Source organism: Callospermophilus lateralis, chromosome 3 (assembly GCF_048772815.1).
Source record: "Callospermophilus lateralis isolate mCalLat2 chromosome 3, mCalLat2.hap1, whole genome shotgun sequence".
Taxonomy (NCBI): domain Eukaryota; kingdom Metazoa; phylum Chordata; class Mammalia; order Rodentia; family Sciuridae; genus Callospermophilus; species Callospermophilus lateralis.
This window is the reverse complement of record NC_135307.1, coordinates 110250325-110392752: the sequence shown is the minus strand read 5'-3', so window position 1 is coordinate 110392752 and position 142428 is coordinate 110250325. Positions and strand designations below refer to the sequence as shown.

General features: G+C 51.5%; 1 protein-coding gene and 1 pseudogene across 2 annotated transcripts; both read right to left on the bottom strand.

The window, feature by feature from the left end:
* Positions 1-25160: 25160 nt before the first annotated feature.
* LOC143394778 (mitochondrial proton/calcium exchanger protein pseudogene) lies at positions 25161-27323 on the bottom strand (annotated as a pseudogene).
* Positions 27324-51424: 24101 nt separating this feature from the next.
* Positions 51425-125568, bottom strand: Smad6 (SMAD family member 6). 2 transcript variants are annotated; one of them, XM_076848653.2, is made up of 5 exons: positions 123763-125568; positions 117298-117435; positions 115759-115815; positions 111682-111759; positions 51425-52251 (listed from the first exon to the last, which is right to left on the bottom strand). In XM_076848653.2, the coding sequence occupies exons 1-5, from the start codon at positions 124574-124576 to the stop codon at positions 51710-51712; spliced, it is 1629 nt and encodes a 542-aa protein (XP_076704768.1). In that variant the 5' UTR covers positions 124577-125568; the 3' UTR covers positions 51425-51709. The 2 variants fall into 2 exon arrangements, with proteins under 2 accessions (XP_076704768.1, XP_076704769.1); XM_076848654.2 differs by lacking the exon at positions 117298-117435.
* Positions 125569-142428: the final 16860 nt, after the last annotated feature.

Genomic DNA, 142428 nt, shown 5'->3' with positions numbered 1-142428 from the left:
AGACTGGAGAGCTGAGGCCTGGGACACCATGATGGAGGAGGCCCAAGCCCTGCCCTGGGGAAGATTCCGTCTCATGGGGGCGTCGAGACACACTTTTGCAAAGACCCAAAGAACAGGCACTTCTGAAATCAGACCCCTTGGGACCCTGAAGGGTTCAGGTGAGCAGGGGCCACTGCCAGGACAGACGCCCATGCTCACCTGAACCGCAGGGATCCTGCTCCCTGGAATTGCACAGGGATGCTGAGCTCCGAGTGGACCACAGACAGAGTGTGGGGTCCAAGGCTGGGCGCCTGCCTGGTGGCCAGCCAGAATGAGGCCTTCACTAGGGCAAGGGGCGGAAACTGGAGGCTCTGCCTCTCCCTTGCTGTGCAGCCTGGAGCAGTCTGCCTGCCTTCACTGAGCGCGGGGCTGGGGGTTCTCAGGGACCTCTTAGGAACTGAAGCCTCTGAGAGCCACAGCCCAATGGCCAGGACACCTGGGTGCTCTCCTCCTGGCCATCTCCCCACCCCAGGAGGAGAAGAGCAGTTCTCCTGGCTCAGCAGGGAGTCCTAGGGAGAACGGAGAGCTGGTCCTTCTCATCTGGGGGAACCCTACACAGTCTCCTGGTGGGGCCTCTCACCCAGGCCTCCAGCTTAGAAAGGAAGGGCCTGAAGTTCCTAGGCATCCGGAGTCACCAGGGGAGCCCCAGCCTCTGGTGGCCCACCTGCCCTTCCTGCAGACCTCACCTACCAGCTCCCTGAAGCCTCCCCAAGCTCCCGGCTAGCCGGGGGCCCTCCCCTCGCACATGCGCACATGTGCGCCTCCAGGATCGCCAAGCCCCTGGCCACCCCTCCTCTCCTCTCTGTTCACGAGTTCACCCCAAACATCTGCTGGAGGCCAGGGCTCAGGCCCAGTGGCGAATGTCACTGACACAGCACAGAGCAACACAGATGAGCAGGCGGCCGGGGGGACAGCAGGCGGCCGGGGGACAGCAGGCGGCCGGGGGACAGCAGGCAGCCGGGGACAGCAGGCTGCGAAGATCCCAAGGTCCACTTGGCCAGGGGAGCCCAGTCAGTCTGGTTCTTCCAGAGGAGATGACATTGAAACTTACCTGAAGGCAGGTGAGACCGGCCGGAAAAGCGGTTCCAGGACTGGGTCGCTGTCATCTCTGGAGTCTCTTCCTCAGGCCACCGCCTCACACCCAGCACAGCACCAGACCATCCAAACCCAGATCCTCCAGGTGAAAATCAGGGGTGGCCTATGGCCTGTGACCGGTGGCCAAGACAGGAAGTGGACCCTAGGTTGTGACCCTGAGATAGGAGCTAAGGCCCTGTACAGACCTGGCAGAGAAGCCATACAGGTGCCAGAGTGAAAAGAGTCCCCATGTTAATCCTGTAGATATCCTCCCCTTCAGAGCAGGGGGGACACAGACCCCAGGAAGAACCTCCACCCAAGGTTGTGAGAAGGTTGGTTGGAGTCCCAGCAGCCCAGGCCCTCAGCCTCTGACCCCACCTGAGGCCCCTGGCCTGGCTCTGCTGTAGACTTCCTGTGTGACCTTGGGAAAGTCACTCCCCCTCTCTGAACTTGGGACAACGACTGAGGCAGGGTGGAAGGATAGAATCAATAGTGTTGTTTCCCCAAAAAAATGTTTCCGTGGACATTTGGGCCATGGACATCTGGATGTGGCCCAAAGGCAGTGGGGGCTCTGCCACTCTCAGTGAGTGAACCCCAGGACCCAGCTCCTCTCTGAGGATCCCTGTCCATCTGCAAAGGGAGGGGGTTGCCCCCGAGGCCAAGAGAGCTGAGCGCCCCCACTCCAAGATCTGTACTGTGAACCAGGCCGTGGGACCCAAATGATGATAAGCACTCGGATTTTTTTTTAATCACAAAGCAAAACGTAAAAAATAAACCAGAAGAAAAAAGAAAAAAGAAAGCAGAAAAAGAAGGAAAAATAATAAAAAGACTGGACAGCACAGAGTCGCCTGACCCCAGCGGCCCCTCAGTTGGTGGCGGTCATGGCGGTCCGTGGTGACCATGGCAGGATGCACAGGGCAGGGCGCCCCTCCCTCAGAAGTGGGCCAGGGAGTCAGAGTGGCCGCCCGCCAGGCTCTCGGCCGGCTCCTGGTTGACGGTTTTATTGAACCAGGTGGCAGGTGGAGCGCGCCACACTCAGGATGTGAAACACCTCCTCCCTGCAGGAGTCCCTCCAGCCTCCTCCAGGTTGGCACCCAGGCCTAGCCCGAGCCTGACCCGTCTCCACAGACCTCGCCTGCCCTGTTCTTGAGCTTGGTGTTCGTGGGACTCACAGCACCTTTTCTGTGGCATCTGGCTCCTTTCAACAAACTCAGGTTCGCCCAGGCAGCTGCACCTCTCAGGGGTTTCTTTCTGTCTAAATGCTGTTGCTCTTCTAGGACGTACTTGACTGAGGCTTTCTTCCTGCTCTGGGCCCCGGGTGATTCCATCTGGGGCGATGGTGAACAACCCCACGGGCACCTCCCTGGTGCCTCTTGCACTCGCAGGCTCTTGTCCCTCAGTTGGTACCCTCGAGCCTCCAGGCAGGGTCAGGGCTGGCAGACCTTTAGCTTTTCACAGCTATTTAGGCTCTAGGTCGATTTAGACCCACTTTACAGACACATAAATGGAGACTCAGAAAGCAGAGCTCCTGCAGGGACTCGGCAGGGGAGCCTGGGCTGGAATCCAGGGACCTCAGACTCCAAAGTCTTCTTGGGGAGTCCAGTTTCCTGGCCCATCTTTTAAATCCTGCTTTGAGGTGAGGAGTGAAAGGGCCGAAGGGGCCAGAATCAAGGGGACGCAGGGGCCACTCTGACAGCACTCTGTAATCGGCTCTTGGGGAGGGCCGGCCACCCTCAGAGGGCTGCGCAGAGACTGATGGGAATAAAGGGGCAGCCCCCCTGGTCCAGCCCCTGCAGTGTCCCCTCCTCCCCGCCTCGCTCACCTCCCACTCAGGTCAGCGGCTGCCTTCCCCGTGTCCCCACCAGTGCCAAGCATGGGCACCTGCAGGTCCCTCTGAATTTCATCTGCCCCAGGTACCCACCACCCACTGCTTGGTGGTGGCCTCTGCTCCATTATCCAGTCTAAAATGTCACCCCGTCATGTGCTGTCCCCTCACTTGTGTGTTTTGAGTGGTTTGTTTGCTGCCAGGTCCTGACCCAGAGCAGGACCTCCAAGGAGCAGGGCGGGGCCACCGTCCTCGGGGCTCTCCAGAAAATTCCCTGATTGAGAGAATGAACAAGTGGCCAAGTGAAAAGAGAGCCCTCAGGCCCTGGGAGCAGGTCAGGAGAGGTCTAGGGCCAGAAGTGGCTGTGGACATCCAGGTCTGAGACAAATCCCCTGCCGTGGCGTTGGTCCAGAACCTTGTGGTGGGGGAAGGCACTGCCCAGCCTGACCTTGGTGGCCACCAAGTGCTGCCACAGCTCGGCCGCGAGAGCCAACTCTCACAATACCCAGATAGGCAAGGTCACCTGGGGCACCTGGCCCCACCTGGGCGGGCCCTTCAGGATGGGGGGGACTTGGGTTTCCTGGGTGAGGAGGGGAAGCTGATGGCCAATGCTATTCCCCGTGTGAGCTCCTCTTCAATATGGTAGGACTAAAACTGATCTGAGGTGTCCTGAAGGGTTCCTGTCTTTCCCATCCCTGCAAGAAAATGGTCCTCTCTCTCCACTTATTGGTCTAGGAAGCCTTTGCTGAATGATGGTACTGTTCAGGGCCTCAATTTCTTCCACCCATAACATGGACACAACTAGGCCATGAAGTACAATGGAGAAGCAATCCTAGAGCAAGGGTCTGCTGACATGCTTTCATACCCCAGGACTGCTGTGTGGCCTCCAGTAGAATCCTTCCCTCTCTGGGCTTCAGATTCCCCATGTGTCAAATGAGGGAGTATTTCTTTCTTTTTTAAAAAAATTTTTAGTTGTAGATGCACACAATATATTGTTGATTGGTTGATTTTTATGTGGTGCTGAGGATCGAACCCAGTGCCTCACAAATGTGAGGCAAGGGCTCTACCACTCAGCCACAGCCACAGCCTAAATGAGGGAGTATTTCCAAGGACTAAAATCCTCCCTGAGATGTAAAGTGAAGGGCAAGAGTTCAAGAGACGAAGGGATAGGAGCCAAGATGGGGAGGCTGGGCGCTCAGCTGCTTCTCTCTCCTCCTGTAAACAGGGCCCTGAGTTCCAGAGAGTGGCCAAGAGCCAGCCCCAGCTGGGACCTGTCCCCCAGAGTTTTTTTCCACCATTGATCTCCCCATCACCACAAGGAAGGGGAACAGTAAGTTCAAATGTCACTCCAAGTCAAAGAGATACCCCATTTTCAGATGGAGAAACTGAGGTCTTCCTAGGGGATCCCACAGATCAATCATTTAACAGAAAAAAAAGATGCCCTCGGCTGGACTCGCAGCATTTCAGCCTTACATCATTGAATCCTTACAGAAGCTTTAAGGAATATACCAATGTTCTCTTCCCATTTGACAGATGCAGAGCCTACCACACAGAGAGGTCAAGGGATTTGGGCAAGTTCACACAGCTAGTGAGTAGCAGAGCCATAATTTAAAACCAGGTCTGTCTGACTGCAAATCTACTTTGCACACTTTCTGTTGCTAGAGGAAGAGGAGTGATCTTGCACTTTGGGAGTCTAGGGCCCAGCAAGGAGTGAGGAGGGGAGCCAGGGTCTTTTACTTGCTATTTACTTTGATCTCTGGGATGATGGCCTTGTGGCCTGCCATGGTTTACTCAAGTCTCAGCTCAGAGGGTGCTATCCCAGGAAGGTTTTCCTTCTAGGACCAGAGTGGAAAAGAGAGCTCCAACTCCCACATGCCTTTCCCCTCCCTGTTCATTGGTCACCATGGCCCCTCTCACTGTTTGAAGCTCTGTCTTCTCGCTGGTGATGTGTCTTCATTATTTACTCCCCCCCCCCCCACGCCCATGTTAAATGTTTGTCTCTTATTCACCAACCTAACCTCAGGCCTAACACAGGGCTTGGCACGCAGTAGGTGCTCATCTAACATTTGCACGTGAGTCGGGTCTTGCCTTAATGCATTCAAGGAAACGGAGCACCTGCTTCTGCGAGGCGCCGAGGGCTGGGTGGCGCTCGCTCCTCTTCCCGCAGCCATTGCACTGTGCCTTCCAGCGTCGGGCCCCGGGCCGGTGAGTGGCAGCTCGGGCAGCCCGCGCAGGGTCGCGCTTCCCGGCTCTGGCTCGCCGCCCAGCGCGCTTCCTAGGCGCGGGCCGGGCCTCGGAGCCCGCCCGGCCTCCCCGCCCGGCCTCCCCGCCCGCGCCTGGCGCCGCCGCCGCCCCCGACGTCCCCAGCGGCCTCGGCTGCCAGCGCCTGGCTCCCCAGCAGGGGCCGTCGCGGCGCTAATGACAGGCGGCCCGGGCCGGCCCGTGACCCCGGCTCCCCAGACCCCGGCCCGCCCGCCCGGGGCCCCCAGACTCGGGGCGCCCGCAGGCCCCGCGGGCAGGGGAACCGGCAATTTCCCGGCCCGCCCGCCGGCCCGCGCCCGCTCTGTACTTAGCCTGATGACGGGTTCCCGCGGCCCTAATGGCCGGGCGGGCGGCGGGGCCGGGGCGGGCGAAGCCGGCCCAGCCGGTCCCGTGCTCGGCTCTCGGGCGGCCGCCGGGCCTGTGTCATGCACCAGGAATTTCTGTTTTCCCCTCCGCGGGGCTGGAAGAAAAAACAATAATTAGGTCACTGGGCAGGCGGCAGAGAGGGTGTGGGACAGGCCAGTGGCGCCCTGTTGGGCAGGGAGAGGGTCTGGGAGGGCCCCGCAGCGGCCTCTCCCGCCTGCCCTCCCCAGGGCGCCCGCGCCGGGGAGCCAGGCAGCCCCGCCGCTTCCCCGTCGCCCTGTGTGTCCAGTCATTCCACCCGCACTCTCTCCGGGCACTGGGGACTCGCGGGGAACAAGAGAAGGGGCGCCCCGATTCAAAAACCAAATAAGAAGCAGCGGGGCAATGGGCTGAAGGAGCCTGCACAGGCAGAGGGTCTCAGGGGACAGGACAGGGTGCAGGGAGGCCTCCTGGGGGAAGTGCACCTGCGCAAGGCCTCAAGAAGATGGGAGCCGCAGGCCAAGTTGGAGGTGAAAGCAGGTAGGGTCAACAGGTAGGAGGAAGAGCATGTGCAAAGGCTTGGAGTTACAAAGCCAAGTGTGTTGCCAGGACTGAAAGTCCAGGGGAGACGCATCTCAGAACACTTCATCTGGAGAGTGGCTGTCCTGATTAAAGACTTACCTGTTTGGTCCCCTGAGATCCCTAAACACAAACCAGCTACTTTACCTGGTGATACAGCCTCATGTTCCCACACTAGAAGAAAAACATGTGGGACTAGAAGGGGTCCCAGGTCTGGGTACTATGCCCATGAGAGATTTTAGAAGGTCCAAGGGGTCATTTGGACTTAGCACAGGTCTCAGCTTTTGCTTTGACCTCAGGACAATCCCTTAAGGTGGAATGCCAGGGCCACTCCATCTGGCCCTGTTGATGAGAGGGTGACCCATGAGGCTGGGAGGTGGACAGGCCAGGGTCTTAAAGGTCAAGCAGGGAGTGTTGACCTTATCTGAAGGGAAGCGGGGAGCCATGGTTTAAAGTGGGGTGGAGGAACAGGATCAGATTTCTGAAAGCTTCATAGCTGATAACAGCCACCAGTTAGCTCCTGTTAGCTGGCACAGGCCTCGCTGTTTTACACAGAGCATTTTAGGAAACATGATAACAATCCTTTGAGAGTGTTGCCAAGTCTCATTTTCTAAAGAGGAAATGGGCCAGGGAGGTCATTTGCCCCAGGTCAACTGCTAATAAGGGGCAGGACCAGAGCTCCAATGTGCCAGGCTGCTCTGTGAGCTCTGATGAGCTTCTTATCTGCTGGAGAAGGTGTGAGATGTCTGTCCAGCCACGTCAGACCACAGTTTGCTTCTCTCTTATGGGACTTTCCAGGGGTAGGTTGTCCATGGCTGGGATGGTGCACCTACTCCATGAGGTCATCCCTGAACCCGGGCTCCTCTTGCCTTGTCACCCTGCCATCTTGGGATGCCCAATTGCCCACACACCATCTACATTCTGGACAGAGGAAAAGGGATGGAGGGGCCATGTCCTGCCTTCTTAGGAAATATCACTTCTCACAAAATACTGGCACAACTTAGTCACATGGTCACACTTAGGCGCAAGGGAAGTCGGGCAATGTCGTTTTAACTAGGCAGTTCATGTGCCCACAGGAGAGAGAGAGAGAGAGAGAGAGAGAGAGAGAGAGAACAGGGGCTGTAGCTCAGTGGTAGAGCATTTTCCTGGTATGCACGAGGCCCTTGGTTCAACCCTTAGTACTGAAGAAACAAAGCAAAACAAGCAAATATTAACACTATAGAACAAGGATTGGCAAGCTTTTTCTGTAAAGAGCCAGACAGTAAATATTTCAGGCTGTGTAGCTGGGTGCGGTGGGGCTCACCTGTCTGTAATCCCAGCAGCTCGGGTGGCTGAGGCAGGAAGACCAAGAGTTCAAAGCCAGCCTCAGCAACTTAGTGAGGGCTTCAGCAACTATTGAGATCCTGTGTCTGAATAAAAAAGACTGGGGATATGGCCCAATGGTTAAGCACTGGGTTCAATCCCTGTGAAGGAGAAGGAGAAGGAGGAGAGGGAGGAGAAGGAGGGGGAGGAGGAGAAGGGGGAGGAGGAGGGGGGAGGAGGAGGGGGGAAGAGGAGGGGGGAGGAGGGGGAGGAGAGGAGGAGGAGGAGGGGGAGGAGGGGGAGGAGGGGAGGAAGGGGGAGGGGGGAGGAAGGGAGGAGGAGGAGGGGGAGGGGGGAGGAGGGGAGAAGGGGGGGAGGAGGGGGGAGGAAGGGGGAGGGGGGAGGGAGGAGGGGAGGAGGGGGGAGGAGGGGGGAGGGAGGGGGAGGGGGAGGGGGGAGGGGAGGGGGAGGGAGGGGAGGGGGGAGGAGGGGAGGGGGAGGGGGAGGAGGGGGGAGGGAGGGGGAGGGGGGAGGAGGGAGGGGGAGGAGGGGAGGGGGAGAGGGGAGGGGAGGGAGGGGAGGGAGGGAGGGGGGAGGGGAGGGGAGGGAGGGGGAGGGGGAGGGAGGGGGAGGGGGAGGAGGGGGAGGAGGGGGAGGGGAGGGGGAGGGGGGAGGAGGGGAGTGAGGGAGGTGGGGGAGGGGAGGGGGAGGGGAGGGGGAGGGGGGAGGGAGGGAGGGGGAGGGGAGGAGGAGGGGGAGGAGGAGAAGGAGAATTCAGGCTTTGTGGGCCACACCTTTTCTGTAACATTGGCTATTCTGCCCCAAAAGCATGAAGGTAGTCATAGTGGATACATGATGAACAAGCATGTCTGCATTTTCATTTTATTTGTTGACTCTAAAATTTGTATATGATCTAATTTCTACAATTCCCCAAATATTATATACTTCTTTTGCTTTTTTTCAACCAATGAAAACTATTTGGGGCTGGGAATAGTGGTGCATGCCTGTAATCCCAACTACTCAAGAGACTGAGGTGATGGGTTGCAAGTTCAAGTCCAGCAAATTAGCAAGCCCCTGTCTCAAGATAAAGCTTGGTGGTAGAGCACTTGCCCAGCATGTGCAAGACCCTGAGTTGGGTTGAGGTTTCTTTAACACCACTAAATAAATAAAAATAAGAAATAGCTTTGTGCTTGCAGTCAGCACAAACAGAGACGGCAGCCCAGATCTGCCCTATGGGCATTGCTTGCTGACCCCTGCCATAGAAGAAAGGAAAAATGGACACTGGAAGGCAACTAGCAGCTTCTGTCCTAGAAATTAGGCATAAGACCAAGCCACACAGGATCTTAGTGCCCCATAAGAGCTTAGAACCCTGAGAGCTTGGAGAAAGAACCAGTCTCCCTGGAAGATAAGTAGGGTTCAGCCTGCAGAGAGTGTGCAGAAGGCATCCTGGGCTGAGGGCCTGCTGATGAGCAAAGCTGGGCCATCCTCCTGTGGAGGGCTGGAGAGAGGCAGGCCTATGATGCTGGGCCTCTCGTGAGCTGGCTGCTTGCAGTGGGGAGGTGGCAGTGGTGTGGACAAAGCTGTATTCCATGTACTTAATTTTGAGGCATTGTGTACGGCTCCATTCTTCAAGAAGCTGGCTCTGACTCCTAAAACCATCTCTTCCTTCCTATGCCGTCCAGTGGAAGATCTTCATGGGCCTAAGGGAACAGCCTCTCTTTACCTTTTACCCAGACCACAGATTCTTGGTGGGATGGGGGCCTGGGCTCCATCCCTCACTGTGAACAACATAAAGTCCTAGGGGAGGAGGTACCACACAATCTCACATGTTAGACATACTTGGGCCCCAAGCACACACGCTATATCTATTCTATATCTGTGTTCATATTCATATCCATATGTATATCAAAATTTATACCCATATATGAATGTATATTACTCAGCATCCAAAATACCATGTTAAGGATAGAAACTTTAAACTGGGTGAGATGGTGCATGCCTGTAATCTCAGCAGCTCGGGAGGCTGAGGCAGGAGGATTGCAAGTTCAAAGCCACCTCAGCAATTTAGCGAGGCTCTAAGCAACCTTTGTCCTAGTGGGAGACCTGACACTCCTAGACTTTATGACTTTGGGGCGGTTCCCTCCCCTGCTGAGTCTTTAGGTGTTAAGTGCTGGGGTTGGTCCTGGGAACTTGAGAGTGGGACAGACAGCCCTTAATGTCCCTCCAGGCTCAGACAGCCCTAATCTCCCAACCTGACTGCTGGGAGTGGGGCCTTGGCCTTGAAGCAAGGGACAGTGCCCTTCTGAAGGGAGATGCTCTCTCTCCTAAGCATTCTGGTGACAGGAATGTAGAAAGCAGGGTCATATCAGACTCCCTGAGTGCTCTGGCTGGGCCCAGGCTGCAGTCTCTGGGCCGTCCTGCCCCTACACCAGCTCTCTGCAGTTGGAGGAGGATGGGATGCGTCAGCACGCCTCTAAGTGGGTGACATCTGGACGCGTTGGTGCTTGTGTCTGGAGAGGGCTCTGTGAAATTGTTTGTGTTGATCTTTCTGCCTGGTCCAAGCCCCCCAAATCGAACAGTCCTTGGACTCAGCCTAGAAGTAGAGGTCCTTGGACTCAGCCTAGAAGTAGAGACCATGGGTGCCAAGTCTTCCCTGGCCCGTCACAGGGCATCTTGCACCCAGCTTGTTCTGGTCGTCTGGTGGCTCTTCCACTGTCTTGAAGAAGGGGCCTGGGGGTGGACCACGGTGAACAGCAGGAGCCTAGACTAGGGCTTCCATTCCAGCCTCACGTTCTATGTCTGTGAAATGGGCTGGCTTCCCACGGGGGGCAGGGGAGAAGGGTGCTAAGGGGAGAGGACCCTGGAAGCGCTTGATAGACACGTGCTGCTCATGACCGATTGCCCCAGAGGCAGCCAACTTAGAGCAGCCACTATTAATCATGTCCGTTTCTTGGGACAGGATCCAGGCAGAGCCCAGCCTATCCCCTCCTCATGGTCTCTCTCAGGCTGTAACCAAACTGTAGTCAGGTCTGTCGTGACAGCTCCAGCAGGGCAGGGTCCCTGTCCAGGCTCCCTCACATGGATGGCTGGACCGTGAGCCTCAGCCCTCCTTTGGTTTTGCTGGTCTCTTGGGCATCAGGTCAGAGACCCATACCTGGGCTTCTCCACAGGACAGCTCACATCACGGCAGCCAGCTTCCCTCAGAGAGAGCAAGACGGGGCCCAAGACGGAAGCCATGGTGCTCTTGTGACCTAATACCAGGAAAGACCTCCCACACTTTTGCTGGACTTTGTTAGATGCCAGCCACCACCAAGGGACAGGGGATTAGAGCAACGTGTTTAGGCCAGGAGGGGGTCACTGGGGGCCATCTTGGAAGCCCCCTCCTGTACCTGCCAAATCTTGCTGGGAGGAAGCTCTAAGATGGAGGGAGTTCTAAATGGGGCCCATGGGGACAGAACAGAGAGGCTGTTGCCTAGTGCCCTTCTTAAGATGAGGCCCCCAGGCCTGCCCACCTGATCTTTATCTCTGCTGCCTGCTATTTGATGGCCAGGGGATTTGCAGCCAGCAGGAGCTGCATTCCAGGGCTGGGTACTTAACATTCCAGAGGAGGCTCAGCTAATTAATGCCTTTCCTGTCCCAGGCCTGGACCACCCCGCTCTCCCCTGAGTTCCCAAGACTTGGCTAAGGGACTCCCTCATGGCTTCAGGCCACATTGAGAGGCCTACAGATGGGCTGGACTTAACCAGGCTCACACAGCCATGAGTTGGTACAAAGTCAAGGCTCTGGAGCCCAAGTCCCTTCCCTTGTGGGGAGATGTGGCCAGAACCCTGGGGGCTGGGCCTCTGGGTGTAGACTAAGGCAGACCTCAGGCAAATGACTGTTCTGTGAACCTGGACCTCTTCACCTGTAGGTAAAATGGGAATTTTTCAAAGATCCCAGAGCCGGAGACAAAGACTTTTCCTGACCAAACTCCTCTGAGACCTTTTTTTGGTACCAGGGATTGAACTCAGGGGGGCTTATCCACTGACCACACACATCTTCAGCCCTTTTTTATATTTTACTTAGAGACAAGGTCTCCCTGAGTTGCTTAGAGCCTCACTAAGTTGTTGAGGCCGGCTTTGAACTTGCCATCCTCCTGCCGCAAGCTTCCAAGAGGAGCTCTCTTTTTGACTAGGCCTCATCCTAGTCTGGGTACGCGATTTTAACAAGAATGGTTCTACCCTATCATCTTAGTGATTTTTCCATCTGCTGCTTGATATCCTCATTTTGTTCTTTGGCTACAAAGCCCCAGCCTGTCTGTGCTGTATTCAAGTTGAATGAAGCCCCCCCTTAGGATTTCTTCAGCACATACATGTATTCCAGCCTCTGCCCTCAGCAAGGGGGCCTGAAAGGCAGAAGCTCCCGCTGTTTCCTGGGTGGGGAGCTCTCAGAGGGGTGACAGGGGAGTGCAAGCTTCGGCCCAGCACTAGGAACAGGCAGCAGGACCATCCTGGGCCTGAGAAAGGCCCCAGGGGCCAGAATTCTCTGGATGCCCTTCCTTTCTACTCTCATGGCTGAGTCCACTCCGCCTCTGTGGCCTTTGCGGCAAAGCCTCCGTGGCCCTTGATTCTGCTGGCTCCCTGGGCGGGTTCTTTGGAGGCATTTCTTGAAATCTCTGCTGCTCTGCCCCAGAGCTGAGGCAGGAGGCTTGGCCTGGCCTCACAGCAACAGGAACCGGAACCCCCAGGGGAGAGACAATTGGCCCCAGGCCACACATCAAGACAGACCCAGGTCTATCTGTCCCACTGGGCCAAGCCCTGGGACCAGGCTCTGTGAGGAACGGGATCCACTCCTGTCCTTGAGACAGGGCCAGAGGTCACAGGGAGGCCAGCAGTTATTTAGGGTCACCTTCACAAAGGACCTTCAACTGAGACTTTTGTGGCAACCTGGAATTAAGTTATTCAGAACCTCAAAGAGCTGTATTTCAGATGGAAAAAGAAGACATGAGACAAAACCCACAGCCATCACAGGACCACAGGGGCCGTGGTGTGAACCAATGCTTCGGCAAACCCTGTGGTAACCTGTGAATGGCAGTTATTTTCCATTCTATTTTAAAGGATTAAAAGCATTAATTTGTCCAAGCAAGCATAGATCAGGAAAAAAATATATTACTATAAAAGAATATAATTGGGACAATTGCCCAAAGGTGAACACAACCAGCCAGGAGTTAGCAGGGTATGATCCTCGGGAAAATCTGGCCTGCAGTCTGTTTTTGTTAATAAAGTTTTACTGGAACACATCAAAGCCCACTCAGTTTTACCTGGTCTAAGGGCTGCTTGTGTGCTAAGGTATCACAGTTGAGTGGTTGCCATTGAGAACGTGTGACCTGCAAAGCTGGAAATAACAGCTCTTTCCAGAAAATGTTTGCTGAGTCCTGGACAGAATAGTAGTTTCAGGATAAATTCTCCTGTGGCCAGAGGAGCTCCAGAGAAAAGAGGGCTCTTCCTCAGAGGCTGCTGGGTGCCAGTCCTCCTGCCACCCCACTGTGCTCAGGACCGCACTCACCCTCATGCAAGGTAGGTCATAACCATGCTGGACCCGGAGACTTGTCTGCCTCCAGACTGCCCCAAAGGATGTCTCCCCTTGTCTCCCGCCTGTGCTGGCAGGACTGGTCAGCACTCTGACTATTCTTGGGATTCCTTCTTGGGGTTTTATCAGAAAGAGCTGCCAATCAGCCTGGAAATCTTTCCCCTTATCTATTGAGAGAATAACTCCGCTGCCCTTTCACTGTCCATTTAATGAGCACGTTGGTGGGCTCCGCAGCATCACCCTCCCATGCCTGAAATAAACTCCTACTGGGTCAGGAGGTATAATTCTTTTAATTTAGTGTGGGGCTACATTTCTTCTGCTAATATTTTGCTTAGAATTCTTGCATCTACATTCAAAACAAAACCTGTCCTGAGTTTTCTTTGGGTTGTTGATCTGTAGCCTAAGAGGCAACCATTAACAAAAATGACATAGATCTCTGTGTGTTCATTTGGAAGGATTCCCATAATCAATTTCATAGAGAAAACAAGTATGTGTATGCATCGCATGTATAATTTATATGGTATAATGTGTATGCCATATAATATGGTTAAATAAAAATGACAGAAGGCTATTGTTTTGGACCAAGCCCTAGGTGCCAACAGACCAGGCTAAAAATCAAAATGGAGTTACTTGTGTTAAAGTTCCGCATTGCCAGAGTGAACCGACCATATGACCAAACAGTCTGAATTGACATGAAAATGAAATTCATTTAGTCTTTACACAAAAAAAGGTAACCTGAAGGAACAATGTTAGCCAGGTTTTAAAATTGTTTTAAATTGCTCTTTCTCCATGTTCCCACCTTACAGGGAAAGTAAGTTTGAAATGACCAACCTGCTTTTTGTTCTTGGCTTCTGTTTTCTTCAGACCTTCTCTAGCTATAAAATTAACCTCCTCCAGATCTGGGGGCTTGATCAGGCTCTGGCTGGGCTCCTCAAAGAGAACCCTTCCAGTCCAGTACTAAAAAATTAAAGCCCAGCAAGCTTGACTCCTTCTCAAAATGTACAGATTTATATGGTAGAACAGAGTCAAGTAAGACTAGGGAACCACCAGCTCTACAGAGGCCCCAGCAGATTCCCCCAGGCCAGTGTCTTTCCAACCCCAACCCTACAGCAAGATGGGTACATGCACAGGAGCACCACTCACACCCTCTAGAACCAGTCCTCCCAGACTCCAAAGCCTTGTTAGCTGTGTGACACTTCTCAAGCTGCTTGACCTCTCTGGGCCTCAGTTTTCTTCTCTGTCAAATGGAGGTAGTGATAATACCCCCCTCACTGAATCATCATAAGGATTAAAAAATAATAATATGAGGAAGCAGCCACATAAAGCTAAATTTCATTGTGCCTTTCTTCATACCAGGCAAGATTATTTTATTCATATGCAGCAGAAACTCACCTAATTAGTCACAGCAAAAAAAAAAAAAAAAAAAAAAAAAAAAAAAAGAAGAAGAAAGAAAGAAAGAAGGAAAGGAATTAAAACGTGGAAGGCAGGCAGCCGTGGCGGAGGAACCTGAGCATCCCCTGGAATCCCAGGCAGAGACCCAGCGGGGCTCCCTCGCTTTTTCTCACCTGGCTTCTCTCTATTCTCTTCATTCCCCTCTCACAGACCCAGGCTCTGTCCTTCCCTGGGGTCACCAGTGGAAACTGCAGCTGTCCACAGCTCCTGGGCTGACCCAGCCTCCAGGTAGGTGGCCAAGGGTGCTGGTCAGGTCGGCCTGGGTCAGGGGGTCGGCCCCTCGGCAGGGGGTGGCTTTAAACAAATGTAGAAGATCCCACTGGGAACCTGTGGCTGCTGACCGTGAGGGGCAGCTCCCATAAAGGGATGAAGGGACAGGGGACACAGAGCAAACAAAGGGCACGTGGCAGGCGCGGGGTTCTCCCACTCACTTAGACCCTGCACCCGCCGCCCTCCATCCCAGGACCAAAGCAGACTGGCATCTCCCGCCCGTTCCAGGTTGGCTGATTTTATCCATCTGTAAAAACATTCTCCCCACTCACCCACCCACCCCGACACACGGAGCAGCGGGGCACAGTGGCAGGCACCTGAAGTCCCAGCTACTGGGGAGGCTGAGACTGGAGGATCACTTGAGCCCTGGAATCCAAAACCAGCCCAGAAACACAGCAAGTCTCTGTCTCAAAACTGGGGTGGGGGCGCTGGGGATGTGGCTCAAGTGGTAGCGTGCTCGCCTGGCATGCGTGCGGCCCGGGTTCGATCCTCAGCACCACATACCAACAAAGATGTTGTGTCCGCCGAAAACTAAAAAATAAAATATTTAAAAAAAAAACTAGGGTGGGGGGCAGGGGGTGCTTTTGCTGGGAGGAGCATCAGGTGCAGATGGGGAGCATGTTTGGCAACTGCCTGTGAAGAAAATTGACCACCTCACCCCCAGGAATTTTAGAAGGGGTCCAGAAGGATATGCCACCTGGACCTAAGTGGCATAGGACAGAAAAGACTGTCCTGGGCAGATAGAGCAGGTCCCCTCCTGCCCACCACATTCTAGCTCTATGACCTGGGAAGGCCACCCTTCTCTCTGAACCTCCAAGACTCAGAGATACCTGCACCCCAGGGCATAGTAGGAACTTGGGGTGATGGGGATAGGAGAGCTTGGAGAGGGGACATGGCTCTCCAAGTCACATCCAGGTGCCATTATGATGTGGCTTTGGAACCTGGGTGGTCCCTGGCTCCCATGGTCATGGCCTCCTCCGCTAGAAAGCCCTGCCTTGGGGGAAGTCAGGAACAGGTGCCTTGACTTGAACGCTAGGAAATGGTGATCCATGCACTGTGATTATCCTTATTCTAGGGAAGATCTTTTGGGGCCGTCTGGGGTGCCAGCTGGAGGGTGAGCAGGAGCCCGGCTGAGAATGTCAGACTCAGGGTAGGACAAAGAATGGACCAGATGTCGGGATTTGCTACCTGAATAGATGGGCAACCACCCCCTACAGCTGCCCAACCTCCAGAGGCTCCCCGTTGCCCCCCTGGAGACTCTACGCTCCGAGCTGGGCATAAGGAGCTCACCACACTCAGGCCCTTGGAAGAGCATTCCAGTCTCACTTCCCATCTGCATGGGACAGGTTCTCAGGTCCCTTTCAGCTGTTGACTGCCCCGTGGTGCCTCCTTGACCCTACAGCTCAGAGTTCCTGCCCACCCCCTGCTTTGTGCAGGCTGCCAGCAGAGCCTTCGTCACCTGCAATCAATAGTAAAACTGGCTACAAAGGTCCCTGTCATTGGTCACAATGCTGCATAATAACCCAACGTCACAGTGGCAAACCTCATTTTGCTTGTGAGTTTATGGGGTTCAACTGATCTGGGCTGGGGTCTGTCCATGGAGGCCAGTCAGTTGTTCTACAATGGCCTCAGCTGCAATGACAGAAGTGGCTTGACTGGGGACCATGTCTAGTCCTTCAGCAGGTCCAGCATGTTCTCATGACAGTGGCAGAAGACAAAGACCAAACCAGGAAGGTGCAAGTGCCTTCTCCCCCTTGCCCAAGTCCACTAACATCAGGTCAACTCACGTAGATAGACCATGGGCTGAGTCCAGAGCCAGGGACTGGCAGAAAGTGTGACCCAGTGCGGGGGGCCAGCAGGTCACTCCACAGAGGGTCCACAGGGAAGGGTGAAGGATTGCTGGGCCCTGAATGTAACTTACCACGACGCCCATCTTCTCCCCCAGATGGTGCCTTTGTTCCTCCAGGAGTGGCTGAGCCTCACTGCGCTAAACATTGTGTCAGGTTGGTTGCACTTTGGTGGGAGAAGGGGCAAAGAAACTTGCCCCCTTGCAACAGCAACTTCAGTCTCTGTGACCTTGTCTCAGTTTCCTCATTTGTGAGAAAAAAAAAAAAGTGGTTTTGAAGCCCATCCTTCTGTTACAGAATGAAAGAGAAAAATTGAGCCCTGCCCTGGCCCTGGGAAATGTGTCACTGTCATGTTAGAGACTCATCATGGTTCCAGGCTCCCAGCCCACGTCAGCCTCTTGCTCAGGATGCATGCAGATCCCCCGTGGCCCTCGAGGCCCTCCATGCCAACTCCCCTGTTCTGCCCTCTCTGCATTCAGGGATCTCACACTCTCACAGAACCCAGGCCCCAGCGAGTCCTTCGGTTCCTCCCTCCTCCTCCTCCTCCTCCTCCAGCCAGCTCACCTCATCTATCAGGTTTCAGCAGAGTGGACCTTGATCTTCTGTTCCCTGAGGGTTGCAGAGCTGGCCATCTGCATTTGCTCCTGGGCGCCACTCTTCTGGCTGTGGATCTTGTGCAAGTTCTTCGACTTCTTGAGCCCCGGTTTCCTCGTCTGTAAAATGGAGAGAGCAACAGTGCCCATTCTACAGGCCCACGGGGAAGTTTACATCAAGGGCTTAGGATACTGCCAAACACCTGGGAAGTGCTGGGCTTCAGGAAGAATCTGCCCTCATGATTCACTCTCCTAACACCCCTGTGTTCTGCTTACCAACACTCGCTATATTTTATAAGTTTGCATGGAGGTGTGTATGTGGCTATTTGTTGAAGGTCTTTCTTCCTCATGTGGAGTATAAGCTCCACAAGGGCAGAAGCTGCACTCAGCACTGTATCCCCAGAGCCAGGCACCAAAAAGGTGCTTGGGAAGTCTCGTGGCACAAGTCTTATGAATGACCCAGCAGATGAGAAGGGGGATGGCATTTGACTAGGGACCCGTGGAGTCCCAGCAGCACAGTCAGCAGGGGTAGGAAAGGCTCCATTCTCTTCGACCAGGATGGCCTGACTATTACAATCTCTTTCCATTCACAAATCTTAAAAGTGCTGAAAATCTGCTCCACCCACCCACAGTCCTGTGTCCGGGGAAGTGCTTTCTCCTGGGAGCACCCTCTCCTCCTCACTCTGCACTCCCAGGCCTTGGTGCCCTGCAACCTGGGGTCTCTCCCAGTCACAGTGGGAAGGATCACACAACCAAACCTGCTGACTCTCTCCCTACCCCTCACAACAACCTGCCAGAGAGCTCACACGGTTACTATTCCCATTTTATAGAGGAGGAAACTGAAGCTGTTAAGTGACTGGGCCAGTCAGTTCTGCACCCCATACAAATAGACAAACGCCAGCCCAAAGCACCCAGGGGAACAGAGGCTGGGCAGAATCAAGCCTGAGCCTCCGTCCCTGGAGAGTGTGGAGGAGAGGCCCCTCAGGCTGGAAAGGCCTGAAGAGATGGCTCATCCCATTCCTGCCCTTAAGAGTCATGAGGGGGCTGGGCGTGGTAGCACACATCTGTATTCCTGGCAACTCAGGAGGCTTAGGCAGGAGAATGGCAAGTTCAAGGCCAGCCTGGGCAACTCCCATTTCAAGATAAAAAATAAAAAGGGCTGGAAAGTAGCTCATTCCGGTGTACCAAGTTCAATCCTAGTGCCACACACAAAAAAAACGAGTCATCATGGGGCCCTGAGGTTTGTGACATTCAAAGTCCCCACTTCACCCATGGTCAAGCCCCAGTGTCTGTCCTCACAAAGCAGGCTGACTGACGACCTCCGACCGGATGGTGGCCACTTTGTGGAACAGTCGGTTATTCCTGCCAACCACAAGTACCCATGGGCAGTACCATGGCCTTGCATTATTTAGAAATGGGAAATGAGGGTTTGATTGATGTCGTTTGAGAGAAACACTGACTGACCTATCCTGAACCTCTGCTAGGCTCTTTCTGCCCATTTGATAGACCCACAAGACTGGGCTCTTTATTTCCATTTGGTAAATGGGAAATCTGAGGCTGGAGTTATTAAAATGTTGGTCCAAAGCTACCCAACTAGGCAGTGATGGAAGTTGGGGTGTCTTAATTGTCAATGACTTAGGAACAATTTTCTATTTGTCTGTGCAAATATAGTTGCTTGGGTTGCCCTGGATGGGAAGAGCGTCACTCTCTTTCAATGGTATTTCTTCTTCAAAGATTTGTCTGGCAAGCTGAGCACTGTGGCACATGCCTATAATCCCAGAGGCTCAGAAGACTGAGGCAGGAGGATCTCAAGTTCAAAGCTAGCCTCAACAACTTAGTGAGGCCTAAGCAACTCAGCAAGACTCTGTCTCTAAATAAAAATGTAAAAAGGACTGGGGATGTGGCTCAGTGGTTAAGAGGCTCTGGGTACCATCCCTTGTACCAAAAAAAAAAAAAAAAAAATTGTCTGGCAGGTATAAATCTTTCAGAATAAGATTGCCTTGAGGGAAGGTAAATGGTCCTCGGTGGATATCCAGGCCCAAGTCCCCTCTGTAAAGGTTCCTGGCCTTTTCTCCAGTAACAGGGAGCCCACCACCTTGGAGGCCTCTCCTGCTGTTCTGGCTGAGTATGGAAAACCTGCCTTCCCTGAGGCTCTATAGAACTGATCTATCTATCGGGGAGGTAAATGTATTCTCCACAGAGCCAGTGACCTCGAACTTGTCTCTCATTTTCTGAAGCCAGTTGCTCTCTCCTCCCAGGGAGAGCGAATGTGCTCGTGTGACAGAGCTGTGGTTTCCACTCCAGCCTCTGTAGCCAAACTCCACAGAGTTTCAGATATCCCCAAGGAATCTGAGGAGGAAGGCGCTGGGCCTGTCCCGGGCAAGGACTGCAACTCGCCTTCGTTAACCCTGTAGCTGCGCTGCCTTGGACCCTGTCAGGGAGGGCCCCAGTCCTGAAGGGACTCTGGAGAGGAGGCCTCGAGGGAGAAGTCTCCTCCAGCTGTCCCAGCCTTCCCTTAGTACCACAGGGTGAGGCGTCCTTTGTGGACATTTAGGCAGAGCCCCATTTTTCTGGTGGGAGCTGAAGTCTGTGGTGGCACAGGCGGTCCTGTGGCAGGACCATGAGACGCTCAGGGCTTCTGACACCAGTTAAGAGCTCCTTCCACTGCCCCCTGCCAAGCCTGGCAAGGCCAGGGCAGGGCCTTCTCTGCCGAGGGGGACACAGCCCTGCAGCCTCCTCCAGTCGCACACTGCCTCCAGACAGCGCAGGCGGGCAATTGCTAGAGGCCAGCTGCAGAGGCAGAAACTGGCACTAGGAGTTCACATGACCCAGGACGAGGCAGGGAGAAAGCACGTCAGTGCTGCAAGAAGTGGTTCACAGAAGCCTGAGCTTCCCAAACCAAGAACAAAACCAGAGTTTCCCAAACCATACGTTGTAGCCTACAAAGCCCCCTGCCCCAGGCCTGTCTTCAGGCCAGGTTCCACCCACACTTCCTGAGCTGCTGGAGCTCAGTCCTGCCCACACTGGTCCTGTCATCCGAGGGGGTTTCACAGCAGCCTCATTTTACAGATGAGAGAACTGAGGCCACCCTTCTCTGGGTAAACCCCTTGTAGTGTGGGTCTGGGGGCCAGCATCGCAGGCCCTGTGGAGGAGGGCTGGCTACACCTCAGTTGCAATTCTGAGCCTGAGTCACAAATACAAACTCCCCTCAAGGGGGTTACTGGCCTTACTGCCTGGTGCCCCCAGAACTTTGTCCTGGGCTCTACCCATAGTATAGCAGGGGTACAGACAGCAGAATAGTTACAACTTGTAATAATTTTGTGTGTGTACTTGTTCTTTGGCCCCCAAGATGCCTCAGGACAAAGTTTGTTTTAATTTTTATTAGTTATTGATGGACCTTTGTTTATATGTGGTGCTGAGAATCAAACCCAGTGCCTCACACATGCCAGGCAAGTGCTCTACCACTGAGCCACCACCCCAGCCCCGAGGCCAAAGTTTTATAGAAATAAGAAAGGGAGTGTATTTTGGAGATGAGTCTTTCCATCCCTACCCCAACAACCTAATCATTTTAAGTATTAAAAAAAAAAAATCAAGCAGCTCTGGAAAAAATTAAGCAATGTAATGAAAAAGATAGGAAGGAGAAAGAAGGAAACAAAACCAAACGGAAACTTCCCAAAAATCATGAGAGCACAGAGCAGGGAGGGGGACCAGGACATGCTGACATGGCCCTGTTCAGATGGTATCTTGGGAATACAGAATCATGTGGGCTCCTTGTCCTACTGCAAGATCCTTTAAGAAAGTGAAGTTCTCAAGGTACAGGGCACAGCCTACTATTAATTCTCTAAACCTCTGTCTATATATTTTTAAATTCTCCTCTTAATGTTTCTGAAAAAAAAATAGAAATTATAAGAACTCAAAGAGTAAATTGCTAATATTCCTACAATAGTACAACAAACACATACACAGTTCAGTTATTTTTTTTTTTCTACTTAACAGACCATAGAACTCTGTTTAACTCCCAGCTCTGGACAAGTTACTTCTTGCCTCTGTGCCTCAGTTTCCTCATTAGTCACAGAGGATAACAGACACACCACAAAGAATGTGTGAAATAATGTGAGAAGTGCCCGGGCGCATGAGTGGCTTGTGATGATCGCACTTATTAATGCTGTTGCCCTGGACACTGTCTCCCCAGTACCTGGTGAGCCCCAGGGGACTCAGAAGGCTCTCATACCCGTTTATCCCATAGTCAACTAGAGGGTGTATACTCTGGACGGCCCTATGCGGGGTTGCCAGGGGCCCAGAAATAAATCTGACCGGGTCTTGCCCTCAGCTCAGAGCTGCTCTCAGGATATAAGACAGATATATAACCAGTGAGTGACAACCTTCAGTGACAAGGTGTTGCTGACCACTCAGGTGGGTACTGTGGTACCCTTGACTCCACAGAGAAGGGGATGGAGCAATCGGGTCAGGAGACAAGGGGGAGGTCACTTCAGAGGAAAGACAAATGCAAATGTCCAGAGGCCCTAGAGAGCATGGCTCTTTTGGAAACAAGTCATCAACTCTGGCTTCGGACGTTGGCAGGAAAACAGGCCTGTAGGATTGTAGCCCCAAATGACGTGTGTGTCGGGGTTAGAGTGCATCCTCACACCAGCAGGAATGCTTCCAGCTGCAAGGAACAGAAGACCGTGATGCCACCAGCTTAGCCAATAAACCGTGTACGGCCTCATGCAAAAGGAGGTAAGAGGGGGGCATCAGGGTTGGTTAATTCAGCAACCTAATCACACGTCTCCAAGGACCCGGACCTGTCAGCATGTGCAAAGGCAGAACTTCAACCCAGTGGAGGTCAAGCCTGAGAGGATTGGTCACTACCCTAAACCCTCGCAGAAGTCCCTGCAGCATGGCTGCCCCAGCACCAGGCCTCTCACTCCGTCTCTTTTACCTCCCCAGTAGTCTCCCCTGGGGCTGGCCCCCTGCAGTGCTAGTTGTGGGACAGGATAAAAGAACAATGTCACTGTTGTGCCAGCGAGGGAGGTAGGGTGGATGTGGAAGAGGCCATGAGCAGGGCCTGCTAAAATCCGGGAGTCATTGCTTGACCATGCACTCCTCGAGTTGCTCAACTATAAAGTGGGACTAACCTCATAGCACCTAGTTCATAGGGTTACTTTGCGGATTAAAAAAAAAAAAAAACAAACCTTATGAAGCCACTAAAATGAGTGGTACACGCCTGTAATCCCAGCTACTCTGGAGGCTACCCTAGATTCAACCCCTGGTACGAGGGAGGGGGTTGAACAGTACCTGGCACATGTACATCAGCAACAGTTATCATCCCCATCTTTAACCACCCTTCTCTCCAACAAAACTCTCAGTCTCTAAACTTATTAGGTTCCTTCTTCTCTGGGCCTCAGTTTCCTCGTCTCTGAAGCAGGAAGGTTGGGCCAAGTGATTCCTGCCCCCTGCCCTTTCCAGCTCGGATTCCCCCTGGGGCAGTAACAGTCCTGGACTGCAACCCCCCAAGCCTTGCTCAGGCTGGGCCCTCAGCTTGGAATGAAGCCAGTCTCTTGGGATCTACCTCAAGTCTATCTCAGAATCTCTTCCCAGTCTCTCCTGGCTAAGCCTGGCTCACATGGCACTTCCACCTGCAGGGAGCGCTCTCTCTCTCTCTCTCTCCTACCAGGTTGAAAAGTGGTAAGAGGTAAGCTTAAGAATCTCATGCACTGTGAGCCCTGGAGTGTCTGAGCAGGGGCCTACACACAGCAGCTCACATTGTGCTCACCCCTGCAGCAGCGAGTATTTGAAATGTCTTTTTCAGCCTTGTTCATGCCCCACCCATAAGGCAGTTACTATTGTTTACATTCTGCAAATGAGGGACCTGAGGCTCAGAAAGGTTGAGGGACTGACCCAAGGTCACACAAGAGATGAGTGATGGGAGTCAGAACTGAATCACATGTCTTCCAGGCTCCAGAGAACCTGTTCCCTAAATAGGCACCAAATACCCATCCCTGTATGAGGCAGGAGCCAAGTATGGCGTGCTGGCCCTCAGACTGGAACTCTGAAAAGCAGCCATATATATATTTTTAACTTAATAGATTTTACTCTTTAAAAAATAGTTCTAGATTTGGAGGTAAATTGAGTTCCAACATGCCTCCTCCACTGCTCCCCGATGCTTTCCCTGTATTAATATCTTGCATCAGATACAATGAACCAACATTGACATAATATGTATTAATACATATTACTAATCAAAGTCCATAGTTTACACTAGGGTTCTCTGTATGGTTCACTTCTATAGGTTTGACAACTGTATGTCATGTATCCAATATTATAGTACATACAAAACAGTTTCACTGGCCTAAAAAATCCCCTGGGCTACCCCTATACTTCCTTACCTCCCTAGACCCTATTCCTAAGCTTCTGGAAACTTTTTACTGTCTCTATGGTTTTGCCTTTTCTAGATTATATAATAGGAATCATACAGTGTAGTCTTTCCCGCTGGTTTCTTTCAAGTAGTAATGAGCATCTGAGCTTTCTCCATGTCTGCTTGTGGTCTCATAGTTCATTTCTTACTGTTGAATAATATTCTATTGTAAGGCTGTACCACAATTCACGCCTTTACCTACTGAAGGACACCTTGATAATTCCACTTTTTGGTGATCATAGGCAAAGGTACTCGATAAACATTGTCAGTTTTTGTATGAACAGCAGTGTTCAATGCAACTGGGTAAACATCTAGGAGCATGATTGCTGGATTGTATGCTAAGAGTATGTTTAGCTTTGTAACAAACTGCCAAACTGTCTTCCCCAGTGGCTGGACCATTTTTGCATCACTATAAGCAACGAAGAGAGTTCCTATTGGTCTTGCATCCTTGATAGCATTTGGGATTTTGTGGTTTAGATTTTAGCCATTCTAACTAGATGTGTAGGGTATCTCATTGCTTTAATTAGCAGCTTCTTAGTGACAAATTATGTCCAACATCTTCTCATATGCATGTTATCTGCATTATCTTCATTGGTGAAATGTCTATTCAGATATCTTGCTTTTGTGTGTGCTTATGTGCAGGGGATCAAACCTAGGGCCTTTGGCATGGTAGGCAAGTGCTCTACCACTGGGTAGAGAAGTGCCCATTTTTAAAGTTGGGTTGTTTGCTTATTGTTGAGTTTTAAGAAGACTTAAGTACAAGTCCTTTAACAGATGTGTTTTAGCCGGTGTGGCTTGTCTTTTCATTTTCTTAGCAGTGTCTTCTGTGGGACAGATTTTTAATTTTAATGGAGCCCAATTTATCCACTTTCTCCTTTATGGATCATACTTATGTTGTATCTGAAAACTCACTGCCAAACTCAAAGTTACACAATTTTCTTCTAAGTTATTTTGTGGAACATTAATAGTCTTATGTTTAGGTCTATAATCTGAGCTTTTTTTTTTAAAGGTGTAAAAGTCTGTCTAGATTTTTTTTTTGTTGCATATATATTCCAGTTGTTCCAGAACTGTTTATTGAAAAGACTATTTTTTATCTGTTAAGACCACTGTCAAAGATATTTGTAAAGGTCTAGTGCTAGCCCCCCTTTTCTGTTCATTGATCTATTTGTCTTTTCTTTCACCAATACCACACTATGTGGATTACTGTTCCATTAAGATAGATTTGAAGTTGAGTAGCATCAGTCCTCTGACTGTTCTTTTTTGTAATTTTATTGGCTATTCTGTCAAAATCCACAAAGAAACTTGCCGAGTTTTAATTGGGGTTATGTTGAAACTGTAGAACAATCTGAAAAGAAATGACATCTTAACAATGTGGACTATTCCTTCCTGTGAACTGTGAACAAGGAATATCTCCCAATTTCTTTTTATGTGTCTTTTAATTGAAGTTTCTGATTCATTCAAGACAAAATATTACATATGCCACTATGGATCCCTCAAAGCAATCACCACTGGGGTCATTGGCACAGCAGCTGGTGCAGTGATGGAAGGAGATGTGAGCAGCACCACCAACATGCCAGGGAGCTGGGACAGACCTAAGCCTTCACTCCTGCAGCCTCCTTCTCAGCCGTTTCTTTGGCCTTCTTTATCATCTCCTCCTTTTCCAGCATTGCCAAAACTGTGGCCACCTGGCTGGTGGGGATGTCAATGTCTTCTTTGTCTATCAGCTCAACCATCTTCATGAATTTGTCAATGTTGATCTTGCCATCCTTATTCTTATCAAATGTTGAGGCCAAGTGGATCAGCTTAGTTTCTGGAATGTGCTTGATTTGCTTCAGGGCACTGGCGAGCTCAGTGATACTGACAATGTCTGTCCCTGTGAGTGAGCCCTTTGCTGGCTCTAGCTTGCCAGCCTTCTGGTCTGTCTCCAGCTGCAAGATCAAGCTGTGTATCTGTCCAATCATCTGCTGGACTCTCTTTTTTACCCTCTGGCTGGCTTTAGGTGCTTCCACATATTTTTTTCCACCAGTCTTCAAAAGTTCCTTCTTGATCTCTAGTAAGTCCTCACTGTGGTCCTGGACATCTTCCTTCAGCAGTTCAAGCTCTTCCTTCTCCTTGGATAGGGACTTCCTCTGCTCCTTCAGTTGAGAACAGGCACTGCTGAGTATGTGGATTTCTTCCTTAGTTATTTCCTCTTCCTTCAACACCTCAACCACAGGGGCAACGAGATGGGACTCTGATGGTAGGCTCCTATCTGACACTTCCAGCTGCTGGTCAGCCACTGGCCTCCCAGAGGTGTCTTCTACCACTGCTTGGGACAGCATCTGTAGTTCCTTCTCCCAGTACTCCTGTTGGATGGCTGCCTCCTCCTGCAGCGTGGCCTCTAGCTTCATCTTGTTGTCCACCTGACTGCCTTTAACATTGGCCACTTGAACCTGGGCTCCCTTCACCACAATCTCTGGAAGCTTCTGCAGTGTGGATGTGAGCTGGTCAGTGGGAGAGAAGGTGGTTGGGAAATACATAGCTTGAGACAATATAAGTAGTGAAGTGGGGATCTTTTGGTGCAGATGCAAGTCCAGCCACTGCTTCAGCTGGTCCCTCAGCCGATCTTCTGTGACACCCAGGACAGGCATGCCTCTCTCCCGACAGGCTGATTGCAACTCCGTGACATTCAGGCTGTCTACCCCTTCTTTAGCAATCAGCTTGTCATCAGCCTTTATGGACCTCAGCTGCATGGTGATCTGGAAGCGCAGGAAGCTGTTGGTGCCAATGGCCTGGAGTCCCAGCAGCTTACACAGTGCCATCAGCTGCTGCCGGGGCAGGTTACCAAGGGTCAGCTCATCCTTAAACAACCTGGAAAAACGCACGATTTCCTCATTGCTAGGTCTTTCCCTAGTTTCTCTGATCTTCTGGAAAAACTGGGAGAAGTCTTTGGCAGTGCTCCCGGTGGCTGCCTTGTTCCTAGAGGCCATCTCCTCAGCAGTGTCCTGTAGGAACTTGGCTAGTTCCAGCTTGACCCGCAGCTTCTTCTTCAGCTTCTCTTCCTTGATAGATTGTGTCTCAAACGTGGATGGCAACATGTTGGGGAAGAGTTTGAGGGCAACGGGGAGCAGAAACTCCATGAATGGCACTACCACAAAGGCAAGGAGTGGTACCAGGCGGAAGAGGTCAGCGCAGACCCGAACTAACTGCTTATGCTCCCTGCGGCTCAGGGTCTGGCCCTTGAGAATCTTCCAGAGCGTGCGCACAGCGATCTTGGTGTCGATCCAGAGCAGGCAGAAGCCGTGGTAAACGTGCTTCAGCCCGTCTAGGATCCTCTGCTTGAGGCCAGGCTTCACTGCCCCCTCCGCGGTGGTGTTGGACACAGGGCTACCTTCCTCTAGCTTCTTATTCTTGTCCCTGAGGGACTTGGGAGATGTCACCGTGGAGTTACTGCTGAGGAGGTACGACGAGTGCCAGCAGCGCACAGGAAGGTCCCCAGGTCCCATGACAACCAAACATGGGGCGGATGCCACGGTGTGCAAGCGCTCAGGCCTCAGAGGCCAGCCGCGGAAGCAATGGCCTCTGAAGCAGTGGTACAATGAGTGGACACAAGCGCAGCAGCCAAATGGTGCATCCATGCAGCTGACCAGCCCAACGGTGTTGGTACGAACAGCACCAGCACCGTCCCCCAGGCCACCCTTCCGCGCTGCGGCGACGGGCATGGGGAAGCGGGCGGGTGCCCAGCTGCCAGGGCTCCTCAGAAGAATGGACGCCATGACTCTCCTGCTACAGCCTCCTCCTCCAGACTCACGCTTCCTTCGCGTCCCCCCTGTGGTGCCTGACCCGGGGGACAAGACGGTTGACTGCGACAGTTGGCTTCCAGTGGTGAGCACTCTACTGAAAAATATGGCGCCGGTAGCAGCCACCTCCGGGCAGGGACTTCCGGGGGCGGGGCGGGGCTGGTGGGCGGGGCGGGGCCCTGTCCAGCTCTGGGCATGCGCGCATGGCTCTATAAATCTTTGATACCTGTCATCAGTTGTCCTTTCGTCACATAGATCCTGTACATATTTTGTAAGATTTAGACCTCTTTCTTTCCTTCCTTCTTTCTCCTTTTATTTCTAAAACTAGGACCACAGATGGTAAGCCAACCCAGAGTCCGCATTATAGGAAAGCATTTAAGGAAGTGAAAATCCTCAAACCTGGGAAGAGGACATTGGCTGTCTGAAAACATGCACTCACTAGGTTAGTTTTGCTGTGGGACTTAGGGACTGAAGTCTCCCTCCAGTGTCCTCAAATTTCAGGGTTTGCCCTGCAGGAGCAAGATGGAACTGCCGCAAAGATCCTGCATCCTGTAGTCCTGTGACAGGAAGTGGCTCAGAGATCTTCATTGTATCCCACTTCATATTTCTTGAACTTGAAGAGGCACACCGAATCCCCAGGAATCTTGTTAACGTGCAGATTCAGATTCAGCCTGGAGTGGGGCCCAAGATTCTTCATTTCTAAGAGTCTCCCAACTATGATTGGTGCTTCTGGCCCAGGAACTACATTTGGAGAAACCAGACTCTGCCAGACCCTGCATCTCTCTTAGGCCTGACACATCTCTCATCTCTTGCTTTTCCTTTCATCCACCTACCTGATACCCTCTTATCCCCCAGTTCTGAATGGGCACTCTCTCTACCTAGTCACCTCAGAGGTTGTAGGACAGTCACTAAAGGACATCGTAAGAAAAGCTACCCAGGGAAAAGCCAGCCAGCCGTACAAGCTAGCTAGCCAACACAGGTAACTCTACCAGTTGGTCCCAGCATCTCCCATCCCCTGAGGTCCCAGAGATGTGAGTAGCACTAGTGTCACCTGTGAAAAGGAGAAATGATCACAGAACCTGAACTAGCAGAACTGATTGAGGACCAAGTTCATGCACGTAAAGTAGGCAGCTGAGTACCTAACACAGTATAAACATGAGGTAAGTTTCCATCTTATTTTGTTGAATTCATAACTAGCAAATGTGGGTTTGAAGTTGACTTAGAGATCATTAAATGCAGTGATCCTCAAACTTGAGTGTTGATGAATCGCCCATAGGGCTTGTTAAAACACAAACTGTGAGGCCCTACCACAGGGCCCATTTAGTAGGTCTGGAGTGGGAAAAGGAGAATCTGCACTTCTGATAAGTTCCCAGGTGCTGCTCCTGGGGTTGGTACAGGGACCAACTCATTAGGAACCTGAAGACCAGAGCTGGCAGTATTAGGCCAGGTCATGCCAGGAATTAGGAGACTTATCAGCAGCCTGGGCTCCAAGGACACCGGAGGACCTTGTTCCAGCGCAAGACCCCTCTGCAGGCCTCTCCTTCAGGCCTGCTGCCTCCTGGCTGGCCTGGTGCCCTGGCCCTCGGAAGGCCCCTCCACCCAGCTTTGTTTGCATTCCTGGAGCCTGCGTCAGCCTGGACAGCAGGCTTGTCTACGCGGGCCAGCCTGGCGCAGCCCTCATGGCTGGCCCTGTGCTGCAGGCCTCCTGGGCTAGGCCAAGGTAGCCACGCAGGGCTCACTTAGCAGGCCAGTGACTCATGCTTCCTCCTAGATTCCGGGAAATGCTTTCCCGCTGCCACTGCTTTCTTCTTGTTTAGTAAGAAGTCCTCTGCAGACTGCCGTGGCAACTTCAGGCCATGGAGGCAAGGGGAGGCAGAGGCCAAATCCACTCCCAGGAGGGGCCGCAAGGATTCCCATCCACACTCACGAACACACAGTCCCATGCTGATGCCAGCCCGGGCCGGAGCCCCCAACCCTCCACGGAGCTTTGGTGCAGGAGAGCCAGGCCCAGAAATGCTTGCTTTTATTAAAAAGGAATGGCCTCACAAAGGCTCGGCTGTAGGAAAGGTTGTAATTTGCCCAAATAAAACTTAATTTGATCCATGAAATAGCTGTGGTTTATTGTGTAATAGATGTGCTATGTGTTTCAATTTAATAGAAGACAATATAATAGGGGGCCAGCAGGGGCCTCCAGGGGCCCGATTCTTTCCCCACACACAGTAGGGCCACACAGCCCACCCTGATGGCTGGACCCTCCACCAGGACACCATGGAAAAGAGCTGGCTAAAGACCTCTGGCCCAGACCACGGAGGCCTGTGGGAGAGACGGCCCAGGGACAGAACAAGCTCGAAGGGAAAAAAAAGAGGAAAGAAATGAAAACCACCCTTTTTCCAAAGCAAGACTGCGGTGTGTGAGGCTGAGGAGGGGGCCGTGGGGGCTGAGTCACTTTCCTGTCTGCTGCTGGGGTGGGAGGGCCTTCGCCAGGGGCTGTGGGAGAAAAAAGGCTGGGTCTGTCACCCAGAGCATGCTGAGGGGCGTCCCTGTGAGGACCTCTGGGATGGTCCCTGGGGCATCAGGCACTGCCTTGGCCCCAGAGCCTTTGCAAGTAGTGTGTGCCCAGCTCCAGTGCAGGCTGCGCAGGCCAGGGAGGGCGGGAGTCGAGGCCTGGAGATGGTCCAGGCCAGCATCCCCCTGCCCTAGCTGCCCTGGCCATCTAGATGAAGGTCCCTAGAGGATAAATACACGAGTTCAAATAGGCAGGGAGCAGCTCACTGGCACGCATTCCATATACTGTCGCCACACCCTGGTGCTGGGGCGGGGTGGTCCAGGATGCACTTACAGAGCCCCTCAGGAGTGTTGACCACTGCCAGAGACCAGGGGGAAAGGGAAGCGGGAATCACTCTAGGCACCTTCCGTGCGTTTCCTCTTAATCCTCGTCACAGCCCCATATGGGAGGTACCAGCGAGCCCATTTTCAGATGAGGAAATTGAGGTTGGGGCAATGCCTTATCCAGAATCACAGTCACCCACTGACCTCTGCTGCCTGCATGAGCAGAGACAGAATCCGCCTGGCAGCCCCACCCCATTTCCCCAGTCCTTTCTGGTTCTGGGGCTCTGATCCCGGCATCTGGATTGCTCCTGGTTCATTCCTCTCATTAGGTGCTTTCCTTTAGAAGGCCTTTGTTTAGTCTGCTGTGATGGTGGACAGGCCTCTGGGCCTGTTTTCTCATTTGTAAAATGGTGATAATTCCACATACCCCACAAAGGCTACCCAGAAGACTAAATGAGATACTATGGGAAAAAAAATCACACAAACCAACTGGGCGCTGTGGTGCATACCTGTAATCCCAGCAACTCAGAAAGCTGAGGCAGGAGGATGGCAAGTTCAAGGTCACTCTGGACAAGTTAGCCAGACCTTGTCTCAAAATTAAAACACAAAGGGTTGGGAATGTAGTTCTTGAGTAGAGCACCCCTGGTTCAATACTCAGTACCACCAAAACAAAAAACACCCACATAAACCAGGGCTTAGAATTCAGTAAATACTCATTAAATTCACCTTTTTAAAACAACCAGAGATCAGGTAAGTTCTGGACATTACTTTTGGAGGCAGAACAACCTGGATTTGAATTTTATGTCTGCCACTTACCAAGTAGCTGGACAAGTACCTATCCCACCTTTATGAGTCTCAGTTTCCTCATCTGTAAAACTGATGTGCATACAGCTACCTATCTCAGGTATGGAGAAATTAAATGAGATATTAGAAGGAACACAGCAGGTGCTCAATAAACAGTAGTTATTTCATTATGATTATCATCTCTAAGCTCCCTTCCATAGCCTAGCATTCACTCTGTATGCCAGTAAGCCCAGCATGAGGCTCCTCGCAGGCCGTTGCTCGTGCTATCCCCTCCCTGCCAAGGAGTTCTTTATTTGTGCACTGGGGTTTCTGCATTGAGGTTCAGAAAACCCTGTGTATCCTGATTGCCTCAGAAACAAACCACATATGAATCCAATGCTGAAAGAACAGAAAGCAGTTACCCCAGCAGTGTTCTCAGTACATGGTCTTCTCATTTGTTCTTCCAAGGAAATGCCACCTCATTGCCAAACCCTCTGGGGATTTAGCACAGTAGAAAGCCATGCTATAGCTGGGTGCAGGGTGCACGCCTATAATCCCGGCATCTGGGGAGGCTGAGACAGAAGGATCACGAATTCAAAGCCAGCCTCAGCAATTTAGCAAGGTCCTGTCTGTAAATAAAGTAAGTAAATAAATAAAAAGGGCTGGGATTTTGCTCAGTAGTAAAGTGCCCCTGGGTTCAATCCCTAGTACAAAAAAATAATAAATCAATGAGAAAGAAATGTTTAATTGAGTTTTAACACTGTAGCCTTTATGTTGTATTTATTGTGAAAAAAAATCTGTTTTTTAAATTAATTTGTTCTTTTTCGTCACACATGACAGTAGAGTCTGTTGACTGGTCGTGTAGTCATTCATATGTGAGCGTAGCAAAGATATGTCCGATTCACTCCACTGTCTTTCCTATTCCCATCCCCGCCCTTCCCTCCATTCCCCTTTGTCTAATTCAAGGAACTTCTGTTCTTCTCTCCCACCTCTTATTGGTCTTTTGTTTGTTTTTGTCTGAAACAAGTTTATTAAGAAATATCTCAGGAGAGTGGGAGAAAGGATGGAGGGGCAGGGCAGGGGGAGTGTCCCAGGGAGATCAGCCTCCGATGTCTTCTGCAGGTGGGGGGCAGAGGTGACTGCGGATGTCCAGGAAGACTCAGAATTGCTCTCAGCTCAAACCCCGGGCAGAAGGACCTGAGGTCGTTGGCCCATGTTGCTCCTGCAACTGTTCAGGGTTCACTTGACGATGCCCACACAAGGTGTCAGGATCCACAGAGCCCAGGTCCTCTGCCTGTGCACTGGTTTAGTCTGGTCACCTCTCCCCTTCATTGGAGCCACACTCTATGGATCTGGCAGGATTCTGTCCTCTTACATTGGAGCCACCTTACCGCTGACACGTGGCACGCAATAGCACAGTTGTAGGACACAGGTAGCGATCCTCCCAGTCACCCACTTCCAGAAGTTTCCATTGGCATGGGGTTGCCCAGGGTCAGTCTGGTGGCTAAATCAGGTGTGGGGAGCCTTGCAGGCAGGTAGTGGAAATGGATGGCAGGCTGGCTGGCCCTTCTGATGCACTTCTGCCCTGACTGTTGGGCTTTCTCAGGCAGTGGAGGCTCACAGGGCAAGGGGAAGGGGTGAAGGCAGGCTCACTGGGGCTCCTCTTTGGGAGGACAGGGGAATTGGAAAGATCCAACGGGCGTGGGCGAGGCTTAACCCTGGGAGGCACAGGCTTCCCCTGGAACGTGCAGCTGCCCCCTGGCTTTCCTGGTGCTCCAGTGTAAGGTAGGGAGCCATGGCCGCACTGAACTTCCTCTTGGCCAGAGACACCCAGGTCTTGAGTAGATCATGACCCATGTGGAATATTACTGTCAGTATTTTGGGGTCTGGGTATTTGGGAAGGCCTCACTGTAATTATGGAGTAAATACTGCTCACCCCGCATCAGCCATGGGTGCTGAAAGATCTGCTTGGCTGTGGGCCGCTTCCTGGGGTCCAGGGTCAATATTTGGTGAGTGAGTGTTTGTGCTGCCACAGAAACATGGGGAGGGACGCGGTAGGTTCTGAGCACTGTCTGCTTCAGCATCTCCTTAGCCGTGGGTCCCAAAACTGGGCGTCTCCCTGTCAACATGAATACAGAATGACATCCAGGCTCCAGATGTCCACTGGGGACCCCTCATATGCTGCCTCAGGATAGACAAAGTGGGAGAAAGTGCCCAGAACTCGTGCAGTTTCTGCCCAGGCATGACTGTGGTGCTGAAGCCAAAGTCGTTAAGTTTGAGGTGGCCTCTGTCATCCAGCATGAGGTTCTCTGGCTTCAGGTCTTGGTGCACAACGCGCTCGTCACGGCAGTAGCCCACGGCACACACTATCTGCTGGAACAGTCTGAGGGCCTCTTCCTCCTGCATGCCACCCTGCAGGACGTGGCCCAATAGCTGGCCCCCACCTGCACGCTCCAACACCATGTAGATCGTTCTGTGGGTCTCAAAAACCTGAAATAACTGAATTACATGGGGATGCTCCAGGTTCCTCATCAGATCCGGTTCGGAGAGGACAAGGAGATTCTGCACTGTCTTCAGCAGGGCTTTTACTGCCACCTCTACCCATGGGGTGATGGTGGGCTAGTTTTATCTGGCCAAACCCGCCATGCCCGGTGTTCCTCGGCACCTCCTACTGGTCCCTCAAGACTGCCTTCTTGCAGGAGCTGGGCCCCTGCCACCCTACACTAGTCTCACTACTCTGGCTGTACGTCCTCACAGGAACACCGCCTGGGATGCTAGCTAGGAAAAACATAACAGACCACCACAACAACCCCAAGTCAAAAACTCACACACGACAAAACAACAAATCAAATCAAAGAACCAATACCCAAAGACCACCACCAACAACTGCCGACCACAAACGCGCTAACTATCGGGGCGTCCAACAGGTCACCACCAAGAGCTTTCTGTACTTATGGACAAAAACCCACGTTGGGCTGGGGATGTGGCTCAAGCATTAGCGCACTCGCCTGGCATGTGCAGGGCGCTGGGTTCGATCCTCAGCACCACATAAAAATAAAAAAAAATAAAGATGTTGTGTCCATCGAAAACTAAAAAATAAATATTAAAAAATTCTCTCTCTCTCTCTCTCTCTCTCTGTGTGTCTCTCTGTTAAAAAAAAAAAAAAAAAACCCACGCGAGGCCACTCTCTTATATCCCTGCACTTTGAAACTTACTCCCATGGCTCCTTGTGACTTCATAGCAAGTCATCGCCCAGTCATGCAAGGCCATAACTCCCAGGGGTCATCTCCCTTTTGGGCCTCTTCCATTTGCAGATAAGGACTCCATACTTTTTTTTTTTTTAACTTTTGTGGATTATGGAGACTGATATTTACTTGTTTAGGAATTAATATTTGTATGGAACTTCATGTACTTTTCATTTTCAGCTTCAAAATCTGTAAAAATGTTTTGCTTTGAAAGACCACAACATGATCGACACTCAAGGGATTCAATTCCTTTTTCTTCTGACTTGGAATGACTGGTGTCAAAAGGATGGTAGCGCCTCATTCACATGGTGAAACTGCAACAAAATGCTCTGTTCCCTAAGACACCGTAAAGCACAGTGTTAACGCCTGCAGGGACCAGAAGGAGGCTTAAAGTTTCATCGTTATTTCTCCACATAGTCGTATTCATGATGCACGCACGTTACATTGGACACCAGTAACTGAGACATACTAGAGGGATGGCTAGAGATGAACAAGAACTGCCTTTTCTGGTACTGAAGCTATGCTGCTATAGGTTCACACCAGAGTTGTTTCTCTGGCTCATGTTAAAGGGAATGCTCAGGGAAACTGCACAGAAATAGCTGTAAGACATACCTAAAATGAAAGGGATGGGAATTTGAATATTTCACATTCCACCCCTTATTGTGAGTCAGCATCTGATATCAGAGAGAACATTTGGCCTTTGGTTTGGGGGGATTGGCTTATTTCACTTAGCATGAGAGTCTCCAGTTTCATCCATTTACCAGTAAATGCCATAATTTCATTCTTCTTTATGGCTGAGTAATATTCCATTATGTATACCACATTTTCTTTATCCAAGAATCTGGTTTTATAATTATAATTTAAAATGAAGTTTAATGAAATAAAGATAGTATATGATTTATGAGAAAATGTGGAAAAGTACAAAAGAAAATGATGCAGAAATTATCCCTAACTCCAATATCTAAATAAATTCTCAAGTTATATTTTACACATAGGATGTATGCATTAATATAATATCAATATGTGTGTGTATATTCCACACTTAGTATGTGCCAGGGACTGAACTCAGTACTTACTGCATCATCTATGTGCATATGTACAAATGAAGCAGCACATTACATATTTACATATCATCATCTACTTTTTGGGCATCCACCATAATATGATGATTTTTCCATATAATTAAAAACATTCTAAAATGTGATATTTTTCTTTATTATAAAAATAGCACATGCTGGGCTGGAGTTATGGCTCAGGGGTAGAGTGCTTGCCTAGCACATGCCAGGCCCGGGGTTCAATCCTCAGCACCACATAAAAATAAATAAATAAAGGTATTGTGCTCAGCTACAACTAAAAAAATAAATAAATATTAAAAAAATAGCAATGCTTATTGTAAGGTAAATCGTCCAGAAAAATAGAAAGTGGAAACGAAAAAAAAAAAAAAAGTTTTGCCTTATCCCCACCCCCAGGTAAAATTGCTACTGATAATTAAACAAGGTTTTTAATATCTACATAATATTTTGTCACATAGTCAGGTGTGGCAATGCATGCCTGTAATCCCAGCTACTCAGGAGGCTGAGGCAGGAGGATGGCAAGTTCAAGGCCAGCCTCAGCAACTTAGTGAGACCCTGTCTCAGAAGGAAAAATAAAAAGGGCTGGGGGTATAGCTCAGTGGTAGAGCATCTCTGGCTTTTATCCCCAGTATCACAAAAAAGAATATTTTTCAGGAATAGCTTTTCAGCCTCCAGAGGCCAAATTACTAGAAAAAAGAGCATATACACTTTTTCTTTTTCTTTTTTTTAAGATGAGATCTCACTATGTTGCTCAGGTGGGACCCAGACTCCTAAGCTCTGGGGGTCCTCCTAAGGGTAAAAATGTATTTAAGGCTTTTTAACCATGCTGAGAAACTGACTTCCAGAAAGCTACCCACTTTGGGAGCCCCATCAACATACAAGGAAAACATGCATCATGCTTATCTCACTTTAGCTCAGTTCTATTGAGCACAATTGTTTTGTTTTTTTAATAGTTTGGCCAAAGTAATAAGTAAAAAAATAGCACCTCCCTACTTTCATTGAATCTTTTGTTTTCTAATAAGAAGAAACATTTTCCCATATGTTTCATCACTTGAATTTTTCCTCTTGTTGATTTTCTTTTTATATCCACCGTCCACGAGCTCCTGCTAAAGTTGTCAGGATTTTTTTCTTTTTGATTTGCAGGTGCTCTTTACATATTTGTTTTCATTTTAAGTCTAAATAAATATGGTGTGTTTGGATGTACAGACATTTCCAATTTTCAGTATACAAATATATACATCTTTTCCTTTATAATTTCTTCCATTACTGCTATGCTTAGAGAGGCCCTTCCCATTCAGAGATCAAAATCATACATGTTTTATGCAAGTGATTTTACGGTTTCATTGTCTTCACGTGTTTCAGTCTCATCCATCCGGAACCGGTTCTGCTCTCCGGTGTGAGTTGAAGAAGTAGCTATTCCCCTTCCCCCACCTCCCAGGTTTCCCCAGCACCACTTATGAAGCAAATCTTCCTTTCCAGGAGGTTTTTTGAGAAGTGCCACAGCCCCAGGCACTGTGCTGTCACCGTCTGAGGACACGGCCATCCTCCAGCAATCCTTTCAACCTTGATTTACTGTGCACTCACCTTGTGCCAGGGCCCTGAGCCTCTGACTGGGAACACAGACTCACAGGGCAGTTACCAACCCCAAGCAGCGCCCAGGCCAGGGAGGAAACAGGCCTGTAAATAATCACCGGGCGACATGCTGAAGGCCGGAGCCAGAGAGGGTGTGGGAGGACCCGTCAGGCAGGGATTGCCTGTGTCTGGGGAGGTGACAGCATGAGGGCACAGGTCCCAGAGGAAGGGACAGATGAACAGAAGCACTGGGACACCGACATACTGAGGAAAACAAAGGCACACAACCAACAGGTCACCCAGGGGACCAGGCGGCTGGCCTGGGTGGGAGGAAGGGATTCTCACTTAGTGGATTTTTTTTTTCACTTTATCAATTGTATCCATGTGCGTGTATCTCCTCCTAAAACATTAAATATTCATAAAAGTATTATTTTAAATGAATAGGAAGGAGTTTGGCGATTAACCATGGGGTGGGTGAAGGACGTTCTAGAAGAGGGACAACATAAGCAAAGACTTGGAGTCACAAACGAGCCAGGCCCGGGTAGGGAGCACCACTGGTCCAGCCCAGGGAGAGTGAGGGGCTGTGGACTATGAGAGCCTTGGACCCCCCCCACAATGAACTTGGACTTGATGGGCAGTCAGGGGGTGGCTTCGCACAGGGGAGTGTCCGGGCCAGGGCTGTACTTCAGCACGTGCCACCTGCTGCAAGAAGAGAGAGAACAAAAGCTGCCACTGTGGCCAGGAGGAGGGACTCAGGAGACACCATGGCTTCGGCAATGCACTGGAGATGGCAATGTATCGGGGGAGCTCTGGCTGCCCTTGCTGCCCTGGAAGCTGCCCCTGGCCCTCAGTCCCTGTGGGATCCAACCACAGGGCAGGGCCTGGGTCCCCTCCGCCTAGGCCCAGCCTCAGTGTGCTTGGTTTTTCTGGGGGCGAGAGCCAAAGGTCCAGAAAGACGAAGGGCCTAAAACCAGCCAGTCTCTGCAGCAAGAGAGTGAGATCTCAGGCAAGGGTGAGTGTGAGGGTCCAAGTGCTCCACAGAGAGTCATGCCATGAGCCTGGCGCAGGGGCTCCGTGACATTGTACGTGCAGCACAGTACCCAGCACAACGCCATGGCTCTATAGAAGACGGGTGTTCATTTATTTTTATTTACTTATTTGTTTTTGTGTTACTGCGGATTGAACCCAGGGGTACTTTACCACCCCAACCCTCATTTTATTTTTTATTTTGAGACAGTGTCTTGCTAAGTTGTTGAGGCTGGTCTTGAACTTGCCATCCTCCTGCCTCAGACTCTGGAGTAGCTGGGATTGCAGGTGTGCGCCACTGTGCCCAGCCGAGGGATGAGAGTTTTAAAAGGAGGTCCTGGGAAAGGGGCTGCTTAACCCATAGCAAAGTCTGGGACTTAGGGCCCAGGAAAGCAGCTCTTGGGGGACCAGCCCAGGCCCTTTCCATGCTGCTCACTCCATCCCGGGCCTCTTGGGCCATGGCTCAGACCACATCAGTGTTCTCATCAGAACCTCCAGTTTTTCAAAGGACTCCGCTGCTCCTGAGCTCATTTGCTCCCCACAACCACTCTGTGAAGCAGGCCCTAGACCCATTTGCCAGATGAGGCAACTAAGATCCGACCTGGGGCAGGGGTGGTAGGAAACCCACTGGCTGCTCTGTGCTCCCCCAGCCTTCCAAGATTCCCAAGCACCTTGTTCAGATCTGAGGCACAGGTGGAGGGACATGAAATGCTAGAGTCCAGAGTCTGTGGAGCGCATGAAAGAATCCAGCCCCTTGGAGAAGTAATGGTGAGGCAGAACTCAACTCTGCAGCAAGTCGGCAGAACTGCTCATTCCGCAGAGCCACCACTTGGCTGTGAGACCTTCAGCAACTTAACTTCTTGGAGATTGGTGTCTCTCTGTAAAGTAGACATCATCCCACAGGAAAAAAAAAAAAAAAAAGCACTTTGTGAGCATGAAATGAGAGAACGGATGGTGTGTTAATCACCTCTGTGTAACAAATTTGGAGAAATTACGTAAGGTCAGTCAGTCCAACCTGTCCTGTGCATCTATAGTACCAGGCAGGTAGCTTTCATCAGCCCAATGAAATGGGTAATGGAGGGAGGGGTGGACATCCAGAGAGGTCAGCAGGTGTTTTGCATAGGCTCTGGGGCTATCTCACACAATTCCCTATAACTTCTCTGCTTTTCTGTAAAGTTAAGGGAAAGGGTTATCAAATCATGGCCAGAGCCAGGCATCTCAAAAATAAAAAACAATCCAGGTGCAGAGGCACACACCGGGAATCCCAGCAACTCGGGAAGCTGAAGCAGGAGGACTGTAGGTTCAAAGCCAGACTCAGCAACTTAGCGAGGCTTTAAGCAATTTGGCAAGACCCTGTCTCAAAATAGAATATAAAAAGGGCTCGGGATGTGACTCGGTGGTAAAGGGCCCCTGGGTTAAATCTCAGGTACCAAAAAATAAAAAGAACTGGGGGTGTAGCTCAGTAGGAAAGTGTCCCGGGATTCAAGGCTCGGTTCCAAAAACATAAATAAATAAAAACAACGGTCAGAGCCGTGTGGTGGGGGTGGCTAACCCAGCAGGCAGCTAAGTTTGAGGCTCTTACAACCAGGTGGCAGGGCTGTCCCGTTACCATGGTGAGGAAAGCTGCTGAGGTCTAAGGCGACTCCTCTCAGAGCCAGGCGCTGCTTCTCCTCTGTGGGCCCAAGAGCCCTGGGATCCATTCTAGTAGAGGCAACTTCACCTTTCCCCCATCATGCCTGACTCGTACCCAGACCTTCCTCCCAGAATGGTCGGTCCAAGAGCAACAGGATATTGTCATAAAATTTCACTAGAATTCAATCCAGACTACCAACCCTTGGTTGGATCAACGAGGCCGGAGGTTAGAGAAAGTAAGACGTTGTCATGCCCAGGAATTATAGGGGCAGAATCTCCAGTTTTCAAAGCAGGTCTGCAGGGTCCTCGACCCTTTCATCTTGGTCACTACCCTGGAAGTGGCTGAGAGTACATGACCCTTTCTGAGGTCAGTCACCGTCAGTGACCACCATCAGTGCTTTCCTCAGCTGTGTGGACGGGGGGAAGGTGAGGGGGATGGAGTGGACACTGAGTGTGAGGAGCCTGTGGACAATGGGGAGCATAGAAGGCCAGGAACACCCGATGGCCAGCCCGTTGTTGAGTGCCTTCTGCAACTAAGGCACAGCATCGTCACGCCGCACACTGACCGGCTAGTTTAAACCACGACACAAATTCGTTTCAAGGGCCACAACATGTGACTGAAATCGGCTGATCCGACTGAAACAGCAACACCATAACCTGCAAAGGTGAGGTCCCCACCAATGCCATGAGACTTAGTCCATCGGTCCTAACCAGGCGGGGGCCACGGCCACTCTCAGACATCCAGGGAAGCTTCAGCAGGAGTCACAAGTCTGACATGCAAAGGTAGAAGCACAGAGACCTTTACTTTGTGTATCTGTGTGAGTAGGGGTGTCCTGTGTTTGGGAAGATGACAGTTCCAGTTAGCAGGTGGCAGGCAGGTGGGCAAGTGGTCTCATCAGAGGATGGACTCTTACTATGGACATCTGCAGAAAGTGACCCAGGCAGTTCAGTCAGCAGCTTCACCTTGTTTCCCCTCTATGATCCCAGAGAGGGGTATTGCCACCTGCCAGTCTGTAGTTTTCCCAGAGGTAGATGAAGGAGCGGAGCCATTGGCTACCCCTAAGAGTCAGTAAAACTCTAGCAAGCCTCACCAAGGGGAGCATTGGCCAGCGCTGGAAGGACAGCACAGAGTGCTGCCCGTGGCCAAGGGAACGGGCCCACTTTGGGTTCTCCAGGGCTAACACCAAGGCTGAGTGGCCGTAGCAGGAGTGGGTGCTCGGTGGAACCCTCTGTGAACAGCAGTTCAAGGCATTCAGGGGAACCTCTGTGGATCCCAGTCCCCAGGAAGCCAGAAGCTTTGCTTCAGGGAGGGGCATGTAGGAGAACGTGTCCCTTGAAGTGTAGGGCTGAGGCTGAGGAGCTGCAGGCAGCTGTGTTCCGAGTGGGACCCTTGGTTCTGAGTTGACCCACTCCAGGTAGAAATATCAGGCCAGTTACAAGGCCTCTGTGGGTCAGGTATTCAATTTCAGCAGGAGCCCAGTAGCAAGCTTTAAAGAAGGGTGTGCTTGCTGGGAGTAGGGTTCCTACCTGTAATCCCAGCAGCTCGGGAGGCTGAGGCAGGAGGATCAAGAGTTCAAAGCCAGCCTCAGCAACTCATCGAGTCCCTGTCTCTAAATAAAATATAGAAAATGGCTGGGGATATGGCTCAGTGGTAAAGCACACCTGGGTTCAATCCCTGGTTCCAAAAAGAAAAACAGAAGGGTGTGCTTGGTGGCCACGTCCAGGAAGGTATGAGTCCAAAGCCCCAGGTGCGTCTCCATGTGAAGGCTGTCTCCTTTTGCCAGAGGCTGCAGGGAGTAGGAGCATCTGTCACTTGTAGCTTTTCTGTTTGTTTGTTTGTTTTTTTTCAGCACTGGGGATGGAACCCAGGACCTCAGGCATGCTAGGCACATGCTGTATCACTGAGTCATACCCCCAGCCACTTGTTTGTAGCTATCATAGCTCAAAGGGGTTCATTAGGCTGTGGGGCCCCAAAAGTACTAGCACTTCTCTCTGTGTGACTTTTCCCCAACCAGACTCTCCCAGGGGTCGGGGACATGCAGGGTATATGTAATCACCGATTCCTACCAGTCATTTTGATGTCGAAGCCACAACAGCAGTACTTGACGTGGCCCAAAGGATCATGCTAGTTTCTCTTCTTCACTTTGAACCATCCTCAGACCCCACAGGTGCATCCAGGCTCCCCTCCTGCCACGGGGAGGGTGGGGACTGGGCTGCCTGGCTCCAGCAGACTAAGAAAAGTTTGAATCCTCCCTCCCAAAGTTCCTCAGCGCACTTGGGTGAAAGCAAATGGACTTCAGCCTCTTTGGAGACGGGGAGACTTCAGCCTCTCCCCGACCATCTTTCTCCTTAAAGCAGCTGAGGCTGGAGCGGGAGGGGAGGGAGTTGCTACTGTGCCAGTAAGCCACCACCACGGCGGCTGCTTATGGCTCCACCAACTGGCCCACCTGAAGCCCTGTACCGGGAAGCCCTGAACCAGCTCTTTCCATTTTAGGACACCTCGACTCAGTAGCCCCAGCTACATTGCTTTCTGTCTGGGGCCACAGGACTGATACCCATAGGGTAAGCTGGGACTGCGTCAGGGACAGAGCAGAAGCATCTAAGGAAGATCACGTTAATTGAGGGCACCTGCTGCCCCGATACCAATATCAAATATTTTAACAGAAGGATTAGGGGTTTTCCAGGGTGATCGGGTTGATGGTAGGAGTCTATTTAGAATCCCTTGGGTTCATTTCTCATTCTTCAAAGGGTCACCATTGGATGCTAAACTCAACCAGAAGCAGTTAAGGGCCTGATATGAGCCAATTCTTCATCTGTGGTTTCCTCTGGAAATTTGTCCATCTCAGGAAAATTTCTCTAAGCAGACCAAAATTCCTTTATATTCTCTTATAGTATCCAGGACCCCTTGTCAAAACAAACAAGCAGGGGCTGGGACTGTAGCTCAGTGGTAGGGTGCTTGCCTAGCACGCATGAGGCACTGGGTTTGATCCTTAGAACCACATATAAATAAATAAATAAATAAAGGTATTGCCTCCATCTATAACTAAAAAAAAAAAAAAATTAAGTATTTTTTTAAAAAAAACAAATGCCCCCCAAAACCCAAGACCTATTAATGTCACCTCCAAATGGATCTGAAGGTAGCATGGGACACTTTAGGAAGGCTGAGGGTTGTTATTCTTGCTCAAAAGCATCATGCCCTCCCCTCCCCAGAATGCTAGCACCCTACTGGCTTCTGTCCACAGCAGCACTCAGGCAAGTGGCTGTCTCTGCGACAGCTCTCTGCAAGGCAGGCGTTCCTTCTACCCACCCATGACAAATCTTCAAGTTGTTGTGTTTCAGTGGGGAGGGACAGTGGCTGGCCAGGACCTCGGTGGAGAAGTTCACTGACTCAAAAAGAGTTAATAACAATCAGAGCATCATTTTAGCAGCTGTCTTTGCACTTACTTCCTGGTCCTCAGCCTGCAACCATCTCCACTCGATTCCTTCTCAACAGACAGAGAAGTAAAGGACCATCTCTTGTTCACTTACCCTAAAATTTGGTCCACATGTTTGATAACTGATTTCCATGACCTTTCATCATATTGCACTAGTTGGCTGGTGAGTCCCTCATCTGTCCTCTTCCAGAAAGCCATATCTCTGCTACCATCCCATCCTTGTCACCCAAACTGTCAAGGATAGTGAAGAATCCGGGATTTCACCTTATTTACAAAATCAGAAGTTCGCTCATCACTGATTCATGGATGTTAGTGTGAAAGACACAAGATTCCTGGGTCCGAGATAAAGGACTCCAATTCCTCATGGCAGAAACATCATGTTCACATTGGTTTCTTTGTGGTACAAAGAGAGAAGGAAATATCTGCACCCTGAGCAGAGTGCTTTACAAGTGAGGATCCAAGCTTAGGGAACCCGAATCTTTTAGAACAGCAATAAACCTGCCTGCCTTTTCTGTAGAGGGAGATGTTATATCTTTGTCTTCTGAGGCTCTTGGCTATCATCAAACATCCAAGATGAGAAAGGCAGCCCATGCCTCTGTGGGCGACATTTGCAGAGACCCATAGAGACCTATCTGCCAGCACTAACTGGATTCCTCACAGTGGAGAGCCTCATACCCATTTTATGAGAAGACCAAGGCCCAAAAGAAATATGAAATGCCCACATTCACACAGACTGGAAAATGGAGCCAGGATTCAAACCTATGTCCACAGGCTTTCAATTCTATCCAAAGCTGGTCTTGCAGCAGCAGCAGCAGCAGCAGCAGCAGCAGCTCAAACATAAGGTTTGATGGAGAAGGTAGGGAAATTTCTCGGCTTAAGGATGGTTTTCGTCACCTCCACGTGGACTCCGGTTCCTCTGTGTCTCCTTTCTCCCCAACCATGGAAAATTTAAGAACAAACTCACCTCAAAGGCCTTTGGTTTCTCTCAGTCCCTTGGTCCCACACCCAAGGCCTAGAAACTGTCACCAAAGACTTCTAATGACATCTCCTGCTTGGGCTAGGGCCAGGCCAGCAGAGCCCTCCCTCGAGTGGAACACACAGCCTCAGACTCAGACTCAGAATGAGACAAACCAAACACAGGACTGACAGTTCCTCAATTTTAAATTCTGTGTGGCCCAGAGCTCCTTCTTCTCTGCGGGCCCCAGCAGGGAACCCTCATCATGGATGTAGCCAGGATCCTGGCTGTGGGCCCAGATGGGGCCAAACAGCCCCAGAGGTCAGACTTCAGACCCCTGAGCCCAGAATAAAGAGAGCCCCAGAGCCACCACAGCAGACTCAGTGCCACCCAGCTTTCTGCGGGTCTGATGTGGATTTGACACTCATTGGCATTATATTTGGGGCAACACAAAGCAGAGGATTCATAAGGAGTCAAAACAGTTGTCATCGTGGCCAAGAATGGCTCTCTCTCTTTAAAGGAGGAATGGAAAGAAGAGGTGTCGGGGCCGGGGGTGGCATTAGAGGGTCTCCTTCTAATACCTAAAAACGTCACAATGCTGCTCATTTGAGGCAACTTAAGGAATTTGGCCAACACTGAATGCTCTATTTTGGAAGACTTTTTTTTTCTCTCTCTCCTCTACAAAAATTCATGAATAAATGTGTTTCTGTTAAAATGTCAATGAAAGCGCATCCTGGGCTGCGTGCATGTGCACGGCGGTGTTCATGTGTGTTTCCAAGGCTGTTCCAAAAGCTCCATTTTGTTCGTTGCTCACTGATGAGAAACAGAAAGCAAAACTATTAAAAATAAACATTTACAATGAATTTACTCTTTCAAACAGAACTGACAACACGACAAAACAAACCGACCAACAGACATATTTTAAAAATTGAACATACTGTCATTCACTGTGGGTCCGGCCCCGTCCCGGCTGCTTCACAGATATTAGCTCATTTAGTGGAATTTTCCTAACCACCTTATGAACTAGGTGCTACTCTCACGCCCATTTTAACAGATGAGAAAACTAAGGCTCAGAGACCTCAAGTAAGTGGCTTAAAGTCACTTGGCTAGAGGCAGAGCAGGACCTGGAGTCCAGGAGCTGGCTTCCAGGCCCATGTGTTTAACAACCAGGTGCTGTCAGCCGCTGAGGTGTGGGGGAGGAACACCAGCTCTGGAACCTGAGACACCTGGCTGGGAATCCTGGCTCTGATACTAGCTGTGAGCCCGTGAGCACCTTGTAGAACTTCTCTGAGACTCCTCTATAAAACAGAGATAAGGATTAAATGAGATAATACAACGTGCCTAGTACATAACAAGTCCCTCAGGAATGAACTGCTGTTAGCATGACTAAACAAAGGCAGAATTCTATTCCAGCTCCTCTCAGCAGGTTTAGGGGGTCCACTCTCCCTGCCTCTCTTGAAGCCCAGGATCTCGGGGGTGAGGAGAGAGGTTTTCTAGATTTCCCCAGAGGGCACCATTAAACCACCTGGCTTAGCCCTTTCCTTTTAAGGGGAAACCATGGCCCAGAGAGGGACAGGGCTTTCCCCGCCTCTCTCAGTTGGGTCTCCAGTGGTACTTCCAGTGGGGTCTGAGGAGGTCAAATTGAAAACCATCTCTCTCCTCTGCTCAGCTCGTGGGCCCCTGGTTTCAGGCTCAGAAATTCCGGCAACTTTATCTGCACTCCACCAGCCTCACTTTTACAAAACTGTTTTGAAAACGGCTGGAGGGCTGGGGCTGTAGCTCAGTGGTAGAACGACCGCCGTGCTCCGTGCATGTGTGAGGCACTGGGTTTGATCCTCAGCACCACATGAAAATAAATAAAGATATTGTGTCCAACTACAATTAAAAAAAAAAAAAAAAATTAAATAAAAAAAGAAAGAAAATGGTTGGAGATCCAGGTGTGGAGGCACACACCTGTGATCCCAGCAGCCCAAGGGGCTGAGGCAGGAGGATGGACAGTTCGAGGCCAGCCTCACCTACTTGGCTGATGGCTCCCAGCAAGAAAGACCCTGTCTCAAAATAAAAATGAAAAAGGGCTGCAGATGTGCCTCAGTAGTTGAGTGCCCCTGGGTTCAGATCCCAGTACTAACAAACAAATAAACATCAACCAAAGGTCAGAGGCTGCCAGGTTGTTTCCCACTATGTCCCTAGTACCAGTCAGTATAGACTGGACACTTCTTCCCCGATGTCCTCCTAGCCTCTCCAACAGCCTCCCCTACCTCCAGCTGGGTCAAGCTGGCACACAGCCTCCTCCGGGTTCTCAGGGCTGCAGGGAGACCACAAAGGCTCAGAATCCTGGGGTGATGTACACACTTCGTCTTTATTTGCCTTTCATTTAAAGGCAATTTTTGAATCCAAAAATGAGCATGAGCTGCAAGCCCCAGAACTGTGCACTTCAACGTGGCTAAAATGGCAACTTTCATGTTAGGCATTTTTTATAATAATATTTTAAAAGCGTAGGAAAGATGAAAAATGTTCTGGAGATGGGTGTTGTGATGCTTGCACAATGATGCAAATGTACTCCATACCACTGAATTCTTCCCTTAAAAGTGGTTCCATTGGCAAATTTTATATTACAATTAAACCAAAATTCCTAAGCTGCCCTCCTGCCCGTCTTACCTTTCACCCTCTCCCCCCAGGCTATGTCCTCTTCACTGAAGCCTTTGCAGCAGCACTAAGAGGCTGGCTCTGGAAGGCTTGTCTTCTCTCTGCCACTGCCCTGCTGCCTTGCTCTGTGACCCTGGTGAGTGTCCTGCCCTCTGTGGCCCTCAGTTCTGTGATACGTGTAGAACCAGATGTACTTTGAGGGTTCTCCCAGCTCTGACGTTCCCTGAGTCTGTGTTCTAAGTCATCCAATGGACCTCCCCACACCCCAGGAATTCTGAATAAGGCTGCAGGTTTGGAGCCCCCAGAACCTGGTGTAGGGGTGAGCATTCTTAGGGGCCTGTAGGGAGAATCCAGCTGGGGATTGTCATGGAGACACATGACACTAATAAACACACCCCCTCGGAGCGCCTGTTTGGTCCTTCAGAGTTTATGATACACTCCCACTGCCATTACCTCGGTGACCCCTTCGTTCCACAAACATCCAGAGAGTCCCTCCTCTGTATCCGGCACTGGCACATGAGGGGTCACTGGATGAGCCTAGATAGGGCAGGATGAGGGACTGAGAGGAGAGGAGCTGAGGCCTGGGAAAGAGGGAGGGAGCTGGAGTGTGGAGTTTGAAGGGGCCCCAGGTAGAGATGGTACAGCGCCAGATTTCCCCAGGGCCACCTAAGAGCTAGTACTACACCCCCAGGAACATGGAGTCACCCCAGCTGGGTGGAGAGGGGCATTGCCAGCTTCAGGAGAGACTGTCACACTGGGCGGAGAATGGATCCCAGGGAGGCAGGAGCTGCCAGGGAGGGGCCCTGGTGGGTCCCAGGGTCTACTTTCCTGCTGAGGAAATGGGTCCCTACAGGCCAGGGAAGGGCCCAAGTCATTATCAAGGTAAGGGGTCTGGATCTGAGTCCTCACACTTGCTAGGCCCCCAAACCAAAGCTCTTCTCACCTGCTTCAGGCCCCCAAATAATAGTGGTACACACTAGCTTAGTGCTCGGCGCCAGCCAGTTCTGAGCAGGTGGGGGCCTCAATTCCTAGAACCCTCCTAGCCCACCAGCCTGCAGGGGATCTTGCTGTCAGTATTCACTTTGACAGGTAAGGAGATGAGACACCCTAGAGTAACTTGCCCAAGGCCACACAGCGGGTAAGTGGCAGGGACGGGATTAGAACTAGGCAACAGAGGCTGGGGACAGCTGCAGTTTTAAAGCCCCTTGCCAGGTGTGGGATCGCAGTAGGGAGGGGGATGGTGTGTGAAACACCGGGAAGTCCCTAGAACAAGAGCTGGGGCTGGGGCTCAGTGGTAGAGCGCTCGCCTGGCATGTCAGAGGGTTTGATCCTGGGCACCACATATAAATAAATAAATAAAGGCATTGTGTCCATCTACAACTAAATTTTTTGGTTTGTTTTTGTTTTTGTTTGTTTGTTTTTGTGGTGCTAGGGATGGAGCCTTGTGCTTGTGAGGCGAGCACTCTTCTAACTGAGCTATATCCCCAGCCCTACAACTAAAAAATATTAAAAAAAAAAAAAAAGTCCCCAGAATGCTGTGTGACCTCCAGCCACTCTTACTCCCTTTCTGGACCTATGTTCACCTGACACATGAGCATAAAATCACCAGGAGCCCCTCTCTTTCCCATTGGCCTCTTATTTCTAGATCAACCAACCCACCCCTCCCGGCACAGATACACCCAGAGACTAAGGCAGGGGAGGAGCTGGAGATGGGGGTGGGGCATGGATTGGCAACAAAGAGGACAAGGGATGGTCAACCCTTCTTCAATAACCTAGTCAGTTGCAGGAATCCCCCTGGGGTACCACCCAGCCTGAGTTTGGATTTGGGGGCTGTAAGTCCCACCTACTTTGCTTCCTAGAGCCTGCAGGAACCCTGTCCCACCACACTCTCCAGGGACCTGGGGCCTTATTTAGAAAGTGTCTCCATTGGAGCCTGAGTCACCAGATCCCTGGGTGGTCTGGGGAAACCACAGTCACTGCCCGGCACCCTGCTGGGGGATGGGGGGAGAAGGCAGCAGCTCCTGTCCCTGCCTAGAACTCAGCCACAGCCAGCTCCTGGGACTCAGCGTCCCCATCTGGTTGGAAGTGAACTCTCAGAGCCCCAGGAAGAAAGGCAGGCCCCCGGAGGCCAGCCAGGGACTTCAGGGAAGTCCTCGGTCTCACTTTCCCTGTCTTCCAAATGGGGATGTCACTCCCTGTGCCTCTTGCTCCCGGAAGATGAAGGATTGTGATCATTGCTTCTATTCTCAGGCATTACGGGGGGTGGCTGGCTGCAGCCTCTACGGGCAAGGAGCCTGCCACTGGCGGGTGACATGCTCTGGGAGCCAGGATGGGTTCATGGCTAGAACCTGTTCCTACCTGCAAGTCCGCCTGTAAGTCCCTTGAAAATGACTTTTTTTTTTTGTTACTGGGGATTGAACTCAGGGGTGTTTACCACTGAGCCACATCCCCAGCCCTTTTTATATTTTATTCTGAGACAAGTTCTCACCCAGTTGCTTAAGGCCTTGCTAAATTGCTGAGGCTGGCTTTGAACTCTCGATCCTCCTGCCTCAGCCTCCTGGGCCGCTGGGATCACAGGTGTGTGCCCCCATGTCCAGTTTGAAAAGGATCTTTAAGAAAGTCCAGCTCTGATCACTTATTTGGTCCATTTAGAAACCAGCCCATTTTCCCCACAGCCTCCTAAATGTCAGCCCGGTTCCTCATGGTGTTGTGTGAGGGTTCCCAGCCTCCCTCCCCAGCCCTTGCAGTGTGAGTGACAGCTACTGCTGAGCAAGGTGCCTAATTCTCCCAATCTGCGCCAAGGTGGGAACAATTTTTTTCCCATCTTACAGGTGATGGCATGGAAGCACACTGAGAAGTTCAGAAGTCACTGACTCTAAGTGGCAGGGATAGGATCTGAATTCACGTACCCTCTCTCCAGAGTGTCTGAAAACTCCTCTTCTGCTTCCTGGTCTCTGACACCCCTGACTGTGAGTTTAGGAACCTCCCATCTTGACCCTACACCAGGAACAGAGCCTCTGAAAGATGCCAATGAGACAGGCATCTCTAGGACAGGGCCTTAGTGGGGGTAGGTACCCTGGAGTGACCACCTGTGGTCAGTTCAGAGGCATGGGGACAGGATTCATAAAGGCAGGGACAGTCTATTGGCAATAACTTTGGGAAGCAAAGTTAAATGATGTCTTTATGGGAGGATGTGGTGACCCAATCCCTGCCTCGTGCCACCCACAGCCTGTGTAGGAGGCTTCCCTGTGCTGAAATGGGGATGGTTTGTGTGATAGTGATTAGAGCAGAAGCCTTGGTGTGCTCCTCTGAGATGCGAATATGGAAGACAGAGGCTCCACTCTTGGTGTCTCCTTTGATCACTTGCTCTGGGGCAGCTTTGTCATGGGAGGTTTGACAGAGAGGCCAGCATGGAGAGGACCTGAGGCCTCTTGCCAACTGCCACGTGACTGGGCTTGGAACAGGACCCCAGACCCAGTCAAATCTTAGATGACCACATTCCTGGCATGACTGCAAGCTCACTGAGCCAGGACCCCTTGGCTAAACTGTTCCTAATTCCTAACCTGCAGAAACTGTGGGAGTTAATGTTAGTTGTGTTGATCTGCTGAATTGGGGGATGATTTATTATGTAGCAAAGAGATAATACACAGGACTTCTCAGAGCACTTCACGTTAATATAAACCTTCAAGAAAGAAGGCCTACAATGGAATGTTCCCTGTAGCTATTTGGCCAGCAAGGCCTTCTTTTAAGGGTATTCTGGAGCTGGGCCTGGTGGCTCATGCCTGCAATTCCAGGGGTTTGGGAAACTGAGGCCCGAGGATGACAAGTTCAAAACCAGCTTCAGCAATTTAGTGAGGTCCTAAACAGCTCAGTGAGGCTCTGTCTCAAAGGAAAAAAATTAAAAATGGGCTGGGGACGTGGCTCAGTGGTTAAGTACCCCCAGGGTTCAATCTCTGGTATCCAAAAAAGAGAAAAAAATATTCTAGAGAAAAAAATACTGATATAATGAGATGGCTCGGGTCCTACAATTAGATGGAAATTGCAGGCTTCATTTGACTCATAAGCTAGTCACTCATCCTACCAGAACCCCAATATTCCCCTTTTATGAAGTTGAATGAAATACACCATCCACCACATAAATCATTAACACAGCTGAGCTGGGGATGGACAGATTCTGAGCTTGTCTGTGGTGTTGGTGGTGGTGTGAGGATAGCCTGAGAGACCCCAAGAGGAGCCTTGCCCTGGGGCTCCAAAGCGGGTACACAAGGTGGTAAATGTGTCTTGGTCTTATTTCCTCTGGCCATTTCCCCAGAGTGGTGAAAAATAGTGTCTTCTGGTTCCTGCCCAGCTCTGAGATGGGAGGCATGGACCTGAGACTCCCCCATCGGACTCAGAGTTCCTCCAGGCCAAAGCAGGAGCCCCCTGGGTCACACTGGGAGAGCTTCTCCAGGGTAGCCAGCACTGCACTGTCTTTCCCTGCCTGGGTCCTTATCCAGGGGATCTACCACAGCCAAGGGCAGGAAGGAACAGACCCCTCTCTGGTTCACTTAAGAGTAAACTTATCCTTCCTCCCTTTTCAATTTATTCCCTCTACTTTTAATCCAGTAAATTCTGAAGTCGTTTCAGAGTGCCTGATGGGTCAGAAGCCCACTCAGAACCCCTGAGTGTCCCTCTTTGTAAAAACAAGACAGTTTAAAATTGAAAAAAAAAAAAACTAGAATGTGAATACTTTATTATCATCGAGTGACTGCTATGAGCTCTTTGTCTGGGCATTAATATTTCAAAAGCCATACACCAAACCCAGGCTTTTCCACCTAGTTCTGCTGTATCATTTTTTTCTTAAACAACACAAAAACAAAATAAAGGAGAGGAAGGAGGAAAAGAAAGAAAATATATCTGTATTGAAAGAATTATAAGCCAAAGTGCGTCTTTCTTGTTTTGTCCATATACACACATTGCACCATACATAAATAATTACATTGTAAAAATGACTCCATAATTACAAGTATAATATATATTTCCATATAATATATAAAACTTTATATTAAATCTAGGTAGATGATATTTGGGGGGGTTCGTCCGTGGGGGGCGCGTCTCTGGGCGCCGGCCCCTCCCGAGGTGAGTGAGGGCGGCGCCCGGCCTCCTGGCGCCCCTGGCGGGGCCGCCGCTATCTGTGGTTGTTGAGCAGGATCTCCAGCCAGCAGGGACAGGAGGTGATGAACTGCCGGGAGTAGCAGGGCCCCCAGCCCTTGGCGAAGCTGATGCGCACGCTGTTGGGGTCGTAGGGGCCGTCGGCGGCGTCGGGCTCGGCCGCGTGCTGCAGCAGCCCCGAGCGCTCGAAGTCGAACACCTTGATGGAGTAGCCGGGCGGCACCTTGCGCACCACCAGGGCGCGTGCGCCGGGCGCGTCCAGCGTCGGGGAGTTGACGAAGATGGGGTGCTCGCCGCGGTTGTAGGCCCACACGCCGTCGGGCTCCTTGCTGAGCAGGATGCCGAAGCCGATCTTGCTGCGCGTGCGCCGCACCGACTCGCTGCGCTGCTCCAGGTTGAGCTGGCCCAGGCAGAAGCCGCTGCCCTGAGGTAGGTCGTAGAAGATGCTGACGGCCTGGTCGTACACCGCGTAGAGGCGGCCCACACGCGTCCGGTGCTCCCAGTACGCCACGCTGCACCAGTGGCTCGGCTTGGTGGCGTCCGGAGACATGCTGGCGTCTGCTGGGCAAGCACAGGGTATGGGGGGTGACCAGGGGTGTGGTAACCAGGGGGTGACCAGGGGTGTGTCTGGACAGTAGGGGTTCAGCAGTTGTGTGAGCGCCTACTGTGTGCCATGGCGCGGGGCATTTGGCATACAGTGAGGGGACCTCTTCTCCCCCTCCCCCCTCCCCTCTGTCACACATACATAACCTCAGGCAAAGGAGAAAACAGACTGCGAACCTACAGGGTGCAGCACAACCCAAATCACATCCCTCTCCTGCTCTCAAGCATTTGACACACCACCAGGACAGACAGACAGACATCTGCACATACTCAAAGGAGCACCCTCCACCTGCCAGGTGTGGGCACCATGCCTCTTACTCTGGACTCTGTGAGGACACCTGGTCTGCAGAAAATGGTACCCACAGCCTGCCCAAGGGTTTCACAACTAGTGAGGCTTGGCCAGGATTTGAACCCCTTCATCCAGGCCGCCATGGGAATAGAGTAGGGGTACACTCTTGGGGGTGGAGATCACCTGAAGGGTCTTCAGCATAGAAGGCAGGGTGGAGAACCTTTTCAGCCTGCAGCGTGGAATGCTGTGCTGGCCTTGTTATAGTAAGGGTGCCTGGAAGTCCTAGCACATGGGGACTGAGGCAGGAGGGTCACCTGAACCCAGGAGTTCCAGACCAGCCTGGGCAACATAGTGAGATGCCATTTCCAAAAACTAGGAAGAGTGACGAGGTTGCAGTGACATTCCCAGCCCCGATCTCAGCCTCCCAGTTCCTCCACTGCCTACTCCACCTGAGCTGATTTTCTTGGCAAGAGACGGAGGTTTTCACCAGAACTACAGCAGACGTGGAGGGTCCCTAAGTGCTAAAGAAAACTACTTCTCAAGGGTCAGGAGCTTTTCAGCTCTGAGGTGTGTGCTGCTCCTCTCTGGGCCTCAATTTCCCCACTGCATGGCAAAGGGGTGGCCTGGACGCTCCTGAAACCCTGTGCCATTCCAACTTGGGGCATCTTTGTATGTGTGGAAACCAGACACAGGCCTGTCCTGTCCTGCAGGGACGCCCAGGCCTACTACTACCACCTGTGGCCAGCCCCTCAGATTCTGAAGCCTCTGTCATCTGGTCTTTCCCTTGGGCTCACGGCCCATGACTATCCAGCAAGGTGACAGGACCTGCCATGCCTGCTCCCTGGCTGGGGGCCCTTGTATGGAAGAAGACATTCAGCTGGAAACCTGGCAAGAACAAAGCAGGGCACTTTATGGCTCAGCTTCTCAAAGGGAAACTGATCAAAGTTCAACCAAACCCAAGGGAGACAACACTTCTGTTTTTGTTTTTGTAGTACTAGGGATCGAACTCAGGGCCTTGTGCATGCTAGACAAGCACTCTCCTCATCCCTTTTTATTTTATTGAGACAGGGCCTTGTTAAATTGCAGAGGCTGGCCTTAAACTTGTGATCCTCCTGCCTCAGCCTCCTAGTAGCTGGGATTATACTTCTGACAACTTCCCTTGGGAGCCTGGATGAGGCCAGCTCTGTTTTCTTCATCCCTGCACTGCCTCAAATCCCCAGAGGAGCAGGGTGACAGGGTCCCCTGATATCCTCACATACCAGGAGGCCCACATGGCCACCTAGCAGGAAACTGCCTGAGGGGTTTCCTGTAGGCTGGCTGCTCTGCTGCTCTGCTGGGGCCTTGGGCTTGGTGCAGACCCCATGAATGTCCATCCGCCACACACACCTGCTGCCCTCTGCTTGGCACCAAACAGGTCCCCAGGTGTGCTGGGGAATCCAAGTCCCCATGCTGGCCCAAAATTTGTATCATTTTGCCTCAGAGTCTCCATGGAGGCCCCTCATGGTTTCAGCTGATGGTGAGGAAGGGAAAGGAAAGGTCCTTCTCCGTGCCCTCAACTGACCCACCCCTTAGACAGCTCAAGCCTTGATAGATGACTAGGCTGTGGACACTAGGCCAGCTTCAGCAGGTGAGCAGCCAGGAACAGCCAGATCCTGAGCTCTAATGCTCAAGCCATTGCCCTCTCTGGCACAAGGGCCAAGAAAGCAGTAGCGGGTCAGCCTGGCCCTGAACCCCAGCGCTGCTCACCAGCCCGCAGGAGTCCTGTGAGTGCGCCAGACTCAGCAAGGCGGGGCGGCAAAGAAGAGGTGCCCGGAGCATGCTGGGAGACAGGACCAGCAACCCGCATCGCCGAGCACCTTCTATGAGCTGTGGCCTTCTCCACTTGCAAGGGAGGAGGTGGGCCGGGGAACACAGGAGGAAACGCTGGAGCCAGCCTCGTACCAGAGCGCGCTCTAGAGAGGAGGACAGCGCTTGTCCAGGCGCCAGGCGGGTTTTGTGCATGGAGCCTGTGCATGGAGCAAGTCCCTCCTCTTCTGTAAGCCTCAGTTTCCACCAGTGACCACGACTGCTCTCATGGTCTGGGTCCTAGAGGTGTGTACCACCCCTACCTCCCCAGGACTCTGCCACCGTCTCATGGAGTGAGGCCTTACTTCTTCCTTCTACCTTCCCTTCTCAGGAAGGCTCTGCAAGGGCCACCCACCATAACGCACCAGTTCTGTCCAGACAGTTCAGAGTCCGACAGCAGCCTGTGAAGGGGTGTCACAGGCCTGGGAGGGTGGGCACTTCGTCTTCTCAGTTCCCAAAAAGCTCTTCAATTCAAGGCCCCCTCCTCTCAGTTCCCCTCATCCCAGTCAGCCAAACACCCCTCTGGGTCTCCTACCCCTCACAGGAGTGACTAGGCCACCCGAGGCCCAGCCTGACCAGCTGTTTGGCTCCCGGGTACCTGGGGCCTGGGTTGAGCAGACTGGTGGCACCTTATTGGACTGGGCTCCTGGCCAAGGCTCCCAAATTCTTAGAGGCAGACTGTCACCTCTGGGAAGATTGCTGTGACCCCTCCCTCCTGGGCATCTAAACTTCAGCCCCTCCCCAGGCCTGAGAGGCGACCATGCTGCTGGTCAGCGACCCCCACACTCTCCAAGTAGGAAAGGCGGGGTCTCCGTCTTCTCTGTCTGCCACGGGGCTGCATCTGTCCAGAAGGGTGCTCTGGGAACCCGCTACACAGATGGAGGGGTGACACAAAGTACAGTCTGCACACTGTCCCCACCCCACAGGAAGCCCGGGGCAGTGGAAGGTGGTAGGCAAGGACTCGAGTCTCTGTCGGATACTGAGAAGGAGCCCTTCTCCAGGTGCCAGGCAAAGCCTTTGGGGTGGGCTCTACCCTACAGCCTGTGCACGGAGCTAGTCCCTCCTCTTCTCTAAGCCTCAGTTTCCCCACCGGTGACCACGACTGCTCTCATGGTCTGGGTCCTAGAAGGTGTGTACCATGCAGAGCTTGAGGGTCCCTGACATGGTCTCATGTAGGGGGTCCCAACACTTAGGGCCCCCACAAACGAATCCTACTTTATTTATTTTTTGATATTTATTTTTTAGTTGTAGTTGGACACAATACCTTCATTTTATTTGTTTTTTATGTGGTGCTGAGGATCGAACCCAGGGTCTCACATGAGCTAGGCAAGCGCTCTACCGCTCAGCCCCAGCCCCAGCCCTCGAATCCCTATTTTAACAGGGAGTTTGAAATGAGAGAGTTATGGCTGCTTCATTTTGTCCTGTGTGGACTTATTTTCTACCTCATTTTAATTTTCTTTGTCATGAACCAAGGAAAACTGAGTTTTGAGGCTGGTCTGTGGGAAACGCTAATGGAGTCCAGTGACCTCGTGCCCCGAGAGGGTATAGAGTGGCTTGCCTGATGACACATGGTAGGGGGGCAGGGACCAAAACTTCTCGAGTTCTCCTCTAACCCTGCTCACATGAGCCAAAAGATTTCAGAGTGAGACAGACCTTAGGCTGTCACCACCGGCCAGCTGTGCAGCCTGGACAAGTGAGCTGGCAACCGCCCGGCCATGTTGCACGTGAGAGGCAGGGACTCCGGTGCCCCCCCCGCACCCCGTCCCCAGCACCTCCCCCACCGATCCACCATGTCTTTTGCCCATAGTCTGTCTGGGCTGCTACTCAGGACACAAGGGGACAGCCTCTTGCAGAAGGATCCTTTTCTCTGTGGCTCTGAGGCGATGGCCCCGCCATCTCCCACAGCCATCAGCCTAATTAGGAACCAGCTCTCTAATTGCAAATAAATACCAGGGAGTCAGACCCGAGTGAACAACATCAAAGATGACCGAGCTCTGACCGAAACTCCGGCTCGCTACCCCCTGCTCACGGCCTGGCCTAGTTCCCAGCCAGACTCCAGGTCCCGCTGGGAGAGCTTGGTGGGGAAGAGGACAGGCGCTGGGTCTGGGGAGTCAGAAGTCCTGCCTGCTGGCCCTGATCCAGCAAGTCACCTCCCTTCTCTGGCCTCAGTCTTCCCCTCTGAGCAATGAGTTCATTACTTGAACTTGCAGCCCCAAATGCCTGTGATTTAGTAAATGTTCACAGCGGCTCCCGCCATAACCCCCAACCAGGAGCCAGTCCAGATACCCATCACTGGGGGGGGGGGGGCGGATAAGCAAAACGAGGCCCAGCCACCCCGCCCCCAGCACTACTGAGCGACAGAAAGGAACAAACCAGTGAAACACGCCGCACTGAGGATGGCCCCAAGTGCATCCTGCGAGCGAGAGGAGTGCTAGTATCTGCTCCCACTTACATCAAATTCTTGGGTGGGCAAAGCAAGCTATGGAGACAGAACAAGGACAGTGTGGCTCAGTGGTAGAGCGCTTGCCTAGCCCTGGGTTCCAGCCCCAGCACTGGCAAGAGAAGAAAGGAAGTCGGAACAGTGAACCCCCTGAGGAGAGGGATGATGGGAAGGGGCATGAGAGAACCTTCTGGGTGACGTTGGGACGGAATCATGACCTAAACACTCAGCTGTGAATTTCATTGTTCCTGGGTCTGTCCTAGAGTGGCCTCAGCAGGGCTCTGGGCGGCCAGGGGACCGTCAGTTCCCTCTCAGTGGCACCCACATTCCTGCCACCAGAGGGTGGTGGATGCCTGTGTAGGGCAGAAGGCCCTGTCCCCAACAATAGGCCTTGTCCCCGGCACCGAATCCAGCCCCTCCAAAGGCTGGCACGCCTTCCTCTTGGCCTCTCTGACCATCAAGGCTGCCCAGAGCCCACCATGTAATTTTGTGGGGGTGCCGGGGCACCAAGGGGATCGGCTGCAGTCTGAGGGAGGTCAGAGAGCTGAAATCCCAAGAAAAGCCTTCAGCTTCTTTGAATCAGCAGTTTTCTGTCAAAACAAAGGGCAGGAGCGTTCCTGCGTGCTCCCCCATGGGCTGGGCTGCGTGCTCGCTCCAGAAGCCTCGGCACACTGCAGCCGGCTTTCCTGTGCTTCCCCTGCCCCTCTGGCCAGACGTCCCTGGACTTGGCCATCCTCTGAATACTCCAGGAATGTGCTCGGTCAGTCTTGAAAAGCCCTAGGTGCAAAGGCATAGAGCACTCACAGGAGGCCAGGCTGTGCGCTCTTACTCTCCAGGGTCTGTCTGGCTGGCCCATGCCCACCATACTCCAAGTCTTTGCTGCTGCTTCATAACTACCTAGGCCACAGCAACCTCCCTCTCCCTCCTGGAGCCGGATGAATAGGCCTGGTCTGCCACAAATCAATGAGCTCAATACAAAGGCAGATCCCCCAGAGAGAGCTGAGAAGAGAAACTTGGGCTCTCAGACGACCAGAGAGGTTAAGTGACTTATCCAGGGTCAAACAGCAAGTTGGTAGCTGCGCCAGACAGGAACTTGGGTCTTGCTCTTCCCCTTTTTCACAGGGTTGAACTGAGGGGCCTCCTGTCTTCCTGGAAAACTCTGTCCCATGTCATGCCTGTGGCTTCAAGTTCCTGTCCAACCGGCAGCTTTTCATCTGGGGCTCCCAGGCCTGGGAATAATTATGTGGCCCTGCATCTGGTTAACCTAACACCCCTTTAAAGCCTTGTTTGCCCATTAGATAAGTCGTTTTTGTTATCAAACCTAGACGAGAAAAGGAGTTTCCACTTATCCCTCCTTTGTCGTTTTGAGTGGCAGAAATGGCTTCAGGTTTTCCAGCAAGTCGGAGAGGCGCAGCATTAATTAGAAGCTTTCTTTGCTGGTCAAGGGAGGGGACGCCAGTGGTTTACCCACCGGGCTGCAGCAGCGGGGAGAGAGGCATGTGCACAGGGCCATGCTAATGGTCAGCAGCTTAGAGTGAGCTGCTCTGCTGAACGCTGGCCAAACGCGGCCCAGCTGACAGGAGTTTCCTCTCATTTGCTCCCACCCACTCTCCCCGCCCCCACCAAGCCCTAGCACCTCTGGCTCCTAGAGGAAGCTGGGCTTCCAAGAGGAAGTTCCTAATCGGTCATCACATCACGGGCGGTCTGGCCACCGCCGCTGCCTGCACAGGGCCCACCTCAGGGTTCTTGTTTTTGCTTCCCAGGGCCAGGTATGGAACCCAGGGTGCTCTGCCCCAACCACCATCCCCAGCCCTTTTGATTTTGACACAGGGTCTCCCTAAATTGCCAGGGCTGGCCTTGAACTCGAGATCCTCCGGCCTCGGCCTATCTATTTGCTGGGATCAGAGGCGTGCGTCACCACGCCTGGCTCAGGGGACTACACTGGTGCCACAATCCAGACAGCCCCCAGCTGCTGTGCTGGGGGGTGCTACTCCCAAGACAGGGAGTGTGATGGGACTGGGAACAGAGAGTGACAGCCAGGGAGGGGGCGGAGGTACGTGCAGTTCACGTGGCGGAGGGGCAAAAACTAAAGCCCCCAGAGGTAAAGTGGCTGCCAAGGTCACAGTGGAAATGAGCAGTACATCTGTGACTAGTGGGCATCTCCTACACAGGGCTGGATTAGGAGCATGGGTTCTGCCTGCCTGTGAGTCTCAGCTCTGCGCTTGCCAGCTATGAAATCTTGGGCAGGTGGCTTCACCACTCTGGGCCTCAGTTTCCTAAACTGCAAAATGAGGATGCAATCAGTGGCTTCTTCACTGGGGCATTGGCATGAATTTCAAGTACATCAAACAATGCCTGACTTAAAATAAGCACCCTGTAAGTTAATAGCTAGTACCACCATGCAGACTTATCTCTCTATATATTTGCACAAATTGTGTAATAGACTGGCTCAGCCTGTACAGTTCATAAGAGGATTCCCATTAGGTAATAACACCCACAAAGATAAGATGTGCCAATGGAGCTGAATATCAAGGAGAAATAACAATAGAAATATGAATAATGGGGGCTGGGGATGTGGCTCATTTGGTAGCGCGCTCGCCTGGCATGCGTGCCGCCCGGGTTCCATCCTCAGCACCACATACAAACAAAGATGTTGTGTCCGCCAAAAACTAAAAAAATAAATAAATAATAAAATTCTCTCTCTCTCTCTCTCTTTAAAAAAAAAAGAAAAAGAAATATGAATAATGTAATAATCCCGTCAACAGTTAACAAACCTTTACCAAAGGCCAGGTAGAGTATGAAGCACACTATTTATTTATTTATTAGTACCAGGCATTGAACCCAAGGGGCATTTAACCACTAAGCCACATCTACAGCCCTCTTTCTAAAATAGATGTTTTATTTAGAGACAGGGTCTCACTAAGTTGCTGAGGCTGGCTTTGAACTTGCAATCCTCCTGCCTCAGCCTCCCATGCCTCTGAATTACAGGCGTGTGCCATCACACTTTAAATGCACTTTGTCAACATACTGCTCATCCTATAATCAATCTGTTTCAAGATGAGGGAGCTGAGGCCCAAAGGTCAGGTAACGTGCCCAGAGTCACTGGCTAGGAAGTTGCAACACTAGGACTTGAGCACCTGTCTGTTAGGCTTAGAGCCGGGACCTTTGCATTACTCCTGTGGCTGCTACCTGTGGGCTGCAAAATCCCAGAGGCCATGAGGGTTACTTTATGGTCACGAAGCTATAATCATCCAGCCATGTCCAACTCCAGACTGTCACGTGGGGGCTGCACAAAGATGGGATATTAAGAGGAGTCTTCTGGGCTGCAGGTGTAGTCAGTGGTAGAGCACTTGTCTGGTAGGCTCAAGGCTCTGGGTTTGATCCCCAGCACCCCCAAAATAGGGGGTCCTCAGCGTTGGCCGTCTTGACACCCTCCACCTTCCTGGAGGGTCCCAGGGCTTTCAAATACCCCCAATCCCTAAATGCCCTCTGTGGCCCCTCGTGCAGCCCTGTGAACATATACATTTTGGGGCTTTCAAGTTTCAAAAATTCCACCCCTTCAGAATACAAAAATGAGCATTTTCTAGATGTGCACCAATAAAGAACACTGGTCTTGGGAAAGGCCACGGGCCCTGGCTGTGTCCCTGGAGGATGGGAGGTGCCTGTTGCTGGGTGCTGTCCATTCACTCTCCCTTCAGAACCTCACGAGCCCCCCAGGAGATGGGAGCCACCCCGTTCTTAGGGCAGACCCCAGCACGGGAGGCCACACAGCAGTGCAGCCAGGGACCTGCCAGCCCCTTCATCGTGCTTTGTCCCTCCCTCTGCTCTTCTGTGTCCCTCAGAGGTGCTGCCCAGGGCGGTCTAGGAGCCATCAAGGGTACAGTGACGGTCGCTGGCTGGGCTGTCAGTGGCTTCCTTCAGAGGGAGAGACAGGAGAGGCCCTGCGGAAAGGCCTTCCTTTCAGTCTTGGCGCCTTGACCCTGGCGGGCTCGGCCGCGTCTCTGATTGAACAAAGTGTAGGCCTGGCTGCCGAGGGTAAGGTTTCCATTCTTTTATCTCGTGCAGCATTCACACAAATCCTGAAAAGATGAACTTGTACTGCAGCCCCAACACAAAGCAAGCTCTGCCCAGGCCCCAACGCACATTCCTGTTCAGCGGCCCCTCCACGGGAGCCCGCCAGCCCTGCCACTCCAGCCAGAGGACACCTAGGGCCTGCCTTCCACCTGCAGCGCCTCATCCTGCCCTCCTGAGATGGCTCCCCTCCCGCAGGGCTTCTCCAGCTTCCCCAGGCCCAGGCAGCGCGGCTTTTCTGGCCAGGTTCTGCAGGTCGCTGAGATCCAAAGAGCCACACAGAGGCCGGTGACTGAGGCTGGCATCTGAGTCACCTCCACCCCAGAGCCAACCGATCAAACCACTCCAGAAACTCCAAAGGAAGCCCCAGCAGCTTAGGAACCTAGGACACAGGGCAGGGAAGCCCCTTGGCCTCCCGGGGCGGGAAAGCACCCAGGTGGGAGGAGGCAGGGAGGGCAGAGGAGTGAAGAGCGAGAAGTGCCTGGGAAGGAGACAGAGGGAGGCCAACAGCTCGTGAAACCAGCCCCGGCTCCCAGAGAGAGGGAACCAGTTTCTGCAACAAAAGCCTCTGAACTTTGCTCTGGTTCCAAGGCCTCCTTGGTCTTATCGCAAGTCAGATGCTGGGCATGTTTGTTTGTTTTCTTACTCAGAGACCACCTGGGGTGGGAAAGCCTGGCTTTTACTGCTGCCCCTGGAAAGATTCTGAAATAATGTGATATTTGTGTGAGAAAATGAAGCGTGGGACCTCAGTCCCCAGGAAGAGGTGGTGGTTGTGAGAGGGGAGGGCCCTGCGCTGCTCTTGGGTGAACCGTGCAACTCTCCAGCACTCATGACTCACTGGTCTTGGGGGCTGCTCTAGGGTCAGGCTAAGCCTGGGTCCTCATCTCAGGCTTTCACGGCTGAACCTCACCAACTGGACCCAACCCTGGCTTCCCTGGTGAATCTAGGCCACGGAGAACAAAACTGGCCCTTTGGGGGTTCAGCTAGGGACAGCCTGGGTGTGGAAGGGGTTCAGGATGGCTAGTGTGTGATAGAGGGCAGTGGGCTTCAAGTTCCCACCCTGCAGGTCCCCAGAGCTGGAAGATTCAGGGCCAGCTTTGTTTTATGATTAAGACGGAGACAAGACCTCCATTTTCCTTTTATTTCTCAAATGCAAATTGAGTTTTATTGGCAAATCTCCTGCCTCAGACTTCTATTTAGACCAATATAAAGCCACAAAAAGCAAAGTACCTAAAAATTGCCTTCCCTCAGTCTGCCTTAGTTCTCAGGGGTCACCGCATCTTACATGGTACAGGAACACTGCAGAAAGTGACCAGGGTGGGCCCCATCTTTGCCTTTCCTCTGGGAGACTGGGGACTGGCACCTAATAAAGGTGCTCTGAGCAATGGAGTGTGAATGACATCTGACATCCAAGGGCTGGGGAAATTATCTGGTCCCCCTCCCCATCCACATCCTTGAAAAAGGCACAGCAACAATACTGTTCCCCCTTTACAGATGACACTACGGATGCCCACAGGCTGGGACAATAAGGCAGTGGGGAGAAGCACTGTCCCTATTGCTACCTCTCATGAGGCGACCCTGCTTGTGGAATGTCCCATGAACTCACTATACAGACACAGGCTTGTTTCAGTGGCCAAAATATATAAAAAAACCAAAAAACCCAAAATTGCCTAAAGCCTGGCTGCGCCTGTCATCTTGTCTGGGTGGAGGTGGGTTTCATTTCTCTGGCTTTCGATGTCTATGAGGGTGAAGGAAGACAAAGTACAGCTTTGAGTGAAAGAGCCAAGGAATGGGGCGGCAGAGCTGGTTTTCGTATTTGCAAAAGCTCTAAAAAATAAGTTTCATCTAAGCCCAGGCTGCTCTTTACCAACCAGACCTCCTTCCGTGTGAGCTTTGCAAGTCAAATGCACCTGCCTTGATTTACACTAAAGATGAAGTTGGGAATAAATACTTCAATATTAAAGTACCAGACGTGGGGCATTCAATTGTAAAATAATTCTTGCATGAAATTCTTTTCTATAAAATATCCCTTTATAGCACAAAGATACACAATCCACGCCTCTTGGGTGAACGCAGATGCCTACATGCTGGATTTTCTTAAAGCGAGGGTTGCTTGAATCGTTCTTATATGTTTCTGGAACAAACAGGAGTGCTTCATAATAAGCAAAAAGCTAATATTGACTGGGGAGATCATTAATCCACAATTAAATACTAGTATTTGCTGGAGAAACTACAGTAACGTGAGATTTAAATGTTCTCTGCAAAAATGTTGCAAAATGACTACCGGCTTGGCAGCTCCTGGCCCTGCCACAGTGACCTGTCTGCTGCTTGCGGCTGTGCTACTGTGCAGGTGAGTCGAAGCTACCTGGCACCAGGCATGCCCATGCCCAAGCTCCCAAGCTGCCTGGAAAAGAACGGGTTTGTTTGATAGGGGCGCCAGGTGCAGCAGAGGGAGGGTGCTGAGCGGCTCATCCATCCCGTGGGGCCAACCCCACAGAGACCCTGTGTTTGAGCCACACCTCAAACCCAAGGCCAGGCCTGGTTTCCAAAGCAAGAGGAGGACAAACATGGTTCTCTTGGCCCTCATAACCCAGGCAAGAGAGTGGCTCTACCTGCAGATAGATGGTAATGGAAGGATGCTCTCTCTGACTGGAGCGTCTCCCCACTCTCCAACTCCACTCAGAAATGGCCCCATTTTAGGTTATGGAATATCGGCTCCGAGAGGCTGGGGAGCTGCTCCAGGCTAATGAGGCGGTGGGTCGGATCTCCTTCCACTGCCGCCACCTTCCTTCCGCCAGGCATTCTGGAGGAAGGTAAGCCATCGCCTGGGAACTGGCTTCTATTTCTCAGAGTAATTCTTCAGTCTGTGTCTCGACACACAGGGGCACCCTGAGGGACTCAAGCCAATGTGGCAATGATGGGACAGCAATGGTCCTGTCAGTCCACTGTGCTTTCTTGGGTCTACTCCCAAGCTAACAGTTAGGGTTTGGCTGAGGTGTCCCCCCAAAGCTCACAGGTGAGACGATGCAAGAAGGTTCCAAGGAGAAATGATTGGATTGTGAGAGTCTTGACCCAATCAGTGAATTAACCCCCTCATGGTGTCGTCTAAGTGTAACTGAGGTGGTGGGGTGTGGCTGGAGGAGGTGGGAACTGGGGGTGTGGCTTTGGGGGATATGTATCTGGGGAGAGAATAAAGACTCTGCTGCTTCTTCTTCTTCTTCTTCTTTTTTTTAAAATAACTTTATTTATTTATTTATTTTTATGTGGTGCTGAGGATCGAACCCAGGGCCTTGCGAGGCGAGAGCTCTACCACTGAGCCACAACCCCAGCCCCGAATCTCTGCTTCTTGATCACCATGATGGGAGCTGCTTCCCTCAGCCACACTCTCCTGCCATGACGTTTGGCCTCACCTCGAGCCCCGAGGAATGGAGCAGCCCTTCTGTGGACTACGACCCCTGAAACCATGAGCCCTCAAATAAGCTTTTCCTCCTCTACAGTTGTTTTTGTAACAGCAGCAAAAAAAGCTAAAACACTCACTTTTCAGCAAAGAGGGGCATCTGCCTCATTTTCCATGATCCAGTTCATGATCCTTGATTTCTTCTTGAAAAAGATAAAAAAGCCCAAGGAGACACCTAGGCTGAACCCAGACAGCAATGCCGAGTGCCTCCGGGACTCTCTTGCCCTCCGCAGAGTCATTTGCAGCTACAGGGGCCTGTGTGCCGTTGGGAGGAAGGGGCATCTTTCCTGAATCGCAGGGAAGCCTTACAGGGCTCTTGGGGGTCCACCCTAAGCAGCAGCAGGCACCTGGCAGGTCTGGCAGTAGCAGAGACTTGATTGCAGGTGTCATTCCTCCAGCCCCATCTCCAGTCCCCACCAAGCACCTCCTGTCACCATATCCCATCTCATTTAACACCAAGAACCATCCTAGGAGGCAGGTATAAACTTAGAGAGGAAATGAAGGCTCCTGACCCGATAAACCAATAAACCAGAATTCAAGCTCAGGGTAGTGGACTCCAAAGCCACTCCTACTTCTCACCTGTTTAAAGTTCTGACCGGCAGTCAGCACAGTCCCACTCCCTGAAGTACTAGTGTGACTGGCACCTCCCTCCCCCCAACCCTTCCCCCTCCCTTCCCCATGGGCACCTGTGGCCCTCAGGTGGTCAGCATCTGCATTCTTAGAGCACTGGCCCAAGTGGGCCCACTAAGGAGGATCCTGAGCAATAGCAGCATAAATCAAGGCCCTTGTGAATTCCCCTTTTAGCCACAGGCAGAGTCAGACCTCGCCTTCCCCCACTGCAGTTAACCACCACTCTTTGTTCAGCGTATCTCCGGCTCCTCCGCTGCCTGGCAGGGGGCCAGCTCTCAATTATTAATTAATCTGGGAGGCGCAGGTTGCATTCCTGGCCACCTCACCACTTCCTCCTCAGGCGGGAACTTGGGAACTCGCAGGCCAGGCACTTTTAGTTACATCAAGCCTCTTACGACATCCCAGCCCTGTCTGTGGCCACTGCTGCAAGAAAGGACGTTGAAAACCAGAGTTAAAAATAACAGCAGAAAACCCCAACACTCGGAGGTCACCTTTCCTAAGTCGTCCACAGCGCCAACCCAAGCGGGTGCTACCAACCTGTATGAAGTCACTACACACCTCAGTTTCCTGATCTGTGAAATGGGGATATACCCCCCCCCCATCTCCCTGGCACACAAAAGCTGAGGGGACAGCTGCAGCTTGGGCTTGATAAAGTCATCCCAGGGTCTTCAGGGCCGAGATGGAAACATGGCACCTCTATGGGTCAAGACTTTGGGAGGCCTTTGCATGGGCAAAAAACTCAAGAAACAAGGTGACCAGCTTGGTGTGTACCCGGTAACAACCAACAGGGAGAGCAGAGCACAGCTCTCCAACACCCCCACCCTATACACCCCTGCAAGCCAAACGCAGAGCCCCGGGGCTGGGCAGTATCTTTAATTCCCAAAGGTAACAAAGGTCTTTTTCCCCCTTTAAGGTACAGGATAGAATGGGCACCTCATGTCAGCAGTAATGCTGAATGGTTGATGCTAGCTGGATCGATGTCAGAATCAAGCCAGGAGCCAGACATAGAAACACATGCCTGTAACCTCAGCAACCCGGGAGGCTAAGGCAGGAGGATCACAAGTTTGAGTCCAGCCTTAGCAACTGAACAAGATTCCACCTTTAGAATGAATGAATGAATGAATGAATGAATAAATAAATAAATAAATAAAACTAAGCCATGATATCAGAGAAGGATAACTGTTGTAACAGAAGCAACTATGACATCATAAGCAAGGATGAACATCAGTTGCTGCTAGAACTGCCATCGAGTGTCCTTTTGGTCATCTTTCTCCTCTGGCCCCATACACACCCTCAGTATCAATGTCTCCCCTGGAGTGTGCACCAGACCAGTCAATCTGTGGGCTCCAAGGATGAGGCACCCTAGAGTGCAGCTTAGGGAAGGTCTCTGTGTGGCAGGGTATTGGGGGTAAATCCAGGGCCTCACGCAGGCATACGACCTCAGGCTTCATCTATGCCATGTCTTACGTCCACTTTTGACCTGATAAGAGAAATGATTTAACCAGAACCTTTCTATAACATTAATACTCTGGGGGGCAGGGAAGAAGGAACACTTTTCACTTTGCTCCCCTTCCCCCAAACACTGAGGCTTCTGGATAAAGCACGCACACTGCCAAGATGAATTATTGTGCATATACAGTAAAGTACCATTAATTAGGACTCATAAATCTAGAGTTTATAATAATTTCGAAAGCAGCTGGGTTGCAGTTTAAAAAAAAAAAAGTTTTGACAAACAAATGCAAAATATAAATAAGGCTCAGGAGAACTGTTTATCCTACTAGCTCTGTATAAACAACGGGCATACCATTACAAATCGTTCCTATGTCCCCTTAAGCAGATCTCTCAATGACCTCTAACAGGAAACATCACCGGCTGGCACCCCAGCCTATGGTATTTGAAAAAAATCACAAAACCTGGTTTCCTAGGTACTGCCCACCCCGCAAGCGGCCTGAGCTGGTGAGGAGTCCTCAGTCACCTATGCTGTCTGTGTATCTGGACAAAAATGTCCCTGGGATGGTAGAGCCTCCTCGGCTCTCCTCTGGCAAGCAGTGGCTGCCTGGGAAGGAGTCGTGGCCTGTGACCGTGCATGCCAGCGTGCCACCCAGCTATCTCTGTCTGTCTTAAAGAAGCAGCGTTCCTAAGGCATTCAGCCAGGGGACCCTGCCAGCTCAGGCGTTTCCCAGTGAGAGCATGCAAGAAGGGAGGGGCCCACCCGTGTGGAAATCCTTCAGGCGTCACTGCAGTGGGCAACCAAGGTCACCTGCTTGTGGCCTCCTGGATGATTTACAAATTAGCTTGGCCCCCGGTTTTCTCCTTGCGGGTAGGCAGCATGCTCTAGTCGGTCACACCGCAGGTGAGGACAGGGGCCCTCAGAGAAGTGCAGGGCATGTGGGGCGAGCTCGTGGAGCCATCAGCTGAGAGGGTGCCCTGGTCCCGGCCCAAGAGGGACAGACTGCAAGGCCCCAGAGAGGCGGGCAGGGGGCCAAGCTGGAAATACCGAAGGCTGCTCCAGCTCCGGGAGACAGCCCTGCCAAGTCGGGGAGGCGGCACTGACGGGGAACTGGCAGGTTCCGGCTGGGCGGGTCCCTAGGGGCACCGAGTCAGGAGCAACCGCCTGTGTCTCTGGGCACGTGGGGGCTGGAGCCCAGCCAGGGAGACCCAGAGCCGCCAGTCTCCCCAGGGTGTCCCTGTCCTGGCGCTACCCCATGGCCCTCCAGCCTGTGCACCCCTGAGGAAGTGGAACCCCTCCGAGTGGTGCGCTGACATTGGGCAGGGAGTGGGGCCCAGCCTCCAGGCCACAACTGCTCTGCTTCCTCCACTGTCCATCACTAGCTCAGGAGGTGCTCAGCAGAGCCCCGAGACTGGTGCCCAGGGTGGCCCCTGAAGCTGCCTCCCTCAGGGGCATCTCAGACATCTAGCTCACCAAGACGGGGATCCTGAGGTGGCAGGGCCTCCCTGCTGTGTCCCTGGGGGTGGGGACCATCCTTCAGGGCAGGGAAGCCCAGGGTGTGGGTGGACACCTTTCTCTCCCTCCCTGTACCAACTCCTCTGCCCCCTCCCCTTGAGCTTCAGAAATGGCTATCAACAGAAACACTGAGGTCAGGGCTGGCCACAACATGTGCCACCCGACGGACTTCCTGGCAGGGATGCCTTCCTCGGCCACGCTGTTCCATGGGAAGGCTTCCTCGTCCGTCGTGTGCAAGCCAAGCTCCCGTCTGGGCCACCTGTCCCCTTCCCCGCGACACTCACACTAGAACAGGCCGACCCATGCGCTTCTTCATCAAGACCCACCAAGAGCCACTTCCTTGCAGGTGGCTCTTCCTGGAGCCTGGCCATCTCAACCTTCCCAAGACCCCTCCTGCTGGCTCGCAGAGCCACTCGGCCCAGGCCTCGAACGTGTGGAGCTCCACCCGGAAACCCTGGAAGCAAATTCCCTGAAGGGAAAGAGTGGGTAGGATGTTTTCAAGAACCGCTCATTGTGGGTTTGGTTTCCAGCCAACAGAAGTGCTCCCGGACGTGAGAAGAGCTTTGCTTAGGAGGCTGGGCTCTGCTCTTGCCCCATGAAGGCCTACTGTGTGCAGAGACACACCAGCACGTGCTCACGGGAGGAATGCATGGTTCTGTGGGAAGTGCTGGGGCTGAGGTGTGGAGAAAATCACGGGCATGTCTAAGGGCACCAGGGAGACTCTTGTTTTTGCAAACGCCATTCCTTCTGGTGAGTTCCAAGTTATTTAGTGGGCTATACACACACTATTGTTTCCCTCAAACCAAAATAACCCTCCCTCCGACTGGAAGAGCATCATCAGCATTCCTTGCCGCTGGCCCACAGCAGGAACACTAACCGGGCCTGGGCTAACTGCAAGCCTGCAGAAAGCCCTGCCCCTGTGGTTCTGAGAGGTGCCTCCCTGCTTCCGGCTCAGAATGGACTCTATCACCTGAAGAATCTGCCCACCACCCCAGTGGGTCATGCAAGAATGTCTCAGGGAAAGACTCTTAAAAGTACAGGGTGCTGTGGAATAGCAACAGCATGCCTTTTTCAAAGAGAAACCTGGGAAATCTAAAGGGTTTTGGGGGGAGTCACTGCATGTCAGGGCTGGAGGTCACTTAGCCCAACCTCTCCCCTTCACAGAAGAGGAAACTGAGGTTTGGAGAGCAGAAATCACCTGAGATCACCCCACAGGGTGGGGCCTCACCACTAGCTGTCCCTAAGGAGGGACCCCTGTCCCCGGTACCACCAGGCCAGAGGAACCGAGACAAACACTCCTGATGAGCTCAGCCAACATGAATTATTTTTGCAAAACCGTCTGTTTGTTTGTTCTTGTGGGTAGCAGGGAGCGCGGCCTTCCTCGCATCGCTGTCGGAACAACTCCCCGCCTGGGCCTGAGAAGTGACCCGCCCCGGCTGGCCGGCACCGCCACTGACTCTCAGGCGAAGGATGTGCGTTGCAAAAATGGGGCAAAGTTTCCTATTCTGAAGATAACATTGTAAGACACAGGAAGTCTGCAAGCAGAGCCTGCGTTTCCAGAAGGCCTCTGCACACCCGCTCACAGCCACTTCCATTGTACAGAGTTTCTAGAGATTCTGGGGCTGAGGCAGGGGCGGGGCTGGGGGGTGTCAGGGGGACAGTGCTGGGAAAAGCAGCAGCCACAACCCAGGTGAAGTCCAGGGAGGGGCTTTCAGGCCCCCAGGCTCAGGGCCCTCCAGCAGCAGGGCAGAGGACTCTTCTCTGAGTCCCGGGGTCTTTAGCTTCCTTAGCCCAAAAATAAAAGGGTTAATACAGCCATGGTCCTCCTATTTGGGTCCTTGTGTCCAGATTCCCAGGCCCCACCCCTGGAGATTCTGATTCATGGGTTCTGGGTGGAGTCCGAGAATCTTATGTTTTTCACAAGATTTAGGAGGCCCCTTTTCTGGCTCTGATAGGTCACGATGGCAGAGTGAAGGGTTCTGCAGCCTGGCACGGGGGTGGGAGACCTGGCTTCCTTGACAGAGGAATGACAGGGGCAGGAAGGAGACCAAACCAAGTTGACTTCCTTGCATTAGACAGCCGTGGTCATCCCAGCGCCAGGCCTGGGAGACAAGCTGGGAAGGCGACATTCTGGAGCCACCGCGGATGGCCCTGACTCAGTGTGTCCGGGTGTGTTTGAGGACAGGCGCTTGGGACAGTATATACACCTCCCTGTGGGATTTGGAATGAAGGACATCAGTTCAAATCCCGGCTCTGTCACTTTCTAGCTGCATGTCTAAGATGAATGGTCTTAGCTTCTCTGGGCCTCTGGTTCCCCTCTGTAGGCTTGACATGAACTGTTGGAAGGGAACTAAATACTGCTAGCTGATATGCCCTGTGAGCTCCTCTGTGCCAGCTACATCCGTTCTCACAACAACCTATGAGGTACATGGTACTGTCCATTTTACTAATGAAGAAAATTTACATGGGAGGAAACTAGGATCTCCTGACCCCTCCAAGGTCATGGCTGGGGTACTGGGATTCGTGCATCCAGGTGGACCATGCTCCTCACCAGGCTACCTAGTGCCTGGGCATGCACCACGCTGGTCTGTATGCACACCAGGAGACCAAGACACCTCGCTGCTGCAAGGACATGACCACAAAAGAGCATTATAAATGAGGGCATCAGAGCAAAACAAAGACCCAAACTCCCACTAGGGAGACAGGATGGCTTCCTGATCCGGGGCTTGAAGGTGGAGAACAATGGGTAAGGGGAGGCAAAGGGGTTTTACAGGTATCAGGAGTGGCATGGGCCAAACACACAGAAGAAGAGGCCCAGAGAGTCTCCTCTGCTTGTTCCCAGAACTGCAGAAGGGCTAGTGAAGGAGAGCCCGCAGAGGCTGCTGGGGGCAGATCTTGTGAGACCCCGGATGCTCCTCTAGGAGTAAGGACTCATGTTGTGTAATGGGCACAGCCAGCCACTGCCAGGGGCTGAACAAGGAGGTGGGGACTGGACCGGTTCCCCTATTTCATGTGCTCACGCTCAACCATCAATTCATCAAGGGTGAGGTCCCTGCCTGCAGCTTCCTCTGGATCCCACCTGGTGCCAACAACTGCGTCTGATTGACACCAAAACCCCCAGGAGTGTTCTCAGCACTCAATGCTAAGACAGAACTTCTCTTCCTGTTCTTTGTGAGGGCCCCTTCAGAGGTAGGATACCCTATCGAGTTTAAAAACCCCTAAGAGTGAATGAAGATCCAGCATAGCTCAGTAGGACAGGGGTCTAGCTCTACACGTGCAGGTCAACAAGTTTACCGTGGTGTTCAGAATCTTTTGTCTCTGCTGGATTTGTCAACTTGTCAAGGCACAATTATAAAGCCCCCCTCATCTGGGGTTTTGTCAGATTCTTTTTATTATTTATTTTTTTTTTTTAGGTGTAAATGGACCTTTATGTGGTGCTGAGACTCAAACCCAGGGCCTCACACATGCTAGGCAAGTGCTCTACCACTGAGCCACAACCCCAGCCCCAAGATTCTTTTATTTACTTATTTTTGCAATGCTGATGATCAAACCCAAGATTTTGCATATGCTAGGCAAGTGCTCTATCACTTAGCTGTATTTCCAGCCCCAAATTCTCCTTTGATTTTTATCCATCTTTGATTTTGATATTTCAAAGCTATGTTTGTTGATTGTGCAAAAAAAATTAGCTAATTAATTTATTTATTTTGGCATTGGTGATTGAACTCAGGGGCGATTAACCACTAAGAAACATCCCCAGACCATTTTGTATATTATTTAAGAGTCAGAGTCTTGCTAAGTTGCTGAGGCTGGCTTTGAACTTGTGATCCTCCTGCCTCAGCCTCCAGAGCTGCTGAGATTATGGGAATGCAGCCCCACACCTGGAGTGTTTCAGATTTTGGAATATCTGCATATGTATCATGAGAGATCTTGGGGATGGAACTCCAATCTAAACACAGAGTTCACTTGTAGTCACATCTAGCCTGAGGCGATTTTATACAATGTATTTAGAGTACTGTGTTTTGACTTCGACCCATTCATATGAGGTCAGGGGTGAAGTTTTTCATTTGTGACATCATGTAAGTGCTCAAAAAGTTTTTGATCTCAGAGTGTTTTGGGATTAGGGAAGCTCAGCCTGTACCTCCTTTTCCCCAGCTCTTTCCACTTTCCTGTGTCCTTTGGTTTAGGTGAGTCCCTCCTGGCTTAGCATGGAACTGGATTCATAAAACAACCCACGAGCCTGTGTCTTTTACTCGACTATCTGATGCATTCATATTTTGCATATGCTAGGCAAGTGCTCTATCACTTAGCTGCTGGTGTCTGGCCTGCCCCACTGCTGCATGTTTTGCTGATATTTCCATCACGTTTTAAGGTCATTAACTCTCAGGGAAAATGTGGGGTCAGGTGGGGGAAAAGACACTTCTCCTTTATCAGTATGATTTGAATTTTCTATAGAGGATGTACAATACTATGTGTGTCATTGCATATTATTTCATATTTAATGACAAATAAAGAGAGTTTTAAAGGACCAAGAGTTGTGAACATATTAGGATCCCTGTGAAGAATCCCTCAGTCAACCCAAGCTCTGGCCACACTTTCCTCCTACTGTATACCCCGACCCCCACGAGGACAGAAGCACCACTGCCTAAGCTTGTGCATTCTGCTTCAAAAGGGGCCCACGCCCCTCTCAGCCAGACTAAGAAGCCAGCCCCCGAGTGCGCAGAGCGAGCCTGAGTGGCCATCCCATCCTGGCCCCAGGCAGGCCACCACATTTGCAGAGAACCTAACACACACCCCACCTCTACCCCCTCCCACCCCACCCCCATCCCCGTGTCCACATTCACCGCTGCTCTGTAGTCCCGCCAGCATTTCCTTAGCTCTGTGGACATCCTGGCCTCCAGGGGGGTGTGTGCGGAATGTGGTGCTCAGGCAGGCCCCATGCCCACTGCTCTCCCACTGGCCCCACCTCCAGAATTTAGCCCTTTCTAGCCCTCTCCAAAATGTCAGAGCAGGCAGGACCTCAAAAGAGAGGGACAAGGCCCAGAGGGGCCAGAATTAGGGCAGACCAGTCCCCCAGGAAAGGAGCCAGCCTGGGGGATCCTGATAACCCTCAGGAGCAACCAGCAAGGAGGTCATGGCGGGGCACAAAGGGCCCTGGGTCAGCTCTGCCTCGGCATCTCTGGGTCACTGCCAGCTCCCTTAAGCTCTCCCCAGGATCACTCTCTCCTGATCCTGTCATTCTGGAGGCTCCTTGTTAAGGAAAGGTCCCCAAATCCGAAGGAATGGGACTTCTGTTGTGTGTGACACAGATCTCAGGCACTGGAGACCCTGGCTTCACTCCTGTGGAGATCCTCCTCCCAGGCCCTGTCTCATCCAGATAGCAGAGCTGGTGGCGCCTGAGGATTTTAAAAAGCATTCCCTGGGCATGCGCTGTGCCTCGGGCTCCTCACAACAGCCCCCTCCAATTCAGTCTTCCAACAGTCACAGACACAGGGCATCACCTACACTGTGTAGAGGGGAAACCCAGGACAGAGAAGCCAGTCAGCAGCGGAAGCCCCACCCCCAGCCCCCAGGGTTTCTCCAGCACTCAATTGCCTCAGGGCAGATCCGAGGCAGAACTTCCCTCCCAACACCTGAGGATCAAACCCCCAAGCTCCCTGCAGGGGAAAAGAAATGACCCCAACTGTCCAAGGCAAATGTCCTCTAGCCCCACCCTCACCTCATGCAGGGACACAGCTTGGGCCTCTCAGCGCTCTGTTCCCAAGTAGACTGGGACTGGGGGCAAGTTATTTCCGCACTCTGGCCTGAATTTCCTCAAACCAAGGGGACTGAACTATAAGACACTCTGGTTACCTTCCAGCCCCATCGGTCCAATCCCACTATCACCAAGCCCCGCGCGTCTCCAGTGGAAGCCCCTGCCAGGTGTGAAGGACCCTCCCCTCTGGGTACGTGGGGCGGGGCCAGCGGAGCAATGGAAAACAACTATTTTCAAGGCTTGGGAGAAGGCAGCCCTGTTGGCACGGCAGGGCCGGCAGAGCTGCCGAACCGGAGTCCTGAAACCGTTAAAAATAGGAAAAGAAACGGTACAGTTCACATATTTTGCAAAGCTAAGTTAAACCAACATCTGCAAAAAATATCCCTGTTAAACGGAATAGCAGGATTTCATTAAGTAAATTGCAAGTTGGCAAAAATTCTGAAAGAAAGGGGAAAAGCCACGGGCTGGCCTGTAATTTAAACCTTATTTTAACTGTGACAGCATGACTGCAAAGGGCTCCTTTTCCAAACGAAAGGAAAAAAATAAAATAAAACCTAAAAAAAAAAAAAAAAAAAAAAAAAAAATTTTTTTTTTTTTAAAGGCCTCCTGCCCTCCCGGACACTCCCTCCCTGGCTCCCAGGGACCCACGGTATTTTCAGTAATTATAGTGTTACCTAGTTTTCCCATGGATACAACAAATGGGGGGCAGAGAGAAGGGGGAGGTGAAGGGAAGAGAGAGGAAAAGTGAACACACATACAAAGTCACCATTGTCACCTCTAATTAGGCTCCCCACCGCCACCACCTAAATGGCTTGAAGCTCGGAACCCTGGGAAGCTTTTCCTTCCTGCAGGAGGCCTTTCTGTCCAAGCCCACTGTGGGTGCCCCTTGCAGAGGAGGGGAGAACACCCCCATCCCCCATTCCTGGGATGTTCCTGCGCTTCATCTCTACAATGGGGCAATGTCAGCAGCCCCTGCCTACACCTCGGGGCGCTGGCAGAGCGGGGCAGGTGATGGGGAGAGCACCATATAAGTCCCAGGAGAGTACTGCAGGGTACCTGCCCGGTGTCCTCTACCCAGCAACCAGTCCCCCCACTGAGAGCAGAAACCCTGGGCCCACAGCAGCCCCTGGCGCACCTCCCGAGGCCCGTCCACACTTGGTGTGTCTTTACCCGGAGAGCAACATGCACAGAAGAGATCATCCACATGCTCCTTTATTTTGAGTGCTGGGGAGGGAACCCAGGGCCTCGAACATGCTAAGCAAGTGCTCTAGCCCTGAGCCACCCCCTCAGTCCTGCTTAGTTCTTAAGGTTTGTTTGCATCGGTGGCAGGGAAACACACATCCCTCTCCCATTCTTCCTCGAAAAGACTCGTATTATAAACCTCAGCATCTAAACTAGAAAAGAGCAGCCAGTGTGAGGTGCACACCTGTATCCCAGCCACTTAGGAGGTTGAGGCAGGAGAATCATAAGTTCAAGGACAGCCTAGGCAACTTAGTGAGACCCTGTCTCAAAAAATAAAAAGGGATGGAGATGTGGTTCAGTGGTAAAGCATCCTTGAGTTCCATCTCCAAATAAATTAGATACAAGCGAAGCTAACCCATCCTTCATGGTCTGTAGCAGTGCCTGAAAGAGGCCCAGCCATGGGTGTGACTTGGTCCTGGCCCGGGAGTGGGAGTGTGGCCCGATGTTCACACTTCTGGGGTCTGTGAGTCCATGAGGGCCTGTCTGGCAACTTCCTGTGAGCAAGCAGGATTTCTACTGGATCAGAGTCCTGCAGTGATTCGTCAACATGGCAGTGACCCTCTGAGCCAGGCCATGATCCACCCTTGACACACATAAAAAGCCTTTGAAGGGTAAGGACAGCATTGGAACCAATAAACAGCTCCTTTCTGCATACGATGGATCTGCTTACAGGGGAAGGAGGAGAAAAGAAATGAAGATGGACAATGAGTGTGCAGTAATCTACAGGCCCAGCAAGGGAAAGGCACTTGTCCAAGGCCACACAGCAAATAAACAGCAGAAGAGGACTGCAGATAAGAACAAGGTAGCCTATGCCAGCCCCAATTGCAGTCTCATCTCCTTGGCAAGGTGAAACACACTGCACACTCAGCCCACAGAGCCTTCCCTCGCTCCAACTCCTTTGCTACTTCTGCCAGAAGCCAAAGCCTCATCCTGTCCTTTGCATGGTCATCTTCAATGCTACCTGGAGTTACGTGTGCTTTTCTCTGAGCCTCAGGGAACCCATCCATAAAGTGGGAATTATGACTGATCAAACCTCACCCTCAGATGGTTAAAAGTATTGTTGAGAGTCATTCTCGTAAAATGCCCAACAGTGATGAAGAGCTAGTGAGCACTCATTCTGCACAACCCTGCAACACCCTGCAGAGGCACTTAGAGAAATCACGACATGGTATGAAAATAAGCCAGCTAGGCGGGGTGGTGCATGCCTGTAATCCTAGCAGCTTGGAGAGGCTGAGGCAAGAGGATCATGATTCAAAGCCAGCCTCAGCAACTTAGTGAGGCCCTGAGCAACTTAGTGAGAGCCTGGGTCTAAATAAAATATAAAAAGGGCTGGAGATGTGGCTCAGTGGTTGAGTACCCTGGGGTTCAATCCCCGTTATGAAAGAAAGAAAGAGAGAGAGAGAGAGAGAGAAAGAAAAGAAAGAAAGAAAGAAAGAAAGCCAAATGACCCCTACACACCTGGTAGCATTAATACTAAGGAGTGGGAAATAAAATAAGCACGTGCATTTATTGAGCTCCTATCAAGGACCACTGTGGTTCTTCCTGCCAGGGGTGTGTACACTATGTCCATGTGCAGGTGGGATGTGGTCAGCAAGGCTGCCTGGAAGAAGCCAGTATAGGACCTGGACATGGCCACCTGCAGTCCAATCTTTCAGCAGCCTGGCACAAGCCTACCTGGTCCCCAGGTGATGTCACCTGGAGCCTGGCAAACCTCTGACCTTTTTGCAAGTGAGAGTTTGAGCTGGACCCTTGCCTTTGATTTAAGGAGAGCATAGGTCACCCCATTAGTAAAAGCCACAGAGGCTGAGGGAGTCTGGGAAATGCCACAGTCAGGCAGACTGAGGCGGGAAGGTGAGAGATGCCCCTTGTGTCTGGGGATGTAAAGACAGAGCCCATCCCCGGAACGCTGAGCATGTGTGTTCTTAACCCCTCCCCTGGACAGAACCTACCCAGGAGGATGACCACCATCCACGTGTCACTCATGACAACTGAGCCAGGACTTCTTGAGCTCCAAGAATCCCTCACACTGCCCTTGGCGGCCTCAGCCGTTGAGGGCAGGCAGCACAGGAAGCTGGGCGAGGATGTGAGCCTGCGTGGCCCAGCTGAGCCCCAGGGAGAGGTGTCCTGAATCCTTCCCCCAGCAAGACCCTGTTCCCACAGATCTCCAAAGACTAACGAAGATCTGTAGGGAGTGAAGAAAAAAAATCTTAAGGTTTCTTCTTCAAGTTCAATGAGGATCTGTGGGGTGGGGAGGTCTAGCCGTGCAGGGTGGATCCCACTAACCATTCTACCATGGTGAAGGGCTAGAGGAGCCTCAATCATCACTCCAAGGCAGGGTCGCCAGGCGTCCTGGCCCAGTCCCTAATATAGTTTTATTGGTCCAGCCACTCCTCTTCCCAGAGCCTTGGCTTCTCCTTTTGTGGTGCTGCAGATGGAACCCAGGGCCTCATGCAAGCCAGGCAGGTGCTCTACCACGGAGCCACACCCCCAACCCGGAATGGCCTCTGGAAGTCCATGTCATGGGACCCTGCTTGGCTCTCATATGTGTTCACGGCTGCCCAAGAGATCTGGGCAGGAGGGGAGTCGGGGGATGGCCTGGCTCAGAGGCCCACAGAAGCTCCTGGCTGCTGGGTGACACAGGGACAGGCTGTAGATCATCCCCACTCCTCCCTGGGCACACCCTCAGCCTCATCAGGTGTCAGGGCCATTGTGGGAGACGCACAGGAGGCTGTGGAAAAGGGAAAGGAAGATAGGCTTTAACACCTGACCCCTGCGGCCCTGAAGAAGCTGTCTGCCCTGGGTGGGTGGGGGGCCGCCGAGCTCACCTGCAACCTCCCGGGCTGTCTGTGCGAGCACGCGGTGAGAGGAGCAGGTGCTTAAGGCACGCAGCACATGCTACATCTTTGGCAAATGCTGCTGTGTCCCCTGTGCCTGCTCCCTGCATGCCCTTGCTGTCCTCTGCCCAGACTAAATGTCCTCTCCCCTGTGAAGGCTTTCTACCCGCACCTGGTCAACTCCCGCCAGATGCATCGGCAATCTGTTCAGGTCCTGATGACAGACGTCTGTGTGTGTTTCTAATTAGGGATCTGCTTCTGTGACCCTCCGAGCGGACTGAGAAAAGAACTAGGGCAGTGCGCGGGGCCATCTATCCCAGCAGAAGAACTCTCACCATGTCACACGGTGAGCCAGGGCCAGCCCTGGCTTTGGAAATGCATTCTACGCGGCAGATTCTTATGGAAGGAGCGGGAGGAGAGGCCAACCTCACCATCCAGGTCCACCCCTGCTCCGGGTGTCACAAAGTCACTGTGCAACCTGGGAAGTCACTAGAGTCTCTGGGGCCATTTCCTCTTCTCAGCAAAACAAAGATCTGGACTGGCCAATTGCCAGACGCCTTCTGGCTCCGCCATGCTGCTCAGTACCCGGCTCTGAGCAGGTGCTGGGGATGCAGAGCCCCGAGCAGGAGCCGAGTTCCAGTGAATCTGAGCACCTGCCACAGTGACCTGCTAGAGAGGGGTGAAGGCCACAGCCAGAGTGGCCTGGTGACCTCCTCCTGGAGGGCCTCCTCCCTGTCAAGCAGGCTTTGTGATTTGCTTTGACCTTGACACGTGGCTGTCCCATCAGGAAAGCGGTGTGAACAGCGGCTCAGGAGACCTAGCTAGGGGCCTTGGTGTCCTACTGTGGAAGCGGCAGCTACGCACACCTTGTCCCGCCATTGTCCCACCACCTTGGCTCCTGTCAGGAGGGTCCCAGGAGGGTATGTACTTCCAGCCTGTGGGTAGGGCGAGGGAACCCGTGTTTCATGAGCGTTTCTATGTACAGTTACCAGGCACCAGGTGTGGTACTGGGCTGTCACTCAAAGGCTCAAAATTAGCTGGCGTGTACATTGAGCAGCGTCTCCAGAGCCAAGGCTACGGACAGGCTGGGTGGGACTGGCACTGGCTCTTGTTTTCTGATTCTGGAGTAAGAAGAGAAGTGAACAAGATCTGACCTTCTAAGCTAGCCGCCACCACCACCCTCGATTACCCACCGGATGGGACATTTTGTAAAGTGCTTTCTCCAGAGCTCCTCCCATACAGACCTGGCTCCTCACTTGTTCTCCCAAGAGCATGGGCGTGCCAGGCTCCTCTCTGCTTGGAATATACTGCTGCCCTAGGACACCAATGGTGGGGTCTCTGAGCCACGTGGCCCTGGCACACAGAGGCTCAGTCAACACTGAGTTGATGAACTGAACCAAGACCTCATCAATGTCTGCTCAGCTCTTGTCAATCAGTGCAGAGGCTGACCCTGTTTCTTGTCTGAGGCCTTGTCCTGGCCCTTGGGGCTGGCTCTGCTAGAGTGCTGGACAGGGTCAAGAATGGATACCCATGCCAGGTACAATGGTGCACACCCGTAATCCCAGTGGCTTGGGAGGATGAGACAGGAGGATCGAGAGTTCAAAGCCAGCCTCAGCAAAAGAGAGGCGCAAAGCAACTCAGTGAGACCCTGTCTCTAAATAAAATACAAAGTAGGGCTGGGGATGTGGTTCGGTGGTCAAGTGCCCCTGAGTTCCACCCCCAGTACCCTCCCAAAAAAGAATGGCTACCCAGTAGCAGTGGACCAAGACTCCCCCCACCCCCCGTGACTTTGCCCTTAAGTAGGATAACAAGGTGAGTCCTGCAGGGTTCAGCTGCAACTGGCCACAGAGGGAACAGGCTTCAAGATGCATCTCCCTCTGGTCCCTTCCCCATTCTCCCCCTGCCTTTCCCTTTTTTGGGATCTGCTCCTGGGAACACCCGAGTTAAGAAAAACTCCCTTGGCACCAAACAAATCACATCATAGCCAAGGCCAAATTTTCCTCGAGAGATGGGGAGGGCGGTGAGAACAGGATTTTGACTTATCTGCTTTGTGCCCCTGCACAAGGCACAGGCTAGCCTCATAGGAGCTGCCCATAAGCAGAGCAAAATTAGTCAGAATGAGTTAATCTGAGTATCCACTGGCCACATGGACTATGCCAATCTTCTGAGCATACGGAAGACTGCTTGTCCTCAAGGTACCCCAGGTCTAACTGGAGATAAGACATGAAAGATTCCATGAAGCCAGGCATGGTGGGACAGGCCTATAGTGCCAGTGACTCAGGAGGCTGAGGCAGGAGGATCCCAAGTTCAAAGCCAGCCTCAGTAACTCAGTGAGGCCCCAAGCAACTTAGCAAGACCCCGTCTCTGGAGATGTAGCTCAGTGGTTAAGTCCACTCAATACCTGGTACCAAAAAAAGAAAAGATTTTTGTGAAGATACCCACAAGTACCAAGGGTTCTGTTTTTTTGTTTGTTTTTGTTTTTTTACTCTAGGCTTCTAGATATGACATCTCTTACTGAGAAGTGACTGTCCCAAAGTCACAATTTTGCTATCACTGAAAAGAGACTCAAGGGGCTGGAGTTCTGGCTCAGTGGCAGAGAGCTTGCCCAGCACATGTGAGGCACTGGGTTTGATCCTCAGCACCCCCCACAAAAAAAAAATAAATAAATAAAGGTTTTGTGTTCATCTATAACTTAAAAATATTAAAGAGGGAGAGACAGACAGACAGAGAGACTCAAGCCCCTCCAGGTTTGGGTCACAGAGTGGTCCTTCTGTGTTCCCCACAGCAGCTCACAGGGTGCCCTGGACTGGAAAGGTAATCAATAAAGGGCCACTGATTAACCTTTGAGGAAAGGACACACGTGTGTGGGTGCATGTGCTCCCCAGGTGTACACATTAACCTCGAAGGACAGAAGCTGGCCAAGGCTGGACACCATGCCGCCAGCACACACTTCCCCTTATCTCTCTGAGCCAAACCTGATCTGTCAGCGGGCCCTCACCAGCGCCACTGTCCCAGCAACTTTAGACAACTGTCTACACATGGAGACTAAATTTCAGCTCAAGAAAGAGGTAGCACGTGGGGCCAGTCTCCTTAGGCACCTCCTAAGGTCCCTGAACCCAAGAGGATTCAACCAGCCACCTCCCACCAAGCACTGAGCACCTGACGGCCCCCACAGGAGCCCAAGGAGCACTAGATACCTGCCTCCTCATTCCCTAGACCTGCAAGGGCCTTTCAGAACTTCTTCTCTAGTCATTTTTAACCAGGAGGCAGCTGGGGAGCCCAGAGAATCAGATGGGGCACCAATCATGTGTACGGTGACAGAGATCGAAAGTAAGTCTTGCCGGGCACGGTGATACACACCTGTGATTCCAGCAGCTCAGGAGGCAAGAGGATTGAAGTTCAAAGTCAGCCTCAGCAACTTAGCAAGGCCCTAGGCAACTCAGAGAGACCCTGACTCTAATCAAATACAAAAAAGGGCTGGGGCTGGGGCTCAGTGGTTAAGCGCCCCTGGGTTCAATTCCTGGTACCCAAAAAAAAGGAAAGAAACTGAGTCTCAGAGAGGGGCAGTTCCTGAGCCAGGATCCCACAGCTCACGCCAAGTCCTGGCAAAGAAAGCAATTTGGAAAGCACACATTGCCCAAGCCTGCCTCTGTAGCTTTACAAGGAAACTCCCGTGGAGTCTCCTTTTCCTGATAATCCCAGGCAAAAGCAAGTTAAGGGGCAGAGCAGCAGGGAAGGGGAAGAACCCAGAGAGCAGGAGAGTGACCCCCTCCTCCGAAAGCACCCTGCCATCTAATGAAGCGGAGAGGGAGAGTCAGGTGGCCGTTCAAATGCTAACGTTTGAAAAGATGAAAGTCTGCAATTCAATTAAATGTTGAAATAGTGTTTTCTCATACTAAATCACTGAAACGTTCGTGCATTCCTTGAATTTCTCAGGGCACTGTTCATTTTTATTTATTGTTGTAACCCAATGCCCTGGGCAGTGTGAATGGTGCTATTCGAGGGAAACTTGTTTTGCAAAGGGGAAAGTTGTCCCAGGTCTCTTAAAAGGTTCATTATGTGCGTGGTAACTCGGCCCTATTAATAATCCTGGGCCATATAGGCAGGGCTTACTTTCCATTTAGCATTATATTTTCCACCATTCTGTAAACAGCTCCTCCACACAAACTCTTTTGATATTCAATTCCTCCCTGTTTTTTTCCCCTAACCACTCTTCTCCCTGGGCCTACTCCTTAGAAAAGAAAAAAAAGAAAAAGAAAGAAATCACCAAGCACACATATTTTTTCAATTAAGCCACGCTTGGTGCCAAAATATATGGATCCCACTAATAGCCATAAGTAATCTTAAGGTCTTTTCCCCAAATATTTTGATTATTTTACAAATCCCCCAAGGAATGTGCTCTTAGGGTGATTTATGGAGCCCAGGGAGGCTCATGATGAGGGGGAAGGGTCTGGCTGCACCAGGGCAGGTCAGGATGTGGGGGTGGCTGTGCCTTGTGCCAGGGCAGGAGGAGGGGTGCCTGAGGGCTCTTGGGGAAGACTTGGGCCATCTCTGCAGGGTGAGGAGGGTGGGGGTTGCTGGCACCTACGCAGGACACAGGCTGCAACCAGTCTCCAAGGAAATGGTGCCCAGAGCCTAAGTGACACATCAGGACAGCTCCTGATGTCCGACGACCCGAAAGCCACCTGTGCTTGGGCATTCTAAGTTGGGACACTCTGCTTAACTTTGATCAATTTATACTTCTCATATTTTCAGTGTTTAATGACATGACCAAAGAGGAAACCACAGAGTCAGTGCCAGGAAAACTAATCTGGAATTAAAAACTACCTGGGAAACATCTTCAGGTGAGAAGCAGCAATCCCGGTAGAAAGACGGGCCAGGTGGGCTCTGCAAACAGCACCTCCTGGCTCCCTGACCACGAAGCCCCCAATCTCCAAACTCAGAAGAGAAGAGGGAAGAGGCCTGTGAAGGCCAGGCGGGACAGGCAGGCTGGGCTCCTTTGTGCCTATTAATGTGGGCAGGTAGGCATGCTCAGTGAAGAGCCGGTGCCCTGGGCAGCCAGAGGCCATGACCATCCCCTCCTCACTGGCCTGGCCCTGTGACCCTGACACACTGTGCAACCTCTGACCAAGCGAAGATAAGAATTTCCATCCTGGGCTGGGGTTGTGGCTCAGTGGTAGAGCACTTGCCTAGCATTCGATCCTCAGCACCACATATAAACAAATAAAATAAAGGTCCATCAACAACTGAAAAAATAGTAAAAAAAAAAAAAAAAAGACTTTCTGTCCTTTTAGTTAGATCCTCTCTAGGAAGATCAATTGGATCAGTTAGATTAATTGGATTATTCTTTATAAAATGAAAATCAGGCCAGAAGGAATTTTGTATTGTTAGACCAATAATTGACATGCTAAATGTCCCAAAGCACAATGTCCCGGAAAGTAGCTTCAACAGTCCCTTCCCTTATTTAGACTTCAAAATAACATTAACCCTTCCGAGCCAGTGTCTCTGCAACCCTGGACCTCACCCTCCTTCCCCGGGGAATCCAGTTCTTCACACTCTGAGTGGAACATCCTGCGGATCCTTGCTGCCTGCGGGATTTGCCAGTGGGTTCCTCTGACTGCTCCCGTCAACCCTGGAGTCCTCCATCAGCTCCTGTCAAGTCAGACCTCGCCCCTGGCTGGTCGCTGAGCAATTTAATTATCACAATGAACAAGAGCCATAGCTGGAGGTGGCTGAGCCTCAGTTTGACAAAAAAAAAAAAAAAAAAAAAAACTCAAGGAACAAAAATCTAGGCAGTCACTGTCTCAGCCTCCCACATGCAAGGGGTGTCCTGAAATGCATCTTCCCCGAGTGAGCAAATGACTGTGAACAAGCAGGTATGTGCAGAGCCCTACCCCAGCCCCCACTGTCAACACCAGGAACCCCCCACCCAGTGCAAATCCAGAGAGGAACTGGAGCTCTGTGTCAGCAGGGGGAACAATAGGCTGAAGTCAGGGTCTTGAGGATGTGGAACAAAGAGCTGGCTCGCCAGGGAGGGAGACCTTTAGCTTCCAGAAACCACTCACGTCCCATCCCACACGTAGTCCCACAAGCTTTTTGAAGGCCTCAGGTTTGCAGCTGGAAAAACCCCAGCTGCAAACACATCATAGGACAGGAGTCGCTGAAGTGGCATAGCTGCTGTGTCCCTCTCTCCTGGCAAGTGTAGCATTTGTCATGAGCCCCTCCCTCACCTGTGCAAGAGGGCTTGGGGAGGCCCTGGAAGGCTCAGGCAGGCTGGCCAAACAAGCACCAGCCTGCTCCGTGCCCCTGTCCCTGCTGCTTCGACCAGGGAGGCAGGATCCGCACACATCCCGCTGGGCAGCTGCACCTTCTGCCCAGAGCAGGCCTGGGTCTCTGGCTCCAAACTAGATGCAGGAAGTGGGGCGCAAGGAAGGGGTAGGGGTGCCACGGGGCTGTAGAGGGACTTCAAGGGGCCTCCCCACCCGAAGAGAGGGAAACAGCTCAGAGAGCAACAGCCACTCATTCACTCGCTCTCTGGATGAGCAAGGGGAGGCGCAGAGAGGGGATGGGACTTGTCCAAGGTCACACAGCAAGCTGGAGGCAGAGGCTGGGCAGGAACCAGCTTTCCCGGTGGTTCTGTGCTGGGCTGCTGCTGTGCCTCGGACCCTGAGCCAGTGGTACCCTGCCTCTCATGCTCAGCGTCCTGTGACATAGATTCAGCACTCAGGTCTTGAAGACACAAGTAAAGCCTAAGTCAGGAAAGTGGTCAGAGTCAAATGCCCTCCTTGATGGCAGCCCTTCTCCTCTGGGCTTAAAGAGGAGGCTGTCTGGGAACAGATGGGGAGGAGAGCAGGGCAGGGAGCCACTAAGAGCCCTTCTCCTGAGGGCCCAGGGAGGGAGGAGGGTGAGTGGAGAATCCCCAGTGTCGGGGGCATCTGGAACTGAGGCTAGAAGGCATGCCATCCTGGGGGGGATGCTGGAGGGCCTGGGGTGGGAGGAGGGGCTGCAGGTCCCGAGCTCCAGATTTTAAAAGCAGGATGTTTGGCTGGGGCCTCTCGTCTCTGGAATAAACAACCCACAACCTTATTCAAAACAGAGAAGCTGGATCACCTGATTTTCATAATCCCTGGGAGAGGGTCACCCACCTTGGAGGCCGCTGGAGCAGGCAAGGGGCAGTGGCAGGGACTGGGGCCAGGCAGCAGCATCCCTTGCCCCTGGCAGAGGTGTGTGGCTGGAGTCTTGTCATATGACTCCTTCCCACGCTCATCCTGAGCACAGGCACCCAGATTCTTGGCCCAAGAACCAAAAGAGTGCCCCCAAGAACAAAGTCTAGTCCCTTAAGAAAGCCGAGGCTGGTGAGGCAAGAGGCCGACCCCACAGAGCGGGGTGGGCACCAGCCCAGGCTCCTGGTGCCTGTGAGAGGGGTGGGGACGCGGATCTGTGTGGACAGCAGGGTGGCTCCTCCCATTCCTACCGAGACCCGCTCCCTGCGCTGGGATTCCTGTGTCCCAGGCTGCCTTTGCTCACTTGGCCAAACGTGTGGGCAGTGACTGGGCTCTAGGTCTGGAGGTCTAGCGAGCCACGACAGGACCCCACCGCCACGACAGGAGCTAACCCCAGCTCCTGTGGGTGGTCACAAATGTCCCCAGCACATCGGGTGCCCGTGGTGCCCACCAGATGCCAGGGATGGAGGTGGGCAAAGTGGGTGCCAGCAGACCTGACTCTCCCATCGTCCCCCGCAGGCAGGCAGGTGACGCGGCCTGAGGTCCGAGGCCTGATCAGGGCTCCTAGGTCTGTCCCCAAGGGCCAGGCCAGGCCGGCTGCAGCGCCTTCCCTCAAAACCTGGGAGTGGACTATTTACCCGATGCCTCCCTTCCTCTGGCAGGAAGTTGCTCCCAGAGCAGTGGTTTGTATTTTTATTTTTTTATTTTTTTTCCAACTTTCTGGGCTCATGGTTTGGAAATAGCAAAGGATTGCGAGTTACAGGATCCGGACCTTCTCCACGGCCTCTGGGAGAAAAAACGGATACAGCCTTTCCGGAGGCCACTTTGACCTTCAATGTGTGTGGCCTTTGACCTAGCAATCCCACTTCTAGGAATTTATCCTAAGGAAATAACCGGTGATGCCCACGGATGTGCGCAGGGACGCTCGCCAGCCGGCAGTGTTTACGGGCGCTTTTTAAAAATCACTACAACCCCCTGAAGGTCCAGCGCCAGAGGACTGTTTAAGTTAATAAGCCACATCCATGAGATGCATGCCATTAAAAATCACCTGGAATCTGTGTCAAATCAAGTAAACATCCTCACATGGGCTTTTAGAGCCCCTGTCTTCTCACTAGACTCCTTCATATGCACATATGCAGAGACAGGTACGCGCTTATTTACATAAACAGGTGTATCTCATTTTCTTACTGAATTTCCCCCTTTTTTTTCCTTTATTTTTTTGCTAAGAAACATGATGACAAGAAAAGTAATCATCCCAATAACTCAAATAACAATAAAACTAGTTGCTTTCAGGGAGGTAGAACTAAGGGTAATTTGGTTTTCCTTTAGCTCTTCTTGTTTTCCGACTGTTCTACATTAAATCGTTTCTTGTTTCTTTTCTTTAAAAAAAGAAAGAAAGAAGAAATGCTACCGGAGTGTGCTTTGGGCCACGCTCCTCCAATCAGGTGTGCATGAGGGCGTGGGGTGACAGCCTCAGGTAGACAGCACCCATGTGGGGCCTGGCCCACATCACCTCACTCACACTCACCAAAGCCCTTTTGGATATATACCCATTTCACAGATGCAGAAACTGACTCTGTGCCAGCCAAGAGGCCACCTGCTGGCCGTATAAGCTCAACCATCTGTTCCCCCAAAGAACACACACAAGCCAGCCTTGTGGGATGGGTTGGTGGAGGGTCCTGGGAGAAAACTACCCGCCTTGGAGCTACCAACCCTTATCAGAAACAAACTCTCCACTGCCACTCTCTTACTGCAAGCCCAGGGGACTTGCTGGGAATGGGCCTTGTAGGGTCTCTGGCTGCGGGAACAGCCATCCATTGTCCACCTTCCCTGGGCCCCTTCCACAGCAAGGCAGCAGTGACTCATAGAAGGGCACGGCTAGAAAGAACCTGTTACTTCACAGACATGGAAACTGAGGCCCACAGAAGGGAAGGTCACACAGTTAGGGTGTGGGCCACCACTATACACTGACCCCAGGAGGGCAGCTGCTCTGGACACTGGATTCCAGGTGGAGGCAGGGGGCTCTGGAGAAAAGACTTAAGGGCTGAAGATTCAGGCAAGAGCTAAAAGTACCCAAGCCTGGGAGCGGAGCCAGGATGGGCCAGGGAGCCCAGTGGGTGGTCAGTGGCAGCAGCAGCAGTATCTGATTGGCTTTCCTTCTTTCTTTCTTTCTTTCTTTTGTACTAGGGATTGAACTCAGGGGCACTCACCACTGAGCCACATTCCCAGCCCTATTTTATATTTTATTTAGAGACTCACTGAGTTGCTTAGCACCTCACTTTAATGCTGAGGCTGGCCTTGAACTCTCAATCCTCCTGCCTCAGCCTCCCAAGCCACTGGGATTACAGGTGTGCACCACCACATCCGGCCAATCAGTTTTCTTAAGTAAGGCCTGGGGTTCGGGAAGGGGTGCTGACTGCAAACTGGTCAGAGATGTCAGTGGTGACCCCAAGAGCCATAAGGGGACACAAGCCAACTGGCCATCCCTCCCCTAGAAAGAGAGTCAACCAGTAAGTATACCACCCAGGGGGCTAAGGGACCCCAGGGGCCTCAAGACCACAAACCTTAGGGTACAGAGGACTTTGTGTAGGAGTCTCACTGCCCACAGAGACCCGAGGGGGAGTGTCCTGGTCAAGACCACGAGATGCACGCCACTGACGAGGTGGTGATCAACAGGACTTCTCTACCCTGAGGCTCTCGGTCCTTACACAGACCTGCCGGTTAGGGGTCAAGGTTTCCAGGCACCAGGCTTCTCTAAGGGGACTATCTGGCAAGCAGAGGGGGGTTACAGGCAGCAGTGCCTGGTGCTCAAGGCAGCAAGGGGTCAGAGCATGGAGAGGGCTGGGCTGAGAAAGGAGAGGGGGGTGTCCCTGGATGTAAGGGACAACACCAGATCTGTCAGGTCTGTTGTGGCTGCGGTGAGCTGCTCAAGTCTGGATGACCCCACCCCCCGCCCCCACGTCAGACACCCTCATTTTGCAGGGGGGATACAGGTCCAGAGCAAAAGTCCTTGGAGGGGCCTAACAAGATGCAAACAATCCTTCCCTAACCAGAGGTGGGCATGCATCAGGTGGTCTTCCACAGACCCAAGGCCAAGTCCTGGTGATCTGGTTCAGGCAGGGTCTGAGGCCTGGCCTTGACCACCCCAACCCAGTGAGGGTTGGCAGTAGTGGGGGGTGTGGAGGGGACCTCTGTTGCCTGCCTGCCCTGCTGAAGAGACCAAAGCTTACAGCCCCAAGACTTCCGCCATCTCCCCACCTGGCCCTGGAGGAACCAGAAGGCCAGAGGAGATGGAGATTTTTTTTTTTATTATTGTTATTTTTCAAATACGAATTATTTCCAGCCGGAAGGCAGAGGGATGAGGGCCGGCACCCAGCCAGCCTCGTAAATGTCTGGCAGCTGGAAGGAGACTCAGCTCATTGCTATCGAAATGAGCTTGTTCCTGCTGATTTCCCTGGCTCACCAACTGATGGATCCAGTGTGTTCCTGAATCTCCAAAGACGCTTCCTCAGCCACCCTCAAGGGACCTGGGAGGGTCAGGGGATGTGGGCGGAACTTCAGGGTGGCCTCAGTTTCCCCCACTGAAGTGTGGGCAGAAGAAAAGGGAGCAAAGATAGTTCACTGACATGTAGATGAGTCAACTGTAGTTCAGGTCAACCGGCCACGGGGCTGCCCATTCCTGTGGGTGAAAGGGGAGACAGCAAGGCACCCACTTCTCCCACGACACTCAGGCTCCCGCCACCTACCAAGGAACCGCCTCCCTGTCCCTGGCACACACAGTGCTTGGCACCGGGCATGTTTTCTATTTTTCACAACAACCAAGCAGACAGACAATTCTTATCACCCTTATTTTACAGAAGAGAAACCAAGACTCAGAGAGGTGAAGGAATTCACCCAAAGCCACACAGCAGTGAATAGCAAGGTCTTAACTCTAAAGCTAATACTCTACCAAAAAAAGAGAAGAAGAAAAAGAGGCCAGATTTAGCAGGGAAAAGAAACATGCAGGGAACATGCCACCCCACCATTTAGGCAGCATGCGTTAAAAGTCAAAAGTGTTCTTCCCTGGGAGTTTGCAGAGGAGGATAAGTACCCACTGACCACACCAAGCTGGGGTGACCAGAGACCGCCTCCTGGAGGAGTCATGCACCACCACCCAGCCAGGGCTCCTCTTCCCACCCAGGACCCAGGCGTCCAGTTCCCACACTAAGTCAGTCCTGGTAATTCCATAGGCCAGAAGCAAACTCAAGGTATCAGAAGAATGTTAATGACATGAATAATATTTATGTAGTGCTAAGAAGAAAAGGCAGCATTCAAATAAAAGAAATATATATATGCATTTTCTTTTTCTTAACTCTCCCTTTTTTTCCTTTTTATTTGTAATTCTGGGGATCAACCCCATGGCCTCAAGCCAGGTTCTGTGGTACAAACCTGTAATCCCAGCAGCTTGAGAGGCTGAGAAAGGAGGATCGTGAGTTCAAAGCCAGCCTCAGCAGCCAAGCGAGCCCTTAAGCAACTCAGCGAGACCCTAACTCAAAATAAAAATAAAAAGGGCTGGGGAAGTGGCTCAGTGGGTAAGCACCCCTGGGTTCCATCCCTGATACATAACAACCAAACAAACTAAGCCAGAGGCTCATGCATGTTAGGGAAGTATACTACTATAGAATCCCACCTAAAACTACTATTTTTAACAGAAAAAAAAAAAAATGCTAACCAGTGCTCTATTCACTGTCATTATCTCCGCTGAGTCCTATTGTGGTCGTTCCTTCCTTAGATCTCTTGGCACTTTTCTAGGCTTTCCAAAATTTCCACAGTGAGCCATGTACATGTACTTTTTTTTTTTTTTTTTTTTTTTTTTTGGTACCAGGGATTGATCTCAGGGGCACTTAACCACTGAGCACTGAGCCATATCCCCAGCCCTATGTCATATTTTATTTAGAGACAGGGTCTCACTGAGTTGCTTAGTGCCTCACTTTTGCTGAAGCTGACTTTGAACTCAAGATCCTCCTGCCTCAGCCTCCCAAGCTGCTGGGATTCCAGTGCCACTGCACCCAACCCCATGTGCTTCTTTAAAAAACAGAAGCATGGGGCTGGGGTTGTGGCTCAGTGGTAGAGCGCTTGCCTTGAACGTGAGAGACCCTGGGTTTGATCCTCAGCACCACATAAAAATAAATAAACAAAATAAAGATCTTGTGTCCATGTATAATAAAAAAAAAAAAGAAGAAGAAAGAAAGAAAAAAGAAACAGAAGCACCCAGAAGTAAACCCAAGGATGCCTCTGCCAGGCCCCTCCAGCCCCCGCCTCGCCTCATCAAGGGCCCCAGCACTGCACAGGGCTCTGGGCCGGGCAGGAGGGGTGGGCGCGTGCCAGCAGGAGGCCTGGGTAAGGCTCTCTCTCCAGGAGGCCCAGGAACATGGATACTCAAACCACATGCTCCCAACCAACTCCAGTGTTGAGAAGGCCGCAGGGTGGAGCGGGCCACACCTAGAATCCCTCTGAGCCAGGTGAGGGCCTTAGCTACCCACAGACAAGGCAGGATCCAGAGAAGGTGCCTGTGAACCCACAGCATGGACTCAAAAAGGCCACGCAAATCGCACTGGCCTCTACCATCCTTGACCACACGTCTCCCATAAGCTGCCAGAGTGGCCCCCCGGAGGTGAAGAGGACAGAGAGGACAACAGGCCTTCTCTGCCACCGCATCACAACAGTGTGGCCAGGAGAAACTGGAGGGCACAGAGGACACTGGGAAATATCTTTCTGTTTTCCAGACTTCCTGCACTATCATATCTTGGGCCTCCCTCCACACTCCCAACACCCCACAATTTTCATGGTGACACAAATGATGTATTTCTGAGACTAGCCTGTAAGCATGTCCCCTAGCCTCTCAGGCCTGAAACCGGAATGTCTGCCAGCTGCACACCGCGAGGTGTGCCCTTGCCCACTGTCACCCCCAGCCTCCCTGAGCTCCACGGTCCTTTCTGTCCTGGGACTATCTACCTCTCAAGAATGGAAGCTCCCCAAGGGCAGGGGCTTTTTACTTTCCCTCTGTCCCCAGCCATGCATGTAAAAATAGCTGGAGGGTACTTTTTTTTTGCGGGGGGGGGTACTGGGGCTTGAACCCAGGGGCTCTAAACCACTGAGACACTTCCCAGCCCTTTTTATATCTTATTTAGTAACTCGGCTGAGGCTGGCTTTGAACTTGCAATCTTCCTGCCTCAGCCTCCAGAGCCACTGGGATTACAGGCATACGCCACAAGGCCTGGCTGAGGGTACGTTTTCAACAGGACACTACATGAGGCTTCCTGTTGCAGGAGAGAGTTCTGCAGTGGCTGGTGGTGACAGTGCACACTGTGTGCATGATTGATGCCCATGAATTCAGAAATAACCAAGATGGTGTGCATTTTATCCTAATGTTTTAGAGGCTGAGGCTGTAGCTCCGTGGTAGAGCTCCGTGGTAGAGCTACGTGGTAGAGCTCCTAGCACATGCAAAGCACTGGGTTGGATCCTCAGCACCACATAAAAATAAATAAATAAAATAGAGGTATTACATCATCATTTTTTTTTTAAGCCTTTGCTCTACTAACCCCACACCATGCCCCCAGGGCTTCCTCTCCTAACAGGGGTCCTTGCCTCCCTTCCCCCTTCCAGTCCCACTGCAGTGGGGGGAGGCTGCAGGCCTCACTTCCATGTTTATCCAGAGGGGAGGCTGGGAAGCAGAGGCTCAGGCTGGGCTGGCGCTTGGCTCCAAGGCTCTGGTTGACCATAGGGGCCTTTTTCCACTTACCCAGGCCCAGAGCTGGCATGGCAAGATTTCCTGGCTCACTTGCCTTTTCTTCCCCTTGGCGCCCAAGCCTGTATAAACCTGTTTCCCCTTGGGCTGTGAAGGGCCTGGGTTCCAGGCAAACAGACTCTAAGTGCCCGCCAGGAAGGAAAGTGGCAGGAAACGGGGACCCTCCTGAGGACAGTGGTGAAGAGGGGCCATGGGATCCCACTCCCCCAACACAGTCCTCCCTTCTTCCTCCACTGATGCACCCATTTGCCAAGTGACCCTGCCACGCTAGGCACTGCTGCCAGACACAGAGAAGCCCCGAGCTGGTCATGGGAGGGTCAGCAGGCCCCTGCTCACTTCTGCTAAGCAAAGCTATTGCTAAAGTCTGCACCACGAGTCACTGGAGGATGGGTGGCCAGCTGTGCTGACGGCATTCAGGCAGACTCCAGAGAGGAGGTGACATGTCCTCTGGACCTTCAGAAGGCACAGGAGGAGCTGGCCAGGTGGACAGAGCAGCCTGGCAGGGCATTCCAAGTAGAGGGACCAGCAAAGGCTGGGTGCTGTAAGAGAGCCTGTCGTGCTGGCAGCTGGGGCAGGGCCTGTGTGCTGGGCTGAATCTCCACCTGCCGGCTGCAAGGAACGCTGGGAGGAAGCGGAGCAGGGGACAGCAATGCAAGCCCCTATCAGGACTGGCGCTCTGGGCCTTCCCAGCACACTCCTGGACCCGGGCCAGGGCAGGGTCCTGCCAGAGGATCCTTCTTGGCTTCTGGTTATTCCGTCTCTTTGTATGAAGGATGAGAGCTGGGCACCCAGGGCAAAGAGCCTGGGCCCTAGCCACACGGAGATTCACCTGCAGAGCTTTGAAATGGACCGAGCCGGAGGGGAGTGTGTCCCACAGAGGGTCTGTTTTCACTGGGGTAGGCCTGGCATTAGGATTTTTTCAAAGCTGCCAGATGATCCTAATTTTGAGGCTCTGACAGGGGAATACCTCCAAAACCCTGTTGGTAGCGCTGCACCCATCAGGGTAGGAAAAACCTCAGCTTTGGTATCACCCACTTGACTGTGAATCTGAGCCCTGCTACTCACAGGACAGATGACCCAGGTAGGGGTTGCAGATAAAATACAGGACACCAGCTAAAATCTGAGTCTCAGGGCCTGGGGTTGTGGCTCAGTGGGACAGCGTTTGCCTAGCACCTGTGAGGCACTGGGTTCGATCCTCAGCACCACATGAAAATAAATAAAATAAAGGTACTGTGTCCATCTACAACTAAAAGTTTTTTTTAAAAAAATCTGAGTTTCAGATACACAACAAAAAACCTTTACACATGAGCTTGTTCTGGACATTGAAGGGATGTACTTATCCTAAGTTCTTTCACTAATTATCTGAAGTCCAAACGCAAGGGGCCTCCTGTATCCTTACTGCTGAGTCTGGCAATCCTGCATGGAGGAGGAGTGGTTTAGCTTCTCTGAGTCTCAGTTTCTCCTTCTGCATCAGTGAAGTAACCAAAGCAGGAAAGGCAGTGAGAAGCTTGGCATAAAGCCAGCCCTTAGGACAGGGGGTACCCTTTTCCTTCCTTCCTTCCTCCCCAGAAACTGGTTCCAGCAAGGATTTGATGATTTTGATGATTTTGATGATGAACCACAATGACAAAAAATGTACAGCACATCCTAAAAATAGACAAGTACAACCAACGCCCATCTGCCCAGGTAACAGGTGCTCTTACACGGCCTGTCCAGGTCCTCTCATATCCCCAGATACAGGGAATGTGGGGCTGATGCTTCCCAGATGTCCCTTTATTTTATTTATTTATTTTTTTTTTTTAAAGAGAGTGAGAGAGGAGAGAGAGAGAGAGAGAGAATTTTTTTAATATTTATTTTTTAGTTATCGGCGGACACAACATCTTTGTTTGTACGTGGTGCTGAGAATCGAACCCGGGCCGCACGCATGCCAGGCAAGCGCGCTACCACTTGAGCCACATCCCCAGCCCCCAGATGTCCCTTTATCAGAACTATCCTGGGCCAGGTGACTGTGCGCTCACACTCTGGGGGCGGGGGTGCACACATGTGTACACATACGCTCTTACCTACAGCCAATGACTGAGCTGTAACAAAAGACTGGCCCCCTCGCCTCAAGGTGTGGCCACTGAGGGATAGTTCCTGCCCCACCGTCCTGTGGGATCAGGCCAGAGCTGGGCTCCAGCTGAGCCTGTGTCCTTGCTGCCCCTTCCCCAGCCGTCCCCTGAGAACACGCCCCAGAACCATGCGCCTCCTAACCTGGGTTCGGGCTCTGCTCCTGAGAACTCACCCGAAGCCAACTCTCACCCAGATACAATAATTATCAAGATTTCTGCCACATTTGCTTCATGTAGCTCTTTTATTTAGTTACTTGCTTGTTGGTGTTGGCTGAAGTCCCTCGTATCATTTCCCCTCCACATCCTTCATTATGCATCTCTAAAAAACATGGGTGGTTATGTTTTGACGTCCTTCCCTGATCTCTGTCTCAAAGGAAAAGGCTCTGGTGCGGGGAAGAGCCAAGACTTCCAGCAGCGCCAGGGGACAGAGCCCAGGGGCCAACCTGGCAGGCACCAGGCTGTCCACTCTGGCTCCAGCCCAGCCCTGGTCTATGGTGCAGTCTGGGTGGCCAGCGAGCCATGGTCACCCCAGGTCCCACCTCTTTTGTGTGAATCAAGTGCTCGGGGACAGTGTCCTGGCATCCTCATAGGGATGCTGCCAGGGACGGTCTCCATCCTGAAAGAGGGAGATGACCCAGAGAGGCCAACCAGCCACGGCTATCCTGTGACCAGAGCCCCTACCTGCTCTCCCGCCCGCCAACCAGGAGACACTGCCACCCGGGTCCACCCTCTCCCACACCATGGAGGGAGCCCATGGATGGTGGAGGGAGAAGGGCAACTTTTCAAATTATAATAAAATACATATAACATGAAGCTCACACCAGTTTTTGAGGTCAGACAAAAACTGGACTTGAATCCCAACTCCTTCACTTGTTCCCTGAGCGACTCTGATAGGTGACACCTCTCTGAACCTTGGTTCCTTCACCTGTAAAATGGGATAACTCACAAAGCTATCATGGAAATCAAAGCTACTGGACATTAAGTGCTTAGGGCTGCTCCTGGCTCTCTTCAGTAAAGGCCAGGCCGGGGCCCTTCCTGGCCCTCTGCGCCCTGCTGCATCCTGTCGGGTTCCTGGGAGTGTGGAAGAGACTGCAGCAAGCTCTAACGGGTTCCAGTGTTTTCTCCAGCTATTCCCAGATCCCTGTTCCAAACCAAAGAGTTACAAAGGGCTTTAAACTCCACACTCAGCACCTCAGGGTGAGGTCAGCCAGAACCCTCATTTCCAAGCACGGCACTTTTATATTTTGAAAACAGCCCAACGTGAACTGGCCACTTCTGAGGGTCAGAGCTCCCAGAAGAGTCTTGGGCCTCCCAGCTGCCAGCACTCATGGCCACCTCTCCAGCCTCTCTCTCCTCCCACTCTGGAGTCACTAGACTACTCTTCCCAGTCCAGACCAGGGGTGCAGGGCCCAGGGGCAGCCCCAGGAGCCCTGTCTTCCCATCAACTGTGCGGCCTAAGCAAGTGCCTGCCTTCTCAATTCTGAGAGAAGAGAGAGGACTCCGGGTGACAGGCCTCCTCTCTCCTCCAAACCTCCCAACCTGCAATCCATGTGAACATCAGGCTCCAGGTGGACAGGACCTCACCAGGTCATCAAACCCAGCTCTCCCCACCACCTTTCACTGCACAGACAAGAAACTAACACCCAATGGCTGAGGTGACAGCCCAAGATGTCATTTCTGTCTCCGTGGGAGAAATTCACACTTGACTATCTGAGGAATGTCACGGGGCAGAGGTGATGTGGCTGGGAGTCCAGGAGAAATAAATTCTCCACTCTACAACTCTTCCTCTGAACCATGGCACCCAACTCCAAGCCATTAAAACCCTAAGCGTGAAAGAAAGAGGGATGGGAATGAGAAAGACAGTGGAATGAACCAGACATAACTTTCCTATGTTCATATATGAACACACGACCAGGGTAGCTCCACATCATGTACAACCACAAGAACGGGAAGTTGTCCTCCATGTATGTATGCTATGTCAGAATGCACTCTACTGTCATGAATATCTAAAAAGAACAAATAAAAATGTTTAAAGAACTCTACGCACACCAGGTAAGTGTATGAAAACCAATGCTATCTCTACATACTAACAATCAGTAATCAGAAAAAGTTTTTAAAGTACCATTTACAGCAGCGCCAAGAATTATGAACTACACAGGCATAGAGTTAACAATAATGTGCAAGATCTGTATGTTGAAAACTATAAACATTAATGAAAGATATGAAAATTCTAAATATATGGAGAACTCTATCGTGTCCATTGGCTGAAAGATTCAATATCATAAAAAGACAATCCTGCCCATAATGATCTAACCATCCAATGTCATCACAGTCACCATCACAGCAGGCCATGTGTGGAAGTCAAAAGGCAGACTTTTTTATATGGGGCTGGGAATGTGACTCAATGGTAAAAGGCTTGCCTAGCATGGACCAGGCCCTAGGTTCAATCCCAAATTGCGCAAAAATACATACATACATACATAGAATTATAAATGTCTTGAATAGCCACAACAACTTTGTAAAAGAACAAAGTTGGATGACTCACACTTCCTGATTTCAAAGCTACAGAATCAAGACCGTATAGTATCTTTCATTGAAAGATGACAATGAAACAGACAATGAAACAGAATAAAGAGTCCAGAACAAGAACCACACATACATCAGTTGACTTTTAACAAAGAAACCAATATAATTCCAAAGAGAAAGGGCAGTTTTTCAACCAATTGTACCAGAAAAACTGGACCTCCATATAATGAAAAAGAAAAGGAAAAAAAGAGGAAGAAGAAAAAGAAAAAATAGAACTAGATTCATATTCAAAACTTATACAAAAATTAGCCCAACACATATTATAAACCTAAGGGTAAAACCTAAAACTATAAAATTTCTAGAAGAAAATCTTTGTGACCTTGGATTTGGCAGTGTTCTTCATATGACAGGAAGAGCATGAAAAGAAACAACCAATAACTTGAATTTTAGCAAAATTAAAATCTACTGTTCTTCAAAAGACTCCATTAGGTAAATGAAAAGAGAAGCCACAGACTGGGAGAAAACATTTGCAAAACGTATCTTTTACATGACTGGTAATTAGAATATACAAAGAATTCTCAAAATTCAATAATAAGAAAACAAGCAACCTTATATTTAAAAAAAGGGAGAGATTTGAAGACACATTTCCCAAAACAAGATAAACTGAGAGCAAATAAGTTATATGGAGAGATGTTCACCATCATTAGTCGTTAGGAAAAAGCAAATGAAAACCAATGTCTATTAGAATAATTCAAATAAAAAAAAAACTAACCATATAGTGATCCTACTGGGTATATACTCAAGTGAATTAAAAACTAGGTTCACACAAAAACAAACATAAGTGTTTATAGAAAAAAAAAAAAAAACACAAAACTGGAAGCAGCCCAGTTATCTATCCATGCAACAACATGAATGAGTCACAAAGTCATATGCTGAGTTCAAAAAAAAATGGAGGCAGCTGAGGTGGTGAACACATGCAATCCCAGGTTCTCAGGACGCGGAGGCAGGAGGATCACAAGTTCAAGACCCTGTCTCAAAATTAAAAATAAAAAGGTCTGGGTTCAATCCCTACTATGAAAGAAAGAAAGAAAGGAAAGAAAGGGAGAGAGAAAAAGAGAGAGAAAAAAAGAAAGAGGGAGGGAAGAAAGGAGAGAGGGAAGGAGAAGGAAGGAAGAGAGGGAGAGAGGGAGGGAGGGAGGGAGGGCAAGCTACTTGCTATATAATCACTTTTGTAGGGTATTCTGAAAAAGGCAAAATTACAGAGATAGGAATCACATCAGTGACTGCCAGCAATGTGAAGGCTGGGGTAGGAGCTGACTACAAAATGCACCAAAAAACTTGGGAGCAATTGAAACAAAATATTTTCTATCTTTTATTTATTTACTTATTTGCAGTGCTGAGGGTTGAACTCAGGGTCTCATGCATGCTAGGCAAGCACCCTACCCCTGAGCTACACTTCTCACACTTCCAGGCAGGTTCTCTATCTTGACGGCAAGATAATAATTGTATAACTATCAAACTTCACACAACACTATACTTCCTGCCTTTTCAGGGGTGGCAGGCAGCACTGGGGATTAAACCCAGGGCCTCAAACATACTAGGCAAGTGCTCCACCACTGAGCTACATCCCCAGCCCTTTTTATTTTATTCTGAGACAGGGTCTCGGAAAGTTGCCTGGGCTGGCCTTGAACTTGTGATCCTCCTGACACAGTCTCCTGAGTAAAGTGGGAATACAGGCATGAGTCACTGCACCCAACACAACAGTATACTTCCAAAAACTTTTTCTAAAAAATATGTAGACTGTATCTTAATAAACCAAAATAAACAACAACCTCTATAAGGGCTTAACTGGTTTCTCAGCCAGCCTGTAAACTCAATGATAGGATGTGGGGGCCATTTCAACTCAGGGAGATTAAGTGATTTTCCAAAGACACAGGCTCTGGAGTCAGGCAGCTCTGGGTTCAAATCCCAGCTCTGCCACTTATTAGCTTGTTACCCCTACGCAAATTACTTCTCCTGCCTGAGCCTCAGTTTTCTCATCTGTAAAACAGAGATAAATAATAAGAGAATCTACCTTCTCAGGATGAAATGAGCTAAGAGGTAAGAAACACAGAGTAATGTGCACATGTGTTCTGTACTCGAATTTTAGCCATGATTGTCACAGTCCTGATGCTACTGCCATTATTACTAAGGAAGAGCCAGGATTGAGTTGCAGGGACTGACTTTAAGCTCCCTCTTCCTGCACAAGGTAGGTTGTACCAGGTATCAGGGTAAGGGGTGTCCTGGTCACAAAGCAGAGGCAGACCTAGGTCCTGCCCAAAATCCATTCCCTGTCTGCCTGGCTGGGGACAGCAGATAATCAATGCAAAGTCAACCCACAGCAAGGAAACAACACAGAGATGAAAGCCACAGAAAGTTCCGGAAAGAGAGAGGCCACTGTGGCCTGCCCAATCCCCACAGGCTTCCTGGAAAAGGAAGGCTTTTCGTGAACCTCAAAAATAAATCAGATGGAATTAAAGAAAGGAGCTCTCCGGAAGGGAGAAGCCGGAAAATCCCTCTACCCCTGACTTCTCCCCTACGGCCCAGCCCATCCTTCCATCCACCCTGGCACAAGGCAGAGGGCAGTCCGCGTCCTTGGCATTTCCTTCCAAGGAAGAGCCCTGCGCCAAGGGGAGATGTGGGCATGACAGTAGAGAGCCCAGCACCCACATGTGTCCCCACACCTGGGCAGGAGGTCTGATGCGGGGCTGGTCTGGGTCTTGGGTTTTAACAACCCCCCAACTATTTTTTCCGTGAACCTGAATTTCGGTTTATCTGGGCAGTGTTTTCTTAAGCCCAAGTGTTTTCCCCACAGCCCAGGCCGCCCTGGCCGCCCCTCCCTCCTGTCCCCTCCCGCCGGCCTGGCCTCATCTGGACGCGGGGCCCAGTGGAACTCAGCCTGCTGGCCGCGGTGGCCTTTGATGAGCACCACCCTGCAGACTTCAATGTCGCTGTGTGCACGGCCCCTTTAATAAGTTATTTCCGTGGAAAACCCTGGTAACTGGTCGTGAATGAAGCCTGTAAACACCTCAAGCCCATCAAAGCACCCAAGAAGGGCGGGGTGGCGGGGGAAGAGAGGCCCCGGGGAAAGGGGCGCTGCTCCCTCGGGAGGCCCAGACCCCATGGCCAGCCCTGCGCCGCACCTGGGCCTCAGCCAACCCGCTGACCAAACGACCAGGTCACCTCCAGTCCAGGGACCCAACGCCCCAAGGACACTGCCCCTCTGTGTGTCCCGGGGACAGTCCCGACCCGACTCCCAGCAAGATTTACGGCCCAAAGAGGCAAAGCCGACCGGCTGCTCCCAGGGTCCAGGAATGTAATGTTTTGGCTACCGGTGAAAGGCCCGGCTTATTGGAAACACACTGCTTTTCCAATGTTTAGTTTCCTTTCACTCTGTTCTCCTTTTTGTTTTTCCCAGAGTGCACTGCCCTGGGCCTTAGGAGAGGATGTGAGGCTAAGAATCCCTCGGGGTGACGAGGGCCATGGGATCTGGGACTCCCAGCTTCGTCTGAGGAGCCCCCTGGGTCCCACCTCCACGGGGGCAGAGGCACTGGACAGAGGGGCGATCCCAGGTCCAGGATGAGCTCTGCCACTTGGAGCCGGGGCCAAGGACAGATGCTGTCCCTTCCAGGGTGGACTGAACCAAAATCCCCCCTTGAGGGCTCCTGACTAAAACACCAGGCCTTGAAAAGAGTCTGACAGAGTATCTAGTAAGGGTGACTGCACAGGTATCGGAGCGCCAAGCAACCCACTCCCGTGCGTGTGCCCAAGAGGAGGAGGTCCCTGTGTCCATCAAAAGGCTGGCCCAGAATATTTCTTGTAAAATCATGAGTAGGAGCCCAAACCTGGCAACTATCATGACTGGGAACCAGGGGTAATAGACTGGATGTGCCAGTTTAGTACCACTGTGGCATGTTCCCATAGAACACTGCCCAGTCATGAGAACGGCAAACAACGTCTATGCAGAGATACGGGGGAATCTCACAAATGTTCTGCTGGGTGAGAGAAGTGAAGTTCAAAGAGCCCATGGTATATGTCTCCAGTTGTACCAGGTTCTAAAACAGAAAGGGTATGGTATGAGAAGTCAAGACAGAACTCAGTTACCCTGGGGGACTGCAGGCCACGACTTGAGAAGGGTTTTGGAGGGTCATGTTGCTCCTTCCATCTGGGCTGTAGTTACACAACAATGTTCACTTGGTGAAAAGTGTCCACTCATGATCTATGACATATTATGCGTCACTAGAAGCTTACACGAAACGAACAAAAAATTCTACGCGCTTGAGGAGCCATACCAACCTGCTGCCTACCAAATACTCTGTCAACCAAGAATATTTCTGGGATGCATATCACTGGCCCACTACCGAGGAAAAAATAAAGCCCCTCTGAAGCAGCGGTCAAGGCCTGCCCGGTCAGTCTTGCTTTTTGTGGCCCTGCCAGGATCACTCCCCATCCCCAGGACAAGCACCTTCACCTCCTCCGGTCCTTGCCCAGCAGTCACGCAGGCGTGGGATGTCTTCCCACCTTGGCATCCTTCAAGCCTGCTCTGCCCCCAGCAGCCCTGAAGCCTCCCAGGGCCGCAGCCTCCTCCTGGCCCACAGCAGCCACTCAGAAGACAGCATGTGCCTTGCTCTCCAGGAGGGAAAGATTTTTTAGATTCTAAGTTTCTCGAGAACACCCTACCTTCTGGGTGTCTTCTCCTTCATACACTCCTAACCTTCATGCTAGCACCTGGTCATCAATTTACATAATTACCATTCACTGAAAATCAATATGCACCAGGCCCAAGTGCCATGTCCTACTACGTGTATGTGATCTCTGTGACGTCCCGTGAAGTGCTGCCACGCCCACTTAGAGGCAAGTTGCAAAGGAAAGTTAAGTGACATAGGTTGCATGTGTGTCTGGCCCCAAAGCCTGAGCTTTTAACTCCTGCCTTCTCAGGTCCCCAAGTGTCCCTGTCATCTGTAGCCCTCACTTCATGGTCCATTTCAAGGTCTAGAAGCAGTCCTTGGCAGAGCTGTGACACTCTTTGCAATGTTTAATGCAGCTGTTCAGAACCAAAGGAGGCTGAGGGCAACAAGGAAGGGAGCAGGGCTTGGACGGGGCTGCCCCGGCCTTCCTGAGCAATCACAGAAAATCCAGCTGCCCGGAGAGAGAAAATGACCACACCCCACAGAAGAGCTGGTCAGAGGCTCAGCTCTGGGCTGAGGGACTTGAGCAAGTGCACATACCCACCCGGCTCAGTTTCTCACCTGGGAGCTGAAATCGAGTGAGAGAATAGGGTGTGTCAGTGCCTGGAGGTGCTCAGAGGGACAGTCAAATGTGACCTCAGGACACTGATCACTGCTATCACTGCTGAGGGGACTAGAACCAGGGCAGCTCACACACACCACAGGCTGCTGTAAGATGCCACATACCCCCAAGCCCAGTAGTCACCAAGCACAACCCAGGGATCCCCCCCAGGGGAAGGTGGCCTGTAAGCAGTCCATCCAGATCTGGGTGCTTAGCCCAGCCTACTCATCCAAGTCACCTGGGGAATTTAAAACAAAACCAATTCTGATGCCCAGTCCCATCCCAACCACTTGAGGAACGGCGTCTGAGCTCGTCAAAAACTCTCCAAGGTGCTCTACTGTGCCCAGAGGATGGAGAACCGACGGGCGGGGAAGAGGTCCATCAGGCAGGTGGAGTAGAAGCAGCATGCGATGACTCAGAGACGTGCGACAGGTGAGGACTGGGACCTGGGTCTCCCAGCCCCCTGGCCACAGGTGCTGCTGCCTTTAGACTCAGGGGACATCCCTGCGGCTCTCTCTGGCCTTTGCCCTGTGAGGGAGAAGGCAGACGGCAGACAGGCAGAAGGAGATGGGGTCTGTCTCCTGCAGAGGCTGGGCCCTTTCTACCCTCCTCAGCTACTCCCTCAGGTCAAACAGCAGTGAAGACCCCAGAGGCTGCGTTGTCCAGCTCCCTGAAACCAAGACCGAGTTCCTTGGGCTCAAGACAGAGGGAGGAAGTTGAGAGTCCCTGGGTACCAAGAAGCCACACCTCTAGGTGATGGCTGAGCTGTTCTGAATCCTCCGAGAGGGGCAGAGAGGCTGGGCCCTTGTGTGAATCACAAGCCTCATCCCCCGAGCCACCACACAGCAGGCCCTGACCTGGGCACAAGGTGGGAAGAGGAGGGCCGGCCCTGGAGTCCAGAGCGCACACTACCACCCCAACACCTGCCTTCTGGAAACAGCAACCCAGTGGGCAGCTATGGGAGAGCCCCAATGTGTCCTCAAGAGCCTCCCGAGCCTCCCCCACCCTAGCACAGAAAGTCCTGCTTCCCCTTCTTCTGTCCAGCACTGACACTGCCCTGGACGGCTCAGAGAGTCAAGTCACTACCGGGAGCCTATCTGTGAGCTCCCACCTCCCCGTCTAAAGGTCAATTAAAGTCTTGGCAATGATTCACCTTGCAGTCTGGGCCAGCGGCTTTGATGTCCACTACAGATATGAGACTTCTGGGTTTTTTTGTTTTGTTTTGTTTTTAATTTTCAAACCCAGAAGCTTCTACAACAAGGTGAACATAGGGTCCTCTCCAAAGGCCAGGGTCCCCCACCACTTTGCAGAGGTGCAGCCCCCAGGCCTTACCCTCCCTGGCTGGGGGTGCTGAGCCCTGCCTGGGGGGCATAGGGAAATGGCCCATGAAATGTCAGGAATTCTTTCCACAAAGGGCAACTGGAAAAGCGATGCGGTCTCTGCTTCCCTTGGCAGTCCAGGGCCACAGAGGGAAAATGTTTAATATAAAAACATCTGACAAAGTACGTTCAGGATATATGTTCTGCATCAAAGAAGTAGCTCTTGGCAACAGCCACTGTACCCTGACAAGGGAACCTTCTAGTGCAGCTCCCGATTGTTACGGGTGCCCGGGGGAGAGCATGCCAGGGGACAGGGGAGGGGCCGTGGGGGCCGTAGACAGATGGTTGTCATTAGGCTCGATCAGTCAAGTACACTTTCTGGAATTTCAGGTCTCCTCAGAAAACCTGCTGGTTCTCACGTGATGCAGGCTGTCAAGGCATCCTGAGGGGTTGGGGACATCTACCTCCTGCTCAAACAGCCGCAGACAGGCCCTCAACACCCCAAGCCCAGCAGCCTCCTCCCAGAAGCTCACCCACTCTCCCTCTCCCTGGTCCTTCATTCATTCAGCCAACAGACAGAGATGCTCTGGAGCGTGTCAGAGCTGTACATGCTGAATCCTGGATTCCCAGGGACACAGAAGCCCCGGGAGCTCAAGGACCGTATTTGAATCCTACATCTTCCAGGGAATCCCACCAGACAACGGGGAGTCCCAGAAGCACTAACATGTGCCAGACTAGCCTGCATTCCAATGCCAGCTCTAGTGCGTTCCAGCTGGTGACCTTGGACAAGTCACTTAACCTCTTTGAGCCTCCATTACTTCTTCCTTGAATCTGTGGCGACCTCAGAGAGTTGTTGGGAGGATTTTTTTTAAACATATTTTTTTCAGTTGTAGATGGCACAATATCTTCCTTTATTTTTATGTGGTGCTGAGGATCGAACCCAGGGCCTCACACATGTGAGGTAGGCACTCTACCACTAAGCCACAACCCCAGCCCTTGTTGGGAGGATTTTATGAATGTGTGTGGCACTGAAGAAAGGTCTGGCACAGAGCTCTGTGTTCACTACAACTATTAAATATCACATATGATGATCCTTCTGTCTTTGTGCACTTTCCCTTGATCTCTTTGTCCCAGACAAAAATTCATTCATTTCTTCCACAATGACCCCGCTGCTATGGCTAGGCCCAGGGTTGGGTGCCAGTCAAGGTCCCTCAGGACCAGGTATATTCCAGGGCTCCTTGGTCCCAGGAGCAATAATCCCTCTGCTCCAGCCTATACCTCTGGTGTTCAGGACAGTCTCTCTGGATTTATCTTTCCCCATTCTCCCATCACTCACCACAGAGCCACAAAAAACTCAGATCACATGCCTGTCTCCCTGCTATGCTGTACCTTCTACCTGAGAGGATGTTTAAACCCTGATGTCATCTTGCTGAGTTCTTAGGCATTCTACAAAACCCCACTCAGAATCACTGCTCCATGAGGCTTTCCCTGAACACCTGCATTCCCACTCCAACAGAGTCATCCAGAACACCAGTCCCCTCCCTCTACCCAACTTTGTCCCTGGCCATACTTATGCATTCAGAAAATAATGAGAAGAGAAGCTAAGATATTGCAGGCCAGAAGTCCCAATTCTCTGCTATTCATCGCCTAAGGCCAGGGAGCTGGTACCTATAGCCAGGACACCCAGCATCAAGGGATCTCTGAGATCAGTGACCCAACAGCCCAGGGCACAGCTGAGCAAACTGAGTCTGGAGAGGTGAGAACCTTGCCTGAGGTCACGAGCAAAGAGAGAGCAAAGATGAGCTTGGAACCCCACCCCCACCCCCACCCCCGACCCATGCGGACCACCACCCCACACTGCTCCTTGGTAAACCCAGGTGGGCGAGACCCTCTCTGCAACAGTCTGATATTTCCAGGACTGCTGGAGTCCTCTGTGACACTCCCTTCACTACCTCTACCCAGCCTCAACTGGCCAGCCCAGGAAATGGGTTCCTCAGCGAAATCCTGGGAAGGCTTCCCAAGGGGTTTTGTCCCATTGGTTGATTAAAGATTTAAAATAAATAAATAAATAAATAAAAAAGCTGGGTAAATAGTGGTGCACACCTATAATTCCAGAGGCTCAGGAGGCTGAGGCAGGAAGATCACAAGTTTAAAGCCAGCCTCAGCAAAAAGAAGGCATTAAGCAACTCAGTGAAACCCTGTCTCTAAATAAAATACAACATAGGGCTGGGGGCATGACTCAGTGGGTGAGTGCCCCTGAGTTCAATCCCTGGTACAAAAAAAAAAAAGGCAGGGGTTTGTAGCGAACGCTGTGGATTTGTGGACAGAAGCTCAGCACCCTTTTCCTCCACTCCCCTCTCATTCAGAAATGGAGGCCGGGCCATGTCTGAATTGAAAGTGGCAGGCTGGGCCTGGCCCCTGAGCTCAGTCCAAGTCGGGCAACCGGCCCGACCAGCACACCTGAGCCTGAGCACAGGCAGAGGGGGTGGGCCTCACCACAGGGCCCACTCTTAAGCCCCTGGAACCATTCTGGGGTCAAATCTGATGGTATCGGGCAGAGGACCATCTGCCCTGAGCTCCAGGTAAAACATCTTTCCCGCTCCAAAGCCAAACAAACCCCCTTTAGCCAAATCTTCATCTCCTGCTCTCCCAGTTTCTCTTCCAAGCCCCTCAACCAAGCACCCTCAGACCCATGGGCAATGAGCATTATCTCATGACAGCAATGACATCTGGGCCCTGAGAGTCACCAGGTGTGTTCTGTGGGTGCAAATTCACTGAGCCTAACGCTATCTGTGCACTCTGTGTTTAGTAAAAAGGTTTCCCAAATCTTGCCCAGGCCTGATCCTGTGGCCTCATCTCCCACCAGCACCCGCTCCCTGGCTTCCCAGTCCCCTCTAAGCTCTGTGCTTTCTCAAAACCAAGCTGTTTTCATGCTTCCAGGCCCTTGCACCTGCTATTCTTTCTGAAATGCTCCAAATTGTGTCTTTTGGCAGACTTCTATTCATCCACTAAAACCCGACTTGGTTTGGTTTGGTTTTCTCTGGATGCTGTGGATCAAACCAGGGCCTCGGGCATACTCGCAAGCAGCTGTTCCACTAAGTTACCCCAGCCCCAGCTCAGATACCACCTCTTCCAGGCTGCCTCCCCACCATGCCAAGAGCAGGTCCTAACCCCTTCTTCCTCCAGACTGCCTCCCATTACTGTGTGTGCATTGCCTGTCTCAGGGCATCTGGAGGGTGGACATGGCGTAAGTTCCACCTTGTGCCCCAGCACAGTGCCTGCAACACTGTAACGGTCACACCTCCAAGCAGGACCCTGCCTTTGGCTCATTCACAGGCATCATCTCCTTTAACCCTCACCACAGGGGACATGTTGTCACTGTCATCATTTTACAGGTAAGAACACAGGAACAGAGTGGTTAAGTGGCTGTCACACAACTCATCCAGGGCAGCGCCAAAACATGAATCCGGTGCCCACTGGCCAGAGCCCATGCTCCTCAGCCTGCCACTGCTGCAGGGCTAGACTGAACGGGGCACCTGGAAGACACCAAGCTCCGAAAGATAAGGAGGCAGGCAGTGCACCTACCAGGTGACAGATGGGGGAGCAGCACGGACCCAACTAGGAGGGGACCTGGCTCCACCTATTTATGCTTGCTCCGTGGTCCTCAACTGGTCTCCTAACCTCTCTGAGCCTCTGTCAACCTGAAGAATGAAACGATGGATGGCGGACCTGTGCCCGCAAGGAGCTTGCCATCAAGTCGGTGGAGGAGAGACTCCATGCCCAGCTCACCAGTCCTGCGTGGCTCCCTGCCTTCAGTGGGCCTGCTCTGTAAAACCAGGGACGAGCCCTCGTTGATGGAGCTCTGAAGAATCCAGCATTTCGCGGGGACTGAGCAACCAACGCACAGCGCCAAGGTCACCAGAGGAGCCCACCTGGTCTCCAAGATGAACAGCTTACACCATGCCTTGCATACAGTGGGTGCTTAACAAAGCATCTGACTGGTTGTCCAATAGGCATGAGTTTAAGACTGGATAGCAACCACGGGTCCTAAAGAAGGCTGCCAGGGGGCAGTGACACACATGTGATCCTTGTTGACCGAGGCAGCAGCACTGCCAGTCTGAGGCCAGCCTCAGCAATTTAGAGAGACCCTGTCTCAAAATTTAAAAAGAAAAGCTGGGGAGGCTGGGGATATAGCTCAGAGGTAAAGCACCCCTGAGTTCAGGTCCCATTACAGAAAAAAAAAAAAGAAAATGTGCCCAGTGCCCTACCAGGCCCCAGAGCATGGAGTCAGGCAGGCCTGGTTCTCAGGATGTCGCACCAACTCAGGCTCTCATATATGACCCAGAGCTCACCCAGCACCCACCCTGCCTGGCCAGGATTCTACTCTCACTCAGGACATAAAGCTCCTGTTTCATGCCCACTCTGTCCCACAGGGTCTCTCAACCTACAGTTCTGCCTTCAAATTAAAAAAAAAAAATCCTACCAGTATTCATACTTAATATGAATTTCTTGGTTTTTTTAAAATATATTTTATGTTGATGGACCTTTATTTTATTCATTTATTTATATGCGGTGCTGAGAATTGAACCCAGTGACTCACACATGTGGGGCAAGCACTCTATCACTGAGCCACAACCCCAGCCCCTTATTTTTTTTAATATTTATTTTTTAGTTTTAGGTGGTCACAATATCGTCATCTTACATTTATATGGTGCTGAGGATTGAACCCAGTGCCTCATGCATGAGGGGCAAGCGCTCTACCACTGAGCCACAACCCCAGCCCCAGTATGAATTTCTTTACCTGGTACCTCTTGCTTGACTCCCCAGACTGAATGGGAATTGAAGGGAATGGGAGAAGAGTATGACTGCTGCAGTGAAGAAGATGGCCTGAGGGGACTTTAGAGGACAGCACTCTAGACACGGAGTTAGGCACCAGAGTCCAAGGCACCCCAAAGAGACCTCTAGGCTTTCAATTTACTCAAATCCCCACCGGAAACTCCATTTTTAAGGGTCTTCAGATCTGGTAAAGCTCTGTGCCCACAGTCACTTGCCCCCTCTGGCTTTTAAGTTTTGGTCTGTTTAGTGAGGATCATGGACCCAGATTAGGAGCTGATGCAGATGTGGAATGAGTTTTCTGTCAACTTCTCAGTAGACAGCTGACATGAGACAGTCTCCTTTCCTGATGCCCCTACCCTGCCCACCAATACAGCCCTCCTGTGACTGAGCCTCAGAAATCCCCATCATGGCTGGGCACAGTGGTGCACTCCTGGAATCCCAACGGTGCTGGAGGCTAAGGCAGTGGGATCGCAAGGTCAAAGCCAGCCTCTGAAACTCAGCCACACCCAAAATAATTTAGTGATACCCTGTCTCAAAACAAAAAAATAAAAAGAGCTGGGAATGTGGCTCAGGGCTCAGGGGTTAAGCACCCACTCTCGATAAGTCCCAGTATCAAAAAAAAAAAAAAAATCCCCATCATTCCCCCAAGAAGCCTCAACAGCAGGACAGAAAAGTGAAGCATAGACAGCTCCAGGCCAGGCACTGGGACTGTCATTGTGCAAGACAAACAGGGAGGTCTCTGTCCTGGGGCCTCAGACACTGCTTGAACAAGATGCCTGTCCTGAGACAAGGAGAAGGACCAACTTCCTCAGGGCACAGGGAGACAAAGGGGCTTGTGGTCTGGGTCTCTCTGTGATCCATAAGGGTGCCCAGCTGACTCCTGGGTGATCACGAGCCCTGGGTCTCTTGCCAATCCCTCACCCTTGTCCCTGGCACTCAAGTCAGGACAGGGTGCCCCCAGGCTCCTTCTGATCACTCTGCCCAAATCCCCACTAGGATCTGGTGTAGGGAAGGGACAGGGCTCCTGCTATGGAAGGCTGGGCAGTGACACTGCCTAGGCTCACCTCCCAAGCCTGACGCCTACAATAGGGGAATTTGAGCAAGTGGCTCAGCAATAGCCTCAGTCACCTCCTTCATACAATGGGAAGAATCACACCTGTCTGGCTGGGTTGCAGCAAGGAGTCAATGAGATGGAGAATGGCTGGCACTTATAAAAGTGCTGTCACAGAGTGCCAGTGTCAACTGTTGTCATCGTCAGCACCATCAGTATTATTACCTGTTCTTGAACATCCAGTCTCCTGGCCTGACCCCAAACACTGGGCCCCCCTCAGCCCCTCCCCTTTCTGACCTCCCCCCTTCCTTGCCCTTCATCTTCCACAGGAACTTCACCATCCACCAAGACCTGCCAGCCTCCCTGAGCCTGTCCTCCAGTGTGATGGCCAGCACAGCTCCAGGGCCATGAGTCAGGACAGGACTCATGTCATACCTGAAAGGCCTGCATGACCCCAGAGGGGAACCCTCTACCCATCCACCAGGGCCACCTAGAACTCACACCAACGCCTATCAAGGCTTCCTTCCATCCCCTGCCATAGGAAATCCCAGATTGGCCCCCCAAATCTTTCACCCCTTAGAATTTATTTTATTTTATTTTATTTATTTACATGTGGTGCTGAGGATCCAACCCAGGGCCTTGCACATGCCAAACAAGTGCTCTACTACTGAGCCACAACTCCAGCCCCTGAACACAATTTCTTTTGCATGAAAACCATACAATCAAGATATATATCACTTTAGTCCAGCACTAAAGACTATTCTCTGAGACATCTGTGCAGAAATCCCAAACACAGTCCCACTGGGCCTCCAAAGCAGACAAACCTAATGGTCTGGAGTGGAAGTCTCCGCAGGCCTCCCAACCTCCAGAGGGCGCTCTCTCCTAGACACCAGACTAGGGGAGGAGCCTCCTGTAGGTGCTCTGGGGTCTGCTCCTTCCAGCCAGAGCTGACCCCAGGCCCCAGCAGAGACAACTAGATTAAGCGAGACTTTATCTGCAAACACTGTGAAATACACATGGAAGTTCCCACCATTAACAACAGGGGAAAAGGGAACAAAAAAGTTCCCATCCATCCGTCCAGACCCCTGCTGTCTGCGCAATCCATTGACATTTAATTTACCCTCAGGGTTGGCAATGATACAAAATCATACATTCAAAAATACCTTTAAGCCCCTTGCTTGTTTTCACCTGCATAGGTACAGAGAAAAAAGAATGGATTGCAATGTTAACTCCTTGTGCTCATCTGGCTTGGTCTTTGAGGGAAAGAGATTACAACCAAAGAGGCCTAAAAGGCAGAGAAGAGAATGAAGCAGCCAAATAAAGGGGTTGCCAGAGACCAGAAGGCAGATAGGAGTAGGGCCCAGGAGACCCAGACTCCTGTACCAGTGAGCCCTGAGCCCACCGTGTGATCCCAGGCAAGTCACATTCCTGCCTCAGCTCCCTGTGTCTTGGTCTTTGAGAAAGCCATGCTCTTGTGGTCTCCCACGGTTTTGGTGACAACCAGGAGTGGATGGAGAAGGGCTCTGGCTAGGGAACAGTCAGGTGGCTGTAAGCAGCCAGTGATATGTCACCCTTAGAGTCAGGGGGAACCATAGACAGAATGTTGTGGGAAATGCTTTTAGTGAAGGCACACTGGTCCCCACTTGCAGAAGAGTAGGGAACCCCAACAGTGCTGAGGAACAGACCCTGGACATAAGTGTCTCTGCCACTGAGTGACCCTGGGTGAGCGACTTTACCCTCAGTCCCCCAAGCCTGGTGCTGTTCTGAGATAATACATGTACAGTAGCTGAGTGGAGGCCACCACAGTAAACACTCCATGAAGAGCACGGTCACTCCCGCTGCACTGCTGTATGACATGGGCGTGGGGTAAGGGGAATTACGGCTCTGAGGCAGACAAGCAGACCCAGCCCAAGGGCTGTCAGCCCCGCCCAGCAGAAAGCCAGGCCCCAATCCCAGCTGTCCTCACCTGCCAAGTTCCCAAAGGACCCTGCAGACCTTGCCACCTGAGTCCCCTCTTGCCCTGATGCCCCTGGTTCACCACCAACTTCTCAGGACTCAGGGACACCTTATTCTATCAAATGTGGGGGTCCCCACAGGGCTTTGAAATACACAGAGGCTGGGGCTGTTCGACAGTCAGGGGATAGCACTAAACCAAGGTTCCCTCCACTTCCTATCTTAGCATCCTCTGATCAGGATGGAACTTGGAGCCACGGGCTCTTAGCAAACTCCTCACTGGCCCGACCCTCCTGCAAGTTCACCCAAACCTACTCATTCTCCCTCTGCTGACCCTTCGCATGGGCTCTTCCCCAGGAGTAGGAACAGGAGGAAGACAAAGGCCTGCCTGGCTGCCTCCCGCAGCTAGAGGAAGAGGATCCCTTGCTCAAAGGAGCGACAGAGCTTTGCTGGCTGTTATCATTTCCCAGAGAGACAAGGTAGACGCAACCGGTTAAAACGTGGTCGACAGGCTCTTTAACAGTTGCCAGCTTCAGGTTTCACTCACGCAGACGGCTCGTAAGCCCAAGAACACTAGCAATTAACACGCTGGCCGTTTTCCACCCAAGGGGTGGGAGGAAAAGAACCAAAAAGGGGAGGAGAAATCCAAAGACCTCCATCCAGCTCCCCGCACCCACCCCATAACACAGCTCAACAAGACCGCGACGCCAGGAGAACAATGCCAACCTGAGAATTCACCCGGAGCAGTGATGAGGGAGTTGGTGGCCTCCGTTTCAGTGTAAGACAATGTGGAATCGGACAGATCTGTGGGGGAGAAGAGAAAGAGAACTTAGTTGGCCTTGGGCTCCGTGCGCTCTCCTCTTCTTTCTCAGGGACCTGCATGCGTGCATTGGCGTGGGCATGTGTGTCCATGCACAGGGCAGTGTGTCCCCCACAGCTTTCTCAGGCTACTCTGTAACCCCATTCCAGGCTGGCCAGCCCTGGAACTCTTCTGGAAACGGCTGGGTGCTGTGACCCTGGCACCTGGAAAAGTTCCAATTGCTCTGACCACAGAAATAAGCCAAGTTCGGGGGACCCAGCAAGTAGCAACTTGGAGCCTTCTTGGGTAAGGGTAAATTAAGCCCCTAAACAATTCATAGTTGCTGTACTTAATTACAACCATTAAAATTCTTGAAGTTGTTCCTTCTTGCTTCCTTCCTTCCTTCCTTCCTCCCTCCTGTTAGCACTGGGGAAACTGTTTTAACAAGTCAGCAGCCATCTTCTCTCGGTCCCACTCACACCCCTCTAATTAAGGGCTCAAGCATTTGCTCCCAGGTTAACTTTTTTGTTTCCCCCTTGCTCTCTCTCCCCTCTCCTACTCCCTAACATGCTCACCATGTGACTTTCAATGCCTGGATTTTTTTTTTTTTAAGACCTTCTTGGGTTTTGTTTTTATTTGTGGTAGGTTTAAGGACTTCATATGGCACGCATTATTGGCTTGTCCTGGTCTGCAGTTCGGTTAGATGGGAAGGGAAATTCTTCAGCACATTTTCTCTTGAACACTGAGCTGCTACCTTGACAAACTGATGCCTTTTGGGACAACTAGACTTGAGAAGTTTTTCCTGGGTCGGGGCCTCTGCTACCAGTGACTGGGTGTTGTCCCCATTAAAGGACAGGCCTGTCCAGGAGTTGGGAGGCATGTCCCAGGAACCTGCAGCATTTTCATTTTCCGCTGACCCAGCACAACCTGGATCTGGCTCTGCTGGCCCCACCTGGCCCCACCTGGCCCAGGAGAGCCACTCGGGGGCCAGGGGTTCCTGGGACAAAACCATTAGCCTAGGCCTGAGCTAGCTAGAATTCCATTCGATCTTGCAGGAATTTTTCGCTTTTACCACATGGCTTGGGGAGCGGGAAGATGAAACATTAACCAATTTGGCCTTTTTTTGTTGTTGTTTCCCACTTGCCAGATGCTGACTGAGTACTCTGGGTTTTATTTTGTTTTCTTGGTTTCATGTGATCACAGAGGCTTAGAAGTGAACTGACTTTTTGTTTATGAAAAAGCAACAATGCAAGGAAGAGAAAATAATACAAAAAAAAACACATCAGACTATTTATCAGGGAACAAAAAAGTTATCTGCTAGTAGAAGTATTAGGAGGAAAATAAATGCCCTTGGAAAATCATTTAAAAAAAAACAAAGAAAAACAAGAAACAGAAAAAAAAAATACCTCAATGCCTAAGTGGGAACTGCTTAAAGGACTTTTAGCACCTAATGTTCCCAAGTGCTCGGTGGCTTTGCTGCCACTTTACATCTGAAGTAGCACCACCATGGCCTGAGCCCTAGCCTGTCCTGACCGACACACAGAGAAGTTTCCAGAGGAATTGGAAAGGCAGGTGCCTTCCACCTTTCACAGCTACCAAGTCCCAATCATACCCTCACCAAACCCTCTCATCTAGTGTTTCCAATGAGGGCCTCTAAGGTGGGCAGCCATGTCACAGGGGCTGTTAAATAAAGGATGCTCCCGAACTCCAACACGGCCCAAGCCCAAGGAGGGGCTCTGGGCAGAACCTGGAGCCCCAGCTTCAAGTCTCCCCCAAAACCAGTGAATAATTGGCAATATCAGGGTCACCACCTTTTTTTCTTTTAAGGGCCAGAGAATACATATCTTCAACTTGGCCGGGTGCGGTGGTGGCATACACCTGTAATCCCAACAGCTGGGGAGGCTGAGGCAGGAGAATCGCAAGTTCAAAGCCAGCCTCAGCAACTTAGTGAGATCCTGTCTCAAAAATAAAAAGTGCTGGGGATGTGGCTTAGTAGTTAAGCGCGCCCGGCTTCAATTTTCAATCCCTGGTACCAAATATGTGTGTGTGTGTGTGTGTGTGTGTGTGTGTGTGTATGTGTGTGTGTATGTTTTTTTAACTTTACAAGCTCTACAGCCTGTTACAGCTACTCAACTCCACCACAAGTGGAAAAGAGCGCACGTGGCTGTGTTCCTGTGAAACTTTCCTTTTGGACACTAAAATCTGCATTTAATATAAATTTTCATGAGCCAGGAAATATTCTTCTTCTTTTTAAATCTTTTTTAGTGGTTGATGATCTTTTTTATTATTATTATTTATGTATTTATATGTGGTGCTGAGAACCGAACCCAGTGCCTCATACCACCAGGCAGGTGCACTCCCGCTGAACCCCAGCCCCAGCCCCTATTCTTCTTCTTTTGATATGTTTTTTTAACCATTTAAAAAATAAAAACCATTCTTAGTCATATAAAAAAAAGGCAATGGGCTGAGCTCTAACAGCCCCCAACAAGTCACCTCCTCCATCTGGGCCTCAGTTGTCCCATTTGTAAAATAATGGGGACACTTGTATGTTTCCAAATGCTCCCTCGACAGGGCTGGGCGATGTCCTGGCTTTTGCTGTTTTATCCTGGGCTCCTGACCACAGTCCCTCGGGGCAGTGGTCTGGGCGGTTAAACCAGGTGACACACTCACTACAAACTTTTGAGGCATGTTTTTTTGTTGTTGTTGTTGTTTTGTTCCTTCTAACGGGACCAGTGGTCTTCTAAGCAACTAGTGCACAAACGATGACACTGAGACGAGCCTATGACACTCTGGACCTGAATGGGGACTGCTCTGGGGTTGGGCCTGAGCCCTGTTGCCCCTTGGCGGGGAGACCTGCCCCCTCACTCGCCCCTCTCCTCATCATCCTGCCAGGTGAATGTGCCAGGTCCCTGAAGAACTACATAAGGTCCCCATCCACAGGATGATCCTGCTTCTGGAACAAGGACCGAAACACGCAGTGGGGAAGCCACCACGGTGCACCTGGATCTGCACGCCCTCCAAGGCAGCCTCTGCCCTTCATGCCAGAGGTCAAGCTTCTGAGGGCACCTTGTGGGCACTTCCGACCTCACAAGGAGGGGGTTGGGGGGAAAACTGGGGTGAGTCCCTGAGAGGCTGTGACATAAAGAAGTGACCTCCCAGATGGTGGTGACACATACCACTAGGAAGATACCTTTACCAAAAGCAAAACAAAACCCACTCTTTGCCGTCACTTGGGAATGCTTTAGTCATCTGGCTTCGAAAGCCAGCGTCCTCCAAAAACCGCCTGGGTCACAGAGTAGCTCTCTCCTGACAGTTAAGGCCAAACTACGGCACCCGACACCGGAGCCTGCAGGGTCCAGCGCTCCCACTGTGTTCTCTGAGTCCCACTGGAGACAGCCAAGAGGGCCAGGCAACAAGCGAGATCTACTTTTAAAATGACAGGCATCCACCCCAGTAGATAGGCTAACGGTTTAGCCTTAAGGTTTTCAGAAATCATGTTCTGGCTCTGAGGGGAATTATCTAAAACGACACTGCCACCGTCACTAAGCTCACCTAGGGGACAGCCCCGTCAGGGCCTTTTGTGCCAATACACATTCATCCCACCCATTCCCGATGTCCAGGTGAACATCGTGGCCGGTGGGGAGGCATACAGCTCCTCTCAAAAAGGACTTCATGTCCAACTTATCTGTCACCCTCCTGGTTAATACACACCACAGCAGAACAGCCCCGGCAGGGGGAGGGAGAGAGAGGACAAGAAACCCAGAAATTCCAATCCACCTCCAACGACAGGCTGAAGTCAGAACTCATTCATCTCCGACAGGCCCATGTTTAAAGGTCACAGAAAGGTTAATGATGAGCCCTGGAATTTCAAGATGTAAACAGCCGGCTGCAGAAGTTGGGTCGGCTTTGGCCCAAGGGTGGGAGTGTTCCTAAAACTTCATCCCATTTCAGAGGACCCCAGCCAGCCACCAACCCTCCTCTCCAGGGCTGGGGGGCACACTTACCCAGTGGCTTGTACTCGTCTTGAGGAGACAGCCGAGAGTAGGGAGGGGGCGGTGATTCTGAAAGACAGGAGACAACATGTCACTGCTGAGGCTGGGGGGTCACACCTGGAGCTCTGCTTGTGGCTCATTATTCGTTTCCTCAGTCCTCAGGAAGCCCTCCATGTCCCTCACCATCTCTACTGTCCAAATCTACTGGATGAGTTAAGGCCACAGGCTTGGGGTGCAGAAAGACCTGGGCTCCATCCCTACTCTGACACCTACGGCTGTGTGAGCTCAGGCCAGTTACCTCACCTCTCTGAGTCTGTTTCCTCAGCTATAAAATGGGGATAATAATCATAGAGACTTCCCAATTTTGCCGGGAGGGCAAAAGAAGATGATGTATATAAAATGTTTAGCACAGCTTTTGGCACTGTAGAAAAACACCTCCATAAATACTACCTATTATTATCATACAAGAGAAACATGGGTGCAGGGGAAGTCAGAGATAGAAGTGACAGATAAAATACAGGATGCTCAGTTACATTTGAATTTGAGGTAAACATGACATAGTATTTTAGTATAAGTATATCCCTTGCAATATTGGGGATGTACTTATACTACAATGTTGCTTATGTGAAATTCAAATTTCACTGGGCATCCTGCATTTTACTGGCTAAATTTGGCAAGCCTCGTCAGAGCTGAGGGTGAATCCCAAGGCCCAGACATGAAATCTGTTTCCAAATGAGCTGTGTAAGAACTGACATTCCTGGGTGTAGGGAGGAGGACCCCAGGGCTGGCTGTGGCCCAGGAAGCCAAACCTAGCTCAGGCAGCTCAACGGGAGGCCTCAAAACATTGCTTCCAGCTCTTGGCCTCAGTCTCCTGCTCTGGAAGGGAAAGGCATGGGTGGGACTCGGCTTCCCAGCTCAGATCCTGGGTTCCTTATTGTCTATGGTGTTTCCTTTGGGTTTCCTTTCATTTGCCTAAAATAATCCTCCTTAAAAACAGATACTTTGCCTTCAGAAGAATTTCTTAACCTCTTGCATTATGGGGAAGTAACAATTTGCTAAACTAAGTAACAATCTGCATGAATGAAATGACCCTTCATTTTCAGTAAATGAAACTCAACACCATCAAATCGCAAACGAAGGCAAACTCCGCCGTAATAAAGGGGTAATAACTATTATTAGGCGGGTATCAGGAATGACACAGGGGTAATAAGTGTTTTCGCAATTATAATGGGACACAATTAGTCCTAGGAGCATTTCTTGGGCTCCACACACCCAGTGAGGCTTCACCTCTTCTCCACCCTGGCCTTTCCAGCCAGAAGTTGCCTCTACACAGTGGAGGCTCAGGGGCCTAGACCAGGGACTCTCTGTGAATGGGGGTTAGCGAGAAGGAAGGGCGAATCATGGAGTAGCCCATCTGCTCCAGCAAAACAGTTTGCACAGAGCGGTTAATCCTGCTTGCTGGGCACCTATTTGTATTTAATCCTTCCTCAAAAATAAAAATAAATAATTAGATGGCATTAATATCCCTGTTTTACAGATGAGGAAACTGACCTGCCCATGCCCCCCAGCCAATCACGGTGGAGGTGGGATTTGTGCCCAGGCCAGACTCTGCTCCACTGCTCCATGAGCCAGGGAATGAGGCAGCGCCGGGTCTCACAGCCCTGGTCCCTGCTGGGGCCAGCACACCACCTGCACAGAAAGTGCTCACGTAATATTTGAGGACAAAAGCATCAGTGATGGGGATATGGTGAAGTTGGGCACATCTTGGATAAAGGTGTGGAGAGACAGAAGCTGAGGGCCAAGGCCGGGTGGGCCCACAAGAGATCCCAAACAAGATTCACCGAGAGGGGCTATCTGCTTTCCACAAGAGCCACCTACTGCATTGGTCCACAGGCCCATAGGACAGTCCTGAGCGAGGGCCAGCCTCTTAGGACAAGAGTATGTCACAGGAAGGGCTGGAGCGCCACAGGGAAAATGGGACTGAGGCCAGCGCTCCCACTATACAGAGGAGACAGGCCAGGCCAGTGGAGGTTCCTCCCTGGGGACCTGGTTGTGGAGCCAGAACCAGAGCCAAGTCTCTGACCTCCAGCCTCACGACCTTTTCACTACCCCACACATTTATCAGGAAGCCTGTGGTTCCTACATTAGGGTTACTTGGTAAAAATCTGGTTGGCTGAGGCCCAGTAACACATGACATGGAGCTCAGGACATCTGTCCCACCCCCCACCTCATCCCCACCCCATCCCCAAAGCAATGGAGGCGGCGGCAGGTATGGTCAAGCCATTGTTCCTAATCCCAGCACCTCTTGCAGGGATTATTTATCAAAAGGTGGAAGGCAGGACAGAATCCTGAAGTCCCCCTGCAGAAGCCGCCTAGGCCTTGAGCTTTGACACCACCCAGGGACACACCTGAGTTGTGGGTTTCTAAAACCATCGATGAGACAGAAAGAAAATCTATGAACCTGAAACGAAGACATGCCAGCTAGAAAAAGACAGAAGAGCTCTCAGGAGGAACTTCACTAGGCCCTTGCTGGCTCCGGCAAAGCAGTGTGCACAGATTGTTTACCAGCTCTAGTGGAGACTGGGACCCAGAACATCAGAGACGAAAGGGGCCTACCTAGGGGCCCACCACGCCCAACTCTTGTTTTTCTGTTCTTTGATTTTTGTTTTTCTCAGTATTGGATATTAAACCTGGGGTCTTGAGCATGCTAGGCAAGTACTTGACCACTGAGCTACATCCCCAGCTTTTCATTTTTTTTTTTTTTTTATTTTTTTCATTTTGAGACAGAGTCTTGGTAAGTTGCCCAGGATGACCTTGAATTTGTGAGCCTCCTGTGTAGTGGGATTACAGGTGTGCACCACTGAGCCTGTCTACTCAATTCCATTTAACTGATAGGACACTTGATGTCCAGCCAGGAAAATGACCTACCCAAGGCCACACATGAAGGTAACTGCAGCTGCTATTCTACTTTGACGAAAAAAGGGGGAAGCCAGTTGGAAACCAATGCCAGATAATTCTTTTTAATATTTTTGAAATATAATTCACAGATCATGAGATTCAACCTTTTAAAGTATACGGATTAGTGGTTTTTAGTATATTCACAGAGTTGTGTGACTATCACCACAATATAATTATAGGATGGTTTTATTATTGCAAAAAGAAACTGTCCCCATTAGCAGTGACTTCCTATACCCCAGTCCCAAGCTCTAAGCAAGCACTGACTAGTCTCTACAAATACCTATTCTGGAAGTTTCATACAAATGCAATCATGCAGTTTGTAGTCTTTTGTGTGTGGCTTCTTTCACTCAGCATAATGCTCCAAGGTTCACCTATGTTGCACCATGTATTAGTATTTCACTCTTTTTTATAGCTGAATGATACTCCACTATGTAGATGTACCACATTTTGTTTATCCATTCATCAGCTAATGGACATTTGGGTTGTTTCCCCATTTTGCCATTAAGAAAAATGTGCTGGGGCTGGGGATGTGGCTCAAGCGGTAGCGTGCTCGCCTGGCATGCGTGTGGCCTGGGTTCAATCCTCAGCACCACATACAAAGATGTTGTGTCCGCCGAGAACTAAAAAATAAATATTAAAAAAATTCTCTCTCTCTCTCTTAAAAAAAAAAGAAAGAAAGAAAAATGTGCTATATACAATTCTAGATCATTCTTAACTGCCACTCCCATTCCACTTCCATGGAGCCAGGCCCCACCCCCTGAATCTGTAAGAATGGGGCTCCAGGACACTGTCTCAGGCAGGTAAGGTGGACCCTCTGGTGGGACACTTGAGAGGTGAGACAAAGGATCAGGAAGAGATCCTGTGAGTCATAGGCCCTCGGTCTATTGCCCTCTTAGAAGAGATCCTAAAACTTGCGAAAGGTGTGATTTTAAAATGATTTATATGCTCTAAACCTGAACAGAACTTCTAGTGCCCTGAAGGCCCCTCTGAAAGAAATGGACCTAATAGAAAAAGAGAAAGGCTTCAGAAACTCCAATCCCTGCAGACACCTCGCCTGAGGCATTCACTTCAGGAATCTCCTGCAACTTCCTTCAGAAGGGAGAGCAGTCAGCCAGGGGCCGAGGGCACCGAAGTTGGTGCTCAGCTCAGCCCAGCTCAGCCCAGACAGGCCTCTGGATAGCCCCTAGGGGGTACTTAGCCTTCTGGGATCTAGACCTACATTTGAAGCCAGAGGAAAGTTCACAGCCTCTCCCTGCACCTGGCAAAGCTGCAGTTTGGGACGTTACCTTCTTTACAGCTCAGCATCTTGCTTAGGAAAGGATTCACATAGCTCCTTGGCCTTGAATTTTTCCCCCTCCCACGGGGTGGCTGAGAACCTGCAGGGGGCTTCCCAGGCGCCTTTCCCCTCCTCCCCCAGAACCTGGAGGCTCAACCCCAAGCCCCAGGATGGGAGACACAGAAAAGGAGCTCCTGGCACTTTAAGGCCGGCTGAGCCTAATTGCCCAGATTCCCCCGCAGCCAGATAAACAGCGCGGCCGGCTGGCGCCAGCAAGAGGCAAACTGCACATTATCACCCCTTCCTCACCTCCAGGAGGAGCGAGGAGCAGACGGGCAGGCCTAGGGGCCGCGAGCCGGGCGGGGCGGGGGCCTGGAAGCCCAACTTGAAATTGATCTCATTTCAAAGGGATAATGCCAGGCCAAATAAAAGGAAAACTTTCTAGCCCGTTCTAATTCCTCAGCCCTGGCCTGGGAACCCTGTGTTTTCCTAGGCGGCCTCCTCCAGTCGTTTAGAAGTACTCTCTCACTCTGTCTCTTTCCCGGGCACAATTTGGATAATAGTAATTTACTGAATATAATTACAGAAAGAAAAAAAAAAAAGTGGTGAAGCAAAGAGCAGGAGATTTACTCCAAAGTTAATGGATACTTTCAGGAGAAAGGAGCTCTATAAACACAGGTCAGAGCTGTGATTAAAGTATTTCTCCACATTTCCGTCCACATAGGCACCCACCGGGCTCAGCGCGCTGCCTTAGCCCTGAGCAGAAAGGCTGGCAGGAAGGAGGCTGAGCTGGGGCCTGACTTCCCAGGGGCCACGCAGTGCCCAGCACAGAGCCTGGCAAACAGGGTGCGCCCTCCACCCAAGACCCCAGTTTCTGAGACAAGCACAGGGGCCAGGGCAAGTGGAGGGGAGGAAGGCCTGTGCACCCATCAGACCTCAGGGGCTCTGTCCAGCCCCCAACTCTACAGATGGGAAAATAGGCCTTGAGAGGGAAATCTGCCTCAAAGCAAGTTGATGGACAAGCAGGACTGGCTCTGAACCGCAGGGTCCACACTGCCCAGGAAATGGCCTCCTGTCACTGGGGCTCCTTGTGGGGCTGGCTGGGGTGGGGAGGAACACTGGTGGCTGGTGCCAGGTGGGTGTTCCTCAGCCCTTCCATGCTGGGTGTTCCTGTGTACTTAATCTAGCCATGCGTCTGCTCTGTGTGAGTGTCTGTCTGTCTGTCTGTCCCATGCCCCAGTCCTCCCCCCACCCAAGCTGGAAAGAACAGTCTCCTTATCAGGGCGCGCACGGCTGAGCCCTAGCTATGCGCCCGCCCAGCTTCAGGAGCCAGGCTGGCGGCCAGACAGCAGGGGCGGGGTGGGCAGCAGAGGGCTTCCCCAGTTCTCCGTCCCAGGAAAGGCAAAAGGGTTGACCCAGCGCATCCTGAAGATTCCTCAGGCCATCAGCCTCTCCAGCCTGCCTCCAGTGTGACTGAGTGGGGGCCCCGCAGGCTAGCAGCAAGCAAAGAAGCAGAGGAACAGACTCCGGACACTGCTGCCCCTGCAACAGCGCCTCCTTCTGGGGGGCAGAAGCAAGCCAAGAACCAATGCCCAGTCCAGAATTAGACTTGGGAAATGTTCCTACAGCCACCCCCACTGAACCATAGGGAGACTTTGAGGGGTGGTAACTCATCCAAGGTCAAGTTGCTGGTTACTGGCTGGGCAGAGCCTAGGACCAGAGTCTAGGGTTAAGAACTGTTCTACTGCCGTTTCCAGTTCTCCTTCAACCTTACAACTGTCTACCAAACTCAAACCACAGCCCAGGCCAACTCCTAGTTTAAGGAAAAGGAGTGGGAATGGGACCTGTCTGTTGCCTTCAACTTTTTTTGCTCCTCCCCTTTCTGCCCACCCAACTGAGCTTGCCTGGTCTCTTGGCCCTGCTGGCCAGCTCCTCCTCTGACCCTTCCTACAAGGCTGCTCCAGGTTAGAGGTGTGGAGCTCCTGAAGGCAGATTCTACATGTATGAACACACCTACAGCACTGCTAGTGGTTCAGACCATTGATCCTGCCCCGGCCCCCTTTGCTTCTTCCCCTCTTCCCATCTCTCCCTCCTCCCCAGGATTATTTCTTGAAGGCGTAGATCCTACTCACATTTCTACTTCACCAGTTGCAGCACCCAGCATGGTGCCTGGCACAGAGTAAATGCTCAACAAACATTTGCCAGCACAATGACATGGTGAAAGATAAAGTACCTGCAAGGGCCTATGAGAAGAGTGGAGTGGACCCCACCATCCATCTCCTACTAGAAAAATAATCAGGAACAAGACCATCATATATGGGCCCCGTTTTTCAAAGACAGGGAGGAGACAGGAATAACTGAAGGGAGAAAGCCTCTTCCAGGGGAAGCTGTTGAAAAGAGTGGCCAGGCATAGGAAGCTCAGTGTAGACCCCAACTCAGGGTCTGCCCAAGGCAGTGTGGAGTGACCATTCGGAGAACAGGTCTCTCCACCCCCCACCCCTCTCTCTCTCTCTCACACATACACACACACACACACACACACACACACACATCCATCAATGTCCTCTATTCAGGAATCACCACTGAGCGGAAACTTCCTTTCCCTTCCAGCAACTACCCCCACTCAACCCCGAAAACCACACATATAAGACACCTAGGACAAATCCAGGCTCCCACCTTCCCCTTCCACACTGAGTCGGGAGTTCTGTGATCTGACCATCTCTGTGCCCCCAGGCTGGTGCTGACTCTTTCCCAGGAGGTCAGAATGGAAGAACTCCCAGGGCCAACAGCCTGAATTCTACTGGCCCCATTCTTGCAAAACCCCCAATGCCACCTAATGGATTTACACACATACACACACACACACACACACACACACACCCCAATGAAGGTTCCCTACAGTGCAGAGTCAGAGCAAGGGGATGGCAAGCTCCCTGCCTTCCAGAGCTCTGCCCCTCCTCACTTCTGCTCCAGCATCCAGGGGCTGCCCAGGTAAGGAAGGCTGGAGATGCTGTGTACAGGGGAAATCCCAAGAGGAGAACAAAGGAGGGGAGTGTAGTTCTTGGAGGTAACTTAATAGCTGGCTTCCTCACCTAGTCTCAGAAGCCTCAGGACCCTCAACTCTAGAGGAAAGAGGAGCACAAGAGAATGAGAATGGTGATGATGGAGAACCCTGGCATTTGACACCCAAGGGATGCTGGGAATGAAAGAGGAGTAACCCTACAAAAGCTTTGCTGCAAAGTGTACTAAAGAATAAGTGGAACATTTTATGAATACTTTCCACTCTAGCCATAGTTTGTATATACCAAATTTCACAACTTATGGGTACCTTCACAGAAGTATAGCCTGGGTATAGGCATGTGCATGCGCGTACAAATGCTGGAAGCCTGGGTACCCAATGGGAGTAAATTCTGATATTGGGTGGTGGGAAGAATGACATCCATTTTTTGGAGGGGGCTCTCTTTGGTCTGCCTTCCTCTCTCACTGAAGCTGAAGCTGCACAGAGAAAACTCCAACTTGTACCCATTATATGGGTAGCCATTGCTGGAACCTTAAAATGAAGTTGCCATTTGATTTGTGCACTCAGACATTCACTCTCTGGCTCTCCTTTTCACTCCCCTCAGCCAGGTTAGGCGCCTCTCCTGGAAGCTTTCACGCTCAGGGGCACTGGGTGAGCGCCAGCCGCTGTGCCCGCCCGCCCCAGTAGCACAGAGAGGAGGCCAGAGGAGGGTGCAGGGAGGGGGAAGGCAAGGCTCCCACTTGGCCCCGCGAGGCACGCTCACCTGGCCCGCAGAGCCGGCTGAAGTGGTAGGGGTTGCAACACACGGTGGGGCCGTCGGCGGCGGCGGCGAAGCTGTGGCAACCGCACAGGGGCTTCAGCTCCACGGCGTGCTGCAGGTCAGGCCAGCGGAAGAGGCGGCCGAGCAGCAGCTGCGGCGGCGCGGGCTGACCGCCCAGGCGGAGGTCGGCGCGCGGCACCAGCACGCAGCCGCCCGGCACGCCGCCGCGGGACTCCACCGCCTCCAGCAGCGTGTCCAGCGAGCGCTCCTTGAGCCGCTTCAGCAGCGAGTACGTGACTGTCTTCAGTTCCTGCTCGAGCAGCAGCAGGCGCGAGCGGGCTTCGCGACTCCGCCCGCCGCCCGCCGGCTCCAGGGCCGCCCGGGCCAGGGGGTCGCCAGCGTCCCGGGGCGCGCCAGCGGCGTCCCGCTCCGAGAAGAGACAGCAGGTCACTGTCTCGCAGTCACTCTCGGGCAGCCAGCCCGGGCCTCCCGGTTCCGCCACATCCAGCAGGGAGCCCCCGGCGCCGGCCCCCGGCTCCGACATGGGTCTCGGGGGGCCCCCTGCGCGCCGGCGCCTCCCCGCACTCTGGGCGCCTCGCTGTCCCACCGCGTCCCGGGGCCGCCGTGGGACTACCGGGCGGACTTCGGAACGGCCACAGCCTCCGCCCTCTCGTGCCCGCGGGGCCGGCTCAGCTTGGCTGCCCAAGCTCCCATCCTCGTCACCGCCGCCGCCGCTGCCGCCGCCTTCCTCCCGATCGGGGACCACACGACTTCGCCAAAGTCGCCGCACCAGCCCCGAGCGTTTGGACCTGAACATACGATATCCTTTGGCGCCAGGGGTGGGAGGGAGGCGGTCTCCGGTTACCAGGGGTCCGTTCCCTCAGCGAGGCGCCGGCTGCGCGGGCCGCAGCCCCACATGAAGCTCCGCCGCGGAGCGCCGTGCAGACCGCGCACAGCCTGTCGTCGAAGGGGCACAGCAGGGCTGCAACATGAGGGAGCTCGCCCGGGCTGGACAGCCGGGAACAAGCGCGCGCCGAGCCGCAGTCCGCGCTTGGCCAGCGGCTACATGGATCTCGGCGGCCGGCCTAACTCCAGCCCCCGCGCTTTAGGGGGGCTGCAGGCAGCGCGCAGTTAGAAAGACCCTGCATGGGCCGGCGAGCCTTCAAAAGTTGCGCGGCTCGTCCATGAGCACAAAGCGCTCGCGTCGAACCCCCAAATGTGTCTGGAAAGCCCTGCCTTTAAAACCCAAGCGCGTAACTACATGGGCTTTTCCTGCAGGATCCGAAAGGTAGGCTTGTTGATACCCTCAACTCCCTGCAAAAAAGAAAGAAGGGGTGGGGGGAAGGAAGGAAAGAAAGAAAAATCCCAAACAAAATCCAAATCCCTGGATTTGCATGCATGAAAGGCCAACTCCGTCTCAGGTCCCAGGAGCTAGATGCACTTGGAGCGAGTTTCTCCTGAACGCGGGTGTCAACACATGAGTGGAAGCTGTAAAAATCCCAAAGAGCTGCTGGGAATCCTTAATTAAAAACGCAATCCACCGAGGCAGAGGTCGCAGCCCGCCCCACGCTGCGCTCGGACGCTTGGGGCGCCGCGGCTGCCGAGGTCGCCCCCCCTCCCCCCTCCACAAAAGTGCCTCCCGGTGGCCCCGCGGTCCCTGCGAGGTTTGGCGAGGCAGCGCCCGGCAGCTCTTTCTCTCGGCTCGGCTCCCTCGCTCGCTCCCCCGCTCGGCTCTCTCTCTCTTTTTTGTTCTCCTCAAACGCACACTGAGGGCCCCCGGAGGAGCGCCGCGGAGTCATTGGCTGCCTCCCATCATATGCCAGTCTAGACACTTTGGCGGCTCCGCGGCGCTGATTGTTGCGCAAACAAGGTTTCAAGTTTCTTAACTCTTAAAGGAGAACACGTCCCATTGCAGGGCCCGAGGCTCCGAGGGGCTGGCTCCCGGGGCGGGCCGAGCCCCGGCCCCCGCCCCACTCCCGCCCCAGCACCTCCGCCCCTGGCCTGACAGCGCCCGCGGCTTGCTCTCCAGCTATCGGTGCGCCCGGGCACGGATACCGGGGAATACACGGACACACAGAGGGGTACACAAACCATTCGTGGGTGCGTGAGGTCTCGACGAACCCACCAAGACTCTAGCGCAAACGGGGCATTTTGCCTCTCTCTGGTTTATGCACAAGCTTACAAACCCACACTGCACTTTAGAGTCAGTTCAAACCCCTATCCGAATGCACGATATTAAAAATGGGTGTGCATGTGTGCCTTCCTGCCCTGCATCTCTGGGGAGTTGAAGGCGGTTATGTTGGGGTATCGGGGTTTTCCGTGAAGATGCCAAGGTTCCATACTCCCGGAGCAGAGTCGGGTATTGCTCTGCTGGGCCAAACCCGGGGCGTGGGACGCTAAGCGCAAGGGGGCTCCAGGCAGGCACGAGCGAGGTAGGGACTTGGAGAGGGTGGGGTAGAGGCAAGGAGTGTTATCCTCCATGGCTCCTCTAAGTCGCCACTGCCCTCCTTCCGAGAGAGGCGGGCCGCCTGCCGTCCCCGGACCCCTCGAGACTGGGTGCTCCCTACTGGCTTTTCCCGCATTTATTCTCTGCCCCTCGGAAAGGGGCGTGGGTAGGGGGTCGTGTTTTCCCCAGCAATGTTTCACCGTAAGAATGCAGGTGAGTTAGGGATGGGACTGAGGGCGCGGAGGCAGACTGCGGACGCCTGGCGCGGGAAGGGTTAAGGCCGCTCCTGCCCTGGAGCCGGCGCGGCGGGGTACCTCCTCGGGCGCGCTAGCTCGTCCGAGGGTGGCAAAAGTTCAAGCTTGTAAAGTCGGGATTGGTCCCGCGCGGAGGGGAAAAAAGGCCTGGTTCCCCCTCCCCCTCCCGGGCGTGGCGCCGATTGGCCGGACCGCGGGTCCGGCACCGCCCTCTCTCCGGCGCGCGGCGGCCCCACCCCCGGCGCGGCGCCCCGCCCCTTTCCGGGCAGGAGCGGGGGCCCTGCGCTGAATGAAAGAAATTCCGCTACTCTCATTGGCCCGGGGCTGGGCGCCATTCCCCCGCGGGGCCGCAGGGGCGCCGGCGCGCGGGTCTCCCTCGGGTGCCACGCTGGGGGATGGCGTAGTGAATGTGTGGCGGTACGACCCCGGTCCCGTCCCCGGGTCTCGGTGTGCTCTGGCGGGGAGGGCGGGATTCTCTGGAAAGGCTCAGAACCATTGCTGAACCTTACCTGGAGCCAGGTACTAGGCACACCGTTTTCTCTAGTAGAGGCTATTACTCTCCTGAATGAAGAATCGGAACTGAGAAACGCCCCACCCATCCCGTACTACTTTGATCAAATCGAAAATAGCTGCCCTGACCCTCAGTTTTTGTTGAAAAATGCGGGTTACGATGCAAGCCCTGCGTGCTTCACAGAACCATGGAGATCATAGGTAATAGTATTAGTGCTTGCGAAATGCACGAATCGCAAGTAAACAGCAAACATCCCAAATGCAATGTGACCCGCATCCCAGAAGTGCATTCCAGAAGCCCATTTAGTGGCCCCTCCATCACTCTTCCCCCCTTGGAAAATTACTACATCTTAAAATACAAAGAGAAACAAAATGTATTTTCTTTTATGAAGTTATTTGCTTCTTTGGTAGTGGATTACAAAAATAACACATGCTTATTGGATCTTTACTATGCAAGGCATTTTTCCAAGGATTACCAGGAATTAGTCTCATAACTCACACAATCCTAACGAGTATATATGTACAGATAAGGAAACTGAGGCACAGGAGCTTGACCATTTCGTTTGTCATTGAAATAAGGATAGTGATGAGTGTGTTAATGTGCTCAAATCAGAAGGGCATACACCAGCATATGCATCACCCCAACAGCTGGAAGTGATGTGGGGAGGGGAGGGTGAGCACTTGCGCTTATGGGCAACAATTTTCAGAATATGGTCCACCTATATTACACCTACTGAATCAACATGTCTTAGGGAAAGACCCCAGCTCCCTTTTCAAAACTAGGGATGGGGATGGTTGGAACCACCAGTTTATACATCAGGGCATTAGTACACAAAGCCTTGCACAAAATAACCACACAAGTTTCTAATTAGTGGCAGCAGCAGAATTTGAACCCATCCATTTTGACTGGGGAAGAGTTGTGCTGTGATAGGAAATAAAGGGGTTGGGACTGCCAGAAGGGGAGGGTTAGGTGCAGGTAGCCAGCAGGGCCTCCCTTCAGGGCACAGCTAGATCTGTGGCCACAAATGTTGGCCACAAATGTTTGGTTCATATCCTGGGGCAAAAATGTGAGCTGTGGCTCCTTTCTCCCATTTCCACCCTCTGTACTTTCCTGAGGCACAATGGCATCCCTTCCTGCAGAACTCCTGGGGAGCACTCTGAGAAATGTTTGTGCCTGTGTTTCCACAGCCTCAAGCCCAGGAGACACTGAAGCAGTGGCCTGCCTGGGAAGACAATCTTCGTTTCTGGGCACTAACTTAGCAAAATTTGGCCTCAGTTTTTGCCACTGGGAGATGTGGCATTGTGGATGGGGTAGAGAAAGATGCCACCTGAAAAACAACTGAAAGCAAAATCTGGTCGGCCTGAGTTCAGTGCCCACCCTCAATACCTCCCTTAACTCTATAAGCCTTGGGGCTCACCTCAGTAAATTGGGAGTGGGAATCATGCTAGAGATGGCTGCCAGAATTAAATGAGAGAGGATCCAGAATGGGCCTTCATTACAGGAAAACTGCATCTGAATGGACGCAGTATCAGGAAGGGAAGGTCAGTGACAGTCCCTTGAATTTCATGCAGCCTGGTGCCTGGCTTGCACTGTGGCCACTAGAGGGTGTGTGCCGCTGGGCCCAGCAGGGCTGGTCATAGGGCTACAGCCTAAGCACACCTACCACCCTCCACTCCTACTGGAGAGAAAAAAACTCCAATTCCCTGGGGACATAAGGAAAGGAGAGGATAGGAGCAGGGTAGGGTCCCAGCTGCGCATCCTCAGGGCTCTGCAGCCAGTTTACTCACAAAGTAACTCCCTAAGAAGTAACTGACCCCTCTGATTTGAATCCCCCCCACTCGGTCTTCAAAGTACTCTGTGCACAAAAAGTACCCTAGAGCATGTCCCACAGCTCATAACCATACACCTCGTGATCTGTTCCCCCCATCCTCTGGAAAGTAAGCCCCACTAGGGCAAAGATGGCAATGCTGCAGTTACAGCTCACCACAGCAGTGTGTAGGGAGGGGAGTCAGAAACAGGCCACTTGATGTCATTCTGGCTGTGCCACTAAAGAGGCTAACTCACACAAGAGAGCACCTGCTGTTTTCAGGGTCCCTAGCACTACACCTGTCACGTAATAGATACTCCGTTAAGTACCTGTGGAGAAGTCGGTTGAAATTCCCTCACTTCATGGAGCTCCATGCTTCTCCCTTGTGCCAAGCATCTATAGGCACTGCCTCCCCCAGTCCTCCCAAATAATACAGCGAAGTCTCATTCTTCCTGGACTCTTTTTTTTTTGTTTGTTTGTTTAGAGAAAATACAGAAGTGATTTGTTTCTGATCACATAGCCAGTAAGTAACAGAGTTGAGACTTGAACCCAAGGCTCTTCAGACAAGTGCACATCTTAACACTCAGACCTAGAAAAGAAAACTGGTTTTTTGCCCTTGGGAAGTTTCTACACTAGCTGGAAGGGCATGAAAGAGCAGAAATTGTGCAAGGCAGAGCTTGCTTGTGGGTTGTGGGAAGAGGGCAGGATCTAGGGGCCACTGCTTACAGAGACATCACAAAGAAAGCCAGGGTCATCCCCCACCATGATCACATATGAATGGACAAGGAGACTGACTCATCATAACCCATTTCACAGAAGACTGATGGATAATCAGGGTCCCACCTGTTAATTCAGCTCTAGGCTCAAATTTTATAGACAACCATAGGGCTAACTGGCTAAGTGGCAGTGTTCACCCCTTTGGAAGGCAAATCTATAGGTCACTATGACCCTAAAAGGGACAGTTGGGGTACCCTTGGGCAGTGGTTGACAATAATTCCAAAACTCTAATAAATGCTATGGACCCTCTTTCCTTTAAAAAATGCACAGTCACATTAATTAAAATTTGTGTTCATTCAATTATTGAGCTCCTTCTGTGTACCCAGCACTCCTCTATAGGAAGGGAACCTATAGGAAGCAAAGCACAATTCCTAAGCTCAAAAAGTCTATTGGGAAGAGAAACAGACCAGAACAAAATGGTCAGGGTGGATAGTGTAGTGGAAGATAAAAGTGCCAAGGTCAAAAATAAACCATATATTGACATTTATTTAAATCTTTTAAATCGATTCACAACTTTTGTTTAGCCTAGTCCTAAACTCTATTATCCACAAAGGCACAAATGTTCCAATTACATTTATAATTTTAAAATAAATATGTCATACTTACCTGGCAGGGGAGATACCATGATCAAGAAGCTGGCTCTCATAATCCCAGCACTTGGGAGGCTAGGGCAGGGGGATCATATGTTCAAAGCCAGCCTCAGCAACTTAGCAAGGCCCTAAGCAACTCAGCGAGACACTGTTCCTAAATAAAATATAAAAAAAAGGGCTGGCAATGTGGCTAAGTGGTTAAGTGCCCCTATATTCAGTCCCAGGTACCAAAATAATAACAAGAAAGAAGGAGGAGGAGGAGGAGCAGCAGCAGCAGTAGCAAACAACAGCTGGCTCTCTAGGGCAAGACTGTGCCAGTGCACTTCACGGCTGTGCTGATCCCTGTGGTTTATCCATAGTCAGGAAACTCAACTACCTAAAATTTGTGGTAGTAGGGGGCTGCATTTGTGCTTTCCCCTGACAAAATAAATAAAAAGAAGAAGAAGAAGAAATAAGTAAATATGTAAATCTGTTTATGTATTAAATAGATAAGTCTATTTACCTGTGCATCACCTGAAATCATGCTGGGGCTCGGCAGTTAGACATGGGAACACTGGTCTAACCAGTTCCTAACTTCACCCTCTTTTATGCTTTCTTGTTTGCTTGCCTTTTACTACTTTTTCTCAGGCAGGATGATTTTTCCTGGTCCTGTCTCTAAATTATGGGGCACCTCACTATGGCCCTCTGAACAGGTCGCTGGTGTTACTTTAGCCACAAAGGCAACCTGTACAGTCATGGGCAGTACAGGGTCATGGTTGAGAATTTGGGCCACAGGATCCAGCAGAACTGGGCTGCAAAACTGTTTGTCTAACTCTTAGCTGTGTGACCTTGGGTGACTTCCTTCACCTCCTGCAGCAACCCACAGTAGGGACACTAGTATTGGTCCCAGGTGATACACTGGAGATGCGTTTTCTGAGTCTTAACTGGTCATGATCTTAGAAGGTTGTTTTTGAAGTTCAAAATGCCCAGTGTCTGGCACCTGATAAGTATTCAATAAATGGTAGCTATTATTAGTGAAATGAGCGTGGAGTCAGTCATTACCAAGCCATTTCCAAGTTGAACCACTAAATTAATGACAACCCTGCAAACTACTTAACCTCTGGGACACTCTGTTTCCTCATCTGCAAAATGGGCTGACTTGGCCAAGGTGAGGGTTGAATGAGTCAAATTCTGACACACTTAGGACTCAGCAACTCAGCAAGCCGATGAATAAGCACCTACCAAAGGGTAAAGAATATGTTTCATTTTTACTATTAAAGCTGACTCAGATATATTAGGGGAGAGAATGCAGAAGTCCTTGGAGTTTCTGAACAGAGATGGGAGACTGTTCAAGGTGTCACTGGCTGTGAGCAGCAACAGATCATGATCCTGCCCTGACCTCAGACCTGACTCCAGGCCCCCCTGGAGGAGGAGGAACTCTCAAATGAGAGTTCCTGCATTTTCAGGGAAATGCAGGAACTCTCATTTGAGAAACAAGGCCAGGCATAAGTTGGATTTAGGTGCTTGGCTGTAATTCAACAAAGCGTTTCCACTAGACACTTCCTGCGGACCAAAGATCCCTAGTGTGGGGATCCCTGTCATCAGGATCTAGGAAATTATTTGGGGAACATCTGCATTCATCCTCCACAGCATGGCTGAAGAGAGCCTTCTAGCATTCCTATGACCTTGAGGCTGCCAGACTGAGACCCTTGTCAATGGACCCTTAATAGGTTCAAGAGGGGCCTTCTAGCCCTATTAGGTGCCTGTCACCTGTCACCTTCCACTTCCCCCTTCTCACTGCCTAGATCCTGAAAAAGAGAATGCCCGCTCTCCGAACACCCCAGAACACCCCACCTGTATCCTGTTCTCTGACACCCCAGACTTTGCACATGCTGCTCCATCTGCCTGGAATGTCCTTCCTCCTTTTCCTCTGAACAAATCTTTTTTTCTCTCTCCCTCCCTCAGTGACTGGCCTGAGGCTACCTTCCTTGCCCTGCCATGGCCTTGGTATATCCCTTCTTCCCCAGGCTAGAGATGACTTGTCCACATTGGAGAGACCATCACGAGAAAAACCTGAGTCCTCCTTGTCTTTGTACCCCTACCCAGGACCACGAGGTACTCCTACCCAGGACCACGAGGTACTCCAGAAATTTAGGGGAAATGGAGACAAATTGCAAATTTTTCATAGATTTGGCCAAATTGACTACCCAGAGGAAGCTGGAGCAGCTTCCCCACAGTGGTTGACCCTGTGGTTGGGATCTTAGTGGTCGATATACCATAGAGATGTGTTTGCACATGAGCAAAATAGAACTTGCATGTTTTTTTTTTTTTTGGGGGGGGGGGCGGGGGGTTGTTTGTTTGGTTTTGGCAACATGAATTGAACCCAGGGGTGCTTAACTAGGGAGGCACATCCCCAGCCCTTTTTTATACTTTATTTAGAGACAGGGTCTCACTAAGTTGCTCAGGCTGGCTTTGAACTTGGGATTCTCCTGGCCTCAGCCTCCTGAGTCGCTGAGATTGCACCACCGCTCGCTCCCGGCATAAACATATGGTTTTATATATCACAACTGAGTGGAGTGTTATGTTCCAGAAGGTTACTTTATTTTAAAAAATGAAAGAGATTGGAAGCAGTCTTGACTTAATCAATATAAATTCTAGCTAAATAATTTGTGGTATATCATGCAGCTGTTGAGAAAGAAGAGCAGCTCTCTAGGAAAACATCAGCAGGTTAGCTGGGTGTGGTGGTGCACACTGTAACCCTCACGGCTCTTGAGGCTGAGGTGGGAGGATCATCCTGAGCAACTTAGAGACTCTGTGTCAAAATAAAACGAAAAGGACCGGGGATGTAGCTCAGTGGTAAAATCTCCCTGGGTTCAATCTCCAGTACCAAAAAAAAAAAAAAAAAAAGAAAGAAAGAAAGAAAGAAAATCAAGATATTAAGTGACTAACAACAATAGGAACAATTTGCATACATTTTTTAAAAAGTGCATGTGCTTATAGATGCACAAAATGTCTTCGGAAACATATACAATAAGCTGATAAAGATGACTGTCTCTGGAGTGGGGCCCAAGGGGGCTGGAAGGCGGGTGAACTAACTTTTCAACCCACAGCCATTTGTCTCCTTGCTGGCTTGTTTTAGTTTATTCTATGAAGTCAGTAATACTTGCACTTAGTACAAAATCTAAACAGTATAATGGTTCAGGACCAAAGACACCCTCCCCTCCTCCTGTCCCCAGTCTTCAGGGTGTGTGTCCTGTAGTACCTCCTTTGTTCTTGTTCTGGGGATTGAACCCAGGCCTTGCGCGTGTGAAGCAAGCACTCCACGGACTGAGCCATAGCCCCAGCCCTATCTTCTGAGTTCTTTTGCACCATGGGCTGAATTGCCTCTTCAAAAGCAAATCAAATATTTAAAAATAATAAGTACAAGACTAAAATAGTAAACACTTGTTGAAGAGAGGAAGAAATCAACCAAAGAATTGTTGATTGAAGAATTCGACACATGAAACAGTTACCTGCAGAGCAGGACATGACTAAGTGACAAGTGAAAAGACAAAAACAAGAAGAGAGAGAAGTACAAGCTGACGACAGTGGGGGCTGCATCCTGTCTTGTCCTGCTCTCAGTTTCCTGTGTGTACATCTTCCCTTCCGAGCCAGACCAGGACAGCCTGTTGGCTCCCGTTTCCTTCCCAGAGCCAGGCATCAGAAGCAGTGGCATAAACTTTATTTTAACCTTCATTCCACAAACACGAATCATGCTGGGGACAGTCACCAGTGTTTCCAGGGCCAAGCAGAGCACTGTGTACAGGTGCAGTGGTGCTCACCTATAATCCCGGTGATTCAGGAGGCTGAGGCAGAAGGTTCACGAATTCAAGGCCAGCCTCAGCAACTTAGTGAGACCCTATCTCTAAGTAAAAAATAAAAAGGGCTGGGGATGTGGCTCAGTGGCTAAGCACCCCTAGGTTCAATCCCTGGTATGAAAGAAAAATATAGCAACAAAACACATTCTGTAAGTGTATAGATGTAAAGACAAATATCATCCAGGCTGGATTTATTGTTACACATTTGTTATAATTCACTTTGTTTCTTTTGATTTTAGAGAAAATTAAAATATTTCATAGCCCCTTAAAGGTGCCACGGGCTCTGGCACTATGCATGCTATACCTGAGGGATGAGTGGGCCTGGGCATGGTCCCTGAGCATAGCTGATGGTTACTACACAGGCATTGCTTCTTAGGGCGGCCGGGCTCAGGGAAGTTCATATTGTCTTTGGAGCCCTGAAGACCTGAATCTAATCCGGCTTCAGTGCTTATCCACTGGACCACTGTAAGGCCACCGCTAATGCCCCAGACTTCCATTTCTCTCTGCTGGAATGTCATGACACCCTGAGGCTCACACAGATGACATGATGCTTAATAACTGCCCACTATTAGTGACTGATTTGTCCCCAAGATGGAAGGGGTGCCAGGGGTGGGCCAGGTACACAGTGGGCATTGATAACACTGACCACAGCCAGGAGTCATGGCCCCTTCTGGGGGAGGGACTGTCACCTGGCCCTCTTTTAGTATGAGTCTGGAGCAAAAGAGTAACTTTAAGAGTCAAACCTCTCTTGGGGATTCTCTGCTTAGCTGTGAATCAGAATTGCCTGGGTATTTTAAAAAATACTGCAGCTCAGCAGGGTGAGGTGGTGCACACCTGTAATCCCAGCAGCTCAGGAGGCTGAGGCAGGAGGATGGAACATTCAAAGCCAGCCTCAGCAACTCAATGAGAACCCATATCTATATAAGATATAAAAAAGGGTTGGAGATGTGGCTCAGTGGTTAAGTGGCCCTGGGTTCAATCCCCAGAACCAAAAAAAAAAAAAAAAAAAAAAAAAAAAAACTACAGTTCAAACCCCACCTATACCAATTTTCTCAGCATGTCTGGTGTAGTTGCATGGTTGTTTTGGTCTTGGTTTTTTCCATTCCCTCAGGTGATTGTGATATGGGCCAGGCTCAGCATCCCCGTAGCTACTGTTGCCGAAGCAGAGTGAGCTGGAGAAGGCTCTTTCCTGTCTTTCTTGATCTTTCTTGCACAGCTTCTCACCTCTAGGACTTATAAGACCATGAACTTGTGGCTGCCAAAGGTGGATTGAAAGTGGGGCTAACACCACTTGTTGGAAGCCCTTCTTAGCTGCATGCCCAACAGAACATTATTTTTCTTAAAGACAACTTCCCAAACGGTGCCACTTCAGGCTGCTTCCACTGGATCCATCTCTGTGGGAGCCACTCTCCGTCCAGAACCTTCCTGGGCCCCAATATAAAGTGAACAGAGCATGTTGGCTGCTACCTAACAGTGGAATAACTGAGAAGGATCTTGCCCTTCTTTGTACCTAGCAAGCCTGGGAGGGGAGGTCGTCCAAGCATGGGTAGCAGGTCTCCCCACCTGAAGCCTTGGGCACTGCTAATCTGCAGACTCCAGAGCCATCCCAGACCCACGACGTCAGCCACTGGTTTGGCCACAGGCTGCGTTTTTCACAGGTTCCCAAGGGGATTCCTCTGCACAGTGGCCTTTTTCAGTTAAGGGAAGACCCATACTCTACCTCTTGATCTGGGAAGGATTACACAGAAAATACACATCTTTACACTTAAGATGCACCTGACTCAAAAGACAGAAGAGTTCCCCCCACCTGTGTCTGGAGCTGCAGGAAGGAGAAATCAGGGGAGACTGCCCAGAAGAGGAGCTCTTTGAGCTGGGCCTAGAAGGAGGAGGGTAGCAATCAGGAACCAGAAGGAGCCCTTGGGGGAGAGACTCTTGTACCCACAGCAATCGGGGAGATGGAGAGAAGTTCCTTCAGGCTGCGGCCTCATCCCCACCCAGGAACAGGATGTCCTCAGAGGCCCACAATGACTGTGGCCAGGACAGGTAGTCCGGGGAAGCCCCCAACTTGCCTCTCCAAGTGCATCCAAGTCATTCTCTCCAACAAGACGGCATTGTTTGGGGTTCCAGTGCAGGGCGAGAAAAACAGAGCCCAATTGTCCCTGTCATAATGGGTATATAATTTATAATAATGTCAGCTATTAAAGGATTTTAGTGATTAACTGACAGTGGTGTGCTATTTCACTACATTTTTGCCTGTCATAATGATCTTGAACTTTGCAAAGCAGTTTTGAACTTGCTTAAAATAAGCCCTGAATACAAAGAAGGGCAAGATCCTTCCAAAGGAGGGGTAAGAGGGGTTGGACAACAGGGGCTGTCCTCCTCCCAGGAAGAAGGAGGCCGAGACCCCTATCTTCCCAGCAAGCTGCCGCCAGCAAAATCCATGCCAGGCCACAGTGGCCACAAAAGGAAGTGGGCTGTGTCCCCACAGGGAGGGAAGCTGCACTTTTCAACACATCTTGCTTACATAATAAACAGCTAGAAATTTATTTCTGTTCCCCCCAAAAGATACCTGTCTTTGTTGCTTTTCTTGAAATGCACAGCTCTCTCAGCATTTCTTTTGCTCTTTTCATTTTTAATACATAAAAGAAATAAAGAATAAGAATAGGAAATATTTCTTTTTCAGTAACAAAACAAAAGCCAGCTCCAACCTGCTGATAAACAGAAACCGACACTGAGCATTGGGAGGGCATTAGGGAGTGGTGGAGATTGTAGCAAACAAGTAAACTCAGGCCCAATGTGCATGAGGTATCTGCTCCTCCACTCCAGACGATCAGGACTAAGGGGTCCTGGCAGAGACTGTTGGGTGCCCGTGCCAACCTCAATTATTTCCTTTCTCCTTAATAGCTGAATAATGGTTTATTTTTAGCTGGGCAAATTTTATCCTGGTGAAAAAGGCTACTTTGACCTGGGCATAGAGACATGGCTATCCCTGCCCTTCCTGGCACTTGATGTAGCCATGTGACTGTTCTCACCAATAGGATGTAAGCAGTCCCGGGCAAGACTTCACGGAAGGCCGCAGAATTGGGGCTGACTGGGAAGCACCCTTTTTTGCTTCAACCTGTCTTCTCTTCTCTGGCCTAGAGGGTGGATGTGATGGCCAGAGCCCTGGAAGCCACTATAGACCACGAAGTTACCTTTACAGATAAAAATCATACACTAAAGACAGCAGAGAGAAGCTTCTAAGTCCTTGATGGTCTCTTTGATCCACCAAAGTAGGCCTCGGCTGCCTGTTTCTCCCCTGACTTCTTTCACATGAGATGGCTTATTTAAGCCACTGTTGTTTTGAGCTTTTCTATTTTAATCTGCTCAATTAATCTTTCTTAAAAGAACAGAGCACTACCCCATGGACTGTTTCTCCACAAAGCTCACATGTTGACGCCTAATCAGCAAGGTGATGGCATCCGTAGGTGGGACATCAGGAAGTGACTGGGTCGTGAGAGTGGAGCCCTTGGGAATGGGATCAGTACCCTGACTTGGGACACTCCAGAGAACTTCCCTCTCCTTCTGCCATGTGAGAAGACAGGGAAAATGTGGCCATCGTAAATCAGGACACAGGCCCTCGCTAGACACTGAATCTGCCAGTGCCTTGGTCTCAGACTTCCCAGCCTTCAGATCTATAAGGAATGAATGTCTGTTTATAAGCACTCAGTCTACGGCACTTTGTTCTAACAGCCTGCGTGAAACTTTATTTACCATCACCTGACAGTCCAAATTTGAAATCTAGCCAGGTTTGCAGGTTCATATATGATATATCTTGCTGTCGTATATGTTGGAAATCATATTGAAATATTTCAGATGCTGAGCAAATTACACAAGCTGTGCCTGTGAGCTCTGTTCAGCCCAAGTGCCCCTCTGGTAGTTATTGGCACTGCTGAAAATGGCCAGTCTGTCATTTCTGGGACTATAACAGAGGATTGTGCTTCTTCACCACTTGAACTCAAGTATGAAACTTATAACCTGCTTTGACCAATGAAATATGAACGTAAGTGATGTGAGACACTTTGGGGGCAGAACATTGAAGAGCCAGAGTGAGGTTTGCTTCATTTTCTTTTTCCTGCAACTGTCATTCTGGAAGCTTGTTGGCACGGACCTTACCCCAGCTGGATTTCTGAGTAACTTTGAAGAATAGAGCATCCTGATAACCTGCCATGTGGTGAATAAACAAGAAATAAGCATGGGGGTTGTAAAGTCATGAGGATCTGGGAGGTGTTTGTTACCACAGCATTACCCAGCCCACCCTGACTGATCGCCATCTGCACCGTGGATATTGATCACTTCAGTCTTTTCCTCTTTGGGTGTGGGTGAAATTTCCTCACCTTTGTAGCCCTCCTACCTATTCATTTTTCTTTCTTTTTTTCTTTTTCATTTATTCTCTCCCTCCACACACACACCACTCCCTAACCTTCTGCTCTCTTTCCCTTGGTGGTACTAGGGATTGAACCCAGGGGCATGTGCCGTGGGTCTCTGAGCTCCCTTAAATTTTATTTTGAGACAGGATCTCATTAAGTTGCCAAGGCTGGTCTCAAAGTTGCTATCCTTGGGCTGGGTTGTGGCTCAGTGGTACAGCACTTGCCTAGCATGTGTGAGGCACTGGGTTTGATCCTCAGCACCACATAAATAAACAAATAAAATAAAGATATAAAAAAATACAATAACATTATATTTTTTTTAAAAAAAGTTGCAATCCTTCTGCCTCAGCCTCCTGAGTAGCTGGGATTACAGATGTGTACCTCCACGTCTGTCTTTCCCCTTATTCTCTCATCCGGACAGTAAACAATAAACACATAGGGGTCCTTCTATATGGCAAATCAAGTTGCTGCTTTCCAAGTGCACCCATCTTTCCTTCCATGGGGTTGTTTCTCTTGCTAATATCCCTGGGGATCCTTCCTAATCTCCCTCACGTCCACTTCTGGGACTGGAGAGAAGGATGTGCTAGGATTTGTATCAGGGATTTTTGTTGTTGTTGTTGTTGTTTGTTTCATTTTGTTTTTATCCAATTCAACCTTTCCCAGGTCTAGGGAAGAAACCAAGGCCCAGAAAGCTTAACAGTCTTGCCCAAAATCACAGTTAGGAAGCAGCAGACTCGCTGGACTTGGAGCTAGTTTTGACAATTGGCAAGGCCTGTGCTCTTGACCACCCTAGACCAGCCGCCCCCACAGACGTCTCTCTGCTGGGCTCAGTGCCAATAGCCAACTCCAGTGGTGGCTGGAGAGCAGCAGAGCAGATAAGAGCGCAGGCTCTGGAGCCAGACCCCCCCGTCCAAAGCCCAGTTCTACCCCTCCCACCTGTGAGGCTGTGGGCAAGCCGACCTGTTTCCTCATCTGTAAAATGGAGATCAGACTTGGACCTCCTGAGCCAACATGAGTCAGGTGCTTAAGGAGGTGCGAGGCACAGGAGATGTCCACTGAGGTTTAGCTTTTAACATGATTATCATCGGTATGCCTCATGAATGGATGGCTCTATCCGCTTGCCTGTCTTGCTGACCTCTAGTGGACAGAAGGGTATTGAAAGAATGGGATACCGGACGGGTCGGCTTTGAAAACATTAGTCAGGGTCTCACTTGAAATATGCAACAACTTGTTGGGGCAGTTAGGATTAGAGCCCATTTTTACAGCTGAAGAAAATGAGTCTCTGAGGCTGAGACCCCGATGCTGCTGTCAGCAGAGACCCTGAGCCACATCTGTCCGTCTTCAGCCCTGGAGGAATTCTGCAACCCAGCTTAGATGGAGAAAGGTGGAATGGGCCTAGGAATGCAGGTCCGTGGGGGTCCAGAGAAGAAGGCAAAGCACTGAAGGCTGGGGTGTGGCCAGCTTTGGGGGCTCCACCGGAGGCATCAATGGCATGGTGAACTCGCCTGACCAGCTGCTGACAGCAATCAGCCTTGGACCCTTGAGCCAGGTGTGGGCCGTGTGACAGCAGCTTCCTGGGCTGCTTCCATGGATTCTCTCTCAAGGCCCCAGGGGGTGGCCATCCTTCTCTGATGTCCAGATACATCCCCGCAAAGAGCTAGAGCCCGTGAGTTACAAACACACTATTCTCCTGCCTCGTGTGGACAGTGGGGAGAGTCTGTGTTAATGACGCATGTCCAGGTTGGGTGGGGCCCACTTCACCCTTTAATGGACAGACAGGAAAAACTGAGGCTGAGCATGGGCCACGCCTCCCAGGAAATGAGACCATGGGAACAAGCCTCCCACCTCCAGATCTCCCCACCATCAGAGACCCAGGCAATGTCCTCATCCCCCACTGCCCTTGGCTGGGCTTCTCCTCAGGTTAGGGCACATCACTTCCTTGCCCTACTTCAGTCTCTTTTCTCAGATATAAAAAGCACTGAAACACGGAACTGAATCTGATGTAATCAATGCAATGGAGGAAAACAGGAAGATGTGGTCTTCTTTATTTCATGAAAAAATAAAACCGGAGGCAGGACACACTATGGGAGCAGTTCCATAAACTTATCAAGAACCCAATTCCTTCCGTCTGATTGTGCTTCCATCCTCGGTGGGTCAGTTTTGCCTCCTGGCTTCCCTCACAGTTGCAAAATGGCTGCTGCACTTCCAGACAACACTTTAGACACAACCAAAAATATTTCTCCAGGTGTGTCCTTCTTAGAGTAAAGAACCTTTCCCCTAGTGCCCGCGTTGATTCTTCTAAAAGCTCATTTGCCAGAATGGGCTCACCAATGACTAAAGAAATTTCATTTGTCTGGTAACTAGCTATCCTTGGTCTGTCCCTCCCCTTTTTCCACCTTCTGTGTCCTGAGAGGCAGAGAGGTAAGGGCAGTATCCATGGGTGACCTTACCCTCTGACTTCAGGTTGGACTTAGTCAATGGAGGCTACCAGAAGGTTCTTACAAAACAGGAAGAGGGAGAGATCAAGGAACGTATTCCTCTGGGTTGTCCCTGTTGGGTTGCCATGGTCCTCTGGTGGGGTTTGGAAGGCCCAGCTCTGGTCAGCAGCCCTCTCCACACTCCACCTTCCTCTGGTTCCCAGTTCCTGCTCCTTCCCTTGCCCCTCAGCTCCCACCATTGCCGGCTCCAGGCTACCTCAACACCCCTTGGTGTGCTTTGCAAGCCCTCCCCACACTTTTAAATCGGTCCTTCCTCCCACTCCCTGGATGACGGTGTCTGAACACGTGTGCCATCCTCTACTGTTCCCTAGAGCTGCCCTGGATTTGGACTGGGATAACTCTTCCTCTGTGGTCTTGAATCATGGTCCCTGGACCTATTCCCAGAATAGGCATTTAATGTGGCACTTAATCCTAGGTCCATCCCAAACAGCACACATCCCCCGCCCCATCCTGACTTGCCCATCTTTGAAAACAGCACCACCAGCCGCTGCGTCTCCCAGGACCACTCTCCCTCGGCCCAACCCCAGCCCACACAGAACAGGCTCGTTGGTTCCACCTCTACTGTGTCTCCCGCACGCCCCACCATCTCAGGCCTTCATCGCTGTTCATCTGCCTCAGGACAGCAGCCCCCCAGGTGGTTCCCCGCCTTTCTCTGCTGCCCCAGGCACAGGGAGCTTCCTTAACCACAGCTGTGGTCCTCAGGTTATTCCCCTGCTCAACACCTGCTCCCACTGCCAGCAAATCCAACCCCTAAATGCCTTCACCTGGCCTCAGTGCCACCACATCCAGATCCCCTGCCCAGCTTCTGGCCTCGGTTCCTGCCACACACATAACCCTCTGGCTACCTAGGGCAGTTATTGCTGGGTAAAAGGTTGCCCCAAATCTCAGTAGCTTAAAACAATTTATGTTACTGCTAACAAGTCTAGGTCAGCCAGCTGTTCTGCTGCTCTGGGCCAAGACTGGCTTGCTCCCAGGACTGACAATTGTCTGGCTATTGGCTGGGTGAAAGGAAGTGACTGGGCCACATGTCACTCAGCATCTAGCAGACTAGCCAGGAGATGTATTAGTTATCTGCTTGTTGCTGCATAACAAGTCACACAACTGAAAACAAAATGCGTCTTTTCTCAGTTTCTATGGGTCAGGAATTTGAATGCTTCTTAGCTGGGTCCTCTGGCTCAGGGTCTCCAACAAATCCAACTCCAAGTTCCACGGGGGTGGTCAGTCAGTCCTCTCAAGTTTGCACTGGGTAGATCTACTTCCAAGTTCGCTCCTGTGACTTTTGGTAGGTTTGGGCTGGCCTTCTCCATGGGGCAGCACAACGGTGTGGCAACCAGGTTCCTTCAGGGTGAGGAGCAGGGCAAGGAGACAGGGAGGGAAAGATGGATGGCACACAGTCCTAACACCTGGCCATTGGCCAACCATCGCTTCTACAGTGTTCTGTTTGTTAGAAGCAAGTGTCCAGGATTACACAGGGTGTTGAGATCAGGAAAGAGGAATCACTGGGAGCCAACTTAGAGACTCCCCATCAGGCCTGCCTGGTC

Bases quoted from the DNA above. Each gene is read 5' to 3' on its own strand.
- Smad6 (XM_076848653.2), bottom strand. From the start codon at position 124,576: ATGTTCAGGTCCAAACGCTCGGGGCTGGTGCGGCGACTTTGGCGAAGT. The intron at 117,436-123,762 runs GTGAGCGTGCCT...CTTTCTGTGCAG, and splicing joins CAGCCGGCTCTGCGGGCCAG to GTGGTGTGCTGGCCCCAGCA. The intron at 52,252-111,681 runs GTTGGCATTGTT...CTTGCCCAGCAG, and splicing joins TGCTCCGGGTGAATTCTCAG to ACGCCAGCATGTCTCCGGAC.